The sequence below is a fragment of the Poecilia reticulata genome, chromosome 19 (assembly GCF_904066995.2).
Source record: "Poecilia reticulata chromosome 19, P_reticulata-male-v2, whole genome shotgun sequence".
NCBI classification, from domain to species: domain Eukaryota; kingdom Metazoa; phylum Chordata; class Actinopteri; order Cyprinodontiformes; family Poeciliidae; genus Poecilia; species Poecilia reticulata.
In genome coordinates, this window is record NC_088848.1 from 25,276,033 (window position 1) to 25,394,642 (window position 118,610).

General features: G+C 41.5%; 3 protein-coding genes and 2 long non-coding RNA genes across 6 annotated transcripts in view; 1 reads left to right on the forward strand and 4 right to left on the reverse strand.

Moving 5' to 3' along the window:
* llgl2 (LLGL scribble cell polarity complex component 2) overlaps window positions 1-4,866 on the reverse strand; it is a 107,459-nt gene extending 102,593 nt beyond the window's left edge. Inside the window, exon 1 of the mRNA XM_008438116.3 lies at window positions 4,643-4,866. The gene's annotated coding sequence lies outside the window, so the exon portion shown is untranslated. The remainder of the gene's footprint in view (window positions 1-4,642) is intronic.
* A 17,922-nt stretch (window positions 4,867-22,788) lies between these two features.
* galk1 (galactokinase 1) lies at window positions 22,789-60,535 on the reverse strand. Its single transcript, XM_008438117.3, has 8 exons — window positions 60,232-60,535; window positions 59,830-60,019; window positions 31,134-31,253; window positions 29,465-29,600; window positions 29,160-29,341; window positions 24,268-24,418; window positions 24,041-24,203; window positions 22,789-23,083 (listed from the first exon to the last, which is right to left on the reverse strand). The coding sequence occupies exons 1-8, from the start codon at window positions 60,394-60,396 to the stop codon at window positions 23,009-23,011; spliced, it is 1,182 nt and encodes a 393-aa protein (XP_008436339.1). The 5' UTR covers window positions 60,397-60,535; the 3' UTR covers window positions 22,789-23,008.
* Window positions 60,536-62,947: 2,412 nt separating this feature from the next.
* Window positions 62,948-98,532, reverse strand: bbs1 (Bardet-Biedl syndrome 1). Of its 2 annotated transcripts, XM_008438119.3 has the most exons (7): window positions 98,283-98,532; window positions 83,252-83,678; window positions 81,695-81,877; window positions 81,114-81,245; window positions 77,723-77,829; window positions 77,509-77,629; window positions 62,948-77,346 (listed from the first exon to the last, which is right to left on the reverse strand). In XM_008438119.3, the coding sequence occupies exons 2-7, from the start codon at window positions 83,627-83,629 to the stop codon at window positions 76,516-76,518; spliced, it is 1,752 nt and encodes a 583-aa protein (XP_008436341.1). In that variant the 5' UTR covers window positions 83,630-83,678; window positions 98,283-98,532; the 3' UTR covers window positions 62,948-76,515. The 2 variants fall into 2 exon arrangements, with proteins under 2 accessions (XP_008436341.1, XP_017166330.1); XM_017310841.2 differs by lacking the exons at window positions 83,252-83,678; window positions 98,283-98,532 and adding an exon at window positions 82,460-82,660.
* A 4,679-nt stretch (window positions 98,533-103,211) lies between these two features.
* On the forward strand, window positions 103,212-108,592 carry LOC145549120 (uncharacterized). The gene is made up of 2 exons (XR_014085082.1): window positions 103,212-104,447; window positions 106,448-108,592. It is a non-coding gene; the product is annotated as an uncharacterized LOC145549120 (long non-coding RNA).
* An 860-nt stretch (window positions 108,593-109,452) lies between these two features.
* LOC103482150 (uncharacterized) lies at window positions 109,453-114,037 on the reverse strand. Its single transcript, XR_536396.2, has 3 exons — window positions 109,841-114,037; window positions 109,610-109,728; window positions 109,453-109,526 (listed from the first exon to the last, which is right to left on the reverse strand). It is a non-coding gene; the product is annotated as an uncharacterized LOC103482150 (long non-coding RNA).
* Window positions 114,038-118,610: the final 4,573 nt, after the last annotated feature.

The window sequence follows — 118,610 nt, forward strand, 5'->3', positions numbered from 1 at the left end:
GACTTTAATATTGTGATGCTGTTATAACTCGTTTATCATTGTTTTCAACTTCAACATATTTTGCAAAACCTAAGATAAAAGCCACACCAGTTCTGAGAATGAATCTCGACTTCTCCAGTGTCCTTCTATGGGCTTATATGATCTAGGTGTGTTGAAAACAAGGACTGAAGTTTAGGCCTGTCGCGATAAACGATGAATCAATTAATCGCACGATAAATTAAACCTATCAACCTCATTTTAATTATCGGTTTTATCGTCTTTTTTTTTTCTGTTGATGACACTGAATGAAAAAAGGCTCAGCTCCGGTGCTCTCCACTGACCCTCCCTTACTCATTTCCTTAGTCTAATGTCCAGCGTACACTACACGAGTTGTCGGGCCGATTGTCGGCCCATTTTCAAAACATGAGAGACCACACATTAGCCCAGAAATTCTAGGTATAACGGTTCGATGGGGTTTGTTGTGCCGTGTGGTGTCCAGCCACATGGGCACAAAATAAAGGCTACAAGTCCAGTTAACAAATTTTAAAATCAGGCATTAATCAATGTTTACTCCCAGTCGGGGAAAACCCCTGATTTAGATCGGAGTGGCCACTACGATCTACCGTAACCCACCATACACTGCAGGATGATCGGTTACGAAATCACCAGCAACAATCTTGGATCGGATAATGTTCTACGATTGTCATAAATGGAAAATAGGGGCAAAAAGTCGTGTAATGTGAACTATTGCATTAGGTAGTCTGATGTGCCCATCTTCTCTATCTAAATCTAGTGATTACTGAAGGGCAATATAGTATACAGACTTTATAATCTGCACTCTTGGTTGAATGCAGTATTTATTTCCTTAGGCTTTATATTGTTTAGTTTTTATTCAAGTACGTTTTTTGTTAATGGAGACTGCGAATCCATTTTATTTTTGTTTTTGGTTGTTTTGTTTATTTAGTTTATCAGTTCCAGTGTTATGTGTTCGTTTGAGAATAAAGTGTATCTATGGCAGGAAATAGCATGCATTATTAGTCATTTCCATAAAATCAATGTCAAAAGGTCTTGAAACAATATTATCGTTTATCGCAATAATTTTTTAGACAATTGCTCAGCAAAATTTGCTATTGTGACAGGCCTACTGGAGTTGAAGACCCCTGCCCTAGACCACGGATTCTCAACCCTTTTGACCTCTGCGCCCAATTTTTCCACTCCCAAAATAACTGGAAACATTATATATAAACAGTCCCATCCAACTATTGGCCGATAACCTGTCTCTCTACAACATGGAAGCTCATGTCAGGCATCATAACGGCTAAGATAAGCGGGCACATGGATAAATACATGAGCACAGCACAGAAGGGCATAGGCATAAATAGCAAAGGAGCCAAACACCAACTCCTTGTAGACCACACAGTCGCCCGAGACTGCAAAACCCGACACACCAACCTGTGCACGGCTTGGATTGATTACAAGAAAGCCTATGACTCAATGCCACACACTTGGATCATTGAATGCTTAGAGACGTACAACATCAATAGGACCCTAAGAGCCTTCATTGCAAACTCAATGGGGTTGTGGAAAACCACCCTTGAAGCCAACTGCAAACCACTTGCACAAGTGTCCATCAAATGTGGCATATACCAAGGAGATGCTCTGCCTCCACTGCTGTTCTGCATAGGCCTGAACCCTCTCAACCAAATCATCAACAAGACTGGCTATGGATACCGACTCAAGAATGGGGCCACAATCAGTCACCTCTACATGGATGATATCAAGCTGTACGCCAAGAACGAGCGAGACATCGACTCACTGATCCACACCACCAGGATCTACAGCACTGACATTGGGATGTCATTCGGACTAGAGAAGTGTGGTCGGATGGTTACAAAGAGAGGGAAGGTCGTCCACACAGAAGGGGTCTCACTCCCAGAAGGAACAATAGCAGGCATAGAGCACAGTTACAAGTACCTGGGAATACCACAAGCAAATGGCAACCTCGATGAGGTCACAAGGAAAGGAGCCACAGCCAAATACCTCCAACGAATAAGGCAAGTCCTGAGAAGCCAGCTCAATGGCAAGAACAAGATCCGTGCAATAAACAGCTATGCCTTACCAGTAATCAGATACCCTGCAGGAATAATTAGATGGCCAATGGAGGAGATAAAGACCACGGATGTTAAGACTTGGAAGCTACTAACCATGCATGGAGGGTTCCACCCCAAATCCAGCACCCTGAGACTGTACACGAGCCGTAAGGAAGGAGGCAGAGGACTAGTGAGTGTGAGAGCCACTGTCCAGGATGAAACATCCAAGATCCATAAATACATCAAAGACAAAGCCTCAACAGACGATGTGCTCAGTGAATATCTCAGACAATGGGGAACAGAGGATGAGGTGCTGGAGGTGTACCATCATGGGAGGACAAGCCCCTACATGGGATGTACCACCGACAAATAACTGAAGTGGCTGATATCAGGAAATTCTACCAATGGCTGGAGAAAGCTGGACACAAGGACAGCACAGATGCACTCATCCTGGCTGCACAGGAACAGGCCCTAAACACCAGAGCAATAGAGGCTCAGATCTACCACACCAGACAAGACCCAAGGTGTTGGTTGTGCAAGGAGGCCCCTGAGACAGTCCAGCACATAACAGCAGGGTGCAAGATGCTGGCAGGGAAAACGTACATGGAACGACATAACCAAGTGGCGGGCATAGTGTACAGGAACATCTGTGCAGAATATGGACTGGTGGGTGTTCCCCACTTTGATCTTGGGATCAAAGTGGGGAACACCCCCAAAGGTAGTGGAGAATGACCGAGCTAAGATCCTGTGGGACTTCCAGATCCAGAAAGACAAAATGGTAATGGCGAACCAACCAGACATTGTGGTGGTGGATAAACAACAGAGGAAAGCCGTTATGGTGGATGTAGCAATACCAAGTGACTACAACATCAGGAAAAAGGAGCATGAGAAACTGGAGAAATACAAGGGCCTCAGTGAAGAACTGGAAAAGGCCTGAAAGGTGAAGACCACAGTGGTGCCTGTGGTCATCGGGACAGTCACTCGTAAACTGGAGCAGTGGATAAAACAGATCCCAGGAACAACATCAGACATCTCAGTCCAGAAATGTGCAGTACTAGGCACAGCCAAGATACTGCGCAGAACCCTCAAGCTCCAGGCCTCTGGTAGAGGACCCGAGCTCAGAGGATGAAACAGACCACCTGCGGAGGGTGAGAAGGGAATTTTATATATATATATATATATATATATATATATATATAAAATAAAACAATAGATTGTTTATATATTACCAATCTACTGGTTTACCAAACTGACCTGGTATTTGTTCTATTTGAAAAACCAGTGTTTTTTTATGGTTTGCCATCAAAAAGATAAAATAGAATTACAGCATTATGTGATAATCACAAGAATATTTATCATTTGTATGGAAATCTGCACATAGAATATTCTGAACAGGCCAGCAAATCATGGAACGGATCAAACTGAAACAGTAAAATTAAATGCTCCGTTAGGCTTTGACTATCATAGTCAACTGTAGACATTTCCCCTGCCTTTTCTATGTAAAAATAAACATCACTGTCTCAAGTTTTAATAAAATGCCTTTAAACAAGCCCACCATTCTGGTAGTTGTCATTATTTTGACCTGTAAGGTAATTTCAGATGGCCCTTACAATGAAGCTGAAAAAGCACTCAAGTCTACTAACAAAGGTTCTTTGTTCGCCTGCAGCAGGTGAAACTGGAAGGACAAACCTGTAAGGCAGCCAGGTGGATTCTGCTATCATTTCAGCAAATTCTCAATACTAAACTGCTTTAGTATTGAAACATTACATAGCACATTAAAAAAATAAATAAATAAATAAACAATTGACCACCAACAACCATAAGATACCAAATAGAATAAAACTAAAATAAAAAGCACATAAGACACCTCTGGAATGGTGACCCAATAAAGCTTTCTAGTCCTCTGCTCCTCCCTAACCTGTATGGAACTACATGGCCGTGGTAATAACACACCTGCTGATGAGCCAAGACACACCTTACAGGGGTTAGACCGTTCAGTCATTATGCAACAATGGTAGGAACTTTTATTAAGTCTGTTAAAGCTCTGCTTTCCTCTGCAGGTCAGTGGACAAACTTTTACTATTGTGTTGGTTTCTCCGCTGGAATTAAAACATTGTCCAGAAAGCGCTCAGTTTTACTGCGATAAATGGCCGTTTTGACAACTGGAATGGATTAAAACTCACCAAAACAATTGTAACAAGTATGAGTCTGATATCCCACAACCGAGAAGTAGCTTTTATCTTCTGTCCCAAAAAGACGCCATCTCTATAGCTAATTATGAGTCTGAACACATCAACTGTTGTTTTACTACTTGTTTCTGTGTGACGGAGATAGATTAAGCAGGTGAAACTTGTTGCTGCTGGAACTTTAGCCAGGATACCGCTTAGAAGGGAGCCAAGTCCGGCCTTAGCAGGAACCTAACTTAAGTTCCACAAACTTTAACACCTGAACAAACAGCAGCCATGCCCTCCTCCTAGCACACCTGAGTTCTCTTCTTTTACAGCCACAGCACGACCTTATCTTGCCAGGAAACAGCGTAAGAGTCCCCACAACCCAAGTAAAAGTATACTCACCGGGAGAAGTCCAACTGTTGTCACAGCGACAGGAGTTGAAGTACTTTGTCTCCACCGCTCTATCCTGCCAGGCTAAACTTCACTTTTTCAAAATCAGCCCTAAAACTCACATAAACACACCTCAGCACAACGTTCACTTGGCATATCCTGTTTCCGCCTTACGAGCCAGCTCCAGAGCAAGAGTTTCAGTGGTGGAGCTTCGCTGTCAGCCGGAAACAGCTCCACGGTAGGCGGAAATACGTAAATTACAGTAGGTACGCTCCATTTTTCACCCGGCGAGGATATTAGGGTTATAGGTATGGTTTGCACACAATTTCACCCCATTTCAGAGGATAGATAAAAACCCATCAAAGACAAGTGCCAAAATACGAACACTGACAGAAATTTTGCATAAAGCAATCTGGAGGACATGATAAATTACAGGCTGTGTACTAATTTACATGATACATAACAAACTGTACATTAATTTCTCATGTCCTCAATGATAAATTAGTAATCATAAAACCCTAGAGAAAAAGACGTAAATTCGAGTTTCGAGTTCAGTGTTGTCTGAACGTGTGGGCCAGGGGCCATTTACAGCCTATGGACTGTTTTTGTGCGGCCTGGCACTGATGAAACATATAGAAAATATATTTATATATTTAGGATATGGTCCATATTGTCTCGGTAAAAAAAAAAGTAATATAATCTTGAGGATTTACCCTGCGTCGATCGACATGCTGCTGACCTCATGAGCCAGATAAAAGCTTTCAAAGGCCTGGATGTATACAATTATTTTGTTTCAGGTTGGGTCAACCATTTATTATCAAAGCATATATGTCTTTCGACTTGTTTTTGCCCGTGAATAGTGAGTTGTGCTATTTTAAGTAGTCTATGATAACAATACTATAGCTAACGCAAACGACAAGCTAACTCAGGATATTTCTATGTGCTTGGATCTACTTGTAAATAATTTATTTAGCTTCTGTAAACCGAAATTCATGCTGAAGTTTAATGTTAATGTTCCCAGATAGCACAATATGAGTGAAACAACATTGAAACAATGTCAGGCAGAAACATTGAATCTACTTTGAGGCCTGACATTGAAACGAAATTGAAAGTGGTCAGTGACTTACATGTTGAATCGGGGCAGGCCCAAGGCATAAGCAAACTAAGCAGCCGCTTAGGACCCCAAGGCCACTAAGGGGCCCCTCAGTGGAGCTGATTTTATTTTATTTTTTTAATTAACGATTTCTGTCACTATAATAACAAAAACACACAATTTCATCAGGAAGTGATTTGTTTTTACAGTAATATACTTGATAATGTATGTAGAAATTATTATTTTATGGACAAAAAGAAATAATTTAATTGCTCTTGGGGCCCCCTCGTGGCCGCGGTAGGTACTGCACGCTTCACCGGTAGTGTATGAGCTGCAATGAGCAGAGCATTCAAACGTCCAAAGCTCCTGTCAAAAGTTAAGTTAGCAAAACAATTTCTCCAAAAACGACATATCCTTCAGGAAGGTAGAAAAGAAAGAGGAAGAATAGAAAAAAAGCCACGATAAAGGTTTGTGTTAATCTGTCTTTGTAATGTAACGTTCATAAAAAATATTTGTGAAGCTGCTGTGTGAGTGATCTAATGATTGGACAGCTGATTGCAGCCAGTCCACATTGTTAGCAGAACTAGAGGGTCCCAAAACCACATTTCGCTTAGGGCCCCATGGAGGCTTGGGCCGGCGCTGAGCTCCACTAATCTTTCTGATAAACATTACATTACATTACCAAGACACATTAAAACAAACCTTTATCTTGGCGTTTCTCTATTCTCCCTCCTCCTTTTTTCCCTCCCTGAAGGATAAGTCCTTTTTTGAGTCATTGCTTTGCTTACTTAACTTCTGACCAAAGCTTTGGACGTTTGGATGCTCATTACACGGCAGCTCATGTAACCGGTAAAGATTGCGGTACCTACCGCGGCCACCAGGTGGCCCCAAGAGCAATTTATTTTCTTCTTTTTATTGATAAAATAATAATTTCTACATACATGATCAAATGATCAAGGTTGTTGGTGCCTGTCGCGGCGGCAACCCTCGAACCCGTTGGTGGACACCTTCGGTGAGGGATGCTGTCAAGCTGAAGAAGGAGTCCTACCGGGCCTTTTTGGCCTGTGGGACTCCAGAAGCAGCTGATGGGTACCGGCGGGTGAAACGGCATGCGGCTCGGGTTGTCGCTGAGGCAAAAACTCGGGCGTGGGAGGAGTTTGGAGAGGCCATGGAGACAGACTTCCGTACGGCTTCGAGGCGATTCTGGTCCACCATCCGGCGTCTCAGGAGGGGGAAGCGGTGCAGCACCAACACTGTTTATAGTGGGGATGGTGCGCTGCTGACCTCAACTCGGGACGTTGTGGGCTGGTGGGCGGAATACTTCGAAGACCTCCTCAATCCCACCAACATGCCTTCTGTTAAGGAAGCTGAGCATGGGGACTCTGGGTTGGGCTCTCCAATCTCTGGGGACGAGGTCGCCGAGGTGGTCAAAAAGCTCCTCGGTGGCAGGGCCCCGGGGGTGGATGAGATCCGCCCGGAGTTCCTTAAGGCTCTGGATGTTGCGGGGTTGTGTTGGCTAACGGGACTCTGCAACGGGACAATGCATGGACATCGGGGGCAGTTCCCCTGGACTGGCAGACTGGGGTGGTGGTCCCCCTGTTTAAAAAGGGGGACCGGAGGGTGTGCTCCAATTACAGGGGGATCACACTCTTAAGCCTCCCTGGTAAGGTCTATTCAGGGGTCCTGGAGAGGAGGGTCCGTCGGATAGTCGAACCTCGGATTCAGGAAGAGCAGTGTGGTTTTCGTCCTGGTCGTGGAACACTGGACCAGCTCTACACCCTCAGCAGGGTCCTGGAGGGTGCATGGGAGTTCGCCCAACCAGTCTACATGTGTTTTGTGGACTTGGAGAAGGCGTTCGACCGTGTCCCTCTGGGGGCCCTGTGGGGGGTACTCCGGGAGTATGGGGTACCGGGCCCTTTGATACGGGATGTCAGGTCCCTGTATGACCGGTGTCAGAGTCTGGTCCGCATTGCCGGCAGTAAGTCGGGCTCGTTTCCGGTGAGAGTTGGACTCCGCCAAGGCTGCCCTTTGTCACCGATTCTGTTCATTACTTTTATGGACAGAATTTCTAGGCGCAGCCGAGGTGTTTAAGTATCTGGGGATCTTGTTCACGAATGAGAGAAGAAGGGAGCGGGAGGTCGACAGGCGGATTGGGGCAGAGTCTACTGTGAAGCGGGCGCTGTACCGGTCCGTCGTGGTGAAGAGAGAGCTGAGTCAAAAAGCGAAGCTCTCGATTTACCGGTCGATCTACGTTCCCACCCTCATCTATGGTCATGAGCTTTGGGTCATGACCGAAAGAACGAGATCACGGGTACAAGCGGCCGAAATGGGTTTCCTCCGCAGGGTGGCTGGGCTCTCCCTTAGAGATAGGGTGAGAAGTTTGGTCATCCGGGAGGGACTCAGAGTAGAGCTGCTGCTCCTCCACGTCGAGAGGAGCCAGTTGAGGTGGCTCGGGCATCTGGTAAGGATGCGTCCTGAACGCCTCCCTGGTGAGGTGTTCCGGGCACGTCCCACCGGGAGGAGGCCTCGGGGAAGACCCAGGACACGCTGGAGGGATTACGTCTCTCGGCTGGCCTGGGAACGCCTTGGGATTCCCCCGGAGGAGCTGGAAGAAGTGGCTGGGGAGAGGGAAGTCTGGGCCTCCCTTCTGAAGCTGCTGCCCCCGCGACCCGACCCCGGATAAGCGGAAGAAAATGGATGGATGGATGGATGGATGATCAAATATGTTATTATAAAAAAAATAACAGTTAAATTGTGTTGTTGATATTATAATGACAGAAATTATTACTAAAAAAAATAAAAATAAAAAATCAACTCCACTGAGGGTGCCCCTTAGTAGCCTTGGGGCCCTAAGAGGTTGCTTATGGCCCTTTTCCACCAGCCCGCCCGGCTCTGCTCTGCTTGCTTTTCTTGTGTTTCCACCGGCCTTTTCAACGGGGCTGGCACTGCTTTTTTGGGTCCTGCTTCAGAGCAGTGTCAGCAGGGCCAGCCTGGGTTTGGTAGGTGACGCAAGCTTCTCTGCTGTTCACTGATTGGCCAAGGGCGTGGTCAGAAGAGCGAGGCAAAGAGAGAAGAAAAAGGAAGGCGCAATGTTTGAAACTCGCTGTAGCACGAAAGTGATGGAAGATACAAACAAGCCGTGAACTAAAAGATGCCGGCTTTTTTCTTTGCTTCGAATTTCAATATTAAGCGGCAGCTCGATGGAGCATAAGTATGTAAATAAACGTAAATATGTGCCATCAGAATTTGAATAAAAAATGCATCTGAAACTTGAATGTTGTATATTTGCGCTTACTTTTTCAATTTCAAAATTAATTCAGAATACAATTTCGACCTAAAAAAAAATTCAGTGTCATTATTTGTACACGTTTGCAATTTTCATTTGTTAAAAAAATTCACATTCCTATTTCAAAGTGATGAAAATTTCAATATATATATTTTTCAGTGTTAAAAACATTCAGCATATACAAAAATTCAACTTTTAAAAATTCAAATGCAATTTTTTCAGTGTCCTAAAAATTCAACTTGCTCAAATTCGCTGTCTCAAATTCAACATCTAAAAATTCGCTGTACAAAAATGGCAAGGTTACTTCAGGTCACAGACATTAGCAATCGTTGTCAGATTTCAACACCCAGCCAATCACATGACCTAAGCGTCATATTGAAGAAATACCAGCATCACCGAGGCTAGCGACCATGGAGGCGAACACAAACCCAACGGTGAGTCTATGCTTTCATATTTCTGTAGTACATTTTATTTTGCGCATGAACTCTGATACATGATATTAAAGCTTGATTTAAAACACGGGTTTGGGCCGTTGTTAATCTTACGCCATGTAATGCTGGCATATTAGTTCTCGCTACCTGCTAGACCTCCACCCCCTTCTCTTGGCTGTCCTACACCCAATTTTCCCCTGTTTTATTTAAAAAAGGAATATTACTTGCGCCAAGTCTAGTATCTTTAAAGATAACTGATGGGTAGCGACTTTCCGGGTTGTTTGTATGTTGTCTTAGGTGAGACTGAGACAGGCGGTCTTAGTAAAGTCGTAATTTTCCAGGAAATGCTACCGCTAATGTAGCTAATATGGCTGCCTTGTGTGCTTCAAGGAGGGGCTGTGAACTCTTCCGACATTAATTATAACCACAACCCCATTCTGTTCATCTACTGTGTTGTTCATGTGACTCCATTTATGAATAAATTAATACATTTATGGTCATTATAGCGTCATCCAAACTACTGCTTCTCTTATCTGACAAGTGTTGATATATATTAATTTACATTCTTTTTACTTTGCGGTACAAAACAGTCAATGAAGAGAATAGTTGTCATGCCCTTAGAAGGTGGAAGTCCGGTGACGAAATCTATAGCAATGTGGGACCATGGACGTCTTGGGGTGGAAAGAGGTTAGAGCAGCCCAGAAGGAGGTTGGTGGGTGGGTTTTTTCCTAGAACTGACTGTGCACGCTTGTACAAACTCCTTTACATCTTTATGGATGGACGACCACCAGAACCTGCGGTTGATAAGTGCTATGGTTCGGCTCGTACCTGGGTGTGCTGAGAATTTGGAAGCTTGGATACACTGAAGAAAACGGGCTCGAATGGACGTAGATCTTTCCTGGGGGGCAATTCTCAAGAGTTGTTTCCGACAGTTGAGCCCATTTAATGACATCCTCCATCTCCGAGGTTACACAGCTGCCACAGTACAATTGGGAGGAAGGATACTGGCTGGGGTTTTCTCTGAGTGATCAGATGCATAAAGGCAGGACAGTGCATCTGGCTTGATGTTATGGGAACCTGGGCGATATGAAATGGTGAGATTAAATCTTGAAAAGAAAAGAGACCAGCGGGACTGACGTGGGTTAGTTCTTTTGGCTGAGCGGAGATAGAGGTTTTTATGGTCTGTCCAAAGTGAGAAGATACAACAGAAAACTACAAAATAATAGAGACACACTGTCATAATGTGAAGTACCAGGACTCGAAGGCAAGTAACAACTACAGACACCAAACTCAGTTTAACAGATTTATTGAACAATAATGGGGGGGAAGGATGGAGAGGTGTAGACCAGCGGCAGCAGGGAGGAACCAGGCCAGAGGAGGAACTGAGAAATGGGTGAGTGGTTAGACAGAGGAATAATGACAGGAGTGATGGTGTGACCTGGTGAAGGCTTACGGTTGGAGGGTTCAGATGAGCGGAGGAGGGTACAGCAGTTGGGGCAGTGAGGGGGTTTCCAGGTGGAGGAGTTCCAGCAGGTAACTCAGGGTGGACAGGCAGCAGCAGGGTGGTGGTTGTGGAGGAATCCAGGGGCTAGGCCTAGCAGAACAGCGAGGATCAGGTGGTCCAGGTGGATCAGACTCTCAGAGAGAGGTCAGAGCTGGTTCTAGGAGGAAGGAAGAGATGGAAGAGGCATCAGGAACAAGTAAAACACTTGAGACACAGCACTAACAGCTAGAGTGTACCACTGTAGAAGCGGAACCATCTGGCATCTTCTTCCGGGAAGCCACTCCTATTTAAGACCCTTGCTGATTGGAGATGATGAGCACCAGCTGGATCCCATCAGCCTGCCACCCTGAGAAAGTAGAGAAAACACTCCCCTGCAGAACCCAACACACACATTCATTACCTGAGACAAGAGATAGGGACAGCAAAGATATCTTTGGAGAAATTGCAAGGGCAAGATCTGATCTGTGTGGAAAGTTTTATCTTCTTGTATTTAATTTATTCAAATAAGGCGTATCTTTTCTCATCCAACCAGGACCTGTCTCTGACCCTTTTTAAAGTTAGAAACTCCCTGCAATTTGTTCACAAGATCAAACAGTTCTCTAAATAAGTGAAAACAGGGACTCCTGAAGTCCTGCTGCTTCATGGCTTTCACAGATCAATGTGAAAAGCTGGAACTTCCTACTGATTGCTACTGAGGTCAGATCAAAGATTCTTGGGAAACAACCTGTCTTAACTACAGGTAAAATAAAGATCAATAGGCCAGAATAAGTTATAAATTTTAAAACTATAATTAGGCTATTTTCAATCAAGTCATGTTAAATTTTAAAACTAGCATATTTTAAATTTATTTTCTTAACACTATCCGACCTCTTGCGGTTCTAAAGCCATCTGTGCAAAGAGAAACAGAGGAAGGTAATTTCACAGGTAGCTGTGAAATTCTAACATCCCTTCCGCTTTCTCTTCCCCCAGATAGATTCTCGGGAACTAACCCTTTAATCCTGTATATAATTCAAGAAAAAGTTTATCTTCCAGGAACCCAATTTGTTCTTCTGCATTCAGCAAAATTCAAAGATCTCCTGCAATAAACCAAAAAGTAATACATACAATCAACAGAATAGAATGGAGTAAAATTCCTTTTTTTTTTTTTGAACTTTTATTTGAACAATTCCTTGACAAAATCCATTCTTATGTATTTTTCCATTGCAAAACAATTACAGATATGACATTCAAACATACCTCTTCTAAAGCTCCCCCTTTTCCCTCTTTCCTTACACTATTACCGAAAATCAAGTTTTTTGTTCCAGATATTGAATTACAGAAGTCCATCTTCTATTATAAATGTCTTTCCGCAACCTCAGAGTTGCTGTAATATCCTCCATCAGGTTGACAGTCTTCAGCTTCTGAACCCATTGTTCCAAGGTAGGTGAATGTGGTTTCAGCCAGTTCACAGTGATCACCTTATGAGCAATCAACACCAGGGCTCTCAGCATATATTTAGAGTCCTCTGTCGGAAGATGCACCTCTTCTAGAATCACTTTATGTATTTCCCAATCCATAGTCAAATTTAGTATTTGTCCTATTTCCCTTTTTACCGTCTCCCGTCCCGTCTCCCGTCTCTTCACTTTTGGACATTCCCAAAAAATATGGGAAAAATCTCCTATTTGTCCACACTTCCGCCAGCAGAGATTACTGGCCTTATTATCATAGCTGGCTATCACTATTGGGGTCCTAAAAAATCTCATTCTTATTTTCCAACTAAACTCTCTCCAGTTTGGACTATTCAGACATTTATGCCAATTATCCCAAGTGTTTTCCCATTCAGTGTCCTCTATCACCACGTTTAGTTCCAGTTCCCATTTGTTCTTGACATCTAGAGTTGTTTCTTCCTGGTCAATTCGTATTCTCTGGTATAAAGCTGAAACGATCTTATGAAGATCCTTTCGGTTCTCCACCACATCAATCCAGTATTGTTCAAAATCTGTTGGACTCTTTTTTAATTTCTCTACTTCTTTGTGTTTTTGAAGGTAGTGTCTAATCTGAAAGAATCTGAAAAGATCTGTGTTAGCGATATTATATTCATTTCGAAGTTGGGAGAAGGCTTTTAATGTTGTTCCTGTAAATAGTTGGTTTATTGTGATTAAACCTTTATCTGCCCATTCTCCAAATCCCCTGTCCATTTTATTAGGTTTAAAGTCAGCTATGCCATCTATTCTAGCTGCTCGTGACAAGGAGAGTGGTAGCTTCAACTTCTTTCGGACTTTGTCCCACACTCTCAAAGTAAACACCACCCACTCATTTTGGATTTTAAGTTTTCGGCATTGATTTCTACTTAAAAAAGGTATATCTGTTATCGAAATACCCCCACTACTAATGAGCCCTGCTCCAGCTGTACCCACATTGTATCCAAATCCAGTCTAATCCATGCAACAAGTGCCCTTAGTTGTGCTGCCCAGAAATAACTTTCCAGATGTGGAAGAGCCAGGCCTCCCACACTCTTTGAAGAACACATAACTTTAAGTCTCACTCTTGGGCGTTTGTTTTGCCAGATGAATCTTGATATAAGTCTGTCTAGTAACTTGAAGGTGGTTTTAGGAACCATGATCGGTAGGGAGTTAAAGAGGAAAAGAAGCCGTGGTAGCACATTCATCCTGATCGTCTCCACCCTGCCAACTAGGGATAGAGGGAGAATCTGCCATCTTTCCAAATCCTTTTTAATTTGAGATATAAGTGTGCTATAATTGGCATTGTATAACTGAGAAAAATTACCGGTCAGAGTGACCCCCAAATATTTAAGGCCCGCTTTTGGCCACTTAAATTTCACTTCTTTCTCCAGGTGCTCTGGCCAGAGTCCTGTCATCATCATTGCTTCAGATTTAATTTCGTTAATTTTATAACCCGAGACATGACCAAATATGTGTAGGCATTTCATAAGAGGAGGGATCGTACTTGATGGGTTTTTTAAGTACAAGAGTATATCATCTGCAAATAAAGAGATCTTGTGTTCTAAACCTCTCTTGTCTACTATTCCTTCTATATGTTTGTTCAACCTAATCAATTCTGCTAATGGCTCTATACTTATAGCGAAAAGAATAGGCGAGACCGGACTTCCCTGTCTCACCCCCCTTTTTATGTTGAAAAATTCAGAGCAGTAGCCATTTACCCGTACCCTCGAGATAGGATTTTTGTTAAGCGTTGCTATCCATCTTATGAAGGTGGAGTTAAATCCCATCTTCTTCAATATGTAATTTAAATAATCCCAGTCCACCCTATCAAACGCTTTCTCTGCGTCTAACGCCAGGAGCATTGATGGTTGGCTGTCTTTCTTAGCGATTGACTGAATATTCAGCGCTCTTCTAACATTGTTCGAACCTTGTCGTTTTGTTATAAAACCAGTTTGATCCGGTTTTATTAATTTTAATATTAATATTAATATTAATTTCAAAGTACCTTTGCATCCTACCTGCTAAAATTGATCCAAGGATTTTCAAATCATTCCCTAAAAGGCTTATGGGGCGGTAGGAGGCACATTTTTTAGGGTCTTTCCCTTCCTTATGTATTACTGTTATTAATGCTTCTGACCAGCTTTTTGGGGGATCATTTTCCTTTAAGGCGTAGTTGTATACAGCACATAATTTAGGGGTAAGTTCCTTAATGAAAACTTTGTAAAACTCTCCATTTAAACCATCTGTCCCTGGACTTTTATTGCTTTTTAATGATTTAATTACTTCCTCAATCTCCATCTCTGTAATTGGTCTATTCAGATCATCTGCTTCTTCCTGTGTCAATTTTGGTAGATTAAGTGTTTTAAATAGATCCTCTATTTCTTCTCTTTTCTGGGGTAAACTTTCGGAGTCATATAGCTCTTTATAAAATTCTCGGAACGCCTCTGCAATTTTTTCCGGCTGGGCTAGTTCTCTTCCATTTCCCGGGTGACTTATGTTGGGGACCACGCGGCTGGCCTGTATTTTTCTCAATTGGAAGGCTAATAAGCGGCTCGCGCGATTTCCCACCTCATAATATTTTTGGCCAGTATATCTCATAGCCCCTTCTGCCTTATAAGTAAGTATTTTGTCCAGTGCTTCCCTGCTTCTTTTAAGTTTTTCCAGTGTCTCCTCTTTTCTATCTCTTTTATGAATTTGTTCTAATCTTTTCACTTCATTCTCTAGGTCTTTTACTTTCTGTGCCCGTTGTTTCTTTAATATACTTGCCATTTCTATACATTTACCCCTGATTACTGCCTTGGCTCCATCCCACAATATTGCCCATGATACAGCCCCATTATCATTCAACCGAAAGTATTCATCTATTGTTGTCTTCATTCGTTCTTGAACCTGTGGGTCATTCAGCATGGAGACATTCAATCTCCAGTATTTAAAATGTTTTTCTTTTTTAACCTTTAATGTTATTCTAACTGGTCCATGGTCTGACAACGTTACAGGCTCAATACTACTATGTACCACCCTATGAAGATCTTGTTTGGATATAAGTATCATATCCAATCTTGAGTATGAACCATGCACATTTGAAAAGAATGTGTAATCCTTGCCCTGTGGATTACATGCCCTCCAAGAATCTTCCAGTCCTAGCTCCTCTAACAGATATTTCAGGACTTTCGTTTTTCTGCCCAATGGGCCGTGATCTGATGGCAATTTGTCATGTTTTGGATCCAACACACAGTTAAAGTCTCCAGCCAAAATTATTACACCTTCTGAGTCTTTTGCTAAGACAGAAGCTACTTCTACAAAAAAATTTGGATCTTCTTCATTTGGGGCATATATATTCATTATTGTTATATCCATCCCTTCTATTGAACCTACCACCATCACATATCTCCCCTGCTCATCTTTAACCTCCTTCTGCATCGAAAAGTAAGTTGTCCGGCTCAATAATATTGCAACCCCTCTCCCCCTACTTTTTGGACAACTGGAAAAGAACACCTGGTCTACCCATTCTCTTTTTAATTGTTTGTGTTCCACATCGTTAAGATGAGTCTCTTGTATTAGAGCTATTGAACTTTTAAACGATTTTAATTGAGCTAATATTTTTTTCCTCTTTATCGGATGGCCCAGCCCTCTCACATTATAACTCACAATATTTAAATCACTCATAACCAATAACTCTCCTCCCACTGTCAACCTCCTCCTCTACTTTTTGACCCTTCAAACTTAATTCTAAATCTTGCATCATATCCGTATTTAACTCCTGTTGGTCACTCAAAATGAACATAAACATGTCAAGGAACAAGAACATAGTAACATCAAAGCAATTTGAACAAAATAAGCCCCTAAGACTCCCATCAATCCCACTGGCCATGATAAGACCACAGATAACCTGTAGTGACCGCATCCTGGCCAGCCCTCGATGTGACCAAGGCAGAGCACTGTGTGCCCACAGTTGCTCTGGGGAAAAGGCACTAAGTGCAACCCAGATCACAAACCAAAGAAAAACAATGATTCCTTGATGAGATCTCCACCCAATTGGAATGACAATAGTAACGCACGGCGATAGGAACTACCCGTGAGATATTAAACAACTGAGATATAATTTCTCTATACAAAGTAATATCAATTATCTTTATAGCATCTTCTCCCCCTTAATGATTTTCTCAAAACATACCTTAAAGTCTTCACAAACTCATCTGTTTATGAACATTTTTCCCCACCACAATCTTAAATGTAAGCCTTTAAATCCGCATCCAGTAACCCCCCTTTTCCCTGTCTCTTGTTGAGTCTCGGAATCCAGGCCTCTTTGGAGAGCTCCGCTTCCATCTTCTCTCTCTCACTCATCTGTACCGAGATATTTAGCTTCTCTAACGTTGGTATCGCATCGAGAAGGGTCGGGAAAGTTTTTGAGCCATTTTCCAGGTCCACTCTGAGTTGTGCAGGAAAACGACATTTAGCCTGTATTCCTTTTTCTTTAAGTTGCTTGATTACACTCTGCAGTCTCACTCTTTTCTTTTGGATTTCTGGAGAGAAGTCCTGGTCGAAGTATATTCTTTTCCCTTGGATAACTATTTGTTTTTGTGACCATGCCTTTTGTAGCACTGCTTCTTTCGCAGTGTAGTCCATGAAGCGGACAATGATGGAGCGCGGCGGATTTGTGTCCGCTGGTCTCGGTCCCAGCGCTCGATGCGCCCTTTCAATCTTAAAGTCCTCCTGCAGCAGAAGCGTGTTTCTGATTATATCCTTTACAAAGCCGGCCATGTCTTGTTTCTCGCTTCCCTCCGGAACTTGATAGATTCTGAGATTGTTACGACGCATACGGTTCTGGAGGTCGTCCCACTGGTTAGTGAGTGAAGCCTCACGTCTCAGCATGTACCGAAGCACTCTCTCATTTCTCTGGCTAACCTCTTCCGTCGCGCCGGTCCTATTCTCTGCTTCCTCCAAACGTTGCTCCAGCTTGTCCGTGCGCTCTTTCAAGTCTCCTACTGTTATTTCCAGTCTTTTTAGAGCGGCTTTTGTTTCAGCAAAAGCATTCTGGTTTTCTTTCCTCAACTCCTTTAGCTCACGCAGAACTTCGGTTATCGTATCATTAGCTTCGTTAGCTTTCCTTCTCTCGCTAGCTGCGTTGCTAGTCTGCTGCGGATCTTTCTTCTCTTTGGGCTCTTTTTGGTCATTTTGTTGCTTACCTACTGTATTTCTTGTCGGCATCATCTTCTTATTTGCAGTTTCTCTCAAGGGGGTAGCCATAAAGTTATATAATTTTCCAATTAATCATCAATCTCACGGGAGCCTCCACCCAATGCAACCGTCTCAGAACATGGCACCACCGGAAGTTCAAAATTCCTTTTTCTAACCTAATGTTCAATCCTAAGTATAAAAAATTAACACAATCATTTTCCAAAATCCCATTCACCATAAACCTGGACAATTTTCTAAAACTTAAAACATTTTCATATCACACAATTTCCATTTGATTCTGATATAGTCAAAGATCATATAATTTCAAATACATTCATCATCAACTAAATTAATGATTCTAAAACTATATAATACTATTTTCAGTCAAAGCATGTTATTAATATCTAAGAAAAATATCTTACAAATTAAATGTTAGTGGTTTAAAACATTTGATGTTATATTCAGTTTTTTCACCCTCTCAGATGTTAGTTTTGGAAGACTTCTCATCCTGCTTGCATGAACCAACCAAAGTTCCCTTTCTCAGTAATTCAAGTGATACTGCTTTTGGCCTTCCCACATATGTTAATTTTATAACCTCCTGTCCTGTCTGATAAGACCACAGGGGTCCAAGCAGAAGTTCTACTGCCAATCTCTTATTTCAATACTTACCCAGCAATAGTTTTAGTTTCAAATCACTAACAGAAACCTGCTCAAAATTAAGAAAGTTGTTCAAAAAAGTTTAAACTGTATTAAACACTAAAAATAATCATTTTTCCTCAACAGGATGTTATCTAAATAAACAAATACAAAAATATTAAGAAAATCTCGGAGACTAGGGCTTGGAAACAGGCTGGAGCATTAGATAACCCAAACGGCATAACCAGATACTTGAAATGGCCGATAGGAGTTTTGAAAGCCGTTTTCCATCCATCTCCTTCTTTAATTTGGAGAAGGTGATAAGCGTTGCGAAGGTCCAGTTTGGAAAAAACAGTTTAAAAACAGTTGAACAGGTTCAAAAGCAGATGATAACAGGGGCAGAGGATACTTGGTTTTGACAGTGATCCGATTTAAATCTCTGTGGTCAATGCATGGCCTGAGCATGCGGTACTTCTTACCTACGAAGAAGAAACCTGCCCCCAAAGGAGAGGAGGATGGGTGGATTAGACCTGCAGCCCATGATTCCTTAATGTATCTTTCCATTGTTTCTCGCTCCAGGCGTGAAATGTTGTACAAACGGCTCGATGGCAATGGAGCTCCAGGCAATAAATTTATTGTGCAGTCATATGGACGGTGTGGAGGAAGAGAACAAGCCTTGGTTTTACTGAACACAGGTGGGAGGTCATGATAATAAACGGGAACAGAAGAAAGGTCTGGAGGGTCAGCCTCATGACTAGCCGCCGGAGACGGACCTGGAGGGATAGCAGAACGGAGACAGATCAAATCAACAACAATGATTTGACCAAGATTCAGTATGTTTCTTAGACCAGCAGATATGTGGATTATGGAGAGTTAACCAGTCGAAACCCAAAACAACAGGAGCATTCTCGAAGGGAAAAACAAAAAATGAAATGTGTTCACTGTGGTTTCCGGAAATGACTAGGTGTAACGGCTTGGTTTTGTGTGTGATTCTTGGCAGGTCTTTACCATCCAGGGCTGAAACACAGAGGGGGGAAGGTCAAGGGATGGTTTCAATAGCTAGTTGTTTAACTAATTCAGAGTCATAGTTTGATTACAACCAGAATCTACTATAACAGACAGGGGAATGTGTTGATGGCTAAAAAACAGGTCAGCAGGAAGTAATAGGCGAGGATCAGGATTTTCAATTTTTTGACCCACCAAGTTCCTCACATTTATTGATGGGTCTGGGAGTTTAACCTCTTTGGGCATTGAGTGATGAAGTGACCAGGAACCCCACAATAAAAACAGAGCCGGTTCATCATGCGCCTCTGAGATTCCTCGGGGGAAAGCTGACTGAGCCTACCTGATCTGCATGGGCTCCGATTCGGGCTGGATCGGCTGCGGAAGAGTTGGGGAAATAGGTGGAGCTGCTCCAACATGCTGGGATCTCTGGCTTCTCTCTTTATTTCTAGACCGGATCCTGTTGTCGATTCGTCCGGTTAACTTTATAAGACCTGTGACAAGGTCTCCTCTCTTTTGTCATCTGTGTGCAGTGGAGATGCTGGTCAGGCTCAGCAGGCAGCATCTTTAGCTGACCATCTGGACATAATAATACCACACACCACAGGTCCGTCAACAGCTCTTTGTCTAATTTACCTCGTCTCTCACCAGAAAAATGACCCTCTTGTTTCCAGAGTTGTCCTCTATGTTGAGCGGGGACGCCGTCCATCAAGGCTGGAACGCTTTGGTGAAAACCAACTGGCTTTAAAATTCTGAAGCAGTGGGACAAACTAACATTCCTGAATGGTATTCTTTACCGTGTCATAAAAGACTCTCTGACAAAAGGTAAACGATTCCAGTTTGTGGTCCCTGATGCTTTGAAGTCTATGGTTTTGACTGGTGTCCACAATAATGCAGGTCATCAGGGCCAGCCAGAACTTTTTTTTAGAGTAAACAAACAGCTTACAACGAAAGAAGCAATAGCGATAGTTTGTGTGCTTATTTTAAGCGATAAAAGATGTACCGTTAACAAAAAGAAAAGGAATTGGATAAAAGCATGGATCTCGACTTGTGCATTTGTGAATCTTGACCTGTGCATTTGTGAATTATGAGTCTCTTTTAGTTCTGTATTCCTCCGCTTCTTCCTCTTCAGGCGACCTGAGTCGCTTTTCTCTTGCTTGACAGTGAGGGTGCAGAGTTGCCTCGTTTCCTTTTATTTTTCTTCCTGGGATTTTAGTGGAGGGTTAACTGAAAAGAAGAGTAAAATTTAGGATCTGCACTGCGAGCTCTAGAAAACACAGCCACTTAACCCGCCATCTTGTCCTGATCCCCCTTTCTGCAGAAGGCAGAAAAGCTAAATGTTTTTCACATTATCCGTCTCATACTGTCACAAAAAAGAGTTTTAACACATACGTAAAGAACATGTTTTTATATACATAAAAGTCACATACTGTAGCTTTAAAGCTCTACACATGTTGCAACCTAATAACGCAGTGGTCCCCAAACTACGGCCCGCGGGCCGAATCCGGCCCGCCTCCACATTTGGTCCGGCCCCCTGAACAATACCAGAGAGCATTTAGATTTTTTTTTCATATACCGTATTTTCCGGACTACAAGCCGTTTATATGCGGATTTTTCTTCAACCACCAGGGGCCTCTTTAGCAAAAAATGAATCATTGGAAGCCTGGTTACTTGCACGCCAACACTGAGCCCACAAACAGCAAAATGAGTAAGAAACAGATCAGATGTCTTTGGAAAGTTTCTCTGCAAAGGGGAAAAGGCCCAGAGAAGACACAGGAGAATGGATTTGTCTCGGACCGGTAGGTGAGTCCCACATTACAAACCGTAACATGCGGCGACCGACTAATGAGGCAATGAAGCTTTAAGCTGCTTTGCCACGTAGAGACCAAGCAGGCTGGGCTCAAGCAACACAGCTCGGGTGTTATTGTCTCTCATCACTCCCAGATGGGACCGTCTGGTTGCAGAGAAACAAGCTCAGGGCTCCCGTTAGTCATTATCGTGAGTTAAAATTTTCACAAGTAAAATGTTCGTTTTTGTGGCGCTTCTGTATCTTATTTCAATAGGATATATAAACGTTACCATAGCGACCAGAGTCAGAGCGTTTGGGCAGTGGTCAAGAGGAGAGGAGTAGAGCTTCGGCCGATTCTCCAAACCTCTGTGACCACAGAGCTGATAAAAGTACAACAGGTTTGATTGGTTCGTGTTCAGGAACACGGCACAAACCGATTCCAGTCACGAACATCCCGATTCCAGAGGATAATCCAGTATACACCTAACATAGCGGGAATTTAGAATAAACAAACACGGATGACGATGTAGAAGTGTAGTGTGGAGTCATTTTAAGAGATAAAAGATGTAACAAAAAGAAAAGGCAGTGGATAAAAGACGACGGGAGCAGCCGCTCTATTTGCTGCATTATGATTTGGAGGTAGATATGTTTTTTCATAGTTAACATTTTTAACTGAATAAACATAATAATGATCTTTAGATTTAATAATAAACATTTCCACATATCATCACCGATATCCACCGGACTCACAGTTGCGCGATATGTCAGCTGTTTGGGATTCCCCTCTGTTCTGACGTCACTGCGCTTTTTCATTGACTACTTGTCACATTCAGCTGGTTTTATTCTCGTTCCAAGTCAGGGAAAACCCCACAGGCTGCGATAAAAGTGCCAAGACAACCCAAATAGGGCATATTAATCGGTATTTAGTGGGAACACCAACATGCCTTATCTGACTGTTCATCCCCCCTCCGCCTCCTCCTCCTCTCCCTCCCGGGCCGCAACAAAATGTCCAAGTCTTGACCGGTCCGCGGTAATAAACAGGTTGGGACCACTGATTAACACATGCTACTAGCAACACGAAGGATCCGCGCTTTTACTGTTACAGTTACCGTTCAGAAACTACCGTAATAAGTTTTGTTAAATCTGATCTTGGCAACTTTTTCGTTTTTCAACCGTAATAAATGTGATATTCAATTGACCTGTTATGACTCAAATTTTGCGTGTCCGCCCCCCTCTGCTGCTGCTGCATCGTTGTGGAAAACCTAGAGCGGCAGAGATATTTGAGGCTTAGATGTATGTTTACTGGTTTAAAAAACAAAAAAAAACTTTGGGGTTGTGGCTTATAGTCCGGTGCGGCTCATAGTTCGGAAAATACGGACTATAATCCTGGATTTTTTTTTCTGTGAAAAAAGAGAGAGAGGGTTATTTGATTGTGCTTTCTGAAAAACGACATATTTTTTACATTTAGGCACTCCTGCAATCGTCTTTTTCTGTTTCACTTTTTCTGTTACAAAGTGACTCCGGCCCCCCACCAGAGAAGGAAGAAGTTATGTGGCCCTCACAGGAAAAAGTTTGGGGACCACTGTAATAACGGTTGCAACATGTGCAAATGTTACTTGGTTGTGAAATGTCTTTCTTGTGAAATGTAACCATATTTTGGAGTGCATTTTCCGCAACACCCATCTTAGTTGGGGGTATCGAAGTTAATGAGGGTGCACACGACAACAGACCTACATTTGAATACATCTTCAACAGTTTAGATACAAGCATTTTATTTTTTAAAAATATAAAAGAAAATCACTGTATCTAAAAGTATGATTTATTTTGAAGTATAAAAGTACAATCACTTTGTACCTGTACATGTCATGAACTAAAAACGGTGCAATTTTTATCTAGCATATGACAAAGCAATGCATCATTGTGGTAAAAAGTTCATTCAAATACTGGGGTGATTCCAGATGCCTTTCAGTGTGTGCAGAAAATGTAGATTCTCAAACAGCAGAAGTAAGAAGCGAGGTCAAATCAGACTGAGAGTCCTTGATCCTTCTGAAGGAGTTGTAACGTAGAAAGTTGGAGTTCCACTGTATTTTTCCTATTGTAAGGAAAAATGCACAGTAAGATTATAAACAGGAGTCAAAAATCAATTGAAAAAAGTTGTGACAGTTCAGGAATAAACATGGAACAATTTTTCTTAGACCTTTATTCCCTGTTCTTTCTAATTATTATTAATCCTTTAAAAACCCATTGAGGTCAAGACCTTTCTCACAAGGGTGATCTGGCCAAGAAGGCAGCAGAAGATCATAAGACGGACACACAGACAGCAGTAACAAATATAAACATATACAAATACAAAGATCAGAAATATACATATAATAACAACAACTTGGCCGTGATTAGGAGCTATGACTACAGGGAATCTTTGAGTGGACAGTCTGGAATTCCAGAAAATCAAGGTTCTGCGTGCTTGGAAGTCCAACATGATTTCCTTAGTTCAATATTTTCTTCAAATAACTTTATCAAGTAGTCTGTTAGGGACTTGAGACCCACTCTGAAAGAATTGTTTTCATCATCCCATTCAATATCACCCAACCTACCCAAACAATACCATCATAAAGTTTGGTCATCACCAAACTTTATACCATGGCAGTGGGGCCACATACAGAGAGAAGTCAGAACAACTGTCTGTGTGGTGCACCACCAACAACGTCCTTTGAAGCTGTATTGCAGTAGATCTGAAGAAAGAATAACTGAAAGCATTTAATTGATGTATTACAGTCTTGTGAAGAAGATATCCTGGAAGTTCTTTATTCCATAATGGCTGATACAGATAAAAAAATCCACTATTTTGTTCTTTTGGCTGTAAAAATTTAAGACTAGAAAAAAGATAATCTAGCTTTGTAAAAGATTAACATCCATTCAAAGTTAACGTCTATTTCGTAAGAGCAAACAGAACAGTAATATAAAAAAAGAAAAACAGTCACAGACCAACAAGTGAAACTCCCTGCAGCTTATACCGAAATACCTTAATCTGAAAGGGTCTTGTTTTTACCTGGATGTGTAGTATGGCCTTGTCAATGGCATGTGCCAGTAGCAAAGTCACGGTGCATCCCCCGAACCCTCCACCAGTCATTCTACTGCCAAAGACCCCCTCTACCTCCATGGCGGCAGAAACCAGTTCGTCCAGTTCTTGGCAGCTCACCTCATACAGGTCCCTGACAAGCAGATCATGTTACTGAGCACCTCGTGGTTTCTGTTCACAATCATATTTACCTTTACCTCAAAGAATTGTGGCTTTCCACCATGAGCTGGCCAAATTCCTTGTAGGACCCTTTCTTTAGGGCTTCAGCAGCTTGGACAGTTCTCTGTATTTCCTCAACAACATGACGAGCTCTTCGATAAGTTACATCATCCAGCTTCTCCTTGGCCTCTGAAATGTTGGGAATTGTGGAAATATGAAAGGAACTTGACTAAATGATTGGTCTTCAGAGGACCTTGAGTAAAAAGAAATAACTTTTTTAAAGAGAAGGGTTAAGTTAGGTAATGAAAATAAGTTTGTGTGCTTGTAGGTTGAAAAAAATCTGATTAGATTACCCATTGTTTGTAGTAAAACAAGCATTCTTTTTTTCCCCACTTCTGTCCTTGATGACTCATTGTTTTTATATCTGATTTATCATCCACCTCACAGTGAGTGAGCAGTATTTTTGGTGAATCCTTGACTTGAGTAAGAAACCAAATCAAGAGAATGATCTAAGACTGCCATGTATTGAGAAAGTCAGCTAACTTTCCATGTCACCGTAGCTCTTGATTACTGATTCAGTATGAAGATTAAAGCGATTAACCCAGATGATTCATTTACTGACCAGCTTTAGGACCTGCTGTGCTCAAGTCACTATTAAAGACTGGTCCATTTCCCAGGACAAAGAAAGAAAATACTCACAATATAGATCTATTGGAATATGACTTAACATTTTTTTGAGAAAATGCTGTTTATGCAAAATTACACAGTAGGTGGAATACTGTATGTAATTGAACAAATCACCAGTTTCTCCAAGTAAATGTATTTCTAAAGTTGCTAATGACATGCAGTTATTACCATCCAGTCCACAAATGCAAATCAAAAAGTTTACTAACATGGAATGGCAAAAGGAAGAAAGCATTCAACACGGGAAAAACAGACATGGAAAGTAATTAAGTAAAAAAGCAATTCTGTCACACTGAATATATGAGGGCCTATAGAAAGTTATAATACAAACATCTGAGCTTTTTCACTCTTAAAATACATTCATAGGTGCATCTCCAATCGACCTCCATGCAAAGAAAATATCAATAGTTTGTCCACAATTATTAGAGAATGTAAACTTGACTAGAAAGAATAAAAGATTCGCTCAGTTTGACATTTACAACATGGAAATGAGGGGAAAAGAAGTTATGTTTTTGGATACACTAAATGTTTGATTCCAACTGCAATTTAGTGCAATGGACAGCTATCAATAAAACCTTACAATAATTTTCCTCAAAAGGAATCTGCCTTGGCCTTAGGCCTGTCACGATAAACAATAAACAATTAATCGAACGATAAATTAAACCTATCGATCTCATTTTAATTATCGTCGTTATCGTCTCTTCCGGCCTTTTTTCTTTCTGTTGATGACACTGAATGAAAAAAGGCTCAGTTCCGGTGCTTTTCCTCTCCTTGGGCTGCCACCTTATCGTGGTGGAGGGGTTTGAGTGTCCCAATGATCCTAGGAGCTATACTGTCTGGGGCTTTATGCCCCTGGTAGGGTCACCCAAGGCAGACAGGTCCTAGGTGAGGAACCAGACAAAGTGCAGCCCGAAGACCCCTATGATGAATACGAACTTTGGACTGCGTTTTCCCTCGCCCGGACGCGGGTCACCGGGGCCCCACTCTGGAGCCAGGCCTGGAGGTGGGGCACGATGGCGAGCGCCTGGTGGCCGGGCTTTTACCCACGGAGCCCGGCCGGGCTCAGCCCGAAGAGGAGACGTGGGTCCCCCTTCCGATGGGCTCACCACCTGTCCGAGGGGCCAAAGGGGTCGGGTGCATTGTGCTATGGGCGGCAGCCAAGGGAGGGGACCCTGGCGGTCTGATCCTCGGCTGCAGAAGCTGGCTCTTGGGACGTGGAACGTCACCTCTCTGGTGGGGAAGGAGCCGGAGCTAGTGTGCGAGGCTGAGAGGTTCCGGCTAGAAATAGTCGGCCTCACCTCGACGCATGGCTCTGGTTCTGGAACCAGTCTCCTTGAGAGGGGCTGGACGTACTTCCACTCTGGAGTTGCCCACGGTGAGAGGCGCCGGGCTGGAGTGGGCATACTTGTTGCCCCCATCTGGGCGCCTGTACATTGGTGTTCACCCCGGTGAACGAGAGGGTAGCCTCCCTCCGCCTACGGGTGGGGGACGGGTTCTGACTGTTGTTTGTGCTTACGGGCCGAACGGCAGTTCAGATTACCCACCCTTCTTGGAGTCCTTAGAGGGGGTACTGGAGAGTGCCCCTCCTGGGGACTCCCTTGTTCTACTGGGAGACTTCAACGCTCACGTGGGCAATGACAGTGAGACCTGGAGAGGCGTGGTTGGGAGGAACGGCCCCCCCGATCTGAACCCAAGCGGTGTTCTGTTGTTGGACTTCTGTGCTCGTCACGGATTGTCCATCACGAACACCATGTTCAGGCATAAGGGCGTCCATATGTGCACTTGGCACCAGGACGCCCTAGGCCGCAGTTCGATGATTGACTTTGTCATCGTCTCATCGGATTTGCGGCCGTATGTCTTGGACACTCGGGTGAAGAGAGGTGCAGAGCTGTCCACTGACCACTACCTGGTGACGAGTTGGCTCCGGTGGTGGGGGAGGAAGCCGGTCAGACCTGGCAGGCCCAAACGTGTAGTGAGGGTCTGCTGGGAACGTCTGGCGGAGTCCCCTGTGAGACGGAGCTTCAACTCTCATCTCCGGCAGAACTTCGAACACGTTCCGGGGGAGGTGGGGGACATTGAGTCTGAGTGGACCATGTTCCGTACCTCCATTGCCGAGGCGGCCTATCGGAGCTGCGGCCGCAAGGTTGTTGGTGCCTGTCGCGGCGGCAACCCTCGAACCCGTTGGTGGACACCTTCGGTGAGGGATGCTGTCAAGCTGAAGAAGGAGTCCTACCGGGCCTTTTTGGCCTGTGGGATTCCAGAAGCAGCTGATAGGTACCGGCAGGCGAAACGGCATGCGGCTCGGGTTGTCGCTGAGGCAAAAACTCGGGCGTGGGAGGAGTTTGGAGAGGCCATGGAGACAGACTTCCGTACGGCTTCGAGGCGATTCTGGTCCACCATCCGGCGTCTCAGGAGGGGGAAGCAGTGCAGCACCAACACTGTTTATAGTGGGGATGGTGCGCTGCTGACCTCAACTCGGGACGTTGTGGGCCGGTGGGCGGAATACTTCGAAGACCTCCTCAATCCCACCAACATGCCTTCTGTTGAGGAAGCTGAGCATGGGGACTCTGGGCTGGGCTCTCCAATCTCTGGGGACGAGGTCGCCGAGGTGGTCAAAAAGCTCCTCTGTGGCAGGGCCCCGGGGGTGGATGAGATCCGCCCGGAGTTCCTTAAGGCTCTGGATGTTGCGGGGTTGTGTTGGCTAACGCGACTCTGCAATATCGCATGGACATCGGGGGCAGTTCCCCTGGACTGGCAGACTGGGGTGGTGGTCCCCCTGTTTAAAAAGGGGGACCGGAGGGTGTGCTCCAATTACAGGGGGATCACACTCTTAAGCCTCCCTGGTAAGGTCTATTCAGGGGTCCTGGAGAGGAGGGTCCGTCGGATAGTCGAACCTCGGATTCAGGAAGAGCAGTGTGGTTTTCGTCCTGGTCGTGGAACACTGGACCAGCTCTACACCCTCAGCGGGGTCCTGGAGGGTGCATGGGAGTTCGCCCAACCAGTCTACATGTGTTTTGTGGACTTGGAGAAGGCGTTCGACCGTGTCCCTCGGGGGGACCTGTGGGGGTACTCCGGGAGTATGGGGTACCGGGCCCTTTGATACGGGCTGTCAGGTCCCTGTATGACCGGTGTCAGAGTCTGGTCCGCATTGCCGGCAGTAAGTCGGGCTCGTTTCCGGTGAGAGTTGGACTCCGCCAAGGCTGCCCTTTGTCACCGATTCTGTTCATTACTTTTATGGACAGAATTTCTAGGCGCAGCCGAGGTGTTGAGGGGATCCGTTTTGGTGGCCTTAGGATCGCATCTCTGCTTTTTGCGGATGATGTGGTCCTGTTGGCTTCATCGGAACGTGATCTGCAGCTCTCACTGGAGCGGTTCGCAGCCGAGTGTGAAGCGGCCGGGATGAGGCTCAGTGCCTCCAAATCCGAGGCCATGGTCTTGAGCCGGAAAAGGGTAGAGTGCCTTCTCCGGGTCAGGGGGGTCGTCCTGCCTCAAGTGGAGGAGTTTAAGTATCTGGGGATCTTGTTCACGAATGAGGGAAGAAGGGAGCGGGAGATCGACAGGCGGATTGGGGCAGCGTCTGCCGTGAAGCGGGCGCTGTACCGGTCCGTCGTGGTGAAGAGAGAGCTGAGCCAAAAAGCGAAGCTCTCGATTTACCGGTCGATCTACGTTCCCACCCTCATCTATGGTCATGAGCTTTGGGTCATGACCGAAAGAACGAGATCACGGGTACAAGCGGCCGAAATGGGTTTCCTCCGCAGGGTGGCTGGGCTCTCCCTTAGAGATAGGGTGAGAAGCTCGGTCATCCGGGAGGGACTCAGAGTAGAGCCGCTGCTCCTCCACGTCGAGAGGAGCCAGTTGAGGTGGCTCGGGCATCTGGTAAGGATGCCTCCTGGACGCCTCCCTGGTGAGGTGTTCCGGGCACGTCCCACCGGGAGGAGGCCTCGGGGAAGACCCAGGACACGCTGGAGGGATTACGTCTCTCGGCTGGCCTGGGAACGCCTTGGGATTCCCCCGGAGGAGCTGGAAGAAGTGGCTGGGGAGAGGGAAGTCTGGGCCTCCCTTCTGAAACTGCTGCCCCCGCGACCCGACCCCGGATAAGCGGAAGAAAATGGATGGATGGATGGATGGATGGATATTATTTTCTGGCATATAAAAACTGAATAAAGTAAGACATTAAAAATCTGAAGCATGTGGTTTTACATAAAAACTAACAGGCTCTTAGATACAAAACCAAACCACTCCATACCTTCTAGTTCTTTTATTGTAACATCTCTCAGACTGTCTTTTCCCAGTGCAGAGGCAGCCTGCTCACAATGTCTGCGTCTTATTGGGTACTCACTGCCAGTCAGCGAGTGCTTTACGTTAGAGTTGGTAATGAGGATGACCAAGCTTGGATCTGCCAGAGGTACTGAGGTGGCTTCCAGGGACCTAACTCAGAACAAAAACAAATACGACTTATGACAATGATTTGTTTTCTATTTCATAGAGATAATAGACTAGAACAGTTAATGAAGGAGGATTGATGTCCTCCACCTGGATGTTTCCCTTTACCTGCAATCAATGAGTAAAGCCTGTCCCTCCCTGGCAAAAACAGACACAAACTGGTCCATAATACCACATGGTACACCAGCGTGGGTGTGTTCAGCCTGTTGACATGCCAGCACTTTTCCCAGTTTCTCTCCATTATCTGTGGGAGCACAGGAAAGAACAGGGGCAACACATACAAAAAAAGAAATATGGCAGAAACATATTTGTGCCATATTTCTTTAGGCAGAAATATGTTTCTGCCTAATGTTGAAATAACGTTAGGTAGAAGCATTGAATCCACATTGACAATGAAACGATATTGAAAGTGGTCGTTAATTTACATTTTGAATCAATGTTGGGGTTTAAACCATAACCGACACTGAATCAATGTTGATTTAGTTATCAGCTGAATGTGGATCTACATCGACATTTGTGTTGATTTTATATTAAATCAAAGTTAATGAATCAATATTGATTCATTAATATTTTTTGTTCATTAATCATTTTATGTTTTTATGTTACATCATACCATTAAAAGTTTCTTCACTGATGTTAAACACACAATTTTGTTGGCAGACGGTGGGTATTATGTTTTTTAAAGTTATCTTACATTCCAAAAATGTGTGTACACAAACTTAAAAAATGACAAGATGGCATTAATATTACATTTTACTTAAGGGGGAGGAAAGGGGGGCAAGGGGTGCAACAAACAGCATAAATTGAGTGAGTGTTTTTCAACCCTGGTCCTCAAGGCACACTACCCTGAAAGTTTTAGGCATTCCCCTGCTTCAGCACACATAAATTTCTATTGATGCCTGATTAGCAGGGTTTTACTGAATTGCAATCATCTGAATGGGATGCGTTTAAGCAGAGGAACATCTAAAACCTGCAGGTCAGTTTGCCTTGAGGACCAGGGTGGAAAAACACTGGATCAGGCGTTGGCATTTCAATTAGAATTCAACCACAAAACAACATTGATTCAGTGATATATTTTCAACAGTGGGTAATTGGCTAGAACTGGATGATTGTTTGATGGCTGATCCACCATAAAGCAATCACAATTTTTACCTTAACCAAAAATCAACCTTTTTGACCATAATTCAACATTGAATTACCATCGTTTGCTATCTGAGAAGACTGTAACATGCAATGTATGTTTGTGCCCTGGGGATGAAAGAGAGGAAAGTTTGGTGGGGTTTAATGTGTGATTGTATCCAGAAAATCAATAAAATTTTAATTATCAAAAAATTACAGGTCTGTGCCAGAAAACCAACTAATTGAAATGTACTCTACATACTCACTTAAGTCATCAACAATTTCCTGACATCTCTCCAGACAGAAGGATGTCAGGGAATTGTTGATGATATGAAAATATTGTGATTGACACATAAGACATTTACTCGTATTGAGAGTATGAACATATTAAGGCTAAATTTACGATTGTGATTTGTTTCTTGACCATTCCACATACTCCAACACTGATAAGTATGTATGTTAGATTCTCACCAGAACTGTCATAATCTAACATACATAATTACTCATAGAATGACAAATGATGTTTAGTTGCTTGCATTTTGTATTACATTTTTATTAACATAGTGTGCACTTGCACCAAATGTAATAAGCCATTGGAAGTGTGTCTTAGTAAAGTTTTGTGCTGAATATCTAAGTCTGGAGCTCCACTTGGACTCACCTGGCTTGAGCTGCTGCAAGAAGGTGTAGAAGGCCACCTCCAGAGAGGCAGAGCTGGACAGTCCTCCACCCAGGGGGACACTGCTAGCTACCACTGCTCTGAAATTTGGGAGACCAGGAGCTGCAGCAAATAAAACCCAAAGGCAGTGCATATTTCAGCTGTGGTGCTAGATAAGATAACAATTATGACATCCTGAAAGATCCGATGTAAATCTGTCCCTGCTTGAGTTAATATTATGTCTTTATGAAAAAACTTCCACATAATGCAGATTTTAAGACATTTGATTAGGAAATCACTTTGTATGACTTTTAAGAAATTAATTAGCATTATATTGCTAAACATCCAATGCCAATCAGAAAGCGTGTTGACGTAAGAACAGGGGGAATCCCAAACAGCTGACATATTGCGCAACTGAGAGTCTGGTGGATATCGGAGATATGTGGAAATGTTTATTATTACAGGTCATTATTATATATGTTTATTATGTTTATTCAGTTAAATTGTTAACTATGAAAAAACATAGTCACCTCCAAATCAAAGTGCAGCAAATATAGCTGCTGCTCCCATCATCTTTTATCCACCGCCTTTTCTTTTTGTTACGTCTTTTATCTCTTAAAATGACTCCACAAGCTATCACTATATACATAGTCATCTGTGTTTGGTTATTCTAAATTCCCGCTATGTTGGGGGAGGGTGGTACTGGATTATCCTCTGGAATCGGGATGTTCGTGACTGAAATCGATTCGTGTGTGGTGTGTTGCCTTGGTGTGCCTTGGACACACGAACCGATCAAACCTGTTGTACTTTAATCAGCTCTGTGATCACAGAGGTTTGGAAAATTGGCCGACAATTCTTAAATCTTTCCGTCTAAACCAGACTTAAAACTCACAAGCTCTACTCATCTCCTCTCCACCACTACCCAAACGCTCTCTGACTCTGGTCGCTATGGTAACGTTTACATATCCCTTCAAAATAAGATACAGATGTGCCACAAAAACGAAAATTTTGCTTTTGTGAAAATTTTAACTCACGATAATGACTAATGGGAGCCCTGAGCTTGTTTCTCTGCAACGAGACGGTTCCTTCTGGGAGTGATAAGAGACAATGACACCCTTATATGTTGTTGCTTATATCCACAGTGTGCTTGGTCTCTACGTGGCGAAGTATTTTGAAGGCTTCATTGCCTCATTAGCTCCGCATGTTATGCAGAGCAGGCTTGTAATGTGAGGCTCACCTGCCGGTTCGGGACAGGCGCGGAGCGGGGGAGGGGAGCTGAGGGGGCGGCTGCCCCCCGGCCCGGCCCGGCCCAGATGGGTGCCCGGGTCTGGAGGTGCCAGGGAAGAATGGTTTCAAATCGCTTCAATGTCTGATTATAGACTGTCTGTTACTACCCAATAGTAAGTCCCGCCTACTCCTCACAACCCTTCGGACTCACTACTGCCCAGTTCTCTGTCTAACAGGTCCGGAAAACCCCCAGAAACTCGGGTCTTACCCTGGCGATAGTTTGTGGAGAATTATCTGTTTAAACTGGGGTCGGAAAGGACTCGTCTAGCTCTGACTACCTTCGATCCAGAAGTTATGACCTTTTACAGTTGAGGGGCAATCCGCTGAGTAGCCCTCACAGCGACATAACCCCTACAACCACTCCTGTTAACGGTAGCTCCTTTCCTAAAATAACGGCACTTGTTAACGGCTAGATTAAATTTAGTGACTTAGATTTAAGTCCCAAGGTCATTATTTTAGTTTTGGCTAAAAGCAACCTATAAAACATTTCTACTTTTTCCTCCCAGAATCAAACTTCATAGCTATTTCACAACCATCAAAGAACTTTAAGGTGACTCATTAATTGAATGTCCACAACATCTTTTAGATTTTCTTAAATGGTAATTATTTTATTAGTAAGGCAATTTTTGCAAGAGTCAGTACAGCTTAATTCACTAGCAGAAATAATCAAATAAGTAAAATCAATAATCTAGCCTATCTTTCCCTAATGCTGACACTGAGAGCTAAAAAAGGGAAACTTTGAGAGAGACGGACAGAGTTTGGCATCTTGAACCCCAGAACTGGCCTGATGATGAAGAAGGTGTTGCAGCAGCAGGAGGTTCCCAGTACAGGAAGAGTACTGACTCAGAGCAGCAGGTCTCGGGCATCAGGGTGACTTCCTCATGCGCGTAGTGGTCCTCAGCTTCTTGTCTTGCAGCTCTGTAGCTCCCTTCTCCTCGTCTCACGATCTTCCTGGTCCCACGGAAGGAACACACCAGTTCTTCCTCTTTGCCTTTGTTCTTTGCCTTTATCTTCATCTTTGCCTTGGTCTTTGTCTTTGGGGTTCTAAACCCAGCTGTTGAGAGAAGTGCGATTTGAAGCCACATGTTGCGGGGCTAACGGGTTGGTCCCCATGTGCAGAACAGTCTCCGGTTCTGTGGCCCCGGCTCTTCTTCTGCAGAGTTCTTTGTCCATCTCGATCTTGGCTCGAAGCTGCCTGAAGGATCCAACCAACGATTCCTCTTTTGCACCCACCTTATAAAGGGTTTATCCACCTTTTGGTGCGTTTGCATTGGCTAGCTTTGTTGCTGTGCCTGTCTCATTGGCTGACTGCTTGGACAGATGATCTCATCTCCATCACCCTGGAGACCTTATGACCGGATCTCTGTTCTAATGTCCCCAAGTTGCTCAACAGTTCCTCCTACCTCTGTTTCCTGCCCAACCTTTTCTTAGGCAAGTTGAAGTTTAGCAATAAGGCTTTGGTCACCTCCATTCTCCTATCAGTTCCTCTTTTCCCCTGACCTTTCACCTCCCATCTACCTCCCACACAACATCAGTGACCTTTAATTACAGTTACAACATTTTACACCTTTTCAAGTTCAATGTCAAAATCACATTTCTAACCTTTTAGTTTATCTGATTCAACATTCATTTATAATGTTATAATAACCATAACTTATTAGTTACTCTTATTACAATCATAATGTGAGTTATTACAGATACTTCTGAAAAGAAACCAATAATAATCCATTATTGTAATTATCTGATACCATGTTACAGTTACTTGTTTCACCTTTAAGTACTTCCACAAGTGTAAGAGTAAGTGTAAATATTCTTATAATCAAATCAACATCAACCACTGGTTAAACCAATATTAATTATTGCATAATTATAAGTCATTATTTTAAATATTTTACTCTGGGTTTTATCCAATCTCTCAAAACGTTTAGATTTAATTCTTTAAAAACCTTTAATGCTTTAAAATAAGGAATGGTCTGACTTATTTTTATCCTGATGCAAAATAGAAACTTCCCCTTTTCTTCAGGAAACCAGCTTCCTGTTTCATGACTCTCTTTCTGCCTGACTTTGATTTTTTATGATTAAATAGAAAAAAGTAGAATTAAAGTAAAGTTTGCAGGACACAATAACAACACACACAACCAGATTCATTTTATTACAGTCTGACTCTATTATTGGGTCTTGATGTCACCTGTGTAATTAATTTTAAGGTAATTTTATTTATTATTACTATTAAACTAAAATCTCCAGCATGGGGAAGTGGGATGAGCTCGACTTTTCTCGACAAGACGGAGAAAGTGCACCCTCGCCTGTTCAGAAAGGTGTATGTAATGTTAAAGTTACTGTCCCACAATGGAATATATAGTAGTCAGTCCCAGTGACTGTTTGACTCACGGTGCTTCCTGGGTAAAAATGAAACAAGAAACGCAGCCCAACAGTTTCCAGTAGCGCAAGTGATACATGTGAGGGGCCCAGTTATTGGCCCCGTCCCCCGGCCCGACGCCAACTTGTTCCGCTAGTGGTCCAGGATAAATCCCTTCTCCTGTCTCTTCTCTGGGCCTTCTCCCCTTTGCAAAGAAACTTTCCAAAGACATCTGTTTCTTACTCATTTTGCTACTTGTGGGCCCAGTGTTGGCGCACAAGTAACCGAGAGAATTCGGTTAAAGGATTTTCAAAATAAAAGATCCTCCAGACTCAAATAAGACATGAAACGGAAATATTTCATTATTTCTTACACGGCCCGGTACCAATTGGTCCATGGACCGGTACCGGTCCGCGGCCCAGGAGTTGGGCACCACTGGTCTACAGGACAATAGCCATGCAACTTGGTGAAAAGGCAGCAACTGATGGTGCGGGTAAGAAGTTCAAACGACGGTGAAGCTTCCTCCGTCTGGGATCAAGAGATCAAGATTTTATAGCGCATGTGCCAATTAGTATGTAGCCTGTTGCGGCTGCTCCTCTTTATACTTTGCATTTTCCAACTTTTTTTCTTTTCTTTTACCCTATCGGGCACAACAACTTGACCACATTGCTTACAGCAGGGATCAGCTGATCTCACCAGCTCGGTATCCAGACCCACAGAAAACCCTGAAGAGATCTGGAGAGAAGGGCCATGCAAAGACCTTTGAGGGGAAAGGGCTAGGTACATAAGGCATTTGAAATGTCGTGGTCTAAGGCATTGTGGCGAAATAAAACAAGACGGTGCTGCGTGCTGTGCATTTTGGCACAGAGCTGCATGCTGCACGCTGGAGCTGTGTGGATAGTCCACCGGCCACCAACCCACTAATGGAGCGACCAAAAGGGAATCCCCTGGTATTTCCATAGGTCAGGCCGCCCCTACTTTTCAGTTATCTTGATTGATTTAACTGTGGACCACAGCATAAAGCAAAACATGCCAAATTGTTGGTACAGTATTTTCACTAATACTTTAGTGAAAATGATATTTTGTGAGCTTCAAATGCAATGGGCCAAATCTTCCTTTAGCACAGTGGTTCCCAAACCTTTTCTCCTGGGCCCCCCTAGTGGTTTCCAAACTATTTCTGGGCCCCCCTATGGCTTACAAATAGTTGTCTTGTTGAACGATGTGTGTGAGCGAAAGGGGTGGGAGGTGGATTCTTAGAGACTCCCTGTTATACTCAGCCCCGGATCCAGACGAACGGGGGAATCAACTTTTTTGGGGGGTAAAATGAATCGTAGCTGAACACAGACAACAACACTAGTAGCCTACAAGCTACTTGTTAACAAGCTTAAGGTGCTGTATTGATATTAGCTAGTCATCTTTTAGCTAACATTACCTGCATCCAACAGCTTTACTCAACTCAGTCTGTTAGTTTGGGGGAAAACTGTGAAAAGTTCTTTGTGTTTTGCTGGTTTGCTGCCATGATTCTAACACACACCTGCGTAGCTTTACCCTGCAGCAGCAGGCCTCCTTCACTGCCGCACAGGTGTAAACCCAGCGCGAGCGTCGTAGCGCTTCTGTTGCATTTAAAGGCAGCTCGGAAAAACAGGTTACGACATGTAAACAACGGATTAAACAGTTTTAACTGCTGATAAAAGTGACAGAGGACACAGATATGGGAAGTGCGGAAGCCCCTACTGTATCAAATTGACAGAGGAATAACAGAGTTGGCCATTCTAAGGTAAAAACCCAGTGCATACAGCGTTCATGTTTTTTTTTCATCCAGACGGCTTCCCACGCCCCCCCTTCAATGGCACGGTGACCCCGCCTAGGGTGAGCGCCCCACAGTTTGGGAACCTCTGCTTTAGCAGTTGAGGTTCTACAGTAACTTTTATTCAGTCGTTCACCTCCAGCCCAGATCCCCTCAGCAGTGGTGCAAACCCGCAGGCAGTAACCAGAGCTTTGTGGTGTGTCGTGGTAACCGTTTCTTTATATCAGGATATCTGATTCTGACCCACAGCGGTGGGACTGACTCAGGCTGCCTGTAGCCAACCTGGCATTAAGTCCAGCACTGGGCCAGCTTGATAAAATAAAAGTAAAAAGTTTTTTCTGCTGCTGAACCATCTCTGTGTTTGAGGGCGAGGAAGGTTTTTTTTTTTTTACCACTAATACGAGGACAATATCAAAAATGAACAAAAACTAATTTTCTAACTTCAATATCAGACCTACGGTTTTGACGAACAAGTATGTTGAAAAAATCTATAATTTTGCCCATAATTTGATAAAGGGCACAGCAGGGCGGTCGGGAAGCGTATCGATGGGGAAAAGGCAGACTGACATAAGCCTTTTAAAACAACGGAAACAATTTCTGCATTCTGATTATTGAAATTTAAAAGTGCTGTGTTGTTCTATCACCCCCGTTTCATACTGGACCACTTACAGCACCGGTGTTAACGCTATAAAATGAACGCTCTCTATCGTGGTATCACCCATGGAGGGATTTCTTGATTTCTTTATTTAAATAGGTTCATTTTTCAGAGGGATACACAGTGAGGGTGTTGTGACTTTTTTACACTTATATGTTGTTCAGTATGATAAGTGACTGATTTACAATTATATGTTAAGCATAAATTACATGATTATTATTAATTGAATTGAACATGATTGTATATAATTACAAGGATGAAGTGAAATATATTTAAGTTCAAGACATGATTTATTTGAATAGAAGAAGTCTTTTATTTTGAAGAATGCTTAAGTATCTGGTTCTGTTTTGTCACTATCTTGCTTTGTTGATATTTTGGTTGTCTTGGTTACGAACAGCTGTTGCCGTTATCAGCTGTCGCCGTTTTCTCTCTTCAATAAAGAACTGAACAGAAAGGTTCAGTAAAAGACATACGAGCCTCCGTTTTGTTTGAAGAAGCTTCACTCCGTAACATTTTGGTGCCGAAACCCGGGAATAAGGACTTTTTTGATTTTTCTGAACGAAGTGAAGCTAAGGCTCAGTTTAGCAGCCAACATGACGGAAGGACTGGAGCGGTTAAAGAGGAAACGGTCGACCATCCGAACAGCAACGATGAAGCTGTTAACCCGACTAGAGGAGGAGGTGGGCAAAGAGAATCCAGATATTGATAAACTGCGTGAGTTCCTGGCAGTTTTATCTTCTAAGGAGGAAAATTTATTGGATTTGGACAAGATCATAGAAGATGAAACGTCTACTGAAGACTTGGACACTGAGATAACGAACTCACAGGATTACACGGACCGGATTCTCATTTGGAAGGTTCGCACCACCAACATTATTAGATTGCAGGAGACCGCTGGAGACGCCCTGAGAGCGCGCGCGAGTGACGTAAACCGCGGCTCATTTTCATCACAATCCAAACAGACGGTTAAACTGCCCAAACTAACGATAACCAAGTATGATGGAGAAATAAGCCAATGGCAGGAATTCTGGTCACAGTATGAATCAGCTATTCACAGAAATGATGGACTATGTAAAACGGACAAGTTCACTTACCTGAGATCCTACCTGACTGGAGCAGCTGCTCGGACTATTGCAGGACTGACAATGACAGATGTCAACTACGACGCTGCAATAGAATTACTCCAGAATAGTTTTGGGAGGAAGGATATTGTGATAAGTGCTCATATGTCCAAATTACTGAACTTGACACCTGTGAGAAGATCCTCTGATGTTGCAGCTTTGAGTCAGTTATATGATGAATGTGAAATCCAGATACGTAGCTTGGAGTCTCTTGAAGTGCAAAGTGATACTTACGGCTGTCTGCTATGTCCAGTGTTGCTACAGCTTATTCCAGAAGACATAGCACTTGCTTATACGCGGCAACAAAACTCAACCAATGAATGGAAAGTCCCAGAATTGATTCAGTTTCTGCAAAATGAAGTGCAAAGCAGAGAACGGGCGCTTCAGCTTACCAGACCAAGCCACACATGGAAAAGCCCGAGCCCACAACACAAGCATGTGGGTAAGCCATCCTATGCCTGTGAACAACCTAGAAAGTGGAGCGTCCCATCAGCGACTGCTTTTGCACACAGCCAGCGTCGTGCCGCGAACCTGTGTGTTTTGTGACAGTAATGACCATAAACCAGAGAACTGTCCTGACTTCACAATAAGTGCACGCAGGGAGAAGCTGAAAAGGCTTGGACGGTGTTTTGTGTGCCTGGGTCCAAAACATATTGCGAAATACTGCAGAGTGAAGAATTTGTGCAGGCAGTGCAATCGAAAACACCACTTGTCAGTTTGTGAACAATCTGCAGCTAAACCAGAAGTCGACAGTACCAGCAATAGTGGAAATGCAGAGGCTGTGTTGTCTTCGTTGACCAGCTCAGTCAAAGTGAAGACAAATACCCAGAAAACAGTATTGCTCCAAACGATTAAGGCATGGGCTGTAGGACCAAAAGAGAGAAAAATAATTCGCTGTCTGGTAGATGGAGGCAGCCAGCGCAGTTTTGTTCACAGAAACATTGTCCGAGCCCTAGGACTGCCAGTTGTGAGGCAAGAGACACTAAACCTCCATGTTTTTGGTTCCACCTCTTCTGTAACAGAGAAACGCAACATAGTGAGAGTTCAACTTGAAAATGTGTGGAACACTGAACGGAAAATCGAAATAGAGGCTGTAGAGACCCCTGAGGTGTGCACTGCTGTAATAAAGGTACCAAGTGAGCCCATTCAAGCAGAGATTAAGAAAAGAGGGCTGCAGCTTGGAGACTTCCCACTAGAGGGTGCTAATGAACAGGAGTTGCAGGTGTTAATTGGAGCAGATTACTACTGGCAGGCAGTTACTGGAAAGGTCCAAAGGGTTACAGATTCATTAGTGGCAGTTGAAACCCTTTTTGGATGGGCTTTACAGGGACCAGTGACGACCTCCAGTGTTACAGACACCACATGTATGCACATTAGTTTGACTGAAGACACCCAGCTGTCTAAGCAGTTGCATGCATTCTGGGAGGTGGAGTCCCTGGGTATTGTAAATAAACAGTCAGAAAATCCAGAGGATTCAGAAATTATGCAACATTTTGAACAAACAACAACATTTGAAAACGGAAGGTACCAAGTTGAGTTACCCTGGCAATGTGACAAAGACCTCCTTCCAGACAACTTCAGGGTAGCAAAGAAACGCTTTGAGAATCTAACAAGAAGGCTGAAGACTGATGCAAATTTATTTGCCAGATACAACGATGTAATAGAGGACTATCTTCAAAATGGTATCTGTGAAGAGGTTGCAGATAGAAAACCAGAAATGAATCAACAGACTGTGAAATATTACATGCCCCATCATGCTGTAGTAAGAGAAGAAAAGGCCACAACCAAACTTAGAGTGGTATTTGATGCATCCTCACATGAGACAAACAGTCCATCACTCAACGACTGTCTGCACACTGGACCTAACCTGAATCCAAACCTGCTAGATGTGCTCATAAAGTTCAGATTGCACAAGACAGCATTTACTGCTGATATAACTAAGGCTTTTCTTCAAATCTCACTCGCAGAAAAGGACAGAGACGCTGTCAGGTTCTTGTGGATGCACGGACCTTTAACTAAGGACTGTAAAAATGAGGTGCGTGTCCTGAGGATGAAAAGAGTTGTTTTTGGAGTGACTCCCAGCCCATTCTTGCTTGCCGCCACCATCAGAAAACACCTCAAACAATTTGAAAGAGAACAGCCAAGAGCAGTACAGGCTCTCAGAGACTCTATGTATGTAGATGACTTTATTTCAAGCTCACCTACTGTGCAGGATGCTCTTCACATGACAACTGCAGCAAAGGACATTCTCTCTCAGGCAGGCATGATCCTCTGCAAATGGGTTACTAACTCAACTAATCTGAGATCCATGTGGAAAGAGAATGGAGTAGAGCTCACTGGTGATACAGGGTCCAGTGGAAATGTGCTTAAGGTACTTGGACTGGTTTGGAGACCGGAAAACGATGAATTTGTGTTTGATCAAAAGGGGCTAATGGACATTTTGAAAGACAGAGAAAATACAAAGAGAAGTGTACTACAAACATCAGCCCGTATATTCGACCCTATTGGGTTTCTTACTCCTTTTACAGTCAGAGTAAAGTGCCTTTTCCAAGAGATGTGGGAAAGGGGGCTCAGCTGGGATGAACCTTTACCTACTGACTTGGCAAAGAAGTGGGAGCAGTGGTGTGTGGAGTTACCACTGTTACACCTGGTGTCCATTCCCAGATGGTACCACACTGAGATAAACAAAGAGTCACACACTGTAAAGTTACATATCTACTGTGATGCAAGTGAAAAGGCTTACGGTGCTCTGGCATATCTTCAAGGACAAAACAACCTAGGAGAGATAATTACCAGTTTTGTGGCCTCCAAGTCACGAGTAGCACCATTAAAAAAAATGACATTATCTCGCTTGGAGCTCATGGGTGCACTTATTGGAGCAAGATTAGGATACAGCCTCCTTAAGCCACTGAACATGGAGAAAAACCAGCTCAACATGTGGACGGACTCTATGATTACGCTTCACTGGATCCGCAACTCATCACGACGATGGAAACCATTTGTGAGCAACAGAGTGGCAGAAATACAAGGGATCACAAATCCAGAACTGTGGTCCCACTGTGTTGGCAAAATGAACCCTGCCGACCTGCTTACGCGGGGTCACAATGCTCAGAGCCTTATTGAGAGCCAGCTGTGGTGGAAGGGACCCACTTCACTGTCTACAGATGAGAAGGAACTGAACATTTGTAGTGACTATGTAGTAGATGAAGTGAATGCAGAGCTGAGGTCTGGGTATGAGACAGTTGTGCAGCTCACTGGAACTGAGCAAACTGAACCTCTGTTAAACTTAGAAAGGTACAGCAAGCTTAAGACCATGTTAAGAATCACTGCATGGGTAAAGCGGTTTCTTACTAACACAAGATCTTGTCTGAAGGTTCAGGGAGAGTTAAGTACAGAAGAACTTAGTGCAGCTGAAATGTACTGGATTAAGTCTACACAAGAGAATTGTTTTAGTTCTGAAATAGTGCAGCTAAGGTCAAAGCAAAATGTGAAGGTAGATTCTAAAATCAAAGATTTAAAACCGTTCTTAGATGAAAATGGTCTACTAAGTGTGGGAGGAAGACTGCATAATTCAGATCTTAGTTTCAGAGAACAACACCCTTGGATACTACCGACAAATCACAAGTATTCTGAACTATTAGTTCAGTCATGTCACGAAAGAGTGATGCATTCTGGTGTAGGAGACACATTAACTCAAGTTAGAGAACAATATTGGATTTTGAGAGGCAGACAGCTTGTAAGACACATTGTTTCAAAATGTTACATTTGCAAAAAACTAAAAGTTAAGGCAGCACAACAGATCACTGCTCCCTTACCTCGAGACAGAGTAATAGAATCACCTCCTTTTGAAGTTACTGGTGTAGATTTTGCTGGACCCTTATATGTTAAAACTAAGGACGGGTCTGTAAAATCATATATAGCACTGTTTACATGTGCAGTGACAAGAGCAGTACATTTAGAGTTGGTCTCAGATCAGACTACAGAGAATTTCTTATTGGCCTTAAAGAGATTCATCGCAAGACGAGGTCTATGTAGGGTCATTTACTCCGACAATGCTAGAACATTCAAAAGGGCGGACAAAGATTTAAAAGAGTTGTGGCAAAATATCCAAGGATCGACACTCACAGAGTTTTTCACTGACAAGGGAATCACATGGAAGTTTATTGCTGAGCGAGCAGCTTGGTGGGGGGGATTCTGGGAAAGGCTTGTGAGATCTGTAAAAACATGCTTAAGAAAGGTACTAGGGAAAGCATCCTTGAGCTTTGAGGAGCTCACGACTGTTCTTACTGAGGTTGAGGCAGTGTTGAACTCTAGGCCTCTGTCCTATGAAACTAGTGATGCATTGGAACCCCAGCCACTTACCCCATCTCATTTCCTAGTTGGTAAACGCTTAACTTCCTTGCCACCAAAGATTATTCCTTCACCTCACCTAAATCAGGTACTCACTGCAAACTGTGAACAGCTAGGTAGAAGGTGGAAATACCAACAGAAACTTTTGATAGGCTTTTGCAAACGCTGGCGCAGAGATTATTTGATGGACTTGAAATCAGCCCACAGGGTGAACAGTCCTACTCCAACACTACTTAAAGTAGGAGATGTAGTTCTGTTGGGAGAGGACAATACACACAGACAGACATGGAAAATGGGTAGAATCGTAGAGGTCTTTCCAGGCAGGGATGGTCTCATACGTTCATGCAATGTTCGTACTTCGACTGGTGGCTTGTTACACAGGCCTATTCAGTTATTGTATCCTTTAGAGGTATTTTAAATGAAAGGTAAATCTTATACAAATGAACAGTTGTTCATCGGGCGGGAGGATGTTGTGACTTTTTTACACTTATATGTTGTTCAGTATGATAAGTGACTGATTTACAATTATATGTTAAGCATAAATTACATGATTATTATTAATTGAATTGAACATGATTGTATATAATTACAAGGATGAAGTGAAATATATTTAAGTTCAAGACATGATTTATTTGAATAGAAGAAGTCTTTTATTTTGAAGAATGCTTAAGTATCTGGTTCTGTTTTGTCACTATCTTGCTTTGTTGATATTTTGGTTGTCTTGGTTACGAACAGCTGTTGCCGTTATCAGCTGTCGCCGTTTTCTCTCTTCAATAAAGAACTGAACAGAAAGGTTCAGTAAAAGACATACGAGCCTCCGTTTTGTTTGAAGAAGTTTCACTCCGTAACAGAGGGTATCGTGATTTTAGCTACCAGTAGCAGGAGAACGGAGCTGCGCCAAGAAGCTAACAAACACTGAATAGAAGAGCTGCCATCAATACAGTTTCAGCCAAGCATGGTTTAATGTTACACAAGACAGTTTTACCAAGTTGCTCAAAGTCTAAACTGGCATTGTTGTGCATTTAAGGTGTAAAGTTTACCTTCGACCAAACGCCCCCCAAAGGCATCCCAGCGCCCCCCTTTTGTAAAAATGTCCACCAGCGCACCCTGCCGTCCTCTGAACGCCCCCTGGGGGGGCGGTACCGCCCACGTTGAGAACCACTATGCTAGAATGAGAGTATGTGGGGGTGGTGTGTGACAGAAACACCACCCCCACATACTCCTGATGACCTTTGTCTTCCCTCTCTCATTACCCACTTTCCTGTTTGACAACTGGAAACTAATAATTAATCTAGAGCCAATCAAAAATTTAAAAGAATGAAAGCATGTGGTACTGTAAACTTTTACACTTTAAACAGAACTATGCCTTCACATATGACCTAATGAAATGCCCTCTGGATATGTATGCTGGCATATTTAGATGCTTTGTCAACTCCACTTCAAAAAACAAATAACTTAAGTTAAAAGCAGGGCCGTGCAGAGACCACTAAAGGGGCAGGTACTCAAAAAAAAAAAAAAAAAAAAGGGCACATCCAACCGTATTTTAGGACGGAATATTAACAAAGCCTCTCAGCTTTCAAAGTTTAATAAACAATGTATCATTGTTTAATAAACAATGGTACATTTATTTGTTTAATAAACAAAATTGTGAGATATACAATCAAAGCTAAGGAGAATCTCTACATAGAGCATACAACTATGCATATGTAAGATATTTTATTAGTAATTTCTTTCTGCAGGTCTATTTTGTTATAGGAAAGTATTGCAATATTCAAACCCGCAATTTAGCAAGATATGCAAATCAGAGCTGGACCACCAGACATATTTTGTCTTTACATAATTACACTATTAAAATATAAACAAGGGCACAATGCAACCTTTTAGTGTACTGTAATCTATAAAAGAGCTGCCTGTTTGCTGCACTTGCAATGGAGATGAAGATGGTCCATTCAGGAAAGCAGAGCTGCATCAAACTTTAACATGGAACTGCAGAAAAAAAACAAAAACAAAAGCAAATATTTTGTTAATGTATGCCACCATGAGAAAAGCCTACTGAGTTTTGCTTAAAAAACTTTTTTAAACATTTAAATCACACATTTGTCTCATGAAGTGAATTTTTTTTTGCAAAACAAACTTACTTGTGCATGTCAGAAATCTTTTCTTAATATTCTAAGGTTTTGTTTGTGACTCAAAGTTTTGCTTGTGATTCTCACATGAGTCGTGGGCAGGGCCCAAAATCGCAATAAAAGATTTCTGATGTGTGCAAATAAAAGTTTATGTTTGGCAAATAACTTATGTTGACAAGACAAAAATTAGTCATTTAATTAAAACGTTTTTTAAACAAAACTATGTTTTTAAAAAAAGAAATCATTACAATTCCAAATGTTTTGATTACAATTTTATTTTGCTTAACTGAAGTTAGTTTTTCCCCCCATTGAATAATTGGGGATATATATATATATATATATATATATATATATATATATATATAAATAAATAAATTAGCTTTTTCATTAACCCAATTTTTATTTATTTTTTATATCATCCATTTCTCAATTTCCCTTTTTCCAATTATCTATTTTTTATTTACCCATTTCTCATTAATCTATTTTTCATTTAACCATTTTTTTATTTAGCTTTTTCATTAACCCAATTTTTCATTTATTTATATTTATCAATTTCTCTTTCATTTATCTATTTTTCATTTACCCCTTTATCCATTTTTCATTAATCTATTTTTCATTTAACCACTTTTCAATTTCCCTTTTTCATTAACCCAATTTTTTCATTTATTTTTTTTCAGATAATCAATTTCTTAATTTCTCTTTTTCATTTATCAAATTTTTATGTGTCCATTTTTCATTTATCCCTCTATTGACCCATCTTTCATTAATCTAACTATTTTTCAATTTCCTTTTTCCATTAACCTGATTTTCTATTTCCCAGTTTCATTAATCAATTTCTCATATATCCCTTTTTATTTACCTATTTTTCTTTTATCTATTTTTCATTTAACATTTGTTTGAAAAATGGTTAATTTTCCCATTTTCCAGTTTCCCTTATTCATTTAGTATTTCCTTATTTTCTTATTTATCACATTCTATTTCCCTGCAAAACGTAGAAAAAAATAAAAGCAAATCAGGAGAGGCACGTCATCAGGCTACAACTTCCCCAATTGGTTGGTTAGCGTCACACAAGATGGCGACCTACTAACAGGTTATCAATAAGCTGAAGCTCATTAACTTCATTAGAAAATAGTTTTATTACTCCTGACTTTCCTTTTCGTGTGGCCGCTCAGACAGAACGTGTTTCAGTTGGCGGCTCTCATGGACTCAGAGCTTGACCGTCGGGGGTTTTTATAGTTTGGACGAAGCGGCCGCTGAAGTTGGCTTACGATTGAAGATTCGGGACACCTTCGTAGCTACCAGCTGTGATCCAACTATAAGGAGCAGACTTTACTGTACATCGTAAGTGAACTGCAATATCCAGAGGCAGCTCTACGGATCATCGAGCTGAAAGAATGAAAGTGGTAAGCCTTGAAGATCTTCGTCGGAGGCAATCTTTCAGACATGCACCGCTGCTGTCTGTCCAGGATCCTCCGGTTGCCCAGACGTTACACGGTAAGCTACTGCTGATGTTTGTTTTCCAACTACAGTCATATTTAATCAATAGGGCTCAATTATGATCGCGGAAGGTTTTGAGTTGATCTCGGCAGTAGGTGACAAACTGAATGCCTCAAGGATGTTGAGACCAGCACGTCCTCTGATCCAATACATCTTATTAAGAATAAAATCAACAAAACATGTTCAAATTAATGGCCCAACAAAATTAATAATCTCAGTAATTATTGTTTAAACAAGGTGTGTGCATTTCGGTACCATTACAAAAATTAAAAGGGACTCTAAGACCCTGATGAGCAGAGCGAAGTTTAAATTGGCTAATCAGCCACCGCTGTGTTCATGAGAGGAGATGCTTGTTAACCGAGAAATAAATATGAAGCCTGAAAACCTAATATCTTAATGAACTGAATCCGTTGTGTTTTTAGCTAATCTATGCTTTGCGCAGGCGGTTGCCACGGCAACAGGTTGATTAAATGACAGTAATAAGGTAGGAGAGGTTTAGAGTCGATCGCTGTTATTTTACCTTTGTAAACAGACAACCTGAATACAGTGACATTTAGTGAGGGTACAGAATGGAGAATGGATAAAAGCTGAACTCCTGCTACAATCTTTGCCTCTCTTGGTTACATCCCTGAATTGTGCCAAGTGTGGCCCACATGCATATGCATATAAAGTAAATATGACTATTAATTTAAGTAGTTCTTTGTGGATGTATATAACTTGCCCACCTTAGTTTGCCTGTTTTTGGTCAACATATGTGCCTCAACATTTGGTTACTGTTCCTTAGAGGTGGACAGAGGACCCACAATTTATACTCCAGGAATAACAGTAGCACTTCAACATGTTTTTACTCAACGTAAAAAGTAGCTGAATAAGAAATTACACAAGAATAAAGAAGCATTTGGTAAAAAGTGTATACAAGCACTGAGTAACTGATCAAGTTATCAATTATTTCATATCTTTTTTTATTACTTGAACTTTATTGATTTTCCAACAGAAATATAGCCTAATTACACACCTGGCATATTACAATTTAGCATCAGTTAAACAAAGTTAGTCCTTGTGAATTCTTCAGGCCAACACAGTTAACAGAAATTACTTGAAAAAAATAAATAAATAAAATAAAAATAAATACAATAATAAAGGAATATAACAAAAAATTACAGTGAAAGTAGAGAAAAAAAGGCAAGACATATAAACATCAACTGAACTTAGACATACATAACATAAAATAACACTGCCCTATAACCCCGATACATTCAAATAACTACAGCATTACCGTAAATTCCTCTAGTCTAATTATGTCCAAGCTGGAAATGCCATTTAACCCATGTATGAGAAGTAGCGGGACCATTTCCTATTGTACTCCTCAATTTAACAGTCTATAAGATAATCTCTCTAAGGCAGCAAGCTGCCCCAGTGACCTATACCAATGAGTGAGAGAAGAGATAGACGGACCCCTCCATTCCCTCACCAGCAGCTTCCTCCCCAGCATTAGAGCTGTCAGGGCCCACTGCGAGAGAGAGGAAGTCAGGTGAGCCAATAATGATGGATCCCCGAGAATATAAAGTCTGCTGCAGAAGGGTATTTTCTGGCGCTATTATTTTTTCTACGACTTTGTGAACTGATGACCAATAATTTTGGATTTCTGGACAGTCCCATAGCATGGGAGATTCCAGTGTGCCATTATCCTTTTGACACTTCCAACAAACCGAGGTTTCTGACAGGCCAACCCTGTATAGTCTGTATGGAGTCCAGTAAACTCTATGTAGAATCTTAAATTGCACCAGTCTTGTTTTTAGTTCCCTTGAACTTTCCTTCCCATTCCTAAGAATTGAAAGCCATTCCTCTTCTGTGAGACTAAGATTTAGATCTGTTTCCCAAGATCTCTTAAGAGACATAATATTAGGATCCAAGGCTGTCGACAACATTCTATAGTAAACTGAAGCTTCATGCCCATGACCAAACACTTTCTTTATATCTGCCAGTGTGTTGCAGGTTACAGGAATAATAATGGGGGAACCAAAAGTTTTAACCAGCAAATGTCTTAATTGTAAATATCTCCAGAAATCTTGTCTGAGTAACTTAAATTTCCCAACCAATGTTTCAAAGGACTTCAATGAGCCATTCTCATATAAATTGCCTATCTCACATATTCCTTTTTGAAACCAGGACTTCCAATAAAACAGGGTTTTGCCTATACAGAGTTTGGGGTTATACCAAATACTAGCACAGCGGTCCCCAAACTACGGCCCGCGGGCCGGATCCGGCCCGCCTCCACATTTGGTCCGGCCCCCTGAACAATACCAGAGAGCATTTAGATTTTTTTTTTCATATACCGTATTATCCGGACTACAAGCCGTTTATATGCGGATTTTTCTTCAACCACCAGGGGCCTCTTTAGCAAGAAATGAATCATTGGAAGCCTGGTTACTTGCGCGCCAACACTGAGCCCACAAACAGCAAAATGAGCAAGAAACAGATCAGATGTCTTTGGAAAGTTTCTCTGCAAAGGGGAAAAGGCCCAGAGAAGAGACAGGAGAATGGATTTGTCCCGGACCGGTAGGTGAGTCCCACATTACAAACCGTAACATGCGGCGACCGGCTGCTAATGAGGCAATGAAGCTTTAAGCTGCTTTGCCACATAGAGACCAAGCAGGCTATGCTCAAGCAACACAGCTCGGGTGTTATTGTCTCTCATCACTCCCAGATGGGACCGTCTGGTTGCAGAGAAACAAGCTCAGGGCTCCCGTTATTCATTATCATGAGTTAAAATTTTCACAAGTAAAATGTTCGTTTTTGTGGCGCTTCTGTATCTTATTTCAATGGGATATATAAACGTTACCATAGCGACCAGAGTCAGAGCGTTTGGGCAGTGGTCAAGAGGAGAGGAGTAGAGCTTCGGCCGATTCTCCAAACCTCTGTGACCACAGAGCTGATAAAAGTACAACAGGTTTGATTGGTTCGTGTTCAGCCACACGGCACAAACCGATTCCAGTCACGAACATCCCGATTCCAGAGGATAATCCAGTAAAACTCCCCAACAAAGCGGGAATTTAGAATAACCAAACACAGATGACGATGTAGAAGCAGTAGTTATGGTTTGTGGACTCATTTTACGAGATAAGACGTAATAAAAAGAAAATGTGGTGGATGAAAGACGATGGGAGCAGCCGCTCTATTTGCTGCACTATGATTTGGAGGTGAATGTTTTTTTATAGTTAACATTTTTAACTGAATAAACATAATAATGACCTTTTAGATTTAATAATAAACATTTCCACATATGATCTCCGATATCCACCGGACTCTCAGTTGCGCGATATGTCAGCTGTTTGGGATTCCCCTCTGTTCTGACGTCACCGCTCTTTTTGATTGACTATCTGTTATTCCAAGGTACTTAATACCCCTCTTAGGCCAAGAAAACATGCTAGATGGAAATGTATTTTTAGGGCCAAATGCAGAAAGTGGGAGGCCTTCCGACTTTGTCCAATTGACCTTATAACCAGAAATATTTGAGAATGTTAATTAAGGAGAGCAAAGAGAAAGGGGAATTCACCGGGTGTGACATAAAAAGAAGAATATCATCAGCATACAACATCAGTTTATGACAACTATGTCCTACGGTAATACCAGGAAAATTAACCTATTTCCGAATAGCAGCCGCTAACGGTTCTAAGACTAATGCAAAGAGTAGAGGAGACAGGGGGTCCCCCTGTCTGGTCCCTCTTTTAAGTTCAAATGGTTGGCCAATTACCCCATTTGTTAGGACAGATGCCATTGGCTGAGCATATATAAGCCGAATCCAGTCTATAAAGGTTTTACTAAAGCCAAAGCTTTCCAAAGTAAGAAACAGATAATGCCACTCAACTCTGTCGAATACCTTTTCTGCATCCAACGATAAAGCAACTCCAGGTGTTGGACTTTCCCGCACTGCCCACATAATGTCTATTAGTCTTCTAATATTGTCAGCTGAGGTGCGAGAACGTATGAATCCAACTTGATCCGGATGAATTAATGAGGTCAGTACTCGGTCCAAATGATTAGCGAGGATTTTTGATAATATTTTACTATCATATGATGTTAAGCTAATAGGTCGATAATTTTTGCATTCTGAAGATTCCTTGTCTTTTTTCAGGATAAGAGTGATAACCGCTTCTGAAAGTGTAGGAGGCAACCTTTGTCTCTTAAATGATTCATTATAAGTATCCAAAAGCAGAGGGGATAACTCTTGAGGAAACGTTTTATAAAACTCAGCTGTGAAGCCGTCTAACCCTGGAGCCTTACTTGAGGGTAGATGTGTTTAATCACCTCGACTATTTCTTCAATAGTAATGGGGCAGTCTAGATCCTTACGTTGGTCTTCTGTTACTCTTGGAAGATTTAAATCTACAAGAAATTCCTTGATATTTTCTCGTGAGGCTGTTGATTCTGAGCTATAGATATTCTTGTAGTAATCACTAAATACTGCATTTATTTCATGTCGATCCGAAACAAGCTCACCAGTCCTATTCCTAATAGCTGAGATGGAAGTCATAGCCTCTCTTTGCTTAATGTATCTAGCCAATAGTCTACCTGCTTTATCTCCCTCCTCAAAGTATTTTTGCCTGGCACAAAATAGGCTAAATTCAGCTTTTTCTGACATAATAGTATTTTATTCGTACTTTAGCTTTGTAAGTTTGTTCAAGGTTACCAAAGAATAATCCCTTTTAGAACTAGACTCTATAATCTCAATTGGTCTTTCTAAATTAACTAGCTTAACAGTGTTTGCCTTTTTTTTAGATGAAGCCTGTTGGATGATATAACCTCTTAAATATGCCTTTAGCGCCTCCCAAGCCACTCCAGCAGAGGGAGCCGAGGCAATATTCGTATCGATGTACAACTTGATTTGAGATCTAAGAGAATCTTTGAAAGCCTCATCTAGTAAGAGACTAGAATTTAGCCTCCATCTAGGACTTCTCACCATTGTATTAATCGCAAACATAAAAAGGTACATAGGGCTATGATCTGACAATATTATGCTCCCAATACTCGTAGAGGCCACCGCTGTCATTAATGACTTAGATACCAGAAAAAAATAAATTCTTGAAAGAGATCGATGTGGGGGAGAGTAAAAAGTATAATCCCTACCAGAAGGATTTTGCAACCGCCAAACATCTGCAAGGCAACAAGCTTTGCACATACCTTTAAGAGCGATGTGTGTTTTTGGAATGCGTGTTATTGTAGTGCTTCGGTCTAAAGTTGTGTTCATCACCTCATTAAAGTCTCCTGCTACTATAATGGGGTAATTTCCTAGATCGATTAGTTTCTTTTCCAGCTGTCCGAAAAAGGAAGGGTCATCAACATTAGATGCATACACATTTGCCAAAATAATGCTGTAACCTTGGATCTCGCATAGCATTAGTAACATCCTTCCCTCTTTATCTGTGCTCTGCTTCAGACATTTAAATTGCAAATGTCTATCAATAAAAGTGGCTACACCCCTACTTTTACTACTCCCACAACTTGACCCCACAAATCCTACCCAGCCTGCACCCAGTCTGTTTGAATCTAGCAAAGACAGATGTGTTTCCTGGATAAAAACAATTTGGTAATTTTTAGCTCTAATAAAGGACAATATCTTTCTTCTCTTTATGACATTATTAATACCTTTGACATTCCAGCTCATGAGACTCAAATTATTACTACTGAATGAGATATTTAAAATGCATATGGAGCAGGCAATACTGTAACCTTATAGGTATCGGCGGGCTGGACAAAACAAACAGAAAAAGAACACCAGAAAAAAAAGAAAAAAGAACAAGGCAACAACATTCACAAATTCCAACAACATAGAACGACCCCCCACACAACCACACACAAAGAACAGTCCAAATATATCTAACTGAGCTATGTTTATACAACCCACCCTTACTCTGGTCTGTGATCACACTTAACCTAGACCACCCCAAAACTCCCCCCCTCACCCAACACGTGGGTGACAGAAACCCCCCACACCCACAAAAAAAACACGAGGTTAGGCAGAATCACTGCACCCATAACATTATAACAGGGAGCCAAACAGCCACCTACCTTTAACAAGACCAGTTAAAGAGTAAGGTGCAAGAACAGGTGTAAGTTTGAATGAAATGCACAAAACTTAGAATTATAGTGATCCTTTCTAGCCTTAAAACCCAGCAGACAGATACAATTATTATTATTATTATTATTATTTTTATGTATCCTCACCCATCAGTAACGTTCAAATGAGTCCGAGCAGAAGAGGGGTCCAGAGAGTAAATAAGATCACTTCCTGCATTAGCGTATCCATGAAGATCCAAAGTATAATTTCTGCCCTCAATGCCTCATCCACGATCCATATCGCCGCCCGGTCATTCCATAGAACGAATGTAAGCCAGTGCCTTCTTATGGTCCTCAAAGCGCTCACGCTCCCGTGAAGTTATCACAGTAAGCACGGCTGGGTAGTTTAGGAAGAAGCAGACGCGTTTCTCATGGAGTAGTTTCTTATATTCATCAAACCTTCTGCATTTATCACTGAGAAGCTTGGAATAGTCCGGAAACACCATAATCCGGTGCTCTCTCCAGATCAGGTCTCCCATCTCACGAGCGGCTTTGGCCATGCGCTCTCGGTCTTGAAATTGCTCGAATCGCGCAATGATGGGTCTCGGGCGGGAGGGCTGGTTACCTTGAACAGGAGACAATGGACCCAGCCTATGTGCCCTCTCAATTTCAAGTCCCTTGGGAAAGTTAAGATTCGGTAAAACCCAGAAAGCGCAAATTATTCCTGCGCTCTCGGTTTTCCATGTCATCGAGCTTTTGTCTCAGTATTTCCACTTCGGCGCTGGAAGCCATGGGGTTTGATTCTTGCTTTCGCGTGCATCTTCAAGGAAGCACAGACGCTCCTCCATTTCGGCAATCCGGCTAACAATGTCAGCAATTCTCCTCTCAGTTGCAGTAGTTGTGTTTCATATTTCTTCAAGTTTTTTGTCATGGCTTTCAGACTTTTCGCAATAATAGCGAAAAGCTTAGCAAGTTCCTTCGCCACCTCGCCAGTAACCTCTGCAGACGCTGTGTTCATAGTATCAGAAGACGAGGCCCAGTTAGCCTGATTCTGAGCTAGGTTAGCAGGGCTAGCAGTAGCAACCTCGCCACCTTTGGTTCCTCCTCCAGCTGCGCTGGGTTTGACTGAGTTTTCTGGTCGACTTAGACATCTTACCACTAGTTTAGAGATAACACTTAATACCTGACGCTGATTCCTTGGCTCCCTGCCCAATTTACATGCAAAATGCGTTATGAGGGGTGGTGCGGAACGCTCCTAGGCAGCCATCATGTTGAGCGCGTCACGTGACTCCCAATTATTTCATATCTTTAAAAAATTACTCAATTAGAGAGCCCAAAATATAAAGTTCAGTGGAAATTTTGGTAAAGACAAAATTAAAAATTTGTTTCAATAATAGTCCATCCATCTATCCATTTTCTTCCGCTTATCCGGGGTCGGTTCACGGGGGCAGCAGCTTCAGAAGGGAGGCCCCAGACTTCCCTCTCCACAGCCACTTCTTCCAGCTCCTCCGGGGGAATCCCAAGGCGTTCCAAGGCCAGCCAAGAGACATAATCCCTCCAGCGTGTCCTGGGTCTTCCCCGAGGCCTCCTCCCGGTGACACTATTAAATAATAGTGATGCTTCATAATAGAATGACTTGAGTAAAAGTAAAAAGTTCAGCATAGTAAGAGTATTCCTAAAAGTTCATTTGAGTTTCAAAAAGTTACTCAACTATATTTGAGTAAATGTAATTAGTCACTCCTAGACTCTGCCCTTCTGAGGGAACAGGAGAAGGAACTGTTAAGGAAATAAATTAATCTTGATATTAAACATTGTTTCAATTAACAAATGAATCATAACACCCAGACATATTCTGTTATGTTTATTCAAGGGCGAAGGAACAGAATGACTGTGGAGATTCTGGCTGAGAGGGACCAGGGCTGATACGGCGAACAGTGAGGAGAACCTTCTTCACTGTGAGCAGCACCAGAACTCCTGATGGATCTCCTTCAGGAAGAAGCAGAGAGACGGCCGACCTCCACAGAGAAGAGTTCACCCAAACATCAGAGGAAAAATGAATGCTGGTGCTCAACAGAGTAGCCTCTTTTCTTAAACCCAACACACACAGGGTGTTGTGGCCCTGATTAAAAACCTGCTAACTTCAATTTAACTGAAACACAGAACATCCAGAAATGTGATGAACTTCAGCTATAGAGTGAAAATAACACGATGAGATGAAAACATTTGTCTATATCACTCTGTTATACAGGACATTAACATTTTACATTTTAAAGTGTCTGTTCCAGAGCACCTGATACAAACGATAGCATTAGCTCATCCATAAGACATTTACTGAGGCCAGGTGTGACAGAAGGAAACACCTGGAACATGCAGGGCAGACAGACCTGAGGACTGATTGGTTAAAGTATTTCACTGACACTTCAGATTGCAGATTTCCAATTGAAGGCGTCCGTAAATGAACACAATTATTCAATAAACCAAGCTGTGTAAAATAACTGTTAGGGTTGCTATTAAGAACCCAATATGTCATGTTTGTTCATTTCTACGTTGTCGTACATACAAGGTACTCCACTCACTGTTTAGCTTCGTGTTAAAGAATCTTCAGTGTAATGAAACCAAAAAATAAAACAGGTCCAAAACTTTCAATCTGTATTCTATTTTTGTAGCTTTGTTCTATTAAGATTGTTTCGTTTATTTTAAGCCACAAACAGACTATCCATTTTATTGTCTCTGGGATGTGAAAACATGAGATTTGATTAAATTAGAACTTCACAAATGAGAAGGAACACAGATTTCATAATAAAACATTTTGTTTATTCAATACACTAAAATACAGACGGTTCATGCATATCAATGATATAAGAACAACCACATTTTTCTTAAATGAAAGTGTCATCAGTGCATTTGGCCGGGTGTTCCTGCTCCAGGAAGGTGAAGGTCTCTGGTCATCCTGAAGCTGTGAGCCCACTGGGAGTCTGAAAGGAAACACTGAGACCAGAGGCCTGCAGGATGGTCTGCATCTGAAAACATACATGATGGAAACATTAATGAATGTACTGCGCCAAAAAGCTGTACTTTTGACCTGGTGGCTATGGTACCAGTTATGGTAGATCTAAACTTTGGTTTGATGACCTAAATATGAGAAACTTCAGTCTGACAGGAGTTAGGTTAAAGCCACATCTTGTGAAGTTGGTATATTTTTCCTCCAACAGGATCCAGAGGAATCGCAACATACCAGAAGTTGGACTAGAATTTATTTCAATGTCATTTGTGAATGTCAGCTTCTCATTTTCAACAGTGGAGCTTTAAAAGTTGAAAGATTATTTTGGAGAGTTTTATCGCATCAAGATTTCCACTAAATAAATAGCATGTTTGATACAGGAAAAGCCTCTCAGACTCAAAGCAAGATGCCAGAGCGCACAAAACCTTTAAAAAATATTAATTTAATTTCACATAATTATCGTGGTAGAAGCCATTTGTTTGTTACTTAATGAAATATAGTCGCAGACGAACGAGATAGTTAGTCCAAGTTTGTCGTTTATTGAACGTTCAGAAACTACATTAGCTGTGATGCATCCCAGCGAAGGTAAACAAAGGTAAAACAAGGCGATCAACTCTAAACCTCTAACTTTTCAACTCTAAACCTCTAACTTTTTAATGTCATTTAATCAACCTGTTGCCGTGGCAACCGCTTGCGCCCCACAAACCCAGCAGAGATTAGTTAAAAACACAAAAGATTCAGTCTGTTAAGATATTAAGTTTTCAGGCTTCATATTTACTGCTCTGCTCATCAGGGTCTTTGAGTCCCTTTTTATTTTTGTAATGGTACCGAAATGCACACACCTTGTTTAAACAATAATTACTGAGATTATTAATTTTGTTGGGCCATTAATTTGAACATGTTTTGTTGATTTTTTCCTTAATAAGATGTATTGGATCAGAGGACGTGCTGGTCTCAACATCCTGGAGGCATTCAGTTTGTCACCTACTGCCGAGATCAACTCAAAACCTTCCGCGATCATAATTAAGCCCTATTGATTAAATATGACTGTAGTTGGAAAACAAACATCAGCGGTAGCTTACCGTGCAACGTCTGGGCAACCGGAGGATCCTGGACGGACAGTAGCGGTGCATGTCTGAAAGATGGCCTCCGACAAAGATCTCCAAGGCTTGCCACTCTCATTCTTTCAGCTCGATGATCCGTAGAGCTGCCTCTGGATATTGCAGTTCACTTACGATGTACAGTAAAGTCTGCTCCTTATAGTTGGATCACAGCTGGTAGCTACGAAGGTGTCCCGAATCTTCAATCGTAAGCCAACTTCAGCGGCCGCTTCGTCCAAACTATAAAAACCCCCGACGGTGAAGCTCTGAGTCCATGAGAGCCGCCAACTGAAACACGTTCTGTCTGAGCGGCCACATGAAAAATACAGTCAGGAGTAATAAAACTATTTTCGAATGAAGTTAATGAGCTTCAGCTTATTGATAACCCGTTAGTAGGTCGCCATCTTTCTTGAAGCAAAGTATGGGTGTGACACTAACCAACCAATTGGAGAAGTTGTAGCCTGATGACGTGCCTCTCCTCATTTGCATTTATTTATTTTCTAAGTTTTGCAGGGAAATAGAATGTGATAAATAAATACAAAATGAATAAGGGAAATTGGAAAATGGAAAAATTAACAAATTTTCAAACAAATGTTAAATGAAAAATAGATAAAAGAAAAATAGGTAAATAAAAAAGATATATGAGAAATTGATTAATGAAACTGGGAAATAGAAAATCAGGTTAATGGAAAAAGGAAATTGAAAAATTGTTAAATTAAAAAATAGATTAATGAAAGATGGGTAAATAGATCAAGGGATAAATGAAAAATGGACAAATGAAAAATAGTTAAATGAAAAATAGATAAATGAAAAAGAGAAATTGAGAAATTGATTATCTGAAAAATAAATAAATGAAAAAATTGGGTTAATGAAAAAGGGAAATTGAAAAGAAAAGTGGTTAAATGAAAAATAGATTAATGAAAAATGGGTAAATTGATAAAGGGATAAATGAAAAATAGATTAATGAAAAATGGGTAAATGAAAAAGCTAATTTATTTAACACATTTTTTATTTATTTCACAAATTTTCTTCATTTTTTAATTTATTTTACTCATTTTTTATTTTTTTCAGCCATTTATTTATTTATTTATTTAATTTTGGCTGAAACGGCTCTCCATAAACCATACCCTAAACTTAAAGTCTGGGTTGAGTTTTTTCCCCTTCATTAATTACACACTTTATATGTATCGTGGTAATTCAGAATAGAATAGAATAGAAGTACTTTATTCATCCCAACCGGGAAATTACTGTGCAGTTGCAGCATACACATACTGTACACACAGATCAAATTACAAAATAAAAATATAAAAATAAAATAAGAAGCATAAAATGTAGAATGTAAGATGTAAGATTCTGTACAATATTCTGAATATTAATAATCTGTACAATAGTGCTTTGTAAACAATCTGTACAATATTGATTTATGGACAGATATGTACAATGGTAACCATTGGTTACAGGGTGACTTATTTTTAATTGTAAATGAATATCCTTGTTGGACTTTTATTTAAGTGTTATTCTCCTTCAAGATACATTTACCTAATGCCAGAATAAATGAAATGTACATTATGCAGCAAAGGAAATTAGAAGATCGGACATATATCCATTATGGAGATGATCGGTTTTGGACGGGCGATGTGCCCCTTATTGTATAATAAATACTAAAGAATGACTGATATCATTAACGGTACAGGGGAGAAGCTTTTAGTTATCTAGCTTTGCTAGCAAAGTCGTTAGCTAGCAGCTAGCTAATAGCATAACAACAACAGCCTAATGTCTGTATGATAAAAATACTGAATCGATAGATAAGAACAGTTTCTCCTCACCTGGCTGTCTCCTCCCGCTCAGTGGATCTTCAGAGAAAGGCAGACGCAGAGGCCTGTCAGTGTCTGTTGTATTTCATTACCTCTGTGCTTAAACCGCGACTCCGAGCTGAAGCAGAAACGATACTTCAACGTTTTCCGTCATCTGACAAGTAGCAAGTTACTCCACTTTATTCACCAAAAACTTTTTTATTCACCAAAAACTGTTCTGTAATCTGGAACGTTCGCTACGTTGAGCTCCAGTTAGCCGCCGTATCTCACTGCGCGAGAGGCAACTACGTCATGCGTCACGGGCAAAAGGTCAAAGGTAACAAGGTGACCGGATGGCTTATTATGTTGTACAAAAAAAACAAAAAATAAAATAAAATAATAATAATAATAATAATAATAATAATAATAATTTTAGTACATGTTTTGTGTCACAAGAGGGCTTAGAAAATAAAATTAAAAAAAATGGGGGCAAGGAGCAAAAAGGGCAGGTGCTCAAGCACCCCCAGCCATCCCCCTCTGCACGTGCCTGGTTAAAAGTATTTAACATAGACCTGACATTTCTTCTGCTGACAGCAACACTGCTTGGAAAAAGATAAATAAGTCTGTATGTTGGTGGTAAACTTGTACTTGTTCTGCAAGAGCCAAACTAGGAGTGTACCAATTGCAGTTTTCTAGCTGATTGTAGATCCCGGATCTTTAGAAAACCTGACCCGATTCTAATTTTGGATGATACTATTTTTTTTGTCTGAAATGTCGCTAAATATAGCAAGAAAGTGACTATTGTTAAATGCAAATGTGGAGATATGACCTCGTGGGCCGATCTGTTAGTTTCTTGTGGGAGAGCAGAAGAGGAGAGTGGATAACTTTAGACCTTTGCTGAAGAACATAAGATCAGTGGATAAGATCGGCTTCACATGCAAGTATTTGCCGATCATCGATCTCCCAAAATTAAGGAAATTAGCTGGCTGACAAATTGGTGCACCCCCAGTCTTAACATGCAAGAATGCCAGCCAGGAAGTTGCAGACCAAATTTACACAAATGCTCATGGGTAACAGGAGCTTAAATAGCTGTATTTAAACAGTGTAAAAGTGTAAGCACTTGTATTGCCTTGTTGCTGAAAATATGCTATATAAATAAAATTACCTTTATCCAAATCAGTAAGAGCTAAGAGACTGTGGGGGACAGCAGAAACATAGAGAATGAACCAACTGACCTCCATCACAATATAAAAAGTTGAACAGATCACACAGAAAGTGGAGTATTGCTCCCAGGCATTGATAAAAAAAATTTCTCTGAAATAATTTCAGACAAAATTCTTTCTTCTGCACAGCTCACCGAAGACAGGCAGTGAGCATCTGGCGGACGCATTTGTCAGTCTTGTATCTGGTGTCCAACGTAAAGTGTAAAAAGTGCTAAAAGTTCCGTTGTATAACATTTTTAACAGCCTGTTAATATTAAGAGTAATTTAATAAAATACAGGAAAAAACAGCATTCCACGTCTAATTTTACCAGATCGTATATTTACCCCTGTAGTGTTGTATGACACCCTTCACATAGTTTGCCCAGCGAGGTAACCCTGGCGACAGAGAGCATCCATCGCCTGTCAAGGTGAAGTCAACTCTCCGGGGTTCATCAGCGTCCTCCGCTGCGGTTACAACGGTAACTCCCTGGCCAGAGGTTGGACTTCCAACCACCACGGTCACAAAGGGAAGCGCCTGTTTCAACACAAAAAGTTAGATTTAACTGATAAAAAAAGAGGTATCTTAGTAAAAGATAGAAATTATGCAAAGTTCTCATTTCTTTTTTGTTATCGCATTAGTTCCGTCCTAAAGCTGACGTAAGGTATTTACTGGGTCTGAAGTTGTATCATTGACATAAACATGTCCAACCAACAAACAAGGACAACAGTCGTAGCTGAGTGTTTTACCATTGGAAGAACGAATCCCTGGTTATAGTCAGTGTGCTCCCCGATCAGGTTGACTCTGCCCGGAGCACATGCCGCCACTTGGGGAGGTTCTTCCGCGAACAGCTCACCATAACGGCGGCGAGCATCTGACAAAAGCGTCCACACGTCAGGGAATTTAGAAACCATTGATATAAAAAGAAATAGCTAAAAATTGACCCTTAAATATTAATGGTGACAATTCATCAGCTTTCTGCCACCACTAACTGGAGGGACTATCCTTGAACTGCGCCACATTTCCTTGCTCTGCAGCTGCGATTGGCTGAAACACGTCACATGACGCGACAGCACAGTTTACACAGTTTAACGACCTTGTAACATAAATTCACATTGATGGGGGAGGGGGGAGGGGGTTCATGTATTCAGTGGCGGAGCCAGAGGGGGGCCAGTGCCTCCCCCCCCCTGCCATCTGATTGCCCCCCCCGCCCAGTGGCCCCACCTGATGATTGACATGTTGTTACATGTTATTCCTGTACATTATTTGGAATAATGTACAGGAATAACATTCCTGTAATGTACAGGTTATTCCTGTACATTACAGAAATAACCTGTACATTACAGGTTATCCAAATAATGTACAGGTTATTCCTGTATATTATTTGGAATCATTCTAAGTCAACCTAATATCTAAAGAAGAAAAACAATAATAAATATATGAAAAGAAAATGTATAAAACTATATAAGTCCATGTGATGACATAAATAAATAGATTTTTATCAGGCGCGATACCAGCCTTCTTTATACTTATAAAAACAAGCTGAAATTCTTCTCCTGGGTGTTTCAGTTATGCTGTGGTGAAACTCAAAGGCTAAAGCACTTCATACCTGGTGGTGATGGTAAAACACCAATAAGTTATGTATTGATCCTCCGCAAAAAAAGAGAAAAAAAACCGAAAAGGGGCCGATAATGTTTGTAGTTTGGAGCAGAGGTTGCGCTAGAGTTTTTCCGTTGTCCGTCAAAGAAAAAACGTCATTTTATTTCCAATTTGTAGTCATCAAATGAAACATTTATTATTTCTCTGCGAGAAATGACGTGATTAGGAGACGACAGAACTCTGATCGTTTCCTGATCCCTCAGCGGGAGGAAAACCAGCAGAAGCGGATCAGCTGCTCTAGGCGCTCCAAGCCTCTGGTCCGTTAAAGCGTCCAGATCAGAGATGATTCTCTGACAGATATTGTTCTTAGTATGATAAATAATGAGCTCCACGATGTTCTCTGTGCGTAAAGTTGAAACTGTCTGCGCACCAAGTGTCAGCTGCGCTTGATCACATTCTGGACAGAAACCAGCGAACTGCTCTCTGTTCTTATCTAGACGAGGCTGAGGAGGGAATCTGACATATTAACTCAGTTAAGTTTTTACTGGTTTTGTTTTTAAAACACCATTAACATAAGCAGTGTAACTATAAATGTATATTTGGCGTTTGTCATCTCATGTGTGATTAATTGGAGCGTAACGGTGGAGCATTTAAGCGCATTTATTGCCCAGCACACTGCGCTTGTTTCTGTCTAACGGATCTGCACTTTAATTTCTTTCCTCTCTCAACAGTCAGCTGTTATTCCTCTACTTAAACTACAATAAGTAGATCACATCCTCTTTAGGTTTTCTCTGTGTGCTCCAAACTCATTAAATGTTAGAAGCCAGAGCCACCATCAGGCAAATAATTCTGGTCCGACCCAAACTATTTTTACCTGTCAAATGACCTGTCAAAGCAGAGCTTCCTAACCAAGGTGTCCATAACTCTTCAACACGCTGTCAGCTCCCGGTGAGAAAGATACATTTAGTTCAGTGTCCATGAGATGATATTCAGAAAGGATCTTTCATTTGATTGATTTTAGTTTCCTCTGTGATGAACTCTTAGCGTAAAGTCTATCATGTCTCCATGTGCGCCAATCAAAGGTGTTAATTATAACATGTCAAATGACAGAGGGGCTTAAAAAATTACCAAATATTCAAATTATAAATATATATATTGCCCAATATATATGCATATTGGGGGGGGCAACATGTTAAATGTGTGTGTGCACATATATATATAGGTAGTCCTGCCCCCCCCCCCAACTTTAAAAGTCTAGCTCTGCCACTGCATGTATTAGAAAAGATTACATTTTGATCTTGAATCAGAACGGCTTTTTAACCTCAAATTATAATGACCCCATTTCCTCAAAAATGTTAACAAGGCAAACCTGAATTTTTCAGCCTCCATCAACTCAAAGTCCTGCCCCTGAATAAATATTTGTAAGTCTATGTGTTCTTAATGCTGATATGTAACAGATCCAGAAAAACATGTCTGGCTGGTAGTATCATGCTTATTCATTGTCTTCAAGGAGCTATTTAACCGTGTAGGTCCAGATCTCAGTTTTGATATGACATCTTCCCATCTTTATCTATTTCTCTTAGATTTCTAACTGTCCTTTGTATTTTAGAGCATCTCTCTTTCAATTCTTTCAATCTTCTGTTTCATCTGTTTATTTTTTACTATTTTGTTTCTGCTATTTATCTCAATTACACTTAATAGATTTGTTTTATGTCTTCAGTATTTCTCATTGCTGCTCCTTTTTACAAAGCTGTCTGACAAGTAACTTCCAGCCACAAAAATGCAGTCTTGTGGAGTGAAAAGAGGCTGAGGGTTATGCAGGAGCTGTGGGAGGAGAACAACTGAAAACCAGCTACAGAAAAGATGTTACTGTGCACAAGTTGTACTTTTATTTTTATTCTGACACAGCTACAATTTAGTACAGTATATCTAAAGAGAAAACATGCAATCATTTTATATACTGACACTTTTTACTTTGGGTTTGATCTGTGTTTGAATAAGTAAATGGATGAAGAACTCCACTGTCCTGTACAATCTGATAGTGCTGTTAGTTCATCTGTTAGTGTTGAAGCCACTCGGGCCTGATTCCTCCAGGCAGATATTGTTCCAACAGTTTTGAAGGACACTTCATCAGGTTGGGACCTGGAGTTTTCTCTTAGCATTATAATATTTCAATATCAATGCTACTGTAGGGGCTGCACAGTGGCGCAGTTGGTAGAGCTGTCGCCTTGCAGTAAGAAGGTTCTGGGTTCAATTCCCGGCCCCAGTCTTTCTGCATGTAGCTTGCATGTTCTCCCTGGGCATGCGTGGGCTTTATCCGGGTACTCCAGTTTCCTCTCACAGTCCAAAAAGCATGACTGCCAGGTTAATTGGCCTCTCCAAATTGCCCCGATGGATGGATGCTACTGTAGCAGTGTGATGTTGTTACACTAGATTGTCAAGTGATAAGCTATTCCGGTGGGAACTCGGATGAGCACTGGCAGCTTTTATATTGAAAAGACTGCAGCTCCATTCCAAAAAAGCAGGTTCCTCCCCGTTTCAAAATTATTTTTATTTAAATGTGAATAAAAAAAGTGAATTGTTTTCTCTACTGTTGAACATATTGAGTTCATATATTGTTGTTTTGGGTGTTAATTCGGGGTTTAAGAAGAAAAATTAAAGGATCATACCATTATAGTTCATGAAAGGTTTTCCCACGCTCTCCGTCGCGCTCTTTCTGTTTGGATTCCGTGGGAGAAGGTATGAAGTTTTGTTTTCCGTGTTTAATTAGTGTATTTTAAGTATAAGTAATATGTTCTTGTAAAATAATGTGCTTTGGGGTACAGTACTGTTCATGGTTAAACAGGCGCTGTGGAGCACTGTGATCAGAGAAAGCCTGTTTTTACCGCTATTTTCTGCTGTTTGGATGCAGGAGCATTAAAAGTGCCTACAGCTCAGCTGTTGTCTGGCTGTTATTTCCACAAGACACAACGCAGATTCAACTACGCTACAAAACTGGTGCCGTGACCCGTCGTCTGGTCAGCTGAAGCGGACCACCGGTGTTGCAGGACAACGCTTTCTGGTTCCATCTGTTACTTGGGGAAGACGGCGGAGTTCCTCGGACACTGTTGGTTGGAATTTTCTCGTTTTTATTTTCTTTAGTCCTGGACATGTTCATGTCTTTTTCCCATAAAGGGCAACAGTGAGGTCTTTCTATGGAGTGTCAGAATGTGAATAAAATGTAAATTCCTAGACATGGAGAATTATCCATGGGTAGAGGGAGAGGGGTTTTGCAGTTAGCAGTTGCTATGCAGTCTACTCCAGGAAGTCCAGGGATTTTTGGTTCAAAATTTTCTGGGTCTGGGAGGGCAAAGGGGGTTGATGAACTGCCTAGTCAACCTTTACGTTTCACTCTAGGCTTGAGCCCAGTGACTATCTCACCCTCTCCTGTGTTTTCACCTGATGGAGAAACTGCCTCCACCCAATTAATTGATCTAATCAGGTCCATTGGGTCAGAAATAGGTGAGTCCATCAAGATGTCGTTGATGCAGAATGCTATTTCGGAGTCTCAACCCGACCCATCCCCGGATCACAACAAGAAAACTTCACAGTCATTTCAAGGTTATACTACTGTTATTGATGCATCAAAACTTAATCTTGTGTTATGCTCTGATGTTGATGTTCCACCATACTTCAGGGGTGACAAATCTGATAAATGTTCTGTTTTTGAGTGGGAAGATCTCATGCAGGCCTACCTTTGACAGAAACCCTCCACTAATGCTGAACAGGTAGAAGTGGTTATGAACAGACTGATGGGGAGGGCAAGAGATGTCACTAAAGTTTGGATGCGTAGTAATGCAAAGACTACAGATGTTTCTGTTATCTTTAGTATTCTCAGACAACATTTTGCGGACACCATTCATTCAGATCTGGTGCTAGCTGACTTTTACGCTAGCACACCATACACAAATGAGGGACCTCTTGATTACTGGATACGGCTTAACAGAGCTGCAGAGGTTGCTGAACGGTGCTTGGCTAGTAAGGGGGAATCAATGACTGACCTGAATTCACATCTGGTGCTCATGTTTATTCACCATTGTCCTGACAGAGAGTTGGCACTGGTTTTTAAAACCAAGCCTTCTCGCGACTGGACAGCTAGTAAAATGCAAGACCATTTGGATGAGTATTTAAGAGACCATGCGGTTGTTCGGAGCCGCGGAAAACAGAAAGTGGCGGCTACCGAGCTTTCACGCGAGGGGGTGGCTGTCAATGAACAAACTGTGTTGCCCACTTCTAGATGTGTTCCAGAGCCAGAGTGCTCCAAAACAGTCATTGAAAACAACACAATGAACAGGGTTTTGAATCTGCTGGAGACAGCTCTGATCAGTAACACTCAGGCTATAAGCCACAGGTCCAATAAGCAGATCTCTAGACGCTCATGGGAATGTCAGGTTTGTGGCAATCTGCAACATGACACTAGGTCACACTGTAGGATGCACAGATTATGCTTCCGATGCTTCTCTCTGGAGCACATCAGTGTTCACTGTACTCAAACTCAGAAACCTCAAACGCATCCGATTGGTCAGGGACGGGCTGATTCGCCTCAGGAAAACTAGATGGCCCTCATTTAGCGGGGGATGGTGCGGACCTCTGTAGTGTTTCCCCCAATTTTGACGATGACATTCAGACTGTGTATACGATGGCTTGCAACACAGTATCTACTGATAAAACTGTCATTTTCCAGAATGTGGCAGAATTGCCTATCAGTGACGGCCTGTTTTTCACTACAGTGCTAGTTGGGAACAAGATTGAGCTGCGGGGGATGTTAGATAGTGGGTCTATGGCTACATCTGTACGTGCAGACATGATCCCTCGGCTATGTGAGGCAGGAGTGATGATGGGAGATGTAATCCCTCCCACTAATATTGTTCTTGTTGGGTGTGGTGGGAAACAGACTGTTCCGGTGGGTATCTGTGAACTAAAACTTAAGCTGTTTGGGTGTGACTATGTTGTCCCAGTTTTGGTGGTTGAAGGTCAGGCTGATGAGCTCATTGTTGGCACCAATGTGATGAAACCGCTCATCAAACAGTTTAAGTCTGATGAGGCCTATTGGCGGATATTGAGTAGACCTGACTCTACCTGTCTGGATGCAAATAGTCAGTTTGTCAGATTTTTGGCCAATCTTGAAAGGTGGAGGGGGGAGGAAATCCCAGAGAAAGTTGGCACTGTCAAACTGAAAAAGGCAGTGACTCTTGAGCCTATGAGTGAGCATGTTGTGTGCGGCCACCTTCCACCTAAGACTGAACTCTCTCTGGGGAGTACTGTTGTTGTTGAAACGAGCACTTCACGCTGCGTGCACCATAGTGTGATGGTTGGCAGAATATTTACTCCACTTTGGGAAGGAGGGTGGCTTTCCTGTGAAGATCATCAACCCTACTTTGTCCCCGATTGTGTTGAGAAGGAACGCTAAGGTGTCTGATGTTTATCCATGCATTGCCTTGGAGGATTTTGATGGTGGCATGGAGATGAGGGTACATCAGAACGTGGGTAGGGTGAGCAGCTTTCACGGCAGCCTTCCAGCTGAGTCATGTTGCAGTGTTAAGACAACATGTGGACCTGGCAAATTAGCAGATTTGGGGCTGCAAGATCTGTCTGTTGGTGACTGTGAAGTTTCCAAACTTTGGAGAGAGAAGCTGACTTGGTTGTAAAGTATGAAGATGTGTTCTCAAGACATCACTTGGACTGCGGCAAGGCTGCCGAATTCTGCCATCGCATCAGACTTACCGATGAACGCCCTTTCCATCTGCCTTATCTTAGGCTTTCTCCTGCTCACTGCCAAAAGTTGAGAAAAACTTTGGATGACATGGAAAAGCGTGAAATTATCAGAAAGTTGAGCAGTGAGTATGCTTCTCCACTTGTTCTTTGCTGGAAGAAAAATGGTGACTTGAGGTTGTGTATGGACTTCAGGTGGTTGAACGCCCGTACAGTCAAAGATGCGCACCTTTACCACATCAAGCTGACATCCTTGCAGCTTTGGAAGGCAACGCGTTCTTTAGTTCAATGGACTTGACTTCGGGATATTACAATGTCCCACTTCATGAAGATGATAAGAAATACACTGCTTTCTCCTCTCCTCTCGGATTACATGAGTATAACCGCATGCCACAGGGTCTGTGTAACAGCCCTGCTACTTTCATGCGAATGATGCTCAGGATCTTTGGTGACCAGAACTTTTTAAGCCTTCTTTGTTACTTGGACGATCTGTTGGTTTTCGGGAAGCCTGAGGAGGAAAGCTTGCAGAGGCTTGAGATGGTGTTCCGGCGGTTAAAAGAACATAACTTAAAGCTGTCTCCATCCAAGTGTCAGTTTTTGAGAAAGTCGGTCAAGTTCTTGGGTCACATTGTTACGAGACGGCATTGCAACAGACCCTGACAAAGTGCAGGCAATCGAAGGTGTGTCAGAAGCAGATCTTATGGAACCTGATGGCACCACGCCATCTCTTAAGAAGATTCACTCTTTTCTTGGCATGGTGGTGTATTATCAGCATTACATTGAGAACTGCTCTGTGATTGCCAAGCCATTATTCCACCTGACTACAGGGACGGCCAAGCCACGGAGGGGAAAGGGCTGAAAGAAACCAGCTTTACACATAAGCTTGTTGCGGCTGACTGGACCCCAGAGTGTAGGGAAGCATTCAGGACTTTGAAAGCTTTGTTGACGGAGCAGGTTCTTCTTGCCCACCCCGACTTTACAAAGCCTTTCCTGCTCTCTGTTGATGCGTCCTCTTCCGGATTAGGAGCTGTGCTGTCACAGGTACAAGATGGCCACAACATTGCGAGGCCCATTGCCTTCGCTAGTAAGTCCTTGAATCATGCGCAGTCTAAATACCCGGCTCATAGGCTCGAGTTTCTCGCCATGAAATGGGCTATTCATGATAAGTTTAGTCATTGGCTGCGTGGACATAAATTTACTGTTTGGACTGACAACAATCCTCTGAAGTACATTCTTACCAAGCCGAAACTGGATGCTTGCGAACAGAGGTGGGTGGCCAAGCTGGCCCCCTTTGATTTTGACATTCAGTATATTCCAGGGCCGCGAAATATTGTGGCAGATGCATTGAGCAGGGAACCATTTGCTCAGCACAAGATGATGCACCGTTTGACGAGGACTCCATATGACACTTTGCTGGAAGAGGCCAGACGTTTGTTGGTGGACGATGTTCAGAACATGCTTCGCCTTTCTCAGGAAGAGTCTGTGGATGGGAAGCTTAAACTTACCTCTCCGATCCAGGGCTCTGTCACAGGCACTGTGGACATTAAGGACAATGGTGGGAGAGTTTCTCATGATGAGGTGTCAGCCTTATTTAAGTCTCACCGTTGTTGAAGTGAAGGTGCAGAAATGAGAGCAACATGCTACACACAACAGCTGGAGAAACTGTTGCCAGTGGGGCAGAGCCCACTGCCTATCCTCACTCATGAGGAGCTGTATGATCAGCAGTGTCAGGATCCTGTGGTCAGCCGGGTTTCTTTTTATGTGAACAGGGGAAGGCGACCATCCCGACGTGAGCGCATTCACGAATCGCGGGAGACAAACCGTACATTGCGACAGTGGGGTAAACTCACGACTCGGCTGGGAGTGTTGTACCGTGTTTCTAAACGTGGTGAGCAAGAAAAAAGTGTTCCAATATGTGGTTCCAGTTGCTTTGAGAGGTCAGGTGTTGAAAGGGGTGCACGATGATGCAGGCCATCAAGGTCAGCAGCGCACACTGTGGCTTGCTAGACAGCGCTTTTACTGGGAGTCGATGGAACACGATGTCAAAGAATATGCGAGTCATTGCAAGAGATGCGTCTAGAGCAAAGCACCTGAACCTGTTTCTGTTGTCACATCAGCACCACTAGAATTAGTTTGTATTGACTTCTGGTCTGCAGAGGATGTCAATAACAAGTCCATCGACGTTCTAGTGGTGACAGACCATGTGCTTACCCATGCCCAAATCAGTCTGCCAAATCAGTGACTCGCGTGTTATGGAATAATTTTGTTCCATATACGGGTTTCCGGCTTGTATTCACTCTGACAGAGGGGCTAATTTCGAGAGTTCCCTCATTGCCGAGCTACTCCAGATGGCCGGTGTTCGTAAGAGCCATACAACGCCATATCATCCTGTGGGAAATGGCCAGGCTGAACGTCTGAACCGCACTCTGGGTAGCATGATCTGTGCATTGCCTCCTCGGGCAAAGGAAAAATGGCCTCAGATGCTAAACACACTGACTTTTGCCTATAATTGCACGGTACACGAAACAAGTTTTCCGCCTTTCTTTTTAATGTTCGGGCAAACTCCTAGGTTATCTCACTGGACGAAAAATGGGATTTTTGACAGCTATTGACACCTTGTTCTGCCGTGTGCATGGAGATTGAGGGCTTTCGGCAAGAGGTTTTTGTCAGAGTCGAACACTGCCAAAAATGGTCAAAAACGCTGTGTGTCCGTGTTCCCCTATTACCCTCCTCCCCTTGTGCCTAGCAGAGGTTTTTGTATTTAAATGAAGTTGCTGAGTGCCATGCAAATGCAAATTGTAACCCGGGGTGAAAAAACTGCCCTTAGTCCCGCCTTGCTGCCCCATTGGTTAGAGTGACAGTCAGTCACACAGTGCATGCAGCCAATTGACACACCTGATGAAATTATTTAGGCTTGCTCCAGCTTTCCCCAGTCAGGTGTGAGGGGGAGAGCTGGAGACAAAGGAGCTACAGGTTGGTGTTCAAACAATCAGTTATCTCTTTGTTTGTTATGCACTTTTTTTAACCTTACAACATAAAAATCATGTAGATCTGAAAAGATCCAGTGAGTTTGGAGCCCTGAAGCTGCCATGCTCTCAACTGTTAATGGAATTGGTGAGTAGTGGACACAATGTTGTTTTGTTGTTTTAGCATGTTGGTGGTAGCCAATGCTAATTGTTGTATGATCTAACGTCTTAAATTCAACATATTTAAGAAAATGAGATAAATATTACTTTATTTGGTCTGACAGATTAGATCTATTGCATTTATCTATGAGTATAACTGAAAAGAAAGTCTAGTTAACTAGCAGGCTGGAAATTTACTGGTCCTGTTTATTTTAATACAGGCCAGGTGATCCCCTTTTTTAGGGTAAAAGATGGCGAGCTTCTGAAAACTGGCTGGAGCCAGGAGAGCCCTAAGAATCACTTCATCCTGGTCTGAATCAGTTCCCCCTCCATCTCACCACTCAGGCACACACTCCATTATTCATCTCTTTATCTGAAAGAACTTGCGCTGGGACATTGTCAACTTAAATATCTGGATAATCCAACCATGGACTTCTGAATGTGCGTCGGTCAGACTTTGGACTGACCAGCGGGGAAGTTGAGACCAGTTGTGCACAAATCAATGAAGGATTGCCGCAGTACTGTGTATATATTTTTTTGTATTTATTTTGGGTTCTAAGTATGTCTTGTATTGTTCACTTTAATTTTTTTCTTCAAAATACATAGTATTGAAAGCAGTTCTTTTGTATCGTTTTATTGATTACTGACAACGGCTCCAGTAGACGAATTCTAGTCTTCTGATTTCTTCCATCCAGTCCTTTTACACTTTAAATAGTGCTACAAAATGAACTGTTGAGCACCGCCTTTTGACTCTTATTAATTTTGTAGCTAACACTTTTTACCTTCTGTTCACCATAAAGAAGTATGTTTGGAGAAAGAATATTAAAACAATCTATCTTATCCATTAAAATATATTACATGTGTGTTAGGAGCACTAAAAAACTTAGTTTTCGTTGAATTGATGATATAAAAGAAGAATATGCACGATTACATACAATAGACTTTTGTGAAACGTGATTTTACTTTGACATTCCTCCTATCTGAAGATTTATCTTGTGATGGGAGGAATTGCACAACTTAATAAAAAAACATAATAATAAATATGTTCCAGAGTGGTTCATTGTACATAAAGTATTTTTGTGAATAATATTCAAACTAATGTTAATGTTCACTGATTGCTTTAAAGACCCAGAGTCATGCTATATTGGAGTGGTAGTGGTCATTCCACATCACAATACAGGACTTAAGAAACTACAGATTTTTCAGTATTCAGTTGCTTAACTCTTAAGTTTAAATTAAAGAACAAAATGGTTGAAAGTATGTGATACCTTTTGATAGAGTATAAACATTTGTATTCTTTTTTTAAAGTTTTGTTAGTTAAGCACTAAATATAACTCACGGATTATGAATCATATTCTGTATAAACTAAAAAGGAGACAGCTCAAAGTAGAATTGAGTAAATAAACATATATACATCTAAAAACATTTTAGCAACTAATAATAAAAATAAAATATACTGTCACGTAACTTTAGAAAAAATAACTTTTAGAATGTATTTTTTCTGTCAACTTTCATTTAACACTCCAGTCCAGTTGATGGCAGTAATGTGCTTTCAGAGTCGGTCAAGCATCCGCCATTAAACTCCAGAGGAAGATTTGCACTGGTGGTAACGAGTGCTAACTGCCTACACCAGAGGTGCCCAAACGTTTTGAGAGCAAGATCTACTTTTTCTCTCACCAGCCGCCTGAGATCTACCTCATGACACAAAGACATAAAAATTGCAAATTAAACTCTATTGACTTATTTTATATGCAAATATACATCAGTTATAGCAGAAATAATAAAGTGACAGAAAACCTAATCCAGTTTCTTCCTCAGTGAGATTCTGACACTGGGAGCAGCTTACTGGTTTCTCAGTCAGAAGCTGGTTGCAAACCTGACGCCAGCAGGTGTCAGTCAGTCATGGTGGATCTGAAATTTGGCTTGATGAGCTCAATATGAGAAACTACAGACTGATGGGAAGAAACACAGAGCCCAGTAAAGGTAAAGGCAAATCTTCTGAAGTCGGGATATAATTCATTTAATTTCACATAATTATCGCGGTAGAATTTGTTAAAACTTAATTAAATATGTTTCTCCTATTTGATGTTTGTTGTGACGTATGCTCACAAACGAACGAGGTAATTAGTCCAATTTAGTCGTTTATTGAATGTTCAGAAACTACAGCAGGTGTGATGAGCCACAGCAAAGGTAAAAAAAAGGTAAAACAACCCGAACAGACTATCAACTGAAAACATGTCCTACCTTTTTACTCTCGGTCTCTTTGTCGTTTAAGCACACCCGTTGCCGTGGCAACCGCCTGCACCCCGCAAGCCGAGCAAAGATTAGGCTACATTAAAACACAACATTCAGTCCGTTACGATATCAGGTTTCCAGGCTTGATATTTATTTCTCGATTATTAATAAGCCTCTCATGAACACAGCAGTGGTTGAGTAGCTAATTTAAACTTCTACTCTGTTTGTCAGTCGGTCTTTGAGTCGCCTTTTTTCTTTTTTTTTGTTAATGGAACCGAAACGTACAGAATTGCGCAACACCTTCTTGAAACAATAATTACTGAGATTATTAATTTTAACATGTTTTGTTGACTTTTAATAATTATTCTTTTTTTAATTAAGCTACAAACGTTTAGGATCTTAGTGAATATTTTTGATAAGCCTATCAGAAGAGGAAGTGCTGGTCTCAGCGTCCTGGCGGCGTTCAGTTTGTCACCTGCCGAGATCGACTCAAAACCTTTCCGCGATCGACCGGTCGATCGCGATCGACGTATTGAGCACCCCTGGCCTACACCCAACATGAATGAAAATACCCGTGCGTTGTGTGAAATGGTGGAAAAAGTCCTATTACACGGAGTTACCTTTTCAGTTTGTTTCTTACAGAAAGCGGTCTGTCGTTTTCTTAATGCCGAAACAAGTGTAAGGTGAGATTTTGTATTGTAATCTCTATTACATGTGATGTTCTGAACTCTTAAAAATACTCACATCTTCTTTGATTTTTTCAGACCTGAAAAATGGCCAAGCCTACCAGCCAGACCTCAGACCACGGTGCCGAGGAGCTCTTACGGAGTCCACCAGGACGAACAGAAATTCAGTAAGTTATGATTTCACATTTAGTGAATAGTGAACACTCGCATATTTGTAAGGAAAACTGATCTTCCGGTTATTTTATTTATTTTGTTGTAACGCAGTACAGCAAGGCAGAGTGTGGAACGCAGTAAAGATCTACAAAATGGCGGACGGAGGACAGATCTGAGGACGAAGTCATGAAGCTGGTATGTATAATGACTGCGTTGATTCCCGACTGTATAATGGCTGGTTGAGAATAATTTTAACTTATTTACTTATGTATTTTTGAGAAAGCAATATATTTGCTACAATATTTTTTTAATTTTACATTTATTTCCACCAACTCCACAGAATGGGAGTCACATTTGTGTCAATCAGACTCTTCAGGAACATTCTGATGTCCGTGATGAGGACAGAGATGCCACTGTGTGTGAGTATCTATTATTTTAGTATGTTGATGATATTTTATGCTTCAATATTGTTTATGTACATAATGTAATTATGCTATGTATTGACAATGCACAAAAATGTTTTCCAGCTGCATCCAGGACCTACTGCCGGTCATCCGGATGTAGCTAAAGAAAGAAGCAGGTAAGATTTATTACTAATATAGAGATGTTACAATTCCTTGAATGATTAAACTACTGTGATTTATTAAAATCCATCAAAGCAAATTATCTGCCTCAGAGTTTGTTGAACTATGTTTTACTATTTATTACCAACTGCTTTTCTTTTTTCTTCCAATTGTTTCCAAGTTTTTTCTATTTTTCAATACATTTTGTAAGAATGTATTGTGTTTTTTTGTTTGTTTGTTTTAATGTCTTATGTGTGCATACTAAGCTGGAAGTTGCCAAACAATTTCACTGTAGTTTCATAATGACTAAAAGATGCCTGTATCTCATGATTGTCTGTTCTGTATTAACGGCTGATGGAGGAAGGCAGAGAGTACTGGCAGCAGAGGAGGTGGCATTCTGGGAGGATGGCAGCTATGAGGCGGTGTCAGGATGGACCCCAAGTTCCTCCAACCAGGCGCTCAGTGACATCAGGACTACAAGACAGGAAGAGACGTCAGGTCTATACAACAAGAAGAGACGTCAGGTCCACGCTACAGGAGAGATGTTGGGCCTGTCCTGAACGCAGCATAATGTTCATGTTTGGACAAAAAAACACTGCCAGATGGTCCAGAAATGGACAAGCATTTATGTCTTATTTTGTGTGCAAACAGTAAAAAAAATAAAATGAAAGAAATAAAACAAACTTCTCTGTCTCTTTTATGTTCCTCATATATGAACATGTTGCATATAAGCAATATCAAATGAATATATTTTAATACAGCATTTATTTTTTATATAGATTTTTTAAAATACAGTATTAAAAATTTTAATGATTGGGGCAGGGTTTATTTATAAAGACATAAGTGCTATCCAATGGTCACACATCAACCAACCAATCATGTCAATGATGAACTCTGATGTCATTGTTTTTCATCCAATGACTGAGAATCCACGTGGGGCTGCTGCAGCGCCTTTGCATATGCTAGGCTATTCGTATGCTAAGTAGAGTCGTTAACACCTCTCGCCCACCTGCTCCCCTGCACCACCACTCCCCCCCCCTCCAAGGATTCCGCAATCGACAGATTTCGACTCCCGTGAGTGAAAATGTAAACTGTCGATTGCTGTCGATATCTGTCGCTGACTAGCTGCGTTTGCGTCAGAATACAGGGTCAAAAATCACACTTTTCATCCTGTGCCTGTTGATGTGATGTTTGGAAGTGTTGTACCTTCAGGGATTCCTTCGGTTGTTCCAGGGGAACGGATACGGACGAGACTGGGTAGACTTATCAAACCTGTTAACAAGTTGATTCAGACAATGTCCACACAAAGTTAAGATTTTCTCATAGGGCCATTTATTTTGTGTTATTTTATTGTTTTCTTCTTTCTTTTTATTGGGACTTCTTATAATGGGGTCTGGTCATGATTTTATTTAGGTTGTCCATTGCACTGGACGCATTGGGGTGATTTTGGGTGTACTCTATAATAGATATGCAAGTGGCATGTCTTCTATGGTGAGGTGGGGAGTTAGCTACCCCTCATCTTCCCTAATTCTTCATCGAATAGCTCTTTGCTGGTTGACCATTTTGGTCTTGTATGGAGGGTATATCTGGGTCACATGAATTGTCGTGGTCAGATTTGTAAAAAAATAGTATGTTTATCTTTGTTTTATTTTGTTTGCTTGGTTTTTGTTTTTCTTTATTATTTGGGTAATATGCCTGCAATATAGTGTAAAACAGTGGGGGTGAAGGTAGCAGTGTGATGTTGTTACACTAGATTGTCAAGTGATAAGTTATTCCGGTAGGAACTCGTATGAGCACTGGCAGCTTTTATATTGAAAAGACGGCAGATCCATCCCAAAACAGCGGGTAACTCCCCATTTCAAAATTATTATTTTTATTTAAATGTGGTGTATTGTGAATGAAAATGTGAATTGTTTTCTCTACTGTTGAACATATTGAGTTCATATATTGTTGTTTTGGGTGTTAATTCGGGGTTTAAGAAGAAAAATTAACGGGTCATACCATTATAGTTCATGAAAGGTTTTCCCACACTCTCCGTCGCGCTCTTTCTGTTCGGATTCAGTGGGAGAAGGTATGAAGTTTTGTTTTCTGTGTAAGTGTATTTTAAGTATAAGTGATATGTTCTTGTAAAATAATGTGCTTTGGGGCACTCGAACTTTGTTGAACAGTGCTAGAACTGTGTTAGCAGATATTTAGCTGCTTTTATGCTACATGAAACATTGCTAATGAAAATGCTACATCCACTTGCTGAAAATAGTACTGTTCATAGTTAAACAGGCGCTGTGGAGCACTGTGATCAGAGAAAGCCTGTTTTGACCGCTATTTTCTGCTGTTTGGATGCAGGTATGTGATGTTTCATTGCTTTTGGTAGGAATATTTTGTCTAATTGGTTTTTTTTTTGTTGTTATTCATGTACTGTTCAAGATTATTATGCTCATGTTTGGGCTTAGTTATTAATTATTGTTGCAATTTTTATTTTGTAAGGTGAATGTGTTATTTTACACAAGTTGCACATGTGCGGCTCTTTCTGTTCGGATTTCGTGGGAGAAAGCGCTGTGGAGCACTGTAATCAGAGAAAGCCTGTTTTGACCGCTATTTTCTGCTGTTTGGATGCAAGAGCATTAAAAGTGCCTTCAGCTCTGCTGTTGTCTGGCTGTTATTTCCACAAGACACAACGCAGATTCAACTACGATACACTACTACCAGTTTGGAGACATTTGATTCATATTGTTTGGTTTACAGCTCATAGATCATTGCTAACTGCTGGAAACCAGCGGTCTTAACCAGCGGAGGCATTCACCAACTCTGGGCTGAACAGACTTCTGCTCAAAGCTATCACTGTTAACCAGTTCTTGAACTGAAGGGTTCCTTTCCACATTCTCCATTGCAGCTTCTGTATCAGTCAACAGGAAGACTGGGTTTTAGCTGAGCACCAGACCCTCGCTGACCGGCATGTTGATGTGAGCCGTCAGCAGTGGGGAGCTCTTCTCTTCATGCAACACAAACACCTTGATGAGGTCAGAGATGCCCTTGTCGCTGGTACACTCCACAAAGGTCTCAAAAGGGTAAATAAGTCCTGGCACCAGCAGTGGGATCTTCATGTATGGGTTCCTGATCCTGTACAGGTTGTCGTCGTAAAGGAAGTTGATGGCCAGGTTCATGATGGGCCGACAGGACGCTGTATTCTGGACATTCAGGGTCAGTTTAAAGGATGGGCCCAGGCCCTGGACCACGGCGTTCATCTTCAGGGGCTCTGAGAGGCTGGAGGACATAGGGGTCAGGCTGGACTCCAGAGCTTTGACATAAGCTCGAGCAGCAGCCAGCCTCATGCGGCTCAGGTCCATGTGGAAGGCTCGGTGCATTGCCAGGCCATTCTCCCGCTCCCGCAGTGTCTGGTCCACATACAGCTTGGTTTTCTTAGGGACATTGAGGCGAACACTCTGAGCCAATGGCGGGCCAGGAGTGCTGTCCATGTCATCGAACATTGCCGTCCTCTTCAGAATCTTCACCATGAGGCCGCCTCCCTTTGTGGTCATTACAAGGGTCCCATCCTCACGGCCGTACCGACCAAAGCAGATGCTGGTGATTGTGTCGGGGGTCTTGATGGTACTAAGCAGGTTCTTATCCCTGTACAGCTGAACCTGACAGTTTGCCAGGCCCACCAGGACAGCCTGAAGGCCCCTGGTGGGGAGGTCCATGGCAGCCATTGTAGTGACAGGAGCCGGCAAGATAATCTTCCACAACTTCTTACCCTGAAAAAACAACCGCAGACATACAGACTGTTACTGTGATAGAATTCCTGCACTAACAGAAAAAAAAGAATCCAGGAGGATCACTCAAATTAGTATCTTAGCTGCTGACTGATTTAATCATTTACGATATTTCCTTTGATCAGATAACAGTTGGTTATCTACCTTCTGTGTGAAGCCCTGTAGACTCTCATCAGTGCATCCTACAACCATATTTTTCCCAACTCTCGCCAGCCCAACAGGATGAGATGACAACTCGATGCAGTACTTTGGTTTCTCTGATTCCCTGACCAGCAGCAGGAAAAACGGCTGTATGAGTTTAAGTTCCAGTGTGTTAGACGAGTTCAAGAACAAGTGAGTTTGGTTAGTTTTTTCTTACCTGCGTAAGATGTAGATGCTGCCATTGCGACATGCCACTGTGATGCGGAATTCCACATCAAATTGACCTGTGACATCCATCATGGTGGGAACAGCGGGAAGAGACATCTTCAATCACAGAGAGATGTTTGGAGGAAAGGTTAGGTTTCAGTGATGTCTCAAGAGGCGGTCAGTGAGAGAAGGTTTATGTGTCATCAGCGTATTGTTTTTATTTAAATGTAAAGGGGACAAGTATGGATTCCTGCAGTACTCCACAGCTCAGACTGAGCTACCTCAAAGTCAAAAAGAAATTGGAATAACAAAGTGTTAAGATCAATTCAGGTCAAGTCAGTCCAGTTGTGTGAAGTGTGTGTATGCACCAAAAATATGAGGTGCCATATTTTATGCACAAGTCAGCATGTATAAAAATGAACGTGGTGTAAATAGACGCAAACTTTTTACCTGCCAAGAAGCATCAAACACTGTTTTTTGTTCTCTCTCTCTCTCACACACACACACACACACAAAATAAACAAAATAAAAGTAAAAGGATTTGAAAACGTCACTCAAATGTAAATAGTACATTTTCTCAGTTTTTGTCAGACGTAATACATTGGTCTGTATGCCGAAGCACATGAAATGCATGTTATCTGTAGGCTAATTTCATTCTCACTGAATAAAGCAGGGTTGGATCAGCTCAAAACAGGTCAGGTTTGATTATGTTTAAGGTGATCGAGGTGTGTAGATTAGAGGTGTGCCGATCGATCGGCCACCAATCATAATCGGCCGATTTCTGTGAAAAAGTGTATGATCGGTGATCGCCGATCACGGTCTCTTGTTGCCGATCACACAAACCGATCACTTGCATCTCAGTTCGCAGCCTGCCTGTGCAGCTGGTCTCCTCTTTCCTTCACACTGCGCAAGCGCGCAGCAACAAATCCTAAGCAATGTGGAACTGTATCGCACTGAGTGAATGGGGAAGTTTGTTGCGGTGGAAAATTACCTCGGGGTGAAGCAGGTCAAAATGCATCAACACGACGAATCTAATACGGCATAAAAGCAATGCCATACTTGACGGAGTTTGGCTACATCGAGGCTTACTGCAGTAAAAAAGACATATGGAGGATCAGATAGCAGGTAAAGCAGCGCACAGCTACAAACACTCACCCGGATTAGCATGACGGTCAGAAAGCTAAACAAATAACCTGCAAAATAATTTAAGTAGCTGCGACGTAAGACACTGGCTCTGTTCTCGCTGTTGAACTGCGGTTCAACAGCGTTACAGCTGTTGAACCGCATATCAGCGGTCTGTATTTGAGCGCCGTCAAATACAGACGGAGCTCCGTCTGTATTTGACAGACGGAGCGCCGCTTCTGCTCCAGCTGGTAGTGACTCTCACACCGAACCTCTGCTTAAAGCTGCAGCATATAACTTAAAAAAAATAAATTTTACATACGTATTAAAATTTTCGCTGTCCTAACATGAGACAGATAATCTCTAAAAAAATAATCGATCTCCTCCCTGCTGTGCATAATTACTCTGCTCAGTCAGAAACAGCCAATCAGAACTAGCAGTAATCAGCTAGCCGCCATGCTATCAGGAAGGTTTCATTCAGTAACTCAGGATTGTTTATTGTAATGGATCCTGTATTTGCCTTTGAATGTTAAGTTTTATACTTGAATTTTTTTGTCAATGTTGAGAGGTTTTATTTTGACTCTTTGCATTATTTAGCCTCTTCAGAGCCTTCATTTGTTATCAATCTGTTAAAGATAGTATTACCAATAGCAGTACAATTTGCAGAATGCCTGTTTTGTTTAGTTTTCTTCTTGGAAAAAGTTATTAAAAACAAGTTTTTGTCTAAATTAAGGTGAATTCATGGTTCCTTTTTCCACATAATGTAACCGGTAGTGTTTATGATAAAAAAAAAAAAATAATTATGTGATCCGTATCGGTGATCGGCCCTCATGGGCACATCTCTAGTGTAGATAATCGCACATATATAAGTAGCTGCACAAAGGTATGCTGCGTAATTGTGGAGCGTTTTGACTCTGATGGAGCACATCACTCTCAGAGAATTCGGAGGGAGCGTTTGTTCAGAAACCATATTGATCTGCTGGGGATGTGTTGATGATGGCTTACTAGCGTTTAGATTGCCCAGACTTATCATCCTGGAGCTATGAGCAAAACTTAAAGACGGAGCCGTGCTTCACCAGTGCAGCTAGAACTGCTGACAGGTCAGTCATCCTTCAGTCGAGCCATGCCCACTTTGTGAATGTGCCTTTATGGCACAAAGAATCTCTATTCTTTAAATGTGCAATTTATGCACATGATTCCCCTATTTAGAATAAACTTCCACATTCCCCACTCTCTGACACAACATCTTTTTTTAAAATCCTGGCTGAACGTTCCACTGTTCAAACAAGCATTTTCATTTCTTTCTATTTGGAATATTTTTATTTTAATGGGGTGACCTTTTGTGCTCAGAAAACACCTTTTAAATAAATTACATAATTATTATAAATACTTATACTGGTAAAAGCAAGGATCGCTGCCATGGTTATTGCTTTAAGTGGTGGTAGCCTTCCGGATACTTATACCGGAAGTTATGGGTGGTGACAGGCCAGACTAGTAGCTGCGCTCCATTTCCCGCAAATTGGGATTATAAAGGAAAGGTGCGCAGTTATGTGCGTACGCACGGATTTATACATCAGAATATTTTTGTCCATCTTCTTCCTCTTATACGGGGGTCAGATCGCGGGGGCAGCAGTCCCCGAAGCGAGGCCCAGACTTCCATCTCCCTAGCCACTTGGGCCAGCTCCTCCAGGGGAATTCCGAGGCGTTCCCAGGCCAGCAGAGAAACATAGAATTTTTTGTGCGTCGCACTTTTCTAACTAGAATTAGCTCAACCAGAGTCGGGGCTGCACAGTGGCGCAGTTGGTAGAGCTGTTGCCTTGCAGCAAGAAGGTTCTGGGTTCGATTCCCGGCCTGGGGTCTTTCTGCATGGAGTTTGCATGTTCTCCCTGTGCGTGTGTGGGTTTTCTCCGGGTACTCCGGTTTCCTCCCACAGTCCAAAAACATGACTGTCAGGTTAATTGGCCTTTCCAAATTGCCCCTAGGTGTGAGTGTGTGTGTGCATGGTTGTGTGTCCTGTGTGTCTCTGTGTTGCCCTGCGACAGACTGGCGACCTGTCCAGGGTGTACCCCGCCTCTCGCCCGAAACGTTGGCTGGAAATGGGCACCAGCACCCCTCCCGACCCCACTGAGGGAAAAAGGGTGCAAGAAAATGGATGGATGGAAGTTTAGAGTCATCTAAATGTTTTCAGACCAGTTAAAAACTAGGTCAGACTAATTTCGAGTCATGTCAAGCCAGTTTAGAACCAGTAGACCGGTTTAAACCAGCTAACTAGAGTGTACCTTGCAGAGAATGGTGAAAGCTTCAGGGTCAAGGACGAAGACGTCGCTGTTCTCTGTACCAATCACCAAACAGCTAATCCCGTCCTCATCGGCTGTGCTCTTCTTTAGAGTTCCGATGCAGGTGATGACCGTCTGAAAGAACACAATCAATGAGCACACTGGTTTCTTAGAGGTCAAACAGTTCTGGGTTCACATTAAATGAAATCAATATGAGTTAAACTCGCATGTGGACCCTATAGGTAGTTTAAACTGTATTAGATGAATTGAACTTTTCAGGACTGTGTGGAATCCCATACCAAATTACATGTGTGAATTTCAGAAATACAGAAATGTGTGAATCTCTTTTTATTTAAACATTACAAAAAAAATCAATGGCTAAGAAACACTGAGTGGGATAATTACAGATGATACAGTAAGAATAATTTAATATAATAATCAATGAGTTACTGAGCAAGTGCCAGAAACACTGGTTCTCCTGCATCTGCTCTACTGCTGATGTAGTCCACGTCCAGTTTTGAGGAAACAGGTACCGGTCAGGGGAGCAGCAGCATTTACAAATTTGATGACAAAGGTAGCATTACCTGCCGCCTGATTGGTTGCTGTTTGTACAGCTGAACAAACTCGTCCACCTCATCAGACTCCAGAGACAAGAACTTGAGCGATCGGATGGACAGTGGGATGTCTGCCTTCTTCCTGATACTTTCCAGCATCTCCTTCAGCATCACAGGGTCGATTTGACCCTCCCTCACCTGCTGCCACACATCCTGACCAATGAGAGCACAGCAGCTGGTCACACACTCAATAAGATCAATTTATAGTGTGATAATTGTGAAAATTTTCATCAAAAGCCAGGGGTGCCGCCAGAAATATTGGGCCCCATGACAAAAAATTTTATTGAGCCCCCCCTGCACAGCTGCTGTTACAATTTCTATCAGTCTTAGATTACTGAAATGTTTCTCCCCACGTGCAACAGTTATAGGCATAGGGCATAGGCAACGTGCAAAATATACATGAAGCAATCCAGACTTCTCATAAAATACTACATATTTGCATTTTATTCAAGCTGCAGTATATAACTTTAATAAAAAATATGTTCTCTCCATATTTGTTAAAGCTGGCACCATCTCATGACAATTTGTTACGAGACAGATAATCTGTGAAATAATCAATCTCCTCCCCCTTCTCCCTGAACTGCTATTACTGTCATGATCTGTGTTTCTGTGAATTTATTGTAAGGTTTTTCTGTGTTCAGTTTCTGTCCTGTGAGTCTGTCTCTGCGTCTTCCCCGTTGATTGATCCCAGCTGTGTCTCATTCCTGATCACCCTCCCAGTGTATTTAAACCCACCTGTTGTCCTCGTCTCGTCGTGTCCTCGTCTACTGTCACATGTCGCACGTTCATGCTCTCCAGTCGTACTGATAAGTCCTGGTTTGCTTAGCTCTCTTTTCAGTCTTTTTGTCAGTTTCTACCGGTATTTAGCTGTGCGCTATACCCTCTGCCGTGCCGCCAGTATTGGACTGTTTGAGCTTTCATCATTAAATTCATAATTTTCACTACAACCTGGGTTCAGCCTGCGTCTCTCCTCACCACCTCAAACCCACTTCTTGACTGGCCAGGAGGCACGTGGTTTAGAACCGCTGCTGTCTGACTCATCTGTTAAGTGTGGTAAAAGGTAAAGGGGCATGTTAAATATATGAAAATGTTGGTAATTTATTTCCTTCATTCATTGAATGCTAGTGAAATGGAGGCAAACTGCAAATATGAATGTGTGCTTTCTGATCTGGGAGTGGTATTGTAACAGTTGATTTTTACCGCTAAAAACCATTTTAGACAACACAATATGATTTTTATAATTGACACGGCCCCAAATATTTTTAAATTTCTATGAACAACAACAACAAAAAAATTGTGGAGGGTCCCTAGTCCCTCAGGGGGCCTTGGAATTGTCCTAACCTTTTGACTCTGTCAAAGGCACTGAATTCCTATCTCGAAAGATAAACTCAGCAGAAATGGCAATTAAAATTAATTATATAGAAATTAAAAATAAACCATTGCATTCTCATACTTAATGTGCTGTGACCCAGCTTCTCTATGATCCTAACTCTCTCCTTGTGGATGTAAAACGGAGGCCACAATCACCTGCTCCAATGGGTTGATGTCCAGGCTTGGAAGTGTGAACTTGAAGTATGGCCGCAGGTTCTTGTAGACATAGATGCATGGTCCAGAGGCCACGGCCACAGCGGGGATGCGGGGCTCATGCAGGTCCATAAAAAAGGCAACCAGGCCAGCAGGTAGGTCCAGCAGGCTATTCTCACTTATGAGTGCCGTGCCACGGTAGACCTTAAGCTTCATGCCTGATGAGCCGGTGCCCAGGTCCCCGACCACGAGTCGGCTCTCCCTGTCCCCGCTAAGATCTGCCAGGTCTATGCAGGACGAGAAGGTGTAGAGACCAGCCACTGGGTCGTAGTGGGCATCCAGCCACTTCCCGCCATCCCCACTGGAATCCACAGAAGACATAACCACAGGGCAGGAGATGGGAGAATTTGCAGAGCTGAGCAGGTGAGACCTGCAGGAATACAGAAAGTAGGCTTGAGTCACATCTGGATGAGAAAGGAGCAGATCAGGATCAAAGCAGATCCAGTCAAATTCAGAGAGGACACAGGATCTCAAACATGATGGAAATGGATTTCATCCATCAGGATCAGAAAGGGTCCCATAAGGCCGTTAAGGCATGGGTCTTTAAAAGTTACGTTTTTTTTTTGTATATGTTCAGGGGGCGTGGCAGAGCAGCGAACTTGGCGTACTCGCCAAAACAAACGAAACGCTATATCTTTAACATAAAAAGCTCAGGCTCATTGCCTGACGATCCTATGTTGTCATAGTCTGACGTCATCTAAGCCCCGCTCCCTCAGAACAGGAAGTTACTTTTTTTACTTGGAAAGCTCCAACTCTGGCTCTCTTGACCTAATCAAGATGATCTTGCATCAGATTACAGATAACAAGTTGTTCTCACTTGATTTAAAGTGCCAAACGTTTTCAGTGGGCGTGGTCGTGGTGGCGCGGCGAAGTGACAGGTCACACCACTGCCATACGTTTGGGTCTAGATTCCACGTTTCAGCCCAGCCCAGTAAAGCACTGGACAGGAATCCAGTGCAATATTTGGTGGGCATGGCCTAAATCCTCCACAGCACCCCCTAGAATATTTTTAAAAAGTCAGCCGCAAGCCATGCTTTATCCCAAAATTATGAAACTTGGTACACATGTGTATCTTGTCAGGACCTACAAAAAAAGTATATGGGAGCCATGGTCCAAACCCAAGTCGGCCATTTTAGATCATGTCCGTTTTATTGACGTCATATCTGAACTTGTCCTAGAGCTTTCGAGATCCAGGCTTCAACTCACTCAGCGCAGTCTTGAGCCATTATGGGTCAAAAGTAGAGGTGTGCCAATCGATCGGCCACCGATCATAATCGGCTGATTTCTGTGAAAAAGTGTATGATCGGTGATCGCCGATCACGGTCTCTTGTTGCAGATCACACAAACCGATCACCTGCATCTCATTTTGCAACCTGCCTGTGCAGCTGGTCTCCTCTTTCCTTAACTCTGCGCAAATGCGCAGCAACAAATCCTAAGCAATGTGGAACAGTTTACGTGTTGCGGCGGAAAATTGAAGCACGTGGGGTGAAGCAGGTCAAAATGCATCAACACGACGAATCTAAAATGGCATAAAAACAATGACATACTTGACGGAGTTTGGCTACATCGAGGCTCACTGCAGTTAAAAAGACATATGGAGGATCAGATAGCAGGTAAAGCAGCGCACAGCTACAAACAAACACCCGGATTACCATGACGGTCAGAAAGCTAAACAAATAACCCGCAAAATTATTTAAGTCTTCAAGCTGCGGTTCTGCTCTCGCTGTTGAACCGCTGCAAAGCGCTACAGGTAGTACTATTTCACAGACGGAGCGCCGCTTCTGCTCCACCTGGCAGTGACTCTCACACCGAACCTTTGCTTAAAGCTGCAGCATCTAACTTAAAAAAATACATTTTACATACGTATTAAAACTTTCGCTGTCCTAACATGAGACAGATAATCTCTGAAAAAATAATCGATCTCTTCTCTGGTCTGCATAATTACTCCGCTCAGTCAGAAACAGCCAATCAGAACTAGCAGTAATCAGCTAGCCGCCATGCTATCAGGAAGTTTTCATTCAGTAACTCAGGATTGTTTATTGTAATGGAACCTGTATTTGCCTTTGAATGTTAAGTTTTATACTTGAATTTTTTGGCAATGTTGAGAGGTTTTAGTTTGACTCTGCATTATTTAACCTCTTCAGAGCCTTCATATGTTTTCAGTCTGTTGAAGATAGTATTACTGATAGTACAATTTGTACAATGCCCGTTTTGATTTTTTCTTGGAAAAAGTTATTAAAAACATGATTTTGTCTAAATGAAGGTGAATTCATGGTTCCTTTTTCCACATAATGTAACCGGTAGTGATTATGATTAAAAAAATACTAATTATGTGATTGGTATCGGTGATAGGCCCTCATATGGGTGATCGGAATCGGAATTGGCAGTAAAAAACCTGATCGGCACATCTCTAGTCAAAAGTTATCAAAGGAATTTTCCTATGTCAAAGCATGTGGGCATGGCCAAATCTGGCCATTGCCATGAAACATCAAGATGGAATAACTTCCCCATATAGGCTCCCAGCTGCAACAAACTTCATTGATATATCACAGACCAGAGCTCATCACATTCAAATGGTCAATTCGTGACATCACTTTAGCCCTGCCCCCTTTTAACAGGAAGTCACCTGTTGGAAGGAACTATTAGAGCAGTTTACAACAGTCTTTCTTTCTGTTGGAAGAAAGACTGCTCTAAATTATACATGCCTCATCTTATTTACAGTAAACTTGTTAGGATTGACCTTAGTTAGCCTCTAAAGAGCCCAATAGCTGTAAATTGCAATTCAGTTCTACTGGGGTTGTGCATCGTCAGGGAGCGCTGAGGAAGACATCAGTGTGTGTCACCTGGTGGACAGGTGCTGGAACTGCGCGAGAGCGTCGGCGGTGGCGAGAGCGTGGCGGTGCTGGAACCCCTGCAGTCGCCAATAGGCCTTCGCCGCACTTCGCTGCGAGGGCCTCCAACACCGCTTGCGGCTTTAATTCAGTATGTTTTTGAAGAAATCTGCTTGTTCCAAATGTTATAAATAGACACTATACAATGCAGTGCAAGAACTAAGATTATTTGATCAACCTCAAGCAAAATTGTCCAATAACATGGTCATTCAGAATATTCAGAATCCCAATAGCATTTTTTGTGATATTGGGATTAGCAAAATAATGTTTTTTGCAATATTTTGCTAATAAATTGTTTCTTTACCCAATGGACCTTACCACAGGGGCCACGTTTCATTGGCTAATGCCCATTTTACGTCACAGCGCAGCTACCACGTGCGTGACCGTCTCACAAACGCAAGCTACAGTAGTAAACACATGCTAATGTACATTGTGGACTAGCAGACCGGCAGAAGGTTTTTGCGTCAGGACTCGAAAAAGAATGGTTCTCCACTGTCAGTAGGGTATCTGCACAGGCGATGTCAGATATCCTGATTGTATTTGTGGAACTAAAATTCACAGATTTCCTAAATCTGAAGCGGAATGCCTTGCTTGCATCAAAGCTTGTAAACGACCGCATTTGCAGCTCAACCGTTGTAGGATCAATAAGAACAAAGGAGTGTCTGCTGGTGTAAGTATTATTGCGTTGCTTTCTTTGTGTTTAGTGAATGAATAAAGAAAGTCAATAATACCACACATCCATTATGAAAAACTTTTAGCCAAGTACAGCATAATGGCAGTACCGATACAATTTCTCCGCCTTGAAGCCTGTCTGATACACAGTCTTACGTTAGCTGAACAGATCAATATGCAATGTGTACCGTATCTGACATACATTAAAGATTTTATTTTACCTGAAAAGGCTTTTTACTGAACTGCAATCGTGTTAGCCATGCTAATCGTGTTAGCCTCCGAGTACAGTGTATCAGGCCTAGGCACATACGAACATTTGCCAACAGAAATCACCCTCAAAGCCAGGAATGCCCGACTTACCCAGCCTTGCAAGAACAATAGGCGTCAGTGATCTTGTCCACAGCTATATTTATGCTGAGGGTCTGAGGATCTGCTGTGTTCCTCATCAACCGGTAGCATTTAGCTGTGACGCGCACAATCTTGGAGGCATCACATGGCTCAAAAACCTTGATGTCGTCCAAAAAAGATGACATGAACTTGTTGGTTCCCCTGTCCATTGTCGTGGCTGATATTTTTTGAAAATCCGGCAGAAATGCTACACTAATCGACTCAGAAATACTCTGCAGAGAGTCAGTCGAAATTAAATTACACATAGAAGCTAAGCACAGCAAGGCTTTGTTTGTGAGACATGGAGTCACGTGAGACTTTCGAGGGGCGTTTCTGGGCGGAGCTTGGTAAAGTCCATACCTTTCTGTTATGGTTTTTAATATGTTGGTTAAGCTCATTTTTCATTTGAACAGGCCTAAAAAGCTATAGCCTAATCTCTAGCATAATATGCATTTTACTATAAATTAAATAATATTTACATGTGGCTTTTATACACCAAATTCAAGAATGTCATCAGGCAATTTGATCAAACAGTGTTATTTCACTTTACAGCATGACATATAACCAAAAAAATAAAGAATTGACTGTAAAGATATGAGAGCTATTGCCTTGCAGCAAGAAGGTTCTGGGTTCGATTCCCGGAACCGGTCTTTCTGCATGGAGTTTGAAAAATGGATGGATGGATGTAAAGATATGAAAAGGATGGAACCAGAATTCCTGAGACTGGCACACATGAACTCAATAAGATGGCAGAATGACATGTATTTGTCTTTTAAATGTGATTTTTTAAATAGTTAAAGATACAATTTCAGAATTGCAAATGGTCTCTCACTGATGGAATGATATCTGGGTATCTATTTTGGGCACTATTCTGTCTCATAGTGCAGGTATCCAACAAGTCAAATTATGTTCAATATGTGTTATGATTATAGTAGTAATGTCAGAGTAAGGGCTTTGTATAGGATATCATCATCTGTATTGTAATGACACAAGCAGAATATCAACTACAAAGTTGATATACAAAAGGTGATGGGTACTCACATGGGTAAATAATAGCTTCTTTTTATTGTTGTAACACTAAAAACTCCCCAAAATACACAACAGTTTAAAATCTTTACAGTGATACATGTTTACAGAAATGCTTTGTAGTTTAAACCTTGAAATCTTGGCTTAATTTAAAACTTAAGGATCTAAACCAGGGGTCCCCAAACTACGGCCCGCGGGCCGGTCCGGCCCCCTGAACAATACCAGATTTTTTTTCCATTTACCGTATTTTCCGGACTATAAGCCGTTTATACGTGGATTTTTCTTCAAGGGGGCTCTTTAGCAGGAAGTGAATCATTGGAAGCCTGGTTACTTGCGCGCCAACATTGAGCCCACAAGCAGCAAAATGAGTAAGAAACAGATCAGATGTCTTCGGAAAGTTTCTTTGCAAAGAGGAAAAGGCCCAGAGAAGAGACAGGAGAATTGATTCATCCCGGAGCAGTAGGTGAGTCCCACATTACAAGCCCGCTCTGCATAACATGCGGCGACCTGCTGCTAATGAGGCAATGAAGCTTCAAGCTGCTTTGCCACAGAGACCAAGCAGGCTGTGTTCAAGCAACACAGCTCGGGTGTTATTGTCTCTCATCACTCCCAGGTGGGACCATCTAGATGCAGAAAAACAAGCTCAGGGCTCCTGTTAGTAATTATTGTGAGTTAAAATTTTCACAAAAGTAAAATGTTCGTTTTTGTGGCGCTTCTGTTATTTTGAAGGGATAAACGTTACCATAGCGACCAGAGTCAGAGCGTTTGGGCGATGGTCGAGAGGAGATGAGTCGAGCTTGTGAGTCTTAAGTCTGGTGTAGACGGAAAGATTTAAGAATTGTCGGCCGAGTCTCCAAACATCTGTGACCACAGAGCTGACAAAAGTACAACAGGTTCGATCGGTTCGTGTCTCCAAGGCAGGAGCAACACGAACCAATTCCAGTCACGAACATCCCTATTCCAGAGGATAATTCAGTAAAACCCCAAACATAGCAGGAATTTAGAATAACCAAACACGGATGACGATGTAGAAGCAATAGTGATAGTTTGTGGAGTCATTTTAAGAGATAAAAGACGTAACACTATGCTGCACTATGATTTGGAGGTGAATATGTTTTTTCATAGTTATCATTTTTAACTGAATAGACATAATGACCTTTAGATTTAATAATTAACATTTCCACATATCATCTCCGATATCCACCGGACTCTCAGTTGCGCTATGTCAGCTGTTTGGGATTCCCCTCTGTTCTTACGTCACCGCGCTTTTTGATTGGCTACCTGTCACATTCAATGGGTTGTATTCTCGTTCCAAGTCAGGGAAAACCCCACAGGCTGCTACAAAAGGGCCAACCCAAATAGGGCACATTCAGTATTTAGTGGGAACACCAACATGCAGAAGCCTTATCTGACTGTTCATCCCCTTACCCCGCTCACCCCCGGGCCGCAACAAAATTTCCAAGTCTTGACCGGTCCGCGGTAATAAAAAGGTTGGGGACCACTGATTTAGCACATGCTAGTAGCAGACACGAAGGACCAGCACTTTTACTGTTACAATTACCGTTCGGAAATTTCCGTAATAAGTTCTGTTAAATCTAATCTTGGCAACTTTTTCTTTCAACCCTAAATGTGATATTCAATTGACCTGTTATGACTCAAATTTTGGTTGTCCGTCCCCCTCTGCTGCATGTTGTGGACAACCTGGAGCGGTAGAGATATCTGCGGCTTATATGTGTATGTTTACTGGTTTAAAAAGAAAAAACTTGGTGGTTGTGGCTTATAGTACAGTGTGGCTCATAATTGGGAAAATACGACTATAATCCTTCCTGGAATTTGTCTGTGAAGAACCCAGAAAGGGTTATTTGGTTATTATTTATTTCATTAATAGTGTTATTATTTATTTCCTGACTTGTTCTGTGAAGAACCCAGTAGTGTTATTATTTATTTCCTGACTTGTTCTGTGAAGAACCCAGATAATGTTATTTGATTGTGCTTTCTGGAAAACAATATATTTTTACATTTAGGCACTCCTGCAATAACTGCATCGATTTTTGGTTGGTGGTGTGCCTAGTGATTTTTTCAATTAAAACAATGTACCTTGGCTCAAAAAAGGTTGAAAAACACTGCTCTATTTTACTGAGAAAGAGGAAGGACTGGATTGTTTATGTAAGTTCAAAATTCACAAATTCATAAATATACAGTCTATTTAAGGTAAAATGTATTACGCATAAAACCACACAAGGAAATATTGTTAACATCTGGAACAGCAGCACCATCATTCTGCGTTTCCATTGGTTGAGCATTTGATCAGTCAACTGCCAAACTTCAAGCAGGGATTGCTCACAAAACAGCACTTTTTTTAATTACAAAAATTAAACATCACATTAATAAGTTTGAAGCGAAGGCCTATTGTTTTTCAAATGTTGATTATTATTCAGCTTCCGTCAAATGAATCGGCTTTTTGGGGGCTTTATCATATTCAAAAATTCACCAAACTTGGCAGACACATCAAGTCTGCAAAAAATTTATGTATTTTATGGTCGATGCAAAAATCGCAACAGAAACAGCTCAACGGCGCCCCCTAGCAATTTCAAAAGACCCTTTCCTATTACCTTACTTCATTGTAGAGACATGAAATTTGGTACACTTTTAGAGCTCCCCAAGACGCTCAGAATTTACAATTAATGTCATAGTGCAAGTATGACAGGAAGTCGGCCATTTTGGATTGAAGTTCCGATTTTGACCCCATTTTGGCCGTTTAAGCCTTCGCATTTGATCGAACTCCTCCTAGGGATTTCCATCGATCGGCTTCAAACTTGGTCAGTTGGTTCAGAAGGCATGGCTGATTAAAAGTTATCAAAATGGGGACTTTCGTGCATGCTGAAGGGCTGATACCAGGGGTCAAAGTTCACCTACTTTCCATGAACCTCAAAACTGTTATATCTCCTACACAAAAACTCAGAGGTACCAAACTTTCAGTGATTTATCATCTTTGGGTACTCTACAAGACACAATGGTGAAATTTTGACATCACTTAAGCCACGCCCCCTGAGAACAGGAAATGTCATGTTTCACTGTGAACGGTCGCTATCTGACCCCTTTGACCTACCTAATTGACATGAAACTGTGTCCAGTCCACAGACAGAAGACATGTTGGTGTGTTGAGGTTTCCAACTCCAGCTGGTTTTGATGCAGCAGGTGGGCGTGGCAAAGTGACCTATAACGCCGTTGCCATTCGTTTGGCTGTGAATTCCACAATTTTGAGCCCAGCTGCACCAAACGCACTAGGATTGATCAAGATCCAACCCCGGACAGGAATCCAGTGCAATATTTGGTGGGCGTGGCCCCTAGAATATTTTAAATGACCAGCCCCAAGCCATGCTTTTGCTCAGAATTATGAAACTTGGTACACGTGTATCTTGTCAAAATGTATAAAAAAGTCTCTTTTAGCCATTGTCCAAACCCAACAGGAAGTCGGCCATTTTGAATCAAACTCGCCATTTCCTCTATTTTATAGACGTCACATCTGATCAAACTCCTCCTACAGCTTTTGAGATACAGACTTCAAACTCACTCAGCACACTCTTGTGACATTGAAGGTCAAAAGTTATCAAAAGAATTCTCGTACATCAAAGCATGTCAAACTTTGACTTTCAGAGCTGCATCAGACTTTCCATGTCTCATTATAGACCAGCCCTGATGACATTCCCGTGGTCAATTGATGACATCATCTAAGCCCCGCCCCCCTCCGACAGGAAGTTACCTGTTTTTTCTGAAGGATGTCTTACTTTTACTCTATGATTCAAATGGGTTGAATGCTGTGCCAACTGACATAAATTTAAATGATGATGAACTCTGTGAATGTTGGCTGCTGGCTGAACTGTGTGGGCGTGGCTAAATAGCGAATTGCAATGCTTGCCATATGTCTACGATCGTCTCTAATTCACATATGCATCATCCGATTTGCACCAGACTTTTTATGATTGACTCTGGTGAACCTCTAAAGAGCCCAGTAGCATTATATTGTAACTTGACTCCACTGTGCCGCCTAGATTAATCAAACAGCTGTACCTTCTCGCTACATGGCCCAATCTGCACCAGATTTTTTGTGCATCGCCGGGGAGCAATGCCGAATGCATTGATGCATATCGCCTGACGGACGAATGCAGGAGCCACGTGAGAGCGTCAGCAGTGGCTGGCGGAAAGCGGTGCTGGAAACCCCGCGATGGCCAATAGGCCGAAGCTGCGCCGTTCAAGGCTGCTTGCAGCTTTAATGTCACTTTATACGTACTTAGTTTCTGTCCTCTGCTAAACTAAAAGTTACATAGTTTAACACAGCAGACATCTTATTTAGAAGGCGGCTGACATATACTGCTAACCTTAATTTCATTGTGAAACATTTAACCAAAAGAACAATAAAATAAACACACCAAATTCTTATGGGACAATTCCAGCAATCAACAGCTGTTACATCCTCGATTCATCTGTGTGATTTAAAGGGAACTACGACTAGTTATAAAAATAGACCCTATTTGGGAAATATTTATCTCAGATGTAAAAACAATACAGTAATAATACTGTAGGTTATTTAGTTTTTATAAATTTTAATAAAATATTTTCACAGGAATGTCGCCATGTTTTTCACACTGCAATGCATTCTGGGTGTGTAAAGGTCCAATTGCCTGGCTCCTCCAGCCAAAAACAGTGATGAGAAACGTTATTAAGCCTTTTTAATTTGAACCAGAGCGCATAGAAAACGATCGGAACATAGAAATCAGAAGAAGTAATGAAGATGAGGAGGAACAAACAGAGGAAGAGGACAGTATTAACTGGTGTTTTGCTGCTGCCTTCAGCTTCATAATGAAACAATGAATGACACTTACCTCTGGTCGGACTGTGATCAAGTGAGTACTTGTATCAAGTAAGTACTTATGAAGCAGTGTCCAGTTAGGTAACGGTATGAACTGCGTTCAGTGTCATAATGGTTTTACAGTACCAGTGATCTAGCTCCACCTAACGTTCAGGTCGCATTCATCCGAACTGAACGTCACTGATTCTCAACAAATCTCACTATTCAACGCGCAAACGGGAAGAAAAACAACAACTATGACGGACTATATGATTGTTAATATGCTGCTCCATCCGGACAACAACTTCAAATATGTAAGCTAAGCTCCACCGTTAGCCTCCATGTTTACTTCCGCAAACACTGAGCACTTCTTTTTAATGGCGGTTGGTTGCATAAACATAATATAAGAGTAGGCCCCGCATTAGCTGCTCCGGCGCAGGAAATAGGGCGGCCATCTTGGAGCGGTCGTCCCTCCTACTTTGCTCAACCAAAACAGCAGAAGATGCCTCAGCACTGAGGGATATTGTTGTTCGGATCGATGAACTATTGATGTGAGGGCTCCACAGACAACATTTCACAAGTAAGATGGACATATTATTGTGTATATATTGTGATTAGAATATTACTTTACTGTATTTATGTCCACCGGCGAGATACCAGCTAATATTAGCTTACAGTGCTTGGTGTAATACCGGGTTCAGCCCCGCTATGAAGGCTAACTGAGATTCTGTAAATATAAAAAAATTAATTATTCTCTAACATTGACTTAGATTATCTGACACAAGAGCCTACATTAGAAATGAAACAATGTAACATATATTATAAAACTTATATTATGAGTTATAACTAGAGATGTGCCGATCAGGTTTTTTCCTGCTGATACCGATCACCGATACCGATCACTGATACCAATCACATAATTATTATTTTTTTAAATCATAAACACTACCGGTTACATTATGTGGAAAAAGGAACCATGAATTCACCTTAATTTAGACAAAAACTTGTTTTTAATAACTTTTTCCGAGAAGAAAACTAAACAAAACAGGCATTCTGCAAATTGTACTGCTATCGGTAATACTATCTTTAACAGACTGATAACATATAAAGGCTCTGAAGAGGCTAAATAATGCAAAGAGTCAAAATAAAACCTCTCAACATTGACAAAAAAATTCAAGTATAAAACTTAACATTCAAAGGCAAATACAGGATCCATTACAATAAACAATCCTGAGTTACTGAATGAAAACTTCCTGATAGCATGGCGGCTAGCTGATTACTGCTAGTTCTGAGTGGCTGTTTCTGACTGAGCGGAGTAATTATGCAGAGCAGGGAGGAGATCGATTATTTTTTTAGAGATTATCTGTCTCATGTTAGGACAGCGAAAGTTTTAATGCGTATGTAAAATGTATTTTTTTAAGTTAGATGCTGCAGCTTTAAGCAAAGGTTCGGTGTGAGAGTCACTGCCAGGTGGAGCAGAAGCGGCGCTCCGTCTGTGAAATAGTACTACCTGTAGCGCTTTGCAGCGGTTCAACAGCGAGAGCAGAACCGCAGCTTGAAGACTTAAATAATTTTGCGGGTTATTTGTTTAGCTTTCTGACCGTCATGGTAATCCGGGTGTTTGTTTGTAGCTGTGCGCTGCTTTTCCTGCTATCTGATCCTCCGTATGTCGTTTTTACTGCAGTAAGCCTCGATGTAGCCAAACTCCGTCAAGTATGGCATTGTTTTTATGTCGTATTAGCTTCGTGGAGTTGCATTTTGACGTGCATCAATTTTCCGCGGCAACACGCAAACTTCCCCATTCACTCAGTGCGTTATAGCTCCACATCGCTTATGAAGGAAAGAGGAGACCAGCTGCACAGGCAGGCTGCGAAATGACATGCAGGTGATCGGTATCGGCAACAAGTGCCAATGATCGCCGACCACCGATCATGCACTTTTTCACGAAAATTGCCCAGATTATGATCGGTGACCGATCGATCGGCACACCTCTAGTTATAACATTCACCAGCAAAGTTTACACAGGTGGTAAAGACTATTATTTATATGTAATTCTTTCACTCTGTCAAAAGTAAGATACATCCCAAATCTTCTGGTTTTGTTTTGAAGGTTTCCTAAAGACACGATGTGAGGAAGAAGAGGGAGATATCTATAAAGAGAGACGGATTCACTGCAGCACGGATGAATCTCACATCGGATTTTGGACTCAATCTCAGCTGCTGAATCTGTGAAGCTAGAAATCTGGAAAACAGCCGACAGATAATATATATTAGGCTGTACATGTTTATATGTACATATATAAACATCTAATATATATTATTCAGTATTAATCATTATTTATTTGTGTTTGTATAGTTACATAAATATGTATTAATATTACTAAATAATTTATTAAATAAATTATGAATGGCTGTGTGCTTTGTAATATGTTCATCATACATCGATATCAGAATATTCCATTCCTATTCTATTGTTAAAGCCACTAAGCATATTTAAATATGCCGAACTATGTATTAAAAACATACTTAAAAATACAATTGTTCATGAATGTAGCTTTGATAGATGTTTGAATATGGTTTCCAGTAACAAAAAAGTGTGTTATGATCGATTAAATGCACTGATTGTGCCTGCTAAACACATGCCGAGTTGAGTGGTGGACCGCTCCAAGATGGCCGCCCTAAGTCTCGTCAGCGACAATTGGCAGAGCAGTCCATGAGGTGTCTATTCTTATATTATGTCTATGGTTGGCTGAACACTGAAAACGCATGCGGGACACTTTCAGGTCGTTTGCCCGTTCACACTGCAGGACGCATACTGGTCACAATTACTGGCAGTGTGAACGGCCCCGACAAAAAAATCGGAATTGCCAAAAAATCGGAATTGGGTCACTTCAGGCTGCACTGTGAACGCACCCTTTGACGTTTGTAGCTGTGCCTGGTTTGGCATCAGCTGTGCTGCTTAGAGTTCAGTGCAGACCGGACCTCCATGGACCTGGCCGATCTGTGATGTCAATATTGCAGGCGGTATAGCTCCTAGGAGCGTCCAGCTCTGCTTGTTTCAGCCGCAGCACGGCATTTATTTTTAGCTCGTTAAGGTAGCGATCACCTTAAGGCTGCCTTAACGTTGTCTGTTAGAGCCGTCGTTGGTTCTGCTGGTATAAATGGCTCAAAGTGTTGTGGAGAAATGTCCAGGGTCCAGATTAGGTGCTTCGTTGTGTTCCTCCGGCTCTCGCACTGCGCTCTCCTTTCTTTCATGTGGGAAATTATCCAGATTCTTTCTCATTTTTTTTTTTTTTTTTATCACAGCCGTTAGTGACACAGTGCGGCATTATCTAAAATGACACCAGTCAAACGCAATATGATAAACAACTACTGGGGTAAAATGAGCTTTCCTGTGTTTACTCTGTAGACTCCGGTACAGAATGGATCATTATGCGTCATCAATCCAGCGGTGAAAAAATGGCGACCTCCATGGGTAAAAAATATAACAAAAAGACGTAAATTTTTGTTTGTTTTGGCGTATCAAAAACAGCATTTTTGTAAGTAATCGGAAAATTGCAACACATTTAGGCCAACATGTTCAACTAGTCCTGAATCCTTTTAACATTGTGAATCACACTTATCCCTATAACTGCATAAGCTATTAAACATGCTAACAACTAGCCATAATTGTTTGGCTTTAAACACAAAACTATCTCATTTGATTCACTCACCTTTTGTTCTTCCATTAGTGCAATGGAAGCTTCGGGGATCCCTCTGACACGTAAAAAGTCACTTAAATCAGACATCTTTCTGCTGGATCAGACATCCAGAACGCTAGCTGTCCGCCACAACTCGCATCTGTGATTCTGAACCTGGTTGCTTGCTGGCGCCCATCAGCCAGAATACTGACTTTGTCCTCTGAATTCTAAAATTTATTTATGTGCCACTGAAAAAAAAAGTTCTACGTTTTCTGAGAAAAATGTCAGATTTTTTTTTCAGTGCCCCTAATTCTCTTCCGTAGATCCCCTACATAACATGGTAACAAATAAATTTATCAGCAAGTCTTTAACTGTGTTTATTCCTCTAATCATCAACAATAAATCCTGTAAGTTTGAAAACATGTGCGCAATATTTGCCAAAGTTAGAAGGGGGGAACCAAATATTAGCTGTCTGAAATAACCTTTTCCCCTGTTCAAAGCTCTTTGGAGGTCAATAGATTATTTCAGGAAGCTGAAATAATTGGTTCCCCCCATGTAACTCTGGCAAATAAAGAGCAAATGTTACTATATATACAGGATTTATTTGTAATGAGAGGAATAGATACAGTTAAGAGTTTGTGAAAAAATAATTAGCTCCCATGTTATGGGGGATCAGTTTATTTCAGGTGGCTAACATATTTGGTTCGTCTCATAACTTTTTCAAATAATGAGCAAATGTTACCATATTTAAAGGATTTGTTGTTTGTGGAGAGAAGATTAAACACAAAGACTTGCAGGTAAATTAATTATTTCCATTGTTATGGAGCACCAACGGTTATTTCAGGCAGCTATTATATATGATTCTTCATAACTTTGGCAAATGAAGAGCAATTTTTACCAACTATACAGGATTTTTTTTGTTGAGAGGAATAAACACGGTAAAGTAATTTGTTCCCATGTTATGGAGGGGGAACAGATTATTTCGGGAAGCCGAAATATCCATCCCCTTCTACCAGCCCCCACCCCAAAAATTTGGGAAATAAAGAGCAACAGTTTCCAAATTCTCACAGATTCTTAGGTGAGATAGCATGTAGTATACTAGAAATTTCCTTAACCCAGTCTTCTGTCATATTTTACATTACAACCCGTGTTTCCAGAAATTTTTTCTGTAAGTCTTAATTTTGTGTGCCCTGTAACTATCAGCTAGCTTTATCCTATTATTTCAGCAATGACAAATCATAAATACCCAACGTGTTGATTCGAACTTCGTTCAAATCTTTCACTCATTCATTCATTGTACGCTACACTTAATATTTACGTGTTTTTAAAGTAATGCACTCATCATTGTGGTTCTGAATAATTAGCCACCAATTCTCCACAAGTCAGCTGCTTTTAAACAGATTCTGCTCAGAATCAAAGTCAATATGTCGGTGTCAGTCAATCAAGAGTTCTTGTTGATGATTAACATACCCCCTCACGGTCACCAAGGAGACAGTACTCTGCTTCTCTCGGTCCGGTTACTGTTTTCAGCCCGTACTTGTCGTTTTCTTGAAATGTGTTCACTCTGCTTCGATTATCAACGTTGCAGACGGTTTCGATGGGTGCGTTAGATACAGTCTGGGGATTAACCCTGAGCTGGCCGTTGCTTTAATCCACCAAAATCCGCTACCTCCTCCTTCCGTTGTTGTCCTTAGGTGATGACGTCAGTTTTCTCCGCCGGTGTTTCATTTCCAGAAAAAGCGAGAAGCATCTCTGGCGAGTAGGACCTCGCTCCAGCCCCTTACTGTTTGCTGCAGCGAGGTGTACTTGGAGAAAGCATGTTCAGAAACCACACAAATTTTCTTGGAATCAATAAAACATATCCATCCATCCATTTTCGTACACCCTTATGGGATCGGGAGGCGTTCAACCTTGTAAAAAACAACTAAGTATATAAAATTTTTGCATGTTTGAGCACACTTGAAGAAAGACTAATTCACCGGTATACTTCAAGTTTGTTAAGTATTATTTAACTTGATATTATTTTGGAATCACTAATTTTGTGCTTAATGTATTTTAAGTGTAATTAAATGGTAGAAAATCACAATTTGAAGTGTACTAAGTGTACTATTATGGGCTTTTTTGGAACAACTAGAGATGTAAGTATTGAACAAGGAGACAAAAACATGGCTAAATAAAAAATCAAAAACAAAAATTAAAAATGACCCTTGGGTTTTTATTTTTAAAATTAAATTCTGATATAATTGAGATAGGTATGAATGCAGTAGTGTATTTTTAAAACAAACAAACAAAAATAACAACCAATTTTAATAATTAATACTTAATACTTTAATAATATTAATATTTTAATAAAACAACATTTATGAATGTAAAATTTGGCCATCAGTATTTATCAGTACAGATACACATAGTTGCATAAAGACTACAATCACCTGGCTGGCTGAGAGAATTTGTTTTTCCCAAGAGCTATGAAATCCATCATCCCCCACTGCAGACACTCACACCCATTCGCTGCGTAACGAATTAAGACTTTTCTGAATCTAGACGTCAGATGAAGAGGCAGCTGGAGAGACTTAACCAGAACACGGCTGCAGGTCCAGATGATGTCAGCCCCAGAGACTTGAGCAGAGCACCTCTGTGGGATTCTGCAACACCTCTCAACCTTAGCCTGACCCAAAGAGAAGGTTCCACTGTTATGGAAAACATCCTGCTTGACTATAAACCTGATGCCCTAACATCCCACACCATGAAGGTCATGGAGAGACTCCTGTTGGCCAATGAATAAGCAGAGAAGCTTATTCATTCCGCCATGAATAATAAGCAGGCAAGCTTAGTCAGGGTAGTTTGTTTAGGGTAGATTAACTCCATGGAGTTGGAGTTGATGATGCCATCATATACCTGCTTTAACAAATCCATTCTCATCCGGACAAAACAGACAGCACTGTGAGGATCATGTTATTTGATTTCACCAATGCAGAAACACAATTCAGCCTGATTTGCTTTGTTATCAACTCCAAAAGACACAGGTGGAAGGCTCAACAATTGCCTGAATCTATACCTCATAAACAGACCACAGTTTGTGAGACTGCAGGACTGCGTGTTTAACCAGGTGGTCAGCAACACAGAAGCACAGAGCACTGTACCTTCACCATTCCTTTTCACTCTGTACACTTCAGACTTCCAGCACAAGTCCAGATTTCTGTCATCTACAGTGTGGGTGTATTAGAGATGGACAAGAGGCTGAGTACAGAGAACTGGTGGACTGCTTTGTGTCATGGTATGGGAACAATCACCTCATCTTGAATGTAAACAAAATAAAGGAGATGAATGTTGATTTCAGGAGAAACAGGGTTAGATCAAACCCTATTTCCATCACGGGAGAAAAACTGGAGGTGGTTGAGGAATATAAATACCGCCACAGTCCGTCTGTGCAACAGAATGGACTGGAGATGCAACAGTGAAGCTGTCTATACGAAGGGACAGAGAAGATCTGCAGCATAGATCTAGAAGATTGCATCTTGCTGCAGATTTTCTATGTCCTTTTGGGGTTAAGAGCATCATCTCTCTGCCGACAAGTTGGGGCAGCAGGATCAGGGATATAAAAGGGCTCAACAGCCTGATAAAGAAGGCTGGTTCTGTTCTGGGGACAACTGTGGAACCTCTGGAGATGATTATGCAAAGAAGGATTCTTCATAAAGTCAACCTTGACAATCCTCTTTATGAAACTGTCTTGAGAAAACAGAATATCTTCAGTCAGAAGCTTCAGATTTGCTGTAATACAGACTGCTACAAAAGATCTTTGCTACCAACAGCCATCACCATCTTTAATTACTCGTTGAAACTGAATTAATGAGCTACAACAATATTTACTTTCCCCTTCGAGATTAATAAAGTAGGCCATTTTAATTTAATTGAATTTGAATTAACAGATATTTATATGCCTTCTTATTTTATTTATTTATCTATCACTGAGGATACAACAGTAATTTTATTATCTTCTGTTTTGAAACATAATGTAAAAAAAAAAATGTGTCTGATGAAAGATCCGTAGTTTTTCAAGAGAAACCAAGTACACCTCGCTGCAGCAGAAAGGGGCGGGGACGGACCGCTGTCAGTCTCTTACCTTTTATGGAAATGGGACCATTGCACTCCGGAAGTGAAGGGGGCGCTATTTCCTATATTATCCGCGTTCTCCCGTTTCAATAGACCCTTTTCACATGACGTCACACAACTTCCGTTATGGCTCGAAACGGTGTATCTTTAGTTCCGTTGTGTGTAGTTAACGCTGTTTCTGGACTCTAAAGCTGCTGCCACAAATATGATTTGAAGATATATCACTATTTGCAAACAATTTTTCATCAACATAATCTGAACTGGACAAATTCCTCGCTGATTGATACCAGTTTGACCACGAAGGTGTGTTTTGTTTTTTTCTAGCTGTTAGTTGATATGCTAGGATAGCAATAGTAATTTGTTAGCTGGCTAACATTACGTAGCCTTTCTGTTTTGGAAATAGAACGTATTTAGGCTCTAATCTTAATCAGATTTTTATAGTATAGACTCGTGTTGCCACCCATCATGTAAAATGCTTGATCGTATTAAACCCGATCGTATTAAACCCTCCTCACTTAAGCTAAGTAGCGACATTACCTGTAGCCACAAGTCCAAAACTTAACAGTTATGCCAAACACCCGCTACTCCATCACGTCCTGAGAAGTTAAACTCTTGCTACGATCGAGACATGAGGAAGACGCTGTCTTAGATATAGATATTAACGTTTCATTGGAGAAATGTGATTATCTATCTATCTATCTATCTATCTATCTATCTATCTATCTATCTATCTATCTATCTTAGCTCATTAACTTCACATTTCTCCAATGAATATTTATCAAATGTTATGATTAGAAGGTTAATTTTCTTATACTTTTGTTTTCCTGCTGTTGTAGACTTGGCAGTAGAAAATGTACAGTGTTTAATATAATTATTAAATAGATGTTTTAAAGAAACAGCCGCAAACCTTATGTCTTTGGTCCACAATGGCAGCTTTAATTTTAGCATTTCCTGTCCTCCACATACTTCGTCGCCAGATGTGTAAAATTTACAAAAAGAAGCAATTTAAATGTAAAAGTTGCACATATGTAGATTACTCAAGAGAAGAAGTTTTTTACAGAACTCTACACATCAATTCATTTATTAATAGATACGTATAGATATTAATTACAGAATAGAGACACAAAGATTTCATTTCTAACAGCTGCTAGTGTTCATCCATGAAGTGTGACTTGCAGGAGCAGGGAGGCTCTGTACTGGTAGAAAGGCACAAATTGGATATGATGAAACTTCTAAAGTGGATATGATTGATTATGTAAAAACAAACTGATTGGACAACAATGGGCTCACAACACTTGTGCGCCTTACATTTTGATTGAATTGATGCATAAATTCAAGTCCAACAGAACATTTGATTTGAAACGCAATGACATCTTACAGTACTGCACAATATTTGTCTACATTTTTTTCTCCTCTGCCACAAAAGAAAAATCTGATCAATTTTTCTTTTGTCAGTTCAAAATAAACATTGACACGGCCTTTTAGGAAAGCAATCCAAATTCTGATCTGAACTCTTTAAAATAATAAAACTTTTGGCCTTTGCAGTACAGTTTCAGTTGGACATTTTAGAAATATGTACAGAAAAAGAATCTCTGAAAAATATTTCTGAGAACAATAGAAATGTTGTTGTCAGAAATGTTTGTTTTCCATTTACATACGAAAACAAAAGGGGGAAATGGTAAAAGATAAACATAAAACTTAATAAAGATAAAACATTTCTGATAAAACTTTACATTTAGAACATCTGATAGTCTACTTTCAATTCTAGATAGATGATTTGGAAAACTTGTGAAACCCTGTAAAATTTTTGTTTTGGAGAAAAGTAAATGCAAAATCGCTTTCAAATTTTTAAATTATATCAACAGGGGGTGGAGAAGAAATAGACTAATTCCTAGTTGGTTTAAAGATACGGTTAATTATGAATGTATTCATTTGACATTGGTATATTGTGAGTTCATTTAATGAGCTCTTATACTGGGCCTTCCTGCATGACTGAAATACAGAGTTATAGAGAAGCTCTTACTAAATTAACAATTGGTTATATAAAATTGAATAGCTTCAATCAATATCTATGCCATGTTTATTTTCAGATTGATGGGTTTCCTGCATCACCTCTAATTTTAATTGTATAAAGTTACAGTTGGATTTAATTGTTATCATTGAGAACATTTTGGTTAAAAGTACTTTAAATTCTACGGAGCCCCTAAAGGGACATGGAGAAAAATTCTGACAAAATGAACAATTTTTTATTCTAAAAAGAAAACAATACATAATACAACACTCAGCAGTTTTGAAAAATATCAGGATAATGGTAATATTTTCATTAATGGAATAAGAATAACTGATTACAGTTTTCTTTTGACCTAAAATATTAAGGAAATTTAACTGGTTGTCTTAAAGTGTGGCAATATCACAAGGATGCTTTTGTGTAAAATTGTACAATTAATGAATTAATTATTTTACATATGCATTTGAATAACCAATAGATGAAAAGTGTATGAAGCTGGAAATACTAAATTTTGTCAAAATGTTTAATAATTTCTTAGTTTGATTTTTGAAAGGAGTTGGGTCTACAACCGGTTAATTCTGAAACATCTGAGGGTGAATCATCTTAATGCATTTCTATTTTATCTTTTGAGCTCAGACTGAGGCAGTGGACGTTATCTGAGCCGCTCCAGTGACCCTGAGCCTGGCTGAAACAAAAGAAAAGAAACAAAAAAGAGGCAACTCTACATCACAAGCTACAGAAAAGACAGTTAATTTATAATTATGTGAGCAAAAGGGGGCACACACTTTTATTTTCTTAATTTACTTTGTTTTTACTCTAGCAGTTCTGCTTCCTGTGGTCTGACGGGGACCATGGGGGCCGGGTTTTGCGGGTTCAGGGCCATGCGAGGAGAAAAGGCATCAGCCCTCTGCTGTTCTTAGCCACGCCGACTTGGACATTTGCACTTTCTACACCTATGAATTGTACCATCTTCTGCTGGACTGCTGTTTGAGGGCAAAGACCTATTGGACGATTCTTACAGCTTCTACAGAGGTCAGTGAGGTTGGATTTTTCCTGTTGTCACATGAGGACGAATTGCAGCTTGCAGGATCTCGCATTGGATGTTTGACTGTGATCTCTGAGGACACACCTGGCTACAGGACGAGACCCAGGCGTGATTTGTGAGGGTCTCCTATGGCAGAAAAGACCACCGGATTCTGCCCGACGTGATACGGAGGTTTGAAAACAATGACATGCTGTATCTCTCCGTCCCTCCCTCGCTCTCTCAAGGGGGGCCACACACTTTGTCCAGATTTTTCTGCACAGCGGGACTGAATGCTGCCCTGAACAGCTTCTGATGGGGCAAATGGAACATCACATGTAAAGTCATCCTGAGACTCAGAGGCGGTCCTGCTTGTCTGTTGCCATGGTTGGTCCTGGGTTCTACGTCTCTGGTCATGTGGTTTGGGCTCCGGGGCCCCTGGGATTCCACTCAGTCTACAGGTTGGAGACAAAATGGCTGCCAACAAAACTTGGTAGTTTTTAATGGTTTTTCTTGAATTTTCGAGTTGTGTGATGCCACTTTTTCTCACCTTAGTTTAATTTACAGCACATTCATGGTCTACTGTCTTTGCATTCTGACCTCTGCTATATGACCCCCAGGATAAGTTTAACGGTACAAGTGAAGGCTCGATGCAGCAGAGTGTTAGGACTCTCTGCAGGTTACAGAAATATTTTGTTTGCCTGAATGATTATAACTCTGATTGTCCAACATCTGGCTAATGTGTTTTTCTCCTCCAGCATGACAACGATTGAAAAAGGATAAAAGTACGGTAAAAAATGTTAATTTCCTGATTTACAAAAGCACAACCAGCCACACTTCAAATACAAAAAAGGATAGTCTAAAATCTATTTGGCTCAAATTACAGTGGCTACAAATATGAGGACTAGTATTTCAAGTTTTGATTTAAGTTTATTTGAATCCATTTCAAATCTTAGGAAAATTACTCTTCAGAAAATTACTGAACCAAATGATGGGTTTACTGCACATATTGTCAATCAAATATTCAATTCTTTCACTGAGGTGTAAACACCCTGTTTAAATTAAACCCAACTGTTATAGTTAGCAATGAAAGAAATGTGGGCTAAATGATTTGAGTGGGTTTCTTAGGAGTTTCTGTACCGAAACATTAAACAGTGTTTCAATACAGAAACAGGGGGAGATGCATGGAATGAATCTAATCTACAAATTGTGAGTTAATCTGATCTATTGAGAAATGTTTCAGTTTTGGGCTTCAGCAAAATATAAGAGGTTAAATCAAAATTCACAAATGTTTTAACTATTCGAATGAGTTTCCAAAGTAATACTGAATACTGAATACATTAAAATTAAGAATGATGTCATGTGTGAAATAGATTTCTACAAAATAGAGATGTTTAAAACAGGGAATAAATTGTTTGCTTCTCTCTGGCTATAATTCAAAATAATTTGTTTAACCAAGTCATGCAGAAAGGTCTAACCTGAAAATTATATAATTTAATAAATCTAGTTGTATCAAATTTCTCCCCAAAACTGCCAAAAACATTGATAAATATGATAAACACTACAAAAGAGGGTAATTCAGTTAAATAAATATTTTATAGAAGGGTTTCGAAAGAACCAATTTTTCAAAAGGTAAAAGTGTTGAACTTTTGGGATTTAAAACCATAAAGTCACTTTAATATGGAGTGACAGGGTTAACTTTATTCTTGTAAAAAAAAACAAGCAAAAAAAAAAACAAAAAACAGGCTAATTACATGAGGTTTTAAAATGAGAAGAAAAATACGAAGATTCAAAGTAAATTGGTCTAAATTGGGATTTACAAATGAGCAATTATGGAACTGCTTAAAGCGGGTCAAACAGATGACAGAATTAAGATAACACTAGTGCAATATGTAACTATTGATTCAAGGTCTGTCTAAAATTTCTAAACATTTCTCATAATCATAATTTACAGTTTTTGGTTTGAGACAAAACAGGGTTATCTTTTATGACATGAATGGAATATATTACAAAGGATCTTAAATTAACACGTATCATTAACTTTTCACACTATTGACAATATGTTACAAGCCTTTAGTATAGCGGGTTACTTCTTATTAAATGAGGACTATTTGATTGAACTTGATTAAAATAACAAAAGCAAAACATTTATGTATGGTTTAAATTTTCTGGTAAAGTTTCTATTAGGGATAATTCATGTACATTTCAAATGATATTCCTTTGATAAAACATGACTGTGGGCAGTTTTGCACATTCATTTCATAATCTGATCTTTACATGATTTTTGTTTGGTTTCTGATTTTGTCTGATCCTATGAATATGGCAACACTTAAAACAAGAAATGTTATTTTTAAAAGTTGAAATGTGTAACTTAATTTAAGCATTTCTTTAACTATTATTAAGAGGAGAACTTAAATAACAAATGTCATTGATTTATTGATGCTCTATTGGCTTAGTATATATATATTTTAAAAAAAACTACCTGATCTTCAGCTTCAAGGAGCAGCCTTTTAAAAAAAAGAGAAGAAAGAAAAAACATGATGATGCACAATCTTAAAGAATCGTCCTCCTTGCTCTCCTCATCACCTGTGGATGCTCCTGTTCCCTGCCTGAGGTCCTTGGCTGTTCAGTGCATCACCTCCAACATAGAGAAGAGCAGTGGTACCAATAGAACCCCACCTGCCTATCAGATGGTTTCCCAGAACCAAAAGACGACCGTGGAGCTCCAGCTTTCCAGAGTTTAAGGGCAGTACTAGTATTAGTGACAAAATAGATGCTTTCCTTCACTTTAATTTTCTTTATATAATCCATTGATTTCCCTTTTTGTTGTGTTTTTTGTGTTGCAGAATGAAGTCCAATCCTTTCTGGGTTTGCCAGGATGTGAGACTGTGGGCGCCTTCCACGATTGGTGGACCAGTTTACAGCTGAAACGCCACTGAAGCCTCGCTGGCCTGTCTGGGTTTCCCATCGAGCTGCGCCGGCTCAACATCTGGACACACGCAGAAACTGATTTGACGTTGATAGGTCTCGCTATAGAGAGACTGATAGGATTAAACTTTATTACTATTACATTTTACTTAGAAAGCATCTTTACTTGTTTCCTCATCATAGTTCATTCATACCAGTATATTTTGACTGTGCTGCCTTGATCCTGATTTATTGGTTTGCTGTTTAGTGTTAGTTGTATGTTCTGTGCCTTTCCATTTTCATTACTTCTAAGCTTTTCTTACCATTTCATTTAACATTGCATCCTTTCTGTGGTTCATTAACTTTTAAATATTACCTTAAAATTTCAAAGTTTGGTTTATCAACGTACTAATAGATCGCTTTACGCATTATTCCTTATTGCTTCATTGACATTAAAGGATAGTATCTTAACATTTCTAATTTTACATTTTATTAACGTTTCAGTAAAATCTACCTTTTATTCATTTTACCTTTTATTAAATTTGGTTCCTGTTTTAGTTTTTAACTTTTAAAACATATATTAATCTAACATTTTATTGACTTTTTGCATGTTACCTAACACTTCATTGATTTTGCATTTTAGTAACTCTTACTCATTTACATTTTATTCATTTGAAAATATTAACCCAACACTTTATCTCTTTTGGCATTTTATTAAGTTTTGAAATACTGTCCTGACCTTCATTCAATTTGCATTGTAGTGCATTCTAACAATTCCCTCATATAACTTTTAACCATTTCATGTGTCATTAAATTTAACATTCATCTCTTAACTTTTATTACTAAAGAAAAAACAGAAAACATTTTCAGATTTTGCTTTTTTACAGTTCTTTAACCTTCTATGGCATAGTGTTGACCTGAGCTAATACCAACCAAAAACAAACAAATCTGGTTTTAAAATAAATAAATCAAAAATGAAATTAAATAATTTACGGTCCAAAATTAAGATTGATGTGTAATTGAAGATGACGAAGCTCTGACAAAACTGCAAAAAAATATTTTCTCCCACCACAAAAAAAAAACAGTCATGCCATGGTGGGTTGACCTATGTTCCTCCAAATTTAACACTCTAGTATCCTTTAACAATTTTTTTTCTTTACATGTTCTTTATTAGCTTGTAAGGGGGACATTGTGATTGCGATCCACCGCCTAAGAGGCATAGGGGTGCCCCTGTCCGTTTTTACCCCAAAATTGACATGAAATGAAATGAAATGAATGAAAGACAACATCAATACTTGAAATGAAGCTATGTATATCAACATCTGCAAAAGCCTCGGGGGATGTTTTCCGGAAGGGACAGTGTCTACTCTAGGGTTTGTCTTCCCTTTTTTGGGCTCTTTTAGAGCCCAACAGGGGGAATGTTGAGACGCTTTACCAGGTCGAGAAAGAGTCACACGCTGTTAGACAAAGGCCCATAGTAAAAAGTTACATGTTTGATTCTGTTAGACACCAAGGTCCATTTCTCACACAAAGGTCCATTTCTCACGAAAAAGAAACGTTTTCCCAGGCCACAGAGACATGGTGTGATTTCAGGGAGTGTCTTCAGTCCATATAATCAGCTGCCCTCTTTCTCCTCAGAAGCTACAGACTTTTTTAGAAACTCTTCTCGGATGTGATGGTTAAAGCGTCTCCTTTCAGCGCTGAAAGTGAATAAAATAAGTAAAGTCTGAATGCTTTTCTTTGCTGATTTTATGCTCCGTGTGTCAATACAAATTATGATTCATCGATCGGAATTTCCATTCCCAACAGTTGGAAGATGTAAGTGATTTTAGTAAAACTTAACACAGCACTGAAAGGCAGCGGCGTACCTGTATGTTTCCTAACTGGCTAAAGCTGCTGCTAGCTGGTTTACTCTCCCATCGGAGGCTGGTTCCTTTGGATATAGTTGGAGAATGGTAAATTGACAATGACTAATAACGGCTAACACTTAAATGCTGTTTTATTAAAGTTGATACAGAAAGTGAACCTCTCAACGTTACAGCACTGACAATCAGCGATGTATATATGTTCCCAAATGTGGCAAAAACTGCTGCTAGCTGGTTTACTCTCCGATCGGAGGCTGTTTATTATATACAGAGTCAGGGAATAGTGAATTAACAACGAGTAATGATGGTTTTCTAACACTTAAATGCTGTTTTATTAAAGTTGATAAAGTGAATCTCTAAACGTTACAGCACTGACAGAACGGCGTGGGGATGGTAACACAACTAATATAATGATGTCACTAAACAAGAATACCACGAAATATTTATTATTTGCTATTAATTTCGCCATTACTGGCAAGGTGAAAGAAATTATCTTCTAAAATACCATATTTTTCTTCAGGATGTAGAGCCAATTAGGTGACAAACAACACCTTTATACATTATAAATAATATCTATATAGCTCCATCAATTATAGGAGGAACAAAAGAAATAAGACATGAAAAACAACATTATCAACAACAATAAAAATACCATATACAATGTATATGTCATATCGGGTGTGATACGGTTAACCCACATGCAAGAACACAGGCAGGAGAAACAGAAAAGTTTAACAGGTTTATTGTGAGGTGGAAAAAAAGGACTGGTTCGAGCGGCGGGCAGCGGCAGCAACAGCACACTAAGAACAAGAACAGGGAAGATGGTGAGTATAAGGCTGGTGGGAAATCAGCGTTGCTCCAGATAACAAAAGGGAGAACTTACGGTGGTAGTGGTCTAGTGACGCCTGGGAGGGAGACAGAGATTCTGGGGTCCAGTTCGTTAATTCTTCGGGGAACGGACAAGTCGGCCAGGGCTTGGCGAACCGGACGCTCTGGGACTTTCTGCAAAAAACAGAGATCCAAAAAGGGTCGGATTACTAGATGAGCACTACAAGGAAGACACAGCTTCAACGAGGGCTAGAGGGCCACGAGAATACCATAATAGTCAACTAACTGGCGTCGAAGTGTTGGTAACCGCCTCTCTTAAGCTGCCGGTAAGGGTGTAATTGCCGACCGGTGTGTCGTTGATGTAAAAGATCTGTCCCCCATGCAGCCATCTCCAGGACTCCATCTAGAGGAGAAAAACAAACCTGACCTCCACCCAGAACCTAACAGTATACACAAGAAATTGAATTGAGCAAAAGTAAATAACGAACAAACTAATTAGGTTCACAGATGAATAACCAGGGTTGTTAAACAAGCAATAACCCACATTTTTGTTTTGTTGGTAGAGTCCTATAGGAAAAAATATGATTAAACTATTTAGTCTTCCATGGTGGAAATTTTTTCTTTGACTCTAAAACAATAAAATAAAACTCATTAATAGAATCACAATATCAACAATTTGTGCATCAAGTAAACACTTAGTATGCTACAGGTAAATGTTATTATTTAATTTGGCTAAGAATAATTATTGCACTGTCAATGAATGGCTTCTAATAGATGTTACCAGAGGAACACAGTAACGCCTTCATGAGCTCAAACTGACGAAAAAAAGAGGATGGATGCTCTCTGCTAAAATATTTTTTGCCGTCTTCCATGTTCTTTCAGCAAACAGTTGAGACAAGAGTTGTTTTTGGTTTCACCACTGTTTACCTACTTTTTTTCCTGCCGTTCCAAATATTCTTAAAAGATTGTCTGTTAGTCTGCAGCTCATGTGACCAAACCAACCGAGATGAAAAGCTAAAGCACTCGACAGTTAAAACTTGAGATGACTTAAAACTTAAGTTAAATTTTTAAGTTTTAACATTTTAACTTATTGTTAAAATGTTAACATTACTTAACTAGAGGTAATGTTAGCTAATGTTACCTCTAACTAACTAGAGGTTTTGCACGAGTTGCACTTGTTAGGTAACCCCAAGATCACTGGTCTTCTTAAAAGACAGAGTGACGTTTCTTAAAAATGTAGTCAGTGTTTTCAGCAAAACTGAGCTGACTGTCCAGGAATGATCCAAGGTATTTCAGGGTTTCCCCCAGTGTATAATAGGCCTGGCGGCCCACCATGCTTTACTAGCGCCATCGCCAGGCTAAGCCTTTCTTTTTTTTCGTTTTAGGAAAATAAAAAATAAAAAATTGCCTCTTTTTTAAGCCGGATTGCAAGTGTTTCTGTTGCTCCGAGCGTTTCACTATCAGAGCAGATTTATTCCTAAAAGATATGTTTATAGAAGATATGTTTATAGTTTATGCATTTAAAGCCGGACCAATCACACCACTGGGCCTCTGCGCGTTGCCTCGCGCTGCAGCAGCTGGATGTCTAAAGTTAACCTCAGCGCGGATCCCACGCTCCTCCTTTCACTCGAGCTGGACACAGGCTGACCGCTATGGATATTTACATCAACCCCCTGTGAGGAATTATGATTAGTTATGAGGAGTTATTGATTAAGGTAAGAGTTTAAACCCTCTGCGTTAGCTCTGGTTGCGCAGCTCTACGTGAACCGCAGGAATAACTTGTATTCAGAGGTGATTTGAACGAGCGGTGAGAATGATGTGGGGCAAAAAAGTATTTAGTCAGCCACCAATTGTGCAAGTTCAATTGGTTAAAAAGATGAGAGGCCTGTAATTTTCATCATAGATGTACCTCAACTATGAGAGACAAAAGGAGAAAAAAAATCCAGAAAATCACATTTTCTGATTTTTAAAGAATTTATTGGCACTATATGGTGGAAAATAAGTATTTGGTCAGCTACAAACAAGCAAGATTTCAGGCTCTCACAGCCGTGTAACTTCTTCTGTAAGAGGCTCCTCTGTCCTCCACTTGTTACATGTATTAATGGCACCTATTTGAACTCGTTATCAGTATAAAACACACTTGTCCACAACCTCAAACAATCACACTCTAAACTCCACCATGGCCAAAACTAGAGAGCTGTCAAAGGACACCCGAAACAAAATTATAAACCTGCACCTAGCTGGGAATACTGAATCTGCAATAGGTAAACAGCTTGGTGTAAAGAAATCAACTGTGGGATCAATTATTAGAAAATGGAACACTTACAAGACCACTGATAATCTCCCTCGATCTGGGGCTCCACGCAAGATCACACCCTGTGGGGTCAAAATGATCACAAGAACGGTGAGCAAAAATCCAGAACCACATGGGGGAACCTAGTGAATGACCTGCAGAGAGCTGGGACCAAAGTAACAAAGGCTACCATCAGTAACACACTACGCCGCCAGGGACTCAAATCCTGCAGTGCCAGACGTGTCCCCCTGCTTAAGCCAGTACATGTCAAGGCCCGTCTCAAGTTTGCTAGAGAGCATTTGGATGATCCAGAAGATGACTGGGAGAATATCATATGGTCAGATGAAACCAAAGTAGAACTTTTTGGTCAAAACTCTACTCGTCGTGTTTGGAGGAGAATGAATGCTGAGTTGCATCCAAAGAACACCATGCCTACTGTGAAGCATGGGGGTGGAAACATCATGCTTTAGGGCTGTTTTTCTGCCAAGGGACCAGGACGACTGATCCGTGTAAAGGAAAGAATGAATGGGGCCATGTATCGTCACATTTTGAGTGAAAACCTCCTTCCATCAACAAGGGCATTGAAGGTGAAACGTGGCTAGGTCTTTCAGCAGGACGATGATCCCAAACACACCACCCGGGTAACGAAGGAGTGGCTTCGTAAGAAGCATTTCAAGGTCCTGGAGTGGCCGAGCCAGTCTCCAGATGTCAACCCCATAGAAAATCTGTGGAGGGAGTTGAAAGTCTGTGTTGTCCAGGGACAGCCCCAGAACATCACAGCTCTAGAGAAGATCTGCATGGAGGAATGGGCCAAAATACCACCAACAGTGTGTGAGAACCTTGTGAAGACTTACAGAAAACGTTTGATCTCTGTCATTGCCAACAAAGGATATATAGCAAAGTATTGAGATGAACTTTTGTTATTGACCAAATACTTATTTTCCACCATATTTTGCAAATAAATTCTTTAAAAATCAGAAAATGTGATTTTCTGGATTTTTTTTCTCCTTTTGTCTCTCATAGTTGAGGTACATCTATGATGAAAATTACAGGCCTCTCTCATCTTTTTAAGTGGGAGAACTTGCACAATTGGTGGCTGACTAAATACTTTTTTGCCCCACTGTATATGTGTGAACAAAACAATATGTGGCGTTTACATCTCAACACGCTGCCCAGCGTTTGGCCCTGTCTTCCCTGCAGTGGCGGAGCCAGAGGGGGGGCCAGTGCCCCCCCTGTCATCTGATTAGCCCCTCCCAGTGGCCCCCCCTGATGATTGACATGTAACAGCACCAGGTCATTCCTGTACATTATTTGGAATCATTCTAAGTCAACCTAATATCTAAAGAAGAAAAACAATAATAAATATATTTTTAAAAATGTATAAAACTTTATATAGGTCCATGTGATGACATAAATAAATAGATTTAGATCAGGCGCGATAGCAGCCTCCTTTATACTTATAAAAACAAGCTGATATTCTTCTCCTGGGTGTTTCAGTTGTGCTGCGTTGTGGTGCAACTCAAAGGCTAAAGCACTTCATACCTGGTGGTGATGGTAAAACACCAATAAGTTATTTACTGGTCCTCTGAAATAAATAAATAAAGGAAAAACCGAAGAGGGGCCGACAATGTTCGTAGTTTGGAGCAGAGGTGGCGCTAGAGTTTTTTCGTTGTCCGACAAAGAAAAAAAAAATTTTATTTCCAATTTGTAGTCATCAAACGAAACATTTATTATTTCTCTGCAAGAACATTTTTGAAATCCGGTAAGATTTCACGAAATGACGTGATTAGAAGACAGCAGAACTCTGATCGTTTCCTGACCCCTCAGCGGGAGAAAAACCCCGCAGAAGCGGATCAGCTGCTCTAGGCGCTCCAAAGCCTCTGGTCCGTTAAAGCGTCCAGATCAGAGATGATTCTCTGACAGATATTGTTCTTAGTATGATTAATAATGAGCTTCACGATGTTCTCTGTGCGTAAAGCAAATCATCAACAAGACTGGCTACGGATACCGACTCAAGAATGGGGCCACGATCAGTCACCTCCTCTACATGGATGACATCAAGCTGTACGCCAAGAGCGAGCGAGACATCGACTCACTGATCCACACCACTAGGATCTACAGCACTGACATTGGGATGTCATTCGGACTAGAGAAGTGTGGTCGGATGGTTACAAAGAGAGGGAAGGTCGCCCACACGAAGGGGTCTCACTCCCAGAAGGACAATAGCAGATACAGAGCACAGCTACAAGTACCTGGGAATACCACAAGCAAATGGCAAACCTCCGATGAGGTCACAAGGAAAGGAGCCACAGCCAAATACCTCCAACGAATAAGGCAAGTCCTGAGAAGCCAGCTCAAGGCAAGAACAAGATCCGTGCAATAAACAGCTATGCCTTACCAGTAATCAGATACCCTGCCGGAATAATTAGCTGGCCAATGGAAGAGATGAGGCCACGGATGTTAAGACTAGGAAGCTACTAACCATTCCACCCCAAATCCAGCACCCTGAGACTGTACACGAGCCGTAAGGAAGGCAGGACTAGTGAGTGTGAGAGCCACTGTCCAGGATGAAACATCCAAGATCCATAAATACATCAAGGACAAAGCCTCAACGGCGATGTGCTCAGCGAATGTCTCAGGCAATGGGGAACAGAAGACAAGGTGCTGGAAGTACCATCATGGGGGGACAAGCCCCTACATGGGATGTACCACCGACAAATAACTGAAGTGGCTGATGTCAGGAAAACCTACCAATGGCTGGAGAAAGCTGGACTCAAGGACAGCACAGAGGCTCTCATCCTGGCAGCCAAGGAACAGGCCCTAAACACCAGAGCAATAGAGGCTCAGATCTACCACACCAGACAAGACCCAAGGTGTTGGTTGTGCAAGGAGGCCCCTGAGACAGTCCAGCACATAACAGCAGGGTGCAAGATGCTGGCAGGGAAAACGTACATGGAACGACATAACCAAGTGGCGGGCATAGTGTACAGGAACATCTGTGCAGAATATGGACTGGAAGCCCCAAGATCAAAGTGGGGAACACCCCCAAAAGTGGTGGAGAATGACCGAGCTAAGATCCTGTGGGACTTCCAGATCCAGACAGACAAGATGGTAATGGCGAACCAACCGGACATTGTGGTGGTGGATAAAAAACAGAGGAAAGCCGTTGTGGTGGATGTAGCAATACCAAGTGACTACAACATCAGGAAAATGGAGCATGAGAAATTGGAGAAATACCAAGGCCTCAGGGAGGAACTGGAAAAGACCTGGAAGGTGAAGACCACAGTGGTGCCTGTGGTCATCGGGGCCCTCGGGGCAGTCACCCCCAAACTGGAGCAGTGGCTCAAACAGATCCCAGGAACAACATCAGACATCTCAGTCCAGAAATGTGCAGTTCTAGGCACAGCCAAGATACTGCGCAGAACCCTCAAGCTCCCAGGCCTCTGGTAGAGGACCCGAGCTCAGAGGATGAAACAGACCACCCGCGGAGGGTGAGAAGGGAATTTTTATGTTATATATATATATATATATTCTGTTTTGAAGTTATAAATGTTGTTTTTAGTACGTATACAACAAAAAAGGGAGACAGCCTGTCCTTTCATGTTATTTTCAGGTACTACAACGTAGTAAGTTTTTTGTTACTAAAAAACTTACTACGTTTTTTAGTAACAAAATCAATTTGCTCAATCAATCAATTTTGAGATCAATTTGCGTCTGGCAGCTGAAGGAGGAACAGCTTATCCTGCTCTCTCCCGTCCTTACTGATAACTTTGCTTGTGAATTATTTTTAAAGTCACAATTTTTATGGTTTTATTCACATTATCGACATCATAACGGGATTACTTCAAACCTAAAGACCAGGAAATTTTCTCACTTTTATTTTTACCTCACTTTTCTTCACCTCCAAGTTGAACTAGGGCAAAATGCCCCCGTCCGACCCCAAGGACATTAGCAGTATTCTACAACGACTTCAGTTTTTAGAAACAAAGATTCAACGGCTGGAGGTGAACTTTGAGATCAACGCTACCTGTGGATATGAAACAACTCTTCCTCAAATCAGCGGAGAGGTCGTACACCCCGCACCAAACAGCTCACCCTGGATCGCTCAGGGAGCCAAGCCAAAACAAAAGTCTCACACTGCAGATCCCATGAGACGACTAACGGGGAGAACCCCTCACCTGGATGAATCAGCGTGGCCGGCTCTGAGCCGAAACCCACCTTCAACCTCAACACCTGCTCCGCCAAAGAATAGCAAACAAGCAGCTGGAACCAAAACGACTACACCGAGCCCACTCCCAAGGACAAAGCGACCAGCCCGAGCCTCAAAACATCCTGACTCCGTGGGAATCCCACTGAAAAACAGATTTTCTGCACTTCAGCACGAGCCTCTGAGTGAAAACCCACCTTCAAACATCAGCAATGAGGCTAAACCAACGCATCCACCGCACAAAGCTCCGAAGGACAAAGTGACCACCAGGAAAACAAAAGGTATGCCAAGAGTGCTTATCGTTGGAGATGAGGCAGTAAATGGAATCAGTCATGTTTGCAATCCCAAGAAAACGAGAGTGGTTTCTTTTCTTGGTGACACTGTATCTGATTTGACCCGCAAAGTGCTCTCTCTAACCACTGATCAGCCAAACATTGAGACTTTAGTTGTGCATGTTGGAGCCAACGATCTGGCAAAGCAAAAATCCGAGATTCTGAAAAAGGACTTTAATATTCTTCTGGACACTATGGGAAAATTAAAAACGAAGTTATTTCTCAGTGGTCCAATTCCATCGCCTCAATGGGGAGACGAAAAACATTCCAGGCTGCTTATGATAAACAAATGGCTGATTAAAACCTGCTCTGCCAGCTCAGTGACCTTCATCGATAACCTCTGGATCTACTGGCAGCGCTTTCACCTCTTTGGAAGAGGAGGACGCAATCTTAACAAACATGGAATAAGGCTGCTCACTGCAAACATTTTTCATTTTATCAACAAGAACAACAATGTGACCATCGCTTCAGAAGAACAGGCTCAAGGATGTCTGACTAGGATGGAGCCCTCCGCATATCAAGAACAAACTATTCCAATACAAACTGATAAAACATCGGCTGTGAACAGAATGACTGGTTCCCCTCCTCCTTCCCCCATCCCACATCTTTCCCCCCTCCCTTCTCCTTCCACCCTCCCTTCTCCTTCCCCCCTCCCTCTCTGCTCCTACACTCACTCACAAGATCAGAGTTTATTAGAAAGTGACCCACTAAAGAGAGTCGGGCTTCACCTGAGCCGCCTGAAAATGCTGGTGGAGAATTCAGGTCAGAGAGAAAGACGGACGGACTCTTTCTCCTCCCAGCTGGATAGTATGGATCAACATGTTCGCCTCAGCACAACTCTCACTTCATCTAAGCCACCTGCCTCTGACCTCCCTGAAGATCCAGCACTCCGCATTTCTGAGGTCTGAGACCGGGGTCCAGATATTATCCTTACACCCGTCTTCCTCCAGAATGTGTCTGGCCCCCCAACATTGCGTAGCAGGACAATACCTGTCCGGATCACTACAACAACAGTTACAAAAAACAGAAATACAAAAAACAGTGGTCTTAATTCAAACCTCAGACTGATCCCCTGTCTAAAGGAACCTCAGACTGAAGAGCTTTCAGCCTCCGAGTCACTTAAACTGGCTCTTTTAAATACCAGATCTCTCTGTTCTAAAGCTCTATTAATTAATGATTTCATCACAGAGCATAATATTGATGTTTTATTTCTGACAGAAACATTGCTGAATGACAATAATGAAGCAATCGTACTAATTGAATCAACGCCTCCTACGTACAATTTTTTAAGTGAAAATAGAAAACACAAAAAAGGCGGAGGCGTGGCTTCAATATTTAAGAATACCATAAACTGTAGTAAAATCTCTTTGGGTAATTTTATGTCTTTTGAATATCTTGGAATCGAGGTAAAAGGCCACAAACGAACTTTGACACTAACTCTATACAAAACACCAACATATGTGGAAAATTTCTTTGCGGATTTGAATGAGCTTCTATCTCTCATATGTATTGATTACGATTGTTTGATAATTGTCGGTGATTTCAACATTCATGTTGTCAACCCCCAAGACCGAGGGGCTAAAAAGCTCTGTAATATATTAGAGAGTTTTGGTTTAACACAACATGTCAAACAAGCAACACACACACAGGGACACACACTGGACCTGGTTATCAGTAAGGGTGTGAATATTTCTAATGTCTCTGTAACTGATATTGCCCTGTCGGATCATTTTGCTGTTTTCTTTGACAGTTCTTTATCCGTTAACCCACTTGGACAAAAAGCTACTATCACAAAACGTACTTTCACAGAAAACACAGCAGAAACATTTAATCAAATCTACTCTTCTTCCTCACTCTTAAGTTATAGTGACGTAGATAAGTTGGTGGATGATTTTCAGTGCAAACTTTCAGATATCATTGATTACATTGCCCCCACTAAGGTGAAGGTTGTGACTGGTAGGAAGAAATCTCCATGGAGAAATGCACAAGTAGTTCAATCTGCAAGACAACTCTGCCGCAGGGCCGAACGGAAATGGCGTAAAGGTCAACTGCATGTTTATTATGACATCTACAAGGAAAGACTACGTAACTATCACACAACACTAAAACATGCCAGAGAGGTTTTCTTTGCAGATGTCATAAACAAAAACATTAACAATGCTCAAGCTTTATTTGCCACTGTTGACAGGCTCACAAATCCTCCAATGACGTTGCCACCTGAGCT

Bases quoted from the DNA above. Each gene is read 5' to 3' on its own strand.
- galk1 (XM_008438117.3), bottom strand. From the start codon at position 60,396: ATGGTTTCTAAATTCCCTGACGTGTGGACGCTTTTGTCAGATGCTCGC. The intron at 31,254-59,829 runs GTAAATATACGA...TATTTGCTGCAG, and splicing joins TGTCATACAACACTACAGGG to CTCCTGGTCTCCCAAATTTC. The intron at 23,084-24,040 runs GTAAAAACAAGA...TCCTTACAATAG, and splicing joins AGGCCATACTACACATCCAG to GAAAAATACAGTGGAACTCC.
- bbs1 (XM_008438119.3), bottom strand. From the start codon at position 83,629: ATGTCTTCTGTGGATTCCAGTGGGGATGGCGGGAAGTGGCTGGATGCC. The intron at 81,878-83,251 runs GTGATTGTGGCC...CTCATTGGTCAG, and splicing joins ACATCAACCCATTGGAGCAG to GATGTGTGGCAGCAGGTGAG. The intron at 77,347-77,508 runs GTAGATAACCAA...TTGTTTTTTCAG, and splicing joins TACAGGGCTTCACACAGAAG to GGTAAGAAGTTGTGGAAGAT.